The sequence below is a fragment of the Bidens hawaiensis genome, unplaced genomic scaffold (genome assembly GCF_021521415.1).
Source record: "Bidens hawaiensis isolate Kalapana, Puna unplaced genomic scaffold, B.hawaiensis_p1.1 tig00001511_1, whole genome shotgun sequence".
NCBI lineage: Eukaryota > Viridiplantae > Streptophyta > Magnoliopsida > Asterales > Asteraceae > Bidens > Bidens hawaiensis.
In genome coordinates this window covers 2,643,619-2,787,797 of record NW_027491085.1, presented here as the reverse complement: position 1 = coordinate 2,787,797, position 144,179 = coordinate 2,643,619, and the positions used below count along the sequence as shown (strand labels likewise).

The 144,179-nt window shown below is 35.4% G+C and overlaps 9 protein-coding genes, 1 long non-coding RNA gene, 5 other non-coding genes and 4 pseudogenes across 22 annotated transcripts; 10 read left to right on the top strand and 9 right to left on the bottom strand.

The window, feature by feature from the left end:
• Window positions 1-19,194: 19,194 nt before the first annotated feature.
• Window positions 19,195-19,527, top strand: LOC143581833 (cysteine proteinase inhibitor 5-like). The gene has a single exon (XM_077064520.1). The coding sequence runs from the start codon at window positions 19,195-19,197 to the stop codon at window positions 19,525-19,527; it is 333 nt and encodes a 110-aa protein (XP_076920635.1).
• A 4,160-nt stretch (window positions 19,528-23,687) lies between these two features.
• LOC143581826 (cysteine proteinase inhibitor 5 pseudogene) lies at window positions 23,688-24,026 on the top strand (annotated as a pseudogene).
• Window positions 24,027-35,810: 11,784 nt separating this feature from the next.
• LOC143581059 (nuclear pore complex protein NUP50B-like) lies at window positions 35,811-37,382 on the bottom strand. 2 transcript variants are annotated; one of them, XM_077063939.1, is made up of 2 exons: window positions 37,068-37,382; window positions 35,811-37,037 (listed from the first exon to the last, which is right to left on the bottom strand). In XM_077063939.1, exons 1-2 carry the CDS (start codon window positions 37,305-37,307, stop codon window positions 36,054-36,056), a joined length of 1,224 nt encoding a protein of 407 aa, XP_076920054.1. In that variant the 5' UTR covers window positions 37,308-37,382; the 3' UTR covers window positions 35,811-36,053. The 2 variants fall into 2 exon arrangements, with proteins under 2 accessions (XP_076920054.1, XP_076920050.1); XM_077063935.1 differs by having other exon boundaries at window positions 35,811-37,382.
• Window positions 37,383-43,029: 5,647 nt separating this feature from the next.
• Window positions 43,030-58,774, bottom strand: LOC143583095 (coatomer subunit beta'-1-like). 2 transcript variants are annotated; one of them, XM_077065501.1, is made up of 26 exons: window positions 58,640-58,774; window positions 58,424-58,444; window positions 58,265-58,326; window positions 58,114-58,168; window positions 56,561-56,597; window positions 55,632-55,957; window positions 54,912-55,043; window positions 54,247-54,395; window positions 54,024-54,092; window positions 52,879-53,029; window positions 52,078-52,143; window positions 51,486-51,674; window positions 48,483-48,623; window positions 48,327-48,401; window positions 48,058-48,234; window positions 47,622-47,713; window positions 47,322-47,438; window positions 46,775-46,889; window positions 46,537-46,608; window positions 45,391-45,587; window positions 44,742-44,835; window positions 44,552-44,658; window positions 44,192-44,321; window positions 43,997-44,120; window positions 43,526-43,573; window positions 43,030-43,321 (listed from the first exon to the last, which is right to left on the bottom strand). In XM_077065501.1, exons 1-25 carry the CDS (start codon window positions 58,640-58,642, stop codon window positions 43,554-43,556), a joined length of 2,721 nt encoding a protein of 906 aa, XP_076921616.1. In that variant the 5' UTR covers window positions 58,643-58,774; the 3' UTR covers window positions 43,030-43,321; window positions 43,526-43,553. The 2 variants fall into 2 exon arrangements, 1 of the variants encoding a protein (XP_076921616.1); XR_013144097.1 differs by having other exon boundaries at window positions 43,031-43,321; window positions 43,920-44,120; window positions 58,640-58,773.
• A 1,823-nt stretch (window positions 58,775-60,597) lies between these two features.
• LOC143583072 (coatomer subunit beta'-1-like) lies at window positions 60,598-63,067 on the bottom strand. The gene is made up of 9 exons (XM_077065491.1): window positions 62,767-63,067; window positions 62,418-62,438; window positions 62,251-62,312; window positions 62,093-62,147; window positions 61,875-61,911; window positions 61,465-61,790; window positions 61,238-61,369; window positions 60,900-61,120; window positions 60,598-60,825 (listed from the first exon to the last, which is right to left on the bottom strand). The coding sequence occupies exons 1-9, from the start codon at window positions 62,767-62,769 to the stop codon at window positions 60,765-60,767; spliced, it is 918 nt and encodes a 305-aa protein (XP_076921606.1). The 5' UTR covers window positions 62,770-63,067; the 3' UTR covers window positions 60,598-60,764.
• Window positions 63,068-65,488: 2,421 nt separating this feature from the next.
• LOC143583085 (coatomer subunit beta'-2-like) lies at window positions 65,489-68,042 on the bottom strand. The gene is made up of 9 exons (XM_077065494.1): window positions 67,568-68,042; window positions 67,216-67,236; window positions 67,057-67,118; window positions 66,924-66,978; window positions 66,688-66,724; window positions 66,275-66,600; window positions 66,047-66,178; window positions 65,723-65,943; window positions 65,489-65,643 (listed from the first exon to the last, which is right to left on the bottom strand). The coding sequence occupies exons 1-9, from the start codon at window positions 67,568-67,570 to the stop codon at window positions 65,583-65,585; spliced, it is 918 nt and encodes a 305-aa protein (XP_076921609.1). The 5' UTR covers window positions 67,571-68,042; the 3' UTR covers window positions 65,489-65,582.
• Window positions 68,043-68,798: 756 nt separating this feature from the next.
• Window positions 68,799-68,872, top strand: TRNAR-UCG (transfer RNA arginine (anticodon UCG)). The gene has a single exon. It is a non-coding gene; the product is annotated as a tRNA-Arg (tRNA).
• Window positions 68,873-72,974: 4,102 nt separating this feature from the next.
• Window positions 72,975-73,048, top strand: TRNAR-UCG (transfer RNA arginine (anticodon UCG)). Its single transcript has one exon. It is a non-coding gene; the product is annotated as a tRNA-Arg (tRNA).
• Window positions 73,049-74,663: 1,615 nt separating this feature from the next.
• Window positions 74,664-74,747, top strand: TRNAL-CAA (transfer RNA leucine (anticodon CAA)). Its single transcript has one exon. It is a non-coding gene; the product is annotated as a tRNA-Leu (tRNA).
• Window positions 74,748-90,657: 15,910 nt separating this feature from the next.
• On the top strand, window positions 90,658-91,900 carry LOC143581048 (mitochondrial arginine transporter BAC2-like). Its single transcript, XM_077063925.1, has 2 exons — window positions 90,658-90,891; window positions 91,035-91,900. Exons 1-2 carry the CDS (start codon window positions 90,658-90,660, stop codon window positions 91,686-91,688), a joined length of 888 nt encoding a protein of 295 aa, XP_076920040.1. The 3' UTR covers window positions 91,689-91,900.
• Window positions 91,901-95,065: 3,165 nt separating this feature from the next.
• Window positions 95,066-98,664, top strand: LOC143581037 (rop guanine nucleotide exchange factor 12-like). The gene is made up of 7 exons (XM_077063917.1): window positions 95,066-95,394; window positions 95,478-95,594; window positions 95,868-96,019; window positions 96,084-96,158; window positions 96,632-96,901; window positions 97,420-97,740; window positions 98,097-98,664. Exons 1-7 carry the CDS (start codon window positions 95,331-95,333, stop codon window positions 98,508-98,510), a joined length of 1,413 nt encoding a protein of 470 aa, XP_076920032.1. The 5' UTR covers window positions 95,066-95,330; the 3' UTR covers window positions 98,511-98,664.
• Window positions 98,665-98,853: 189 nt separating this feature from the next.
• Window positions 98,854-98,926, bottom strand: TRNAA-UGC (transfer RNA alanine (anticodon UGC)). The gene has a single exon. It is a non-coding gene; the product is annotated as a tRNA-Ala (tRNA).
• Window positions 98,927-101,377: 2,451 nt separating this feature from the next.
• TRNAA-UGC (transfer RNA alanine (anticodon UGC)) lies at window positions 101,378-101,450 on the bottom strand. Its single transcript has one exon. It is a non-coding gene; the product is annotated as a tRNA-Ala (tRNA).
• A 98-nt stretch (window positions 101,451-101,548) lies between these two features.
• LOC143581020 (protein CURVATURE THYLAKOID 1C, chloroplastic-like) lies at window positions 101,549-104,369 on the top strand. Of its 2 annotated transcripts, none has more exons than XM_077063903.1 (7): window positions 101,549-101,602; window positions 101,680-101,801; window positions 102,504-102,598; window positions 102,773-102,859; window positions 103,681-103,743; window positions 103,852-103,889; window positions 104,171-104,369. In XM_077063903.1, the coding sequence occupies exons 2-7, from the start codon at window positions 101,696-101,698 to the stop codon at window positions 104,223-104,225; spliced, it is 444 nt and encodes a 147-aa protein (XP_076920018.1). In that variant the 5' UTR covers window positions 101,549-101,602; window positions 101,680-101,695; the 3' UTR covers window positions 104,226-104,369. The 2 variants fall into 2 exon arrangements, with proteins under 2 accessions (XP_076920018.1, XP_076920024.1); XM_077063909.1 differs by having other exon boundaries at window positions 101,555-101,583.
• A 1,542-nt stretch (window positions 104,370-105,911) lies between these two features.
• LOC143583025 (golgin candidate 5-like) lies at window positions 105,912-122,023 on the top strand. 2 transcript variants are annotated; one of them, XM_077065463.1, is made up of 20 exons: window positions 105,912-106,019; window positions 106,538-106,757; window positions 107,506-108,380; window positions 108,478-108,549; window positions 109,163-109,237; window positions 109,985-110,099; window positions 110,194-110,255; window positions 110,369-110,416; window positions 111,065-111,349; window positions 112,143-112,202; window positions 112,726-112,809; window positions 112,887-112,952; window positions 113,352-113,450; window positions 114,268-114,486; window positions 115,385-115,499; window positions 116,151-116,368; window positions 117,147-117,206; window positions 121,329-121,442; window positions 121,619-121,693; window positions 121,783-122,023. In XM_077065463.1, exons 2-20 carry the CDS (start codon window positions 106,601-106,603, stop codon window positions 121,816-121,818), a joined length of 2,835 nt encoding a protein of 944 aa, XP_076921578.1. In that variant the 5' UTR covers window positions 105,912-106,019; window positions 106,538-106,600; the 3' UTR covers window positions 121,819-122,023. The 2 variants fall into 2 exon arrangements, with proteins under 2 accessions (XP_076921578.1, XP_076921572.1); XM_077065457.1 differs by lacking the exon at window positions 105,912-106,019 and having other exon boundaries at window positions 106,163-106,757.
• A 213-nt stretch (window positions 122,024-122,236) lies between these two features.
• Window positions 122,237-125,449, bottom strand: LOC143583040 (protein NRT1/ PTR FAMILY 1.2-like; annotated as a pseudogene). Its single transcript, XR_013144083.1, has 4 exons — window positions 125,306-125,449; window positions 124,515-124,732; window positions 123,468-123,981; window positions 122,237-123,116 (listed from the first exon to the last, which is right to left on the bottom strand). The product of XR_013144083.1 is annotated as a protein NRT1/ PTR FAMILY 1.2-like (transcript).
• Window positions 125,450-132,495: 7,046 nt separating this feature from the next.
• On the top strand, window positions 132,496-133,236 carry LOC143583066 (uncharacterized). Its single transcript, XR_013144091.1, has 3 exons — window positions 132,496-132,542; window positions 132,696-132,770; window positions 132,858-133,236. It is a non-coding gene; the product is annotated as an uncharacterized LOC143583066 (long non-coding RNA).
• Window positions 133,237-133,773: 537 nt separating this feature from the next.
• LOC143583055 (protein NRT1/ PTR FAMILY 1.2-like) lies at window positions 133,774-136,995 on the bottom strand (annotated as a pseudogene). Its single transcript, XR_013144090.1, has 4 exons — window positions 136,771-136,995; window positions 136,051-136,268; window positions 135,011-135,562; window positions 133,774-134,658 (listed from the first exon to the last, which is right to left on the bottom strand). The product of XR_013144090.1 is annotated as a protein NRT1/ PTR FAMILY 1.2-like (transcript).
• Window positions 136,996-139,134: 2,139 nt separating this feature from the next.
• On the bottom strand, window positions 139,135-143,089 carry LOC143583047 (protein NRT1/ PTR FAMILY 1.2-like; annotated as a pseudogene). Its single transcript, XR_013144085.1, has 4 exons — window positions 142,385-143,089; window positions 141,438-141,655; window positions 140,495-141,046; window positions 139,135-140,138 (listed from the first exon to the last, which is right to left on the bottom strand). The product of XR_013144085.1 is annotated as a protein NRT1/ PTR FAMILY 1.2-like (transcript).
• Between the last annotated feature and the right edge of the window lie 1,090 nt (window positions 143,090-144,179).

The window sequence follows — 144,179 nt, the reverse complement described above, 5'->3', positions numbered from 1 at the left end:
TCCGGACTTACTTAGCTTTAGTACAATTGACCGTTCACTTGCCGGTGTTTTGTGTAGAGTCTTAAGTCTAGTTTTTATTACTTGTTAATTTAGTTAATATTTAATTGACTGTTTTAAGCACATCAAGTTTTTGGCGACGTTGCCGGGGAATCTTGGCGATTGCGTTAATAGCTTTACTTGGACTTACTTGCTATATTAGTGCCATTTGTTTTATTTTCGTTTGATTCGTAGGAGTCTAATTTAAGTTTTAAGTTTATTTTAGTTTATTTTTAAGTATTCGAGTCTACTCACTTGGTCTTTTGCGTTTTTCAGGTCTATGCCACATCTTCGTTCGCAAGGACCACTGTTGGATAATCTAAATTTGTCCCCGTTGAAGACCGACGCTAGTTCGTCACAAAAATCGTCACCACCAAGTTCACCACCAGAAAGCCCGAGAAGTCAGCCAGACGTTCAAATGGCCGACGACAGAACAATTGCTGTTCAAGCCTTCTATGGCTTAACCAGAAACCAGTCATGCATAGTTGTCCCCGCCATCGACAACCCCAACTCGTGGCAGATTCCGTCATACGTCATGAACAACATCGTTCAAACTAATCAGTTTCATGGGAACGATGAAGAGGATGCACCGGCTCATATTACCCGACTTTACCGCGTTCTTAAAACTTTCAATTTGCAAGGTGCTACTGAAGATGCCATTTTCTTACATCTTTCCCCTTTTTCACTTACAGGTAAAGCAGCTACTTGGCTTGACACGCAGCCACCTGGCACGTTCACCACTTGGGAAGCACTACGTTCCGCATTTATCAAGAGGTACTTCCTACCGGCGAAAGCGGCTGTTCTTCGCGATCTGATTCACTCGTTTCACATGGAGCCGGATGAGAAATATTTTCATGCTTGGGAGCGCTTTCAGATCTTGTTGTCTCGATGCTCACAGAATGGTCTCACACCATGGGCTCTCGTGGAGAAATTCTACAATGGGTTGAATTACGAAACCCAAGTTCGGTTCGACACGGCCGCGGGAGGAAGTCTACTGGCTAGGAAGAATGTTGCCGAAGTAACGAGATGTTTGAGAGCTTCGCTCAATCGGACCTCGCCAAAGGGCCACAACGCGGTAATTCCACTCCCGTTAGCAGTACATCCTCATCCGCTCGAGGTGTACACCAGGTTAATCTGGATACTAGTGTGGCTGCTGCTTTGGAATCACTAACCCGAGAGGTTAAGGAGCTGAAGGCCAAGGTGGACAGGTGTGAGTTGTGTAGAGGTGGACATGGTACGTTGGAGTGCCCGGTGATGAATCAGTAGGTCGAATTTGTTGCTGGTCAGAATAGGTTTCCCAACAATTACAACAACAACAACAGTCATAATTGGAACACTTACAAGAACCCGAATCAGAACAATTCCAACTGGCGTCCGTCGGGTGCACCACCCGGATTTCAAAACTCTTATAATCAAGGACAAGGTCAGTATTTCAATAATAATAACACCGATGGTACTAATGTTCAAAATAATGTGCAGGATTCGAACAGTGGACTTGGGCGTTTGGAAGAGATGATGAAGCTAATCTTGGATAGAGATCAAGTTACACAGAAAAAGTTAACCGAACACGATTTGCTCATCAAGAATCAACAATATTCCATTCTCGATATTCAAAGGACTGTTGGTGATATTGCTCGTCGTTTAGAAGAAAGGCCCCCGGTAAGTTTTTGGGTATCCCTCAAACTAATCCGGCTGCTCAATTGAATGCCATCTCCACTCGTAGTGGTAGGGTTTTTGGTCCGAAGGTAGTTAGTAGAGAAATTAGGGAAGATAGGGACGATGAGTTGATAGATGAGGAGATAGAGGTAGAGGCTCCAGGTAAGTCACAAAATAGTACAACACCAATCATAGAGCCACAAGTTAAGAAAAACACCGATAAGAAGCCGGTTGGAGCCTGGCCACCACCACACACCATTGACCTAGCATATGTCCCATATCCCGCTCGTCTAAAGAATCAACAATATACGAAAGATTACGGGAATTTTCTTAATATATTAGCCAATTGAATGTCAACCTCCCGTTCATCGAAGTCCTCCAGCAATGCCTAAGTACGCCAAATTTTTGAAAGATCTTCTCAAAAGAAAGGATAAGTTGGAGGAGTTGTCGACTGTACCGCTTAATGGAGAGTGTTTAGCGGTGGTTGTTAATAAAGTACCAGAGAAATTACCCGACCCCGGTGTTTTTACCATTCCATGTCTTTTCGGAAGTGATACGACATGTCAAGCATTGGCCGATCTCGGAGCTAGCATAAACCTCATTCCATATTCTTTGTATGAAAAGCTAGACCTAGGAGAGCTCACCCCTACTCGTATGACGTTGTCTTTAGCCGATCGTTCCGTTAAGTATCCGAGGGGTGTCATGGAGAATTTTCTCGTTAAGGTAGATAATTTGGTTTTTCCCGTAGATTTTGTTGTTTTAGATATGGAGGCCGATGAGAGAGTTCCTATTATTTTGGGTCGTCCATTCTTACGTACCGTAGGGCGGTCATCGATGTGTTTGAAGGCAAGATCACTCTTAGAGCCGGTGATGATAGTGCCACTTATTTGGCGAAGTCCATGAGACATCCGAGTGGTCAAGACGGTCTCATTGATCCATGTCACCCAGTTTACTCGATAGAATCATTTATCTCGGTCATGGATCCTAGTCTTGATTGTTCTGGTTCTGTAAGTTTAAGTGTGGGGAAGAAGCAAGCGGTTTCTAGCTCTCGGGAAATTTTGAAGCATGTTGGAGAAAAAGGTGGTGGTATGCGAAAGATTGAGAAGGTTCGTGGAGTTAGAAAGAAGAAGATCAAGGTTGATGAATGGTCGGATCGTGATTCGATATCTTTGAGGGCATTGGAGTTTTACCGAGGTGGAGGAAGCTCCACTCGGTCCGCCACGTGATTCGCATAGCATGATTTCTTGAGTGAAAACTCAAGTGTAGAGTTTGTAGAGTTTTCCTTTACTTTAATTTCTATTTTTCTTTGTTTCGTTGCGTCGTCGGGTCGTTCCAAGGAATCATTACCATCATGGAGGGAGGAATTTACGAGAATTCAGGAGGTGCCAATTCGACTTTGTTTTGTGGTTTTGAGTTTTGCTAATGTGAAGATTTTTTGAGCTAGAGAGATGATCCCCAAGAAAGAATTTAATGAAAAAGACAAGTGTGGGGATGAAGCAGCCGAGCCATATACTTTTTATTTATTTGCTGCTAATTATTCATGTTTTATTTGTTGGGTTGGTAAAATACTTTGAATGCTTAATATCTATCATTATGATAAGATATATTTTTAGATATGTTTGTTTGTTGAATTTTTGCCGCTTACGTTCGTGAAAAAAAGGAGTTACCATTTGCTGAGCATGTTCGTAGTTGGAGGGCATTCATGGAAGAAGACTTTGGCATCATGTTTCATTCGCATATTACCAGCTAAGTCTTTTCCATTATCTAGCTTATTAACTTTTTATATTATTTTTGTTTTTATTTTTAGGTTTTTAATGTTTTGTAGTCCGACTTTATTTTTATTTATTTTATGTCGTCCTTATCCTTACATTGAGGACAATGCAAAATTTAAGTGTGGGGATATGATATTTGAGTCGTAGTTTAAATCGAGTTTATGTACAAATTTAAAAAAAATGAAAAAAAAATTAAAAAATGTTTTAAAATGTCCATTGAATATAGTTTTTGGCGTTAAAGTGGAAAATGATGATATTTATCGAGAAATTAGTTTTTCAAACTACTAATAATATGAGATAAATAAAAGAAAGCGCACTTAACTCGGGATGTGTCGGTTGGCTCAGCCTTGAAAATGAAAGGGCAATTTGATAAAATGGTTAAAACGGAAATCTTTTGTGTGTAAAGCGTTTTGTCCGTGGAAAATAAGTAATGAAAGGTCGGGCCATACTCAAGCCTCAAATTTTGGTATGAAAAAGTGGAAATATTATGAGTTTTAAAATCTGAATACGTTATCATATGATGCTTGGGTAGGTTTAATGTTAGAGTATGCCATGTAGCCTGTGATATAAACTTAAAACTGCTAGTTTAGTGTTTTACACCTCATTGGCGTATGGTTTTATAACCTTAAATCCTGTATTGATGGGATGCTTCGGGTCCGGAGACCATGGGTCTGTATGCCGACTATTCATCTGGGTATTCACAATTCCAAATGGGGTTGTGAATATTTAAAATTAAGCCAAAAAGAGCAAACCCTTATAAGTCTATAAACATGATCACAAGAGTACAAAAGTATAAAATTCACTACAGACTTGATCATCCACGCTGTTAGCCATGTGGGGTCCCCTTGCTCGCGTCTCATTACCATTAAGAAACTAACCACAAGGGACACGCTACATGTAAGCCCTACAGATGAAATTTTGCATACTCACCTATGGTGATGGATTTGGGGTGTTGCTTGATAACGGGGTATGTCATGTTGTGGGGAACACTAGCTTTGAATTAATTGAACCTTAATCGTATCTAATGGCTGCTTGGTAGACTTTGATGCTTAAGCTTAGGTGGATAAACAATACCCTTGATCGTCTTAACTATTCATGAAAAAAATAGAGCAACAAAAGTTTTAATTCTGCTAATTTTGAGGTTTAAGTCAAGTTGGGGTGGTCTGGTCCGGTAAAAGCTGAAAATAAGCGGGTCATAATTGTGTAAACCACTAAGTAAAAAATTGTCGGATCAATTGTCCCGGTAAAGATTAAGGCATGGGTTTAAGTGGACAACAATATCGGTGATCGCGGTTTTTGCGTTTTTCTGAGCTTTAAAAATTTAACCTATATGTTTGTTAGACTATATTTTCCGATTCTGATCCAACTGCATTATACTTTTTCAGGGACGAAAAAGAGTAAGTGTGGGGATATTTGATATACGTCTATTAATACATCTTGAATCCTGTGTAAAGTTTTTTTTATTTAATGTTTTGAGTTCATTTTAGTTCGAGTTTCGTTTATCTTTTATTATTTAAGGTTTTGAGTCAAGTTTTATATATTTATCGTGTTTTAACTCTTTTGATGTCTTGCATGTTAAACTTAATTCTTTCTATCATTTCATGCGAAGTTTATGCTCGTTTTACTTGTCAATGACTACATGATTAGTTCACTTAGAGTTTAGATTTGTTTTCATGTAGATGGAGGCTTTGGAGTCAAGGAAAAGAAGTTCTAGAAGTTTCTCATCGTTACTTGGAGTTCAATAAAGGGGCCTAACATGAATAAACAAGAAATAATTGCAAAAAACGAAAATTCACCCCAGGGGGCGCCGCGCCGCGCCTAGGCAAAAGGCAGTTTGCCGTCGCGGGCGCCTAGGCCTTTCTGGTCACTCGTTTTTCAAGTCCAAGCCCATTATGCGTTCTATATATACATCTTTATAACCAATCCGATTCTACAACTTTTGGCAGCCGATTTTGTTGGTGCATTTTGTGACCGTCGCTATGAAATTCTGACCAGCGGAACGCCACAGGCGAAGTTAGCACAACTTCGCCTTAGGCGAAGTTAGAACAACTTCGCCATCGGCGAAGTTAGCACAACTTCTGCCTTAGGCGAAGTTATCACAACTTCGCCTTAGGCGAAGTTAGCACAACTTCGCCTACTGAAGCCCAGGTCCGTGAATGTTTTGTCTATATATAGTTGTGTCTTGTTTAGTTTTAGAGATCTAGTAATTTTAGAGAGTTGTGTGTTGAGAGAGAACAAACCGAGTGAGAGTCGTGTAAGACGACCCGAGGTAGAGCTCACCTCGGGTCAGTCGTGTTTTCTGTTTTTGTTACGGTATGTAACGTGATTATTTTATATATGAATCTGCAGATTTGTTTATCCCGTTCTAGTATTTGTTTGTGTATTTGATCGTGTACGTGTTTGTGTTATTCGTCTTTACACCATTAACGAGTCTAGGAGGATTCCGCACTCCTAGACCTCGTGCGGATCTCGTATCGATCGGCGACGCCCCGGGGGGACTAACAAGTGGTATCAGAGCCTTAGGCTCTTATGCTATGGTTCGAGATCTGCGTTTTGGTGTTTCTGGCACGTTTCTGTGCGTTTCTGGCCGAACAGTTCTTCAGGCGAAGTTATTGTTCATCAGGCGAAGTTGCCGTCACTGTTCGTAGGGTTTCAGCAAAGATATAAGGTCCGGCGAAGTTATGAACATGCGAAGTTGACTTTAGGCGAAGTTGACTTCTCGGCGAAGTTATAGCCCGGCGAAGTTATAGCCAGGCGATGTTAACTTTCGGCGAAGTTAACGAGATTAAAAAAAAAAAAAAAAAAAAAAAAGGAGTATTTTGGAATTTTCCGTCTGTATGGCCAGGTGTACACGATTATTGTGAGACCGAAGATGTTGTTCCGTCAACGAGTGATCTTGTTATCTTTTGGTTTTACGTGTGAATAAATACGTGTCAACTCTGATTTGGAGTTGAGGTTGTGAATGGGTTATTGTTTGTAACTGGATATTGACACATATTCGGGTGTTTGTGGGCAATGAAATTGTTTTTGTTCGTGGTGACCAACCGAAGAAAGTCAAATTGAACTGAAGGTTTTTCGTCATTACTGGATTGCGGTCAGAGCATATTATTTATGTTATCTTCAAGGCGTTCGAGAATTGGATCCTGAAATGTGATGCTTATTTATTAGAGTGAAGATTCTGGAACAAGTTGGATTTAACCGGGAATTAAAGTGTTTATGTTCCTGATCGTTATCCCTGGTGATTGAAGATGCTTCGGATTAATTAATGGTCATGTGTTAGATTCTGTCAAGGTGGTTTTGTGATGAAATTGATCACTTGATGTTGAGTAGTTGAAGATTAAACCTTATCGTATGCCGACGAGTTGGTGAAGTTGTGGAGGAAGCCCAACTTCACGTGTTGGTGAAGTCAGATGGACTCACGTGATTGGTTGAGATGATCTATTGGCACGGGGATGCATGCATTACAAAGACCTCAATCGTTATAGTCGGAGAAGCTTACACTGAAGGGGAGATCGGATATGGAAGACGCTGGGTGACTGGTAGATTTGTGAAGCTATAGGACAGTTTCAGACACGGCTGGTTGATGAGCAAACAGAAGATCATCAGTTAAGAGGGAGTCTGTTGGTGCATGTTTTGTAACAGATGATCTTTCGTGTTTGTTAGAATTGAGAGCAATGGTCAAAGGGGAGACTGTTGGTGCATTTTGTGACCGTCGCTATGCAATTCTGACCAGCGGAACGCCACAGGCGAAGTTAGCACAACTTCGCCTTAGGCGAAGTTAGAACAACTTCGCCATCGGCGAAGTTGTAACAACTTCTGCCTTAGGCGAAGTTATCACAACTTCGCCTTAGGCGAAGTTAGCACAACTTCGCCTACTGAAGCCCAGGCCCGTGAATGTTTTGTCTATATATAGTTGTGTCTTGTTTAGTTTTAGAGATCTAGTAATTTTAGAGAGTTGTGTGTTGAGAGAGAACAAACCGAGTGAGAGTCGTGTAAGACGACCCGAGGTAGAGCTCACCTCGGGTCAGTCGTGTTTTCTGTTTTTGTTACGGTATGTAACGTGATTATTTTATATATGAATCTGCAGATTTGTTTATCCCGTTCTAGTATTTGTTTGTGTATTTGATCGTGTACGTGTTTGTGTTATTCGTCTTTACACCATTAACGAGTCTAGGAGGATTCCGCACTCCTAGACCTCGTGCGGATCTCGTATCGATCGGCGACGCCCCGGGGGGACTAACAGATTTTGAGTCAAAAACCAAGGGTTTGAAGGTGATTTGAAGCTAGGAACCAAGGAGGATTGAGAGAGCTTTCATCCGGGTGTTAGAGGATCAATCGCAAAGGGTTTTATCGCTCTAACTTTCATTCCTTGTTCATTATTCTTGATGTTTTTCCTCTTTGTTTTTAAGACTTGTTTAAGATTGTTTTTAATAATGATTCTAGGCTAGACTTCATGTCTACCTAGGTTTGATGAACATGTTTGAGACTTGATTCTTGCTTTGGACTATTGTTTGATTATGGATTTCGTTATTTAATAGTAAAGACTTGATTTTGTTTTCATGTTGCGTATAAGTATTTGTTATCTTGATTGATTGTTAACTATTGCTTCACATGGATCTTTTATCTATTGATTGTGTTCTTAGATTCAGGGTTCTAGTTTAATCTTTACTTGGTGTTTTGATTATTATGGTTGAATAGGCCTATTAGATCATAGAAGCCTGTTGATAGTTGGTTAGGGTTTTAAATGTTTTGCTAAATTCCAATAGCTGTAAGGTGAGGAGTTGTTCGTGTGTCTTGGTCAATTGCATGCTAGGATAGATTGTGACAATATTATTGCTTATTGTGTTGATCCATGTTCATGATGTCATGTTAGTTTATCAAGTTATCTAAGGTTTAGTATTTCGTAAGATTGCTTGCTATGGATACTATTAATTAACCCTAATTGATGACTTTGAAGAAATCAATAATATTGATTGCTTAATAATCTAATAATTGTTCTTTGGGATTTCATTTGATTTAGTCAAAGGTCCTTAGGGTTTTTTTAGATGAATATGTTTATAAATCAGTTTCCATAATCATGTTATTTGTCCATTGCTTGATGATTGTTGATACATGGGATTCTTACCTAGGTAGATTCCTTCTCTGTTTGGTTTCGATCTTGTGTTTAATTGCTTGTCTCTCGTTTGCTTGTTTATTTACTTTCTTAGTTTAATCTTAGTTTAATATTAGTTTAAAAATCCCCCTTAAAACATTAATAATAAATAGTCGTGTCATAAGTCGAGTCTAATTAGTTAATTAACGTAATTTATAGAGTCATTTGGGTTCGATATTCCGGACTTACTTAGCTTTAGTACAATTGACCGGTTCACTTGCCGATGTTTTGGGTAGTTGAGTCTTATGTCTAGTTTTTATTACTTGTTAATTTAGTTAATATTTAATTGATTGTTTTAAGCACATCATCCATCATTGATATATTACTGTTTGATAAATTCCGAGTGGAACTAAACGGGTTAGATAGGGTCCAGATTAAGGAGAAACCTCCTGATTAAGTTCAAGTGTGGGGAGGTTTCGCGGAGTTTGTATATTTAATCGAGTCACTAACGTAGTTTTTGTAGTTCTTTTTTGTTTTTTGTATTTTTGAGTTTTGCTAGGTAAAAGAAAGATTGTTTGAGCTAGAGATGATCCCCATGGAAGAGTATATTGAAAAAGACAAGTGTGGGGATGGAGCAGCCAAGCCGTATACTTTTTATTTATTTATTTGCTGCTAATTATTCATGATTTATTTATTGATGAAATACTTTAATTTCTCAATATCTATCGTTATGATAAGATACATTTTTAGATATGTTTGTTTTGTTTTGCCGCTTACGTTCGTGAGAGAAGGGGTTACCATTTGCTGAGCACGTTCGTAGTTAGAGGGCATTCATGGAAGAAGATCTTAGCATCATGTTTCATGCGCATATTACCAGCTAAGTCTTTTCCATTTATCTAGCTTATTAATTTTTCTTTTTATTTTGTTTTTTATAATTTTTAGAGTTTTAGTTTTTGTAGTCCGATTTTAATTTTATTTTTGTTTTTAAGTCGTCCTTATCCTTGCATTGAGGACAATGCAAAATTTAAGTGTGGGGATAGGATATTTGAGTCGTAGTTTAAATGGAGTTTAAATTTAAAAAAAAAAGAAAAAAATAAATAAACAAATTCTAAAAAAAAAATTTGAAAAAAATTTGAAAAAATGTTTTAAAAATGTCCCTTGAATTTAAGTTTTTTGCGTTAAAGTGGGAGATGATGATATTTATCGGGAAATCGGTTTTTCAAACTACTAATAATATGAGATAAATAAAAGAAAGCGCACTTAACTTGGGATGTGTCGGTAGGCTCAGCCTTGAAAATGAAAGGGCAAATTTGATAAAATGGTTAAAACGGAAATCTTTTGTGGGTAAAGCGTAATGTCAGTAGATTATAAGTAATGAAAGATCGGGCCATACTCAAGCCTCAAATTTTGGTATGAAAAAGTGAAAATATCATAAATTTTAAAAATCTGAATACGTTATCATATGATGCTTGGGTAGGTTTAACGTTAGAGTATGCCGTGTAGCCTGTGATATAAACTTAAAACTGCTAGTTTAGTGTTTTACACCTCATTGGCGTATGGTTTTATAACCTTAAATCCTGTATTGATGGGATGCTTCGGGTCCGGAGACCATGGGTTTGTATGCCGACTATTCATCTGGGTATTCACAATTCCAAATGGGGTTGTGAATGTTTAAAATTAAGCCAAAAAGAGCAAACCCTTATAAGTCTATAAACATGATCACAAGAGTACAAAAGTACAAAATTCACTACAGACTTGATCATCCATGCTGTTAGCCATGTGGGGTCCCCTTGCTCGCGTCTCATTACCATTAAGAAACGGACCACAAGGGACACGCTACATGTAAGCCCTACAGATGAAATTTTGCATACTCACCTATGGTGAAGGGTTCAGGGTGTTGCTTGATAACGGGGGTATGTCATGTTGTGGGGAACACTAGCTATAAAATAATTGAACCTTAATCGTATCTAATGGCTGTTTGGTAGACTTTGATGCTTAAGCTTAGGTGGATAAACAATACCCTTGATCGTCTTAGTTATTCATGAAAAAAATAGAGCAACAAAAGTTTTAAATCTGCTAATTTTGAGGTTTAAGTCAAGTTGTGGTGGTCTGGTCTGGTAAAAGCTGAAAATAAGCGGGTATTAATTGTGTAAACCACTGAGTAAAAAATTGTCAGATCATATTTGTCCGGGTAAAGATTAAGGCATGGGTTTAAGTGGACAACAATATCGGTGATCGCGGTTTTTGCGTTTTTCTGAGCTTTAAAAATTAACCTATATGTTTGTTAGACTTTAATTTTCTGATTCTGATCCAACTGCATCAAACTTTTTCAGGGACGAAAAAAGAATAAGTGTGGGGATATTTGATATAATGCTAAATATATATGTTTCCCTTGTTTATTTTATTTAATATTTAAATTGTTTGTGTTTGTTTTTAGTCAAGATTTGTATACTACTAACGTTTTTGTGTGTCGTAGGTTCCGGGATTTGATCATGATTAAAAAGGGCGAAAAACGAGCTAAAACGAGCCGAAACGGAGATCCGAAACGCGTCAGGAAAAACCAGAACAGAGAACCGGTCAGACCGGGCCAGTCTGACCGGCCCCCTTGGTGGAGCACGCGGCGCTGCGCAGAGGGGAAAGGCAAAAGGCCCTTAGCGCGGCGTCTAGGCAATGCTGATGGGTTTTTAATTCGTTTTTGGTTATTGTCGGGCCTGGTTTTCGCTATTTAAACACCTTTAACTTAAACCTGACATAACCTGAAAACCCTTGGCCGATTTTGGAGAGTTCTTGGAGCATATTTCGCATTTTTTGGTGATTTTGAAGGCGAGAGAACATCCGGTGAAGAGCTACACGTTCACGTTCGAGTTTACGGGTTTTATCATCTTCGATTCCCCGTTTCTTATACTTTCACCATGTTTTCATTATTATTTGTTTTGTTTGATTTGGATTTTAATATGTTAGGCTAAATTCCATAGACTGCCTAGGTCGTGATGAACCTTAGTTCGGTTTGATTTTATTTGGATTTTCGTTTCGTTATGGATATTATGTTCTAAGTAAACGGTTGAGTTTGATTTAGTTGATGCATATGATTGCTTTGTTTACTTGAATTTATCGTTTCACATTGCCCTTGTTGATTGTTTCATAGGATAGGGTTTTGTTAGGTCATTTACTGTGTGTTCTTGACTAGTTTATGATTGATATCGATTAAGATCATAGAAACAATAAAATCAATTAAACAAATAAAAGTGAGCTGCTAGTCTAAAAAGCTATAAAGTGATAGGCTATTAATAGATCTTTGCTTGTCGGGATTGCTAGATTTAGTTCTTCGTAAGGAGTCCGTCAAGATTTGATTGTCAGCTTAGTCTATTAAATTAATTGGGTTTGCTTTGCTATCTTTTGAATTCCGCGCTGTAAGGTAGGTTTTCGTCATAAAAGATACTTAGACATAAGCAATTAAATAACCGTAAGGAAGTTTAATATAAAACTGGTGAATCTTAAAACTTGTTAGAAATCCATAGGCGTCTTCTTGAAGTTCAAGGGTCCTGTTCGGGTTTTCTGTTAAGATTCTATCTTATGATCCCGGTTCCATAACTTGCGTTTTTTCATTTGAATTAATAACCGTAACTTTGGGGATTCCGGCCTGGGTAGTTATTTTAATCATCTGAATTAATCTAAGTGTTTAATTGTTTATTAGTCTAAAATTGTTTAGGTTTAAGTTTAATTAATTAATTAAGTTTAAGTTAATTATTATGTTTTATTATTATTATATTAATTAGGGTTAGGTTTTAATTAGTTTAATAGTAAAGTAATCATTAGTTATTTATTATTTAGGGTTTTTAATTATTAGTATTAAATTCCTCCTCAAATATATTTAACAAATAGTCGTGTCTTGTAGTTGAGTCTTATTTGCTAGTTTCGTAATTTAAAGAGTCTCGTGGGTTCGATATCCGGACTTACTTAGCTGTACTAGAGTCGACGGGTTCACTTGCCGGTTAGTAGTTTAAGTTAAGTTTAAGAGTCTAGAATTATTACTTAGTGTCTAGATTAGCTTATTTTTAGTTAATAATTATTTGACTACTTCAAGCACATCAATTTGCCTTTTGGCCGAACCTTGGTTATCCTTTGCGGGAGGTTTGCCAGTCCCTCCTCGCATGCCTTTGACCAAATGTTCGAGTTTACCGTTTTTAACAGCTACTTCAATTTCATTTCTGAGAGCCACACACTCATTCGTGCTGTGTCCAACATCATTATGATATGAGCAATGTTTTTTGGTATCAAGGAATGATTTTCGTGGTGAGGCTTCCGGAAAGTCAAATTCTCAGTTGTGAGAATTTTTGAGGGAGTTTTTGATAACTGGGTCCAGTTGTTGGTGGAACGAGCTGAAAAATTACGTTTACCTTTGTTGCCGATCAAGGATCTTGCATCAAAAGGTTTAGAAGCTTCCGCACTTGGTTGGAGTCTTGACCATATTGGTCCATTAGCTTGTTTGTTTGGTCTCGAAGTTTGAAATTCGACCCTTGGGGACTGCTTCTGACTTCCGGAACTTAGAGTTTTTTCAGTTCTTGCAAATAACTTTGATGCCTTCATGATTTCATCCCATGACTCAGGCATTCCGTCCCTTCCTGTTAAGGTACGGATCAAGGCATCGCTGTGGACGTTCTTACAAAATGCTCCGCGCAGCATATCTTCACTTACTCTTCCGATATTAAGTCTTTCGTTAGTAAAACGAGTAATAAAGTCCTCAATAGATTCATTATTTCGCCTTGTAACATCTAATATTTCCGAAGGGTCTCAGGTGTGTTTCTTTTGTTGACTGAAATGCTGAGAGAATTTTGCTACAAAATCTTTCCAGCTTGTAATCTTTCCACATGGCAATTTTTCAAACCATTCCCGCGCCGCCCCGGTGAATGTTAGTGCGAACATGTGACACCAGTATGGAAGAGTCCAACCGCTGACTCCTCCAACTGCTTCGAACCTTAATAGATGATCGCTGGGATCTTTCATTCCGTTATATGTTCCAACGGATGTTGGAATTTTTGCATTAATCCAGAATGGAGCCGTCACGATGCTCGAAATCAATTTTGATTTTTCTGCGAAAGATTCCGGACGATACGGTTTGGAAAAATCATATTCAGTATTGCTATGATACTCCGCATGGCGGACAACTGGGCGCGGATAGTTAGTTCCTCCGTACGAAAGAAGACGGCTATCCCCGCTATAGAAGCTACCATCCGGCCGATAAGATGAGTCATACCCGTCCAGTTCGTCCTCATAAGATAACACCCGCATATCTACTCGGGGACGAGGACGTAACCTTCGGGTTTCGCTCATGTTTCCCTCTGGTGGTAAACTGTACTAGATGTGGCTTCCCCTTATGGGAGGAGAAATAGATCTCCTGGGAGGTTCGTCATACGTCAGGGTCCGGCCATGGAAACGCTCATTCCGGACCCGATGTTCATACTCTGCTTTCAAACTTTCTTGTTGAATACGAAGCCACTCGTCTGGAGATAAGGTTTCTTCAGTCCTGAGGTTATAACGGTGAGCTCTTATTAGGTTAGAGTCACCGGAATCTTCTTCTAAACCTAACTCCGACTGAGTTCGATGAACTTCTCCTGGAACACACTCTAGATTCCTTATATTTGAACCTCCTGGGGCTGTGACGTACCCCAAGTCAGTAGTTGGTGTAACAACGTTTCCGGTGTCCACAGGAGTGATGTCTTCCTGTTGAGCAAACAACCCCCGAGCCATCCAACCACCCAAGGAAAGGATTCCCGGGTTGGCAGTGTCGGTTCTTGCAACAGGAGTCGAAATTCAAGCAAACACAGACGTTGCTCCTTCACGTGTTTCAAGGTTGAGATCACGCAGAGGTTGTGCTTGATTCTCTGTCGGCCCTTTAGGTAACTGACTCATATCGTAAAGAGAACGGAAAATTTTTAGCTGTTCTAACTGTTAGTCCCCCCGGGGCGTCGCCGATCGATACGAGATCCGCACGAGGTCTAGGAGTGCGGAATCCTCCTAGACTCGTTAATGGTGTAAAGACGAATAACACAAACACGTACACGATCAAATACACAAACAAATACTAGAACGGGATAAACAAATCTGCAGATTCTTATATAATAATTAAACACGTTACATACCGTAACATAAACAGAAACACGTCCGACCCGAGGTGAGCTCTACCTCGGGTCGTCCCTCACGACACTTCCTCTCTTTTACTCTCTAGACAAATGAACTATAACACAACTACTCTTATTTTCTAGATACAAAACCTAAACAAGACACACATATATATAGACAAAACATCTTCTCGGGCTTGGGCTTGGGCCAGTAGGCGAAGTTGTTCATAACTTCGCCTATGGCGAAGTTGTGATAACTTCGCCTAAGGCAGAAGTTGTTACAACTTCGCCGTTGGCGAAGTTGTTCTAACTTCGCCTTAGGCGAAGTTGTGCTAACTTCGCCTGTGGCGTTCCGCTGGTCTGAATTGCATAGCGACGGTCACAAAATGCACCAACAGTCTCCCCTTTGACTGTTGCTCTCAATTCTAACAAACACAAAAGATCATCTGTTACAAAACATGCACCAACAGACTCCCTCTTAACTGATGATCTTCTGTTTGCTCATCAACCAGCCGTGTCTGAAACTGTCCTATAGCTTCACAAATCTACCAGTCACCCAGCGTCTTCCATATCCGATCTCCCCTTCAGTGTAAGCTTCTCCGACTATAACGATTGAGGTCTTTGAAATGCATGCATCCTCATGCCAATAGATCATCTCAACCAATCACGTGAGTCCATCTGACTTCACCAACACGTGAAGTTGGGCTTCCTCCACAACTTCACCAACTCGTCGGCATACGATAAGGTTTAATCTTCAACTACTCAACATCAAGTGATCAATTTCATCACAAAACCACCTTGACAGAATCTAACACATGACCATTAATTAATCCGAAGCATCTTCAATCACCAGGGATAACGATCAAGAACATAAACACTTTAGTTCCCGATTAAATCCAACTTGTTCCAGAATTTTCACTATAATAAATAAGCATCACGTTTCCGGATCCAATTCTCGAACGCCTTGAAAATAACATAAATAATATGCTCTGTCCGTAATCCAGTAATGACGAAAGCCTTCAGTTCAATTTGACTTTCTTCAGTTGGTCAACCTCGAACAACAACAATTTCATTGCCCACAACCACCCAAATATGTGTCAATATCCAGTTTCAATCAATATCCCATTCACAACCTCAACTCCAAATCCAGAGTTGACACGTATTTGTTCACACGTAAGACCAAGAGATAACAAGTTTCACTCGTTGACGGAACAACATCTTCGGTCTCACAATAATCGTGTACACCTGGCCATACAGACGAAAACTCCAAACAATTTTTTTTTTTTTTTTTTTTTTTTTTTTAACTTCACCTGGCTGCTAACTGCACCTGGCCATAACTTCACCTGGCTGCTAACTTCACCTGGCTGCTAACTTCACCTGGCCATAACTTCACCTGGCTGCTAACTTCGCCTGGCTGCGAACTTCGCTTGGTCATAACTTCGCCTGGCCATAACTTCGCCGGGCCATAACTTCGCCTGGCTGGTAACTTCGCCTGTTCATAACTTCGCCTGGCTATAACTTCGCCTGTTCATAACTTCGCCGGACCTTATATCTTCGCTGAAACCCTACGAACAGTGACGGCAACTTCGCCTGATGAACAGCAACTTCGCCTGATGAACAATAACTTCGCCTGAAGAACTGTTCGGCCAGAAACGCACAGAAACGTGCCAGAAACACCAAAACGCAGATCTCGAACCATAGCATAAGAGCCTAAGGCTCTGATACCACTTGTTAGTCCCCCCGGGGCGTCGCCGATCGATACGAGATCCGCACGAGGTCTAGGAGTGCGGAATCCTCCTAGACTCGTTAATGGTGTAAAGACGAATAACACAAACACGTACACGATCAAATACACAAACAAATACTAGAACGGGATAAACAAATCTGCAGATTCTTATATAATAATTAAACACGTTACATACCGTAACATAAACAGAAACACGTCCGACCCGAGGTGAGCTCTACCTCGGGTCGTCCCTCACGACACTTCCTCTCTTTTACTCTCTAGACAAATGAACTATAACACAACTACTCTTATTTTCTAGATACAAAACCTAAACAAGACACACATATATATAGACAAAACATCTTCTCGGGCTTGGGCTTGGGCCAGTAGGCGAAGTTGTTCATAACTTCGCCTATGGCGAAGTTGTGATAACTTCGCCTAAGGCAGAAGTTGTTACAACTTCGCCGTTGGCGAAGTTGTTCTAACTTCGCCTTAGGCGAAGTTGTGCTAACTTCGCCTGTGGCGTTCCGCTGGTCTGAATTGCATAGCGACGGTCACAAAATGCACCAACACTAACAAAAGCACGGATGGCGCCAATGAAGAAACACAGATCTACTCCCCACTAATGGGTCTTAGATCCGATGAGTCCACAGGGTAGGATACGGTTAACTGTCAATACGATACGAACACAACTCCCAAAGTCCAATGACGTGAATCCTGCAAAACAGAACACCGTGAGCTCGTTACGGGAAGGATGAGGTGGGGGGGTCTTCCCGTAACCACCCTCCGGCGTGAGAATAAGTACAGTCCTGATGGGAAGATGAAGTACTTAAGTAAATTGAGAGAGTACCGTGATTGTGTATGAATACCTCATGATGATCGAGAGGGTATTTATAGCCGAAGGGTGTGGGAAGGTGATTGGGCCAGCTGTCCCTTAAGAATATGCCTGCATAACCGTCTGGACACGTGTTTCTATGTGATAGGTTCATCCTATACGTTGCATGTGCATGTATAACAACATGGACACGTGTCTCTTTATCTTTGGTTATCGGGGGAATATTGGCCATGTGCACGGTTATAACGACCTTGCCAGGTGTCATTGGCTAATTGGCCAAAAGATCACGTATTACCCAAGAAAGCATCTTGGTAAATCTTCTAGAAGGTGACAGCTGTCCCGGAGCATTACATCGTGGCCATTTACGCGAAAGGTTATTCCTTCTTGCGGATGACTTCTGAGGGTGCTATTACGCTTCCGCATGTGCTATGAGAGTGTTTCTTCCTCAACTGATTATGCGGATAGTTTATATGTCCTGCGGGTGCTTTATGAGGGACTTCTGATTGACCCGCGGGCATTATTTAAGGGTATTTGGTTTTTTTTGGTACCCTACCTCTATAAATTCGATTGGTATGACAAACACAAAGAAAGTTGTTACCGAGGCTATTATTTTTATGATTAATTTGGTGGGTTATTTGAAAGACCAAAAAAACAATATTTTAAGCTAGTGACATGAAAAAACATATTTTTGAGTCTGTTAATTAAAAAAAAAAAATCTTTGGATAGTGAATAACTGAATATAAGAGTAAATGTCATTTGGATCGAGTGGTAAAAAAACCCACTTTTAATCTTGAGTTAAGTTTTGATGTTTAGTTTGGTTTTATTAACTATAATCAGTTTTAATGTATTCATTCGCTGAAAAGAAAATAAAAACAAACAAAAAAGCAATACCTAGATTCCCTGACCCTCCAAAATTTTTTCTTTTCACTTTATACTAAAGAGTAAAGACCATATCCAAATGTACACATTAAAATGACTTATTTAAAAGGCTTTTTAATTTATATTTATTGGTCAATATAATTTTTTGCTTTATTGATTGCCAAACACATGTTGCATATGTTTATCTTAATGTTAACTTTTCGTTTAAAAATATATTTCAAGGGTCAAGTTATTTTATAAAGAGAGATAAAAACAAAAAGAATGAGATGGATTTGTAATCATAAATTAAACCCCTGGAAAAAAAACATAACTCAAAATTTAAAAAGAAAACGAAAAAAGTAAAAATCACATGTATTCACCGTCTTCTTTGTTCTAAAAAAACAGTGTTGAGGAAAAAAGATCACCGTGTCTCTTTATTTATCAGCAGAACCAACACAATTTCGTAAACATATATTAGTAAGCCAATAAAAATAACTTAAAAGGCGAGGTATCAAACTTTGAAACAAGAATATAAAACCGTGCGACAATTGGATAGCTTAAATCGTGAAAAAAGTTTCGGTCATTGTAAAGACGAACTATATAAAATATGAAAGTAAAGTTTAAGAAAATTGTTTAACCGGCTAATAAAACATGTAAAGTCCACACTTGCCCAAATTTTATGTTTAAAAATATAGTTTGTTAAATACTCCGTATTTTAGTTAGTTGAAAAAAATAAATAAAGAAACACAAAACCATTATTTTTATTTATGAAATTATGGTTAATTATTTAGTAGTAATAATAATTAATAAAATATTAAAATGTGATAAAATCCCCTTTTTAATATATATATAATAATAAGCATTTTCCGATCATGTCAACATAGTTGGCCTGAATGGGGTGGTGGGACGCGACGTGTTTGTGCAGTGAGATAACTTAACTGTAAAAGTCACCATTCAAAAAAATAATAATAATAATCATTTAATACTATGATATCTTGGTGTGTAACTATAATAAATATTCAATAAATGTTATATACTCTTATTGTCCTTATATAAACCACCCACTCCTTTTACTCACATGAACCATGAATCATACCAAAATGCCTAACCTCCTCATCACAGTTCTCATAGTCCTCTTCATCTGCAAACCCTTTGTCGCGTTAGGCGGAGGTTGGAAGCCAATTCCCGATGTGACTGACCCTAAGGTGGTTGATATCGGGAAGTTTGCCGTGGATGAACACAACAAGGAAGACAATGCGTCTCTCAAGTTTATTAAAGTGGTTAAAGGAGAGACCCAAGTAGTCGCTGGAATGAATTACAACCTGACCATCATTGCGGCGGATGGAAGCGTCGAGAATAATTATGTAGCACTTGTTTGGGACATACCTTGGGCTAAATTTAGGAAGTTGGTGTCCTTCAAAGGACCCGTTTGATGCAAACGTTTAGGTTCTTTTTATTATGTTTTTGAAACATGTAACGTCCGCAAGTGATTAAATGATGCATGTCCCTTTTCGTTTTGAATTTTCAATTTTCATGGTGTGTTTTAAGTTCAAGATTGTAGGGTGTGTCGTGAGAAAAAGAAAACAAAAAGGCAGTTGATCAAAATTTCATTATTGTTTAGGGAAAAATATTCAAAAGTGAATATAAAATAAATGGTTTAATTAATAATATGGACTTTTGAACTGGTTTTTCAAAGTGTTAAATACAACTTAAAAATCACCACCCATTAATAAAGTACTATATAATAAATTTTATTTTATATTAAAAGTTTTATAATGCATAATATTTATAAATAGTTAATATCTTTAGCTCAACTGGTATGAGAGTGGAAATGAAAATTTATGATGAATGCTACAAGGTCTCAAATTTGAAAATTTACTGCAGTGGGCATTCAGGTGACGGGTTTTCTCTGAAACAGGAGATGGTAGGCTTGAGTCATCCATAAAACGGGTCCTATAGACACCCATCTATTCCTAATTTCCAACGGAAATAAAAAAAATTGATCCATTTATAGTCCTCTACTAGTTGGATTAAAGGATCGTCCAATTGGAAATGATAACAAAATGCATAGGTTGTTAGAAGTTCTAACATGCATATACATATAGTACTATACCACTTAATTACCCTATTTTCTTTATGGGGAGAAAAAAATTAAAGAACCTGCAAATATTGGTAAAACTACAATTATCCAGCGCTGTCTGCGACCGTTAACGTATGAAGTCGCCTTTTTCAATAGGTTTGCCCCGGATAGCTAGACTTTATTCGTCAACCGTTCGATAAAAAGAGAAATAGATGACAAGACAAAACCGAAACAACTAATCCAAACTAATACCTATTATTGACAATGCATTGACAGCCATGTTCCAGAACCGAACCGATGATCCAAACTTATATATAGTATTTGTTATTGGACATGAAAATTTAAAATCATTATTTGGGTTTAAGTTCATTATTTTGAGTCATTTTCTTTTCGGCTCAAACATCTCAAGCGCTAACGCATAACCGTAAATTATACATAAACGGATCGAACCCATGTATAAAAACGAATATAACTTGTTTTCTAACACCGAAAAACTAAACACTGATTAGATTTTCTTATACTATTGGCCATTTGAAAAACTAAATACATAGTCTATATCAATCCATCGAACAAATATATCTTCGCCGGCTGCTACCTACGAGCCCTCCACAAAACGTGTGGCGGGCTCTAATACTAGTTTTAAACAAATTTAAAACATATGGAAAATAGTGTTGTTTTCACATGTTATATATACTTGACCAAAAACTAAACACTGATTAGGTTTTTTTATACTATTAGTCATTTGAAAAACTAAATACATAGTCTATATCAATCCATCGAACAAATATGTCTTTGCCGGCTGCTACCTACGAGCCCGCCACAAAACGCGTGACGGGCTCTAATACTAGTTTAAAACAAATTTAAAACATATGGAAAATAGTGTTGATTTCACATGTTATATATACTTGATGTTATTATATAAACCACAAACTCTCTTCACTCACATGCACCATGCATCCTTCCAAAATGCATAACCTCTTTATAACAATTCTCATAGTCCTCTTCTTTTGCGAATCCCCCTATGCATTGGGTGCCAATGGGATAAAAATCAAATGGATTATAGATGATTTTTAGTGAATTATTTATTGAGTTTTTATATTTAATTAGGAATAAGATTTTATTATTTTTATTAATTTATATGGTTTTCTAGGTTGAGTCTAATTAGAAGACTTGGTGAGCAATTTAAAGTTTGAGTATAAATTGATAGTTAAGAGTATTATAATTTGTGTGCTTTAGTTGATTAATAATAAAAAGAGTTGAACAAGTTGTTCAATCTCGTGTTTGTGTGCTTTAGTTGATTAATAATTATGTGAATATGTTATGTGAATATAGCTATTTAGAAAATTAATTATTTTTATATATTTATAATTAAATAGTATTAATTGCTCTTAGAGCATTCTCGTCCTATTCTCTACCCTAAATTCAAAATCACAATAAACACACTATATTTTCTCTATAATTATTAATTAAATAATACTTTTTTATACCTTTTTCATTACCATTTCACTTTCTTTCACTCACAACCATTTTCAAAATATATTAAAAAAACAGTAGTTTTTCAATGGGATTATTCTACATAATAGTAACCAAGTTTTGAAATTATTTTAATTAGGTCACTCATAAAAAGGTTTGTTCTAATCAGGTCACTAAAATTTATTTTGTGTTCTAATACTAGATATTTTATCTTGATAGCAGGTTATGTAGGTGCTTTTTTTATTTCTAAATAGTTGACATTGAAAAAAAAATTAAAATTTACAAAATTTGAGGAAAAAAATTAATTGCGAAAAATTGCAAAAAAAAAAAACCAACCTGAAATAATGCAAAAATAATATAAAATTCAAAAAAAAATTTGCAACTATTTAGTTTTTTTTTTTTGAATTTCCCATGCAGTTTTTCTCAATTAAAAAATTATTTTTCTCAATTTTTTAAAAACATTTTGCAATGTCAAACTATTTAAAAATAAAAAAACCTACATAACCTGTTATCCATGTAAAATATCTATGATTAGAACAAAAATAAAACTTTAATGACCTGATTGGAATAAAACTTTTTTGAGTGACCTGATTAGAACAATTTTAAAACTTAGTTACTATTCTATTAAGTCATCCTTTTTTCAAATATACAAAAAAATCACTGTTCTAAAATATAAACACTATTTACACACACACCCTAAATCACTTTTTAAATTATAAAAACATTCCTCAAATAAAATAAGGGGTTGGATGAGAATACTATTAATCAATAGAGAGAATAACTATATATAACTAACATCCTGTAAATGTTTTGAAGAAATAAGCAATTAATACTATGATATCTTGGTGTGTAATAACTACTAGACGGGTGCCCGCGCGATGCAGCGGGTGTCTGACCCTATTAATCACGTAACAAATATGAGTGTCTATGGTTCGATTTAAAAACCTTGAAATACTTTAAACCGGTCATTGGTTTGGCTTCTTTTTTTCTTTTACTTTTTTTTTACTTTCGGTTAGTTGGTCGGTTTCAAATATTTCAAAACGTAGTGAACATTGGTTCGCGGTTTATATTGGCAACCGACCATATGACACTAGACCAGGTTGTAAATGTTAAATGCATTAATCTTTTTTATTATTAATTATTAGATATGTTTAGTTATATATATTAGATATAGTTAAAATGTAATTGAACATAAATTTTTTTATTACAAATAACTTGGATATAAAACTTTAAATTAACCTAATTGCAATATAATTCTTTTTGTGATATTTGTTACTATTTCGCGTCCTAGATCTTCCATTAGTACTTACCATTTATGTGGCTAAAATTATCATTCTTTATTTATGATCCTCTCAAGTATATATTATGTTGGTGTTTAGTTATAATTGATGGTACATTTAAATTAATCATTATTTTAAACTAAATTTATTATTAAAGTTTAAACTGTAAAACCAAATTGGAACCAAGCCGTTGGTAATTATTCGGTTTCAACTTTCAATGGTTGAGTTTGGTTTCGGACGACAAAAAATCAATATTAATGTTGGGCTCACAAGTTTAACTTAAAACCATCAAAACAGACACTAAACACCCATATGTAACATATTAATTTATTTAAATTGAAAAAAATTTTAACAACATCATATTCAAATTAAAGAGAATAAAATGCTCGTTTTTATAATGTAATTTTTTATAAAAATATTAACGTATGAAATGGCTATAGTCGTTTAAAAATCATGGGTGGGAAGTTAGTTTAAAGTTTAAATTAAAAATATAATATGGTTAAAGATGATGGACCAAACTTGTAAGTTGAATGAATTGTGTTTAAAAGACAAGTTTACCCTTACTAACACATGTACATTATTCATTAGCAATTGTAAATCCCTTAAAATCAAGTGTCTTAATTTGCTCTTGTTTGGTGCATTATATATAGTATAGATAATTAATACGAATAGTCAACAAATGTCATATACTCCTAAGTCCTAATGCCCTTATATAAACCATCCACTCCTTTTACTTACATGAACCATGAATTATACCAAAATGCCTAACCTTTTCATCCCAATTCTCCTAGTCCTCTTCATCCGCAACCCCTCTGTTGCGTCAGACGTCCTTTGGAAGAGAATTCTTGACGTGACCGACCCCACGGTGGTTGATATTGGGAAGTTTGTCGTGGATGAACACAACAAGAAGAATAGCGCGTCTCTCAAGTTTGGTGAAGTCCTTGTAGGAGAGACCCAAGTAGTGGGGGGTGGAAAGATTTACAGCATGATCATCGTTGCGGTGGATGGAAGTCATGACGTGAATAATTATATGACAGCTGTTTTGGACAAACCTAGGACTAAATTTAGGAAGCTGTTGTCCTTCAAAGGATCCGTTTGATGCAAAGGTTTAGGTTTTTCGATCATGTTTTTGAAATATTTAACGGCCGCGAGTGATTAAATTATACATCCAATTTAAGGTGTTCCGATTGTTGTTTTTCGTTTTGAATTTTCATGGTGTGTTCTAAGTTCATGATTTTAGGGTGTGTCGTAAGAAAAAAAACAAAAAAACAAAACAAAATAGGCAGTTGCTCAAAATTCATGATTGTTTGCGGAAAAGAAAATATTGAAATAATCATTAAAAAAACATCCAAACAATTAATGTGGTGGCAGTTAAACGAGCAACAAGCTGTGTTGCAACTCTCTTTTAGATAGCAAACACAATCCTAATAAAAACAAAATTTTAGTTCTTAGGAGCCGATAAATTACTAGCACAACACGTTGAACCCTATTCAAAATTGGATATGAAATCAATGTTGTAGTTAAGGTATATTGGTTTTTATTAATTACAACGATCGTCTTTTGGTCGATGTTGGTCCCAACTAACGAATTGGCTGCTGACGGTCCCAACTTTTAACGTATTTGTTCCCGACAGTCTGCGACTAACAGAATCCTAACGACGTTAGTTGCAGGTAGCCGGAAAAACGTTTTTGGCCGGAAAACTCACATTTTTTTTCCGGAAAACTCAACATTTTTGTCTCAAATATCTTTACAACTTTGTATCGGACATTTAGGAACCTTATTTCTAGTAAAAGCCTCAATTATTGAGGTCGCCGGAAAGGCGGAAACCAAGAATCATCGTCGAAAACGGTTGGTGGTGCTCAAGTTGTGGTGGTTGGTTGGTGGTGGCAGTGTTCATGTGGTTTTTTATGGAAAAAAATATGACTTTTCCAACAAAAAACGTTTTTCCGGCGACCTGCAACTAACGGTGTTAAGATTCCGTTATTCACGGACTATTGGGAACAAATACATTAAAAGTTGGTAACGTCAACAACCAATTCGTTAGTTTGAACGGTCATCGACCAAAAGAAGACGGTTAAAACTAATAAAAACCAATATATCTAAAGTTAATTATGAAATAAACGTTTGAGTTAATAATGTGGACTTTTGGACTGCTTTCTCAAAGTAAACACAGCTAAAAAATCATTAAAGTACTGTTTAATAAATTTTATTTTATATTAAAAGTTTTATAACGCACAATATGCGTAAAAGTAACTGGCATGAGACCAGTGTTTCCAGACCTGACTCGGATATTGATTCGGACGGCTTAAAGGGTCACAGGTTGGACCGGACATTGACCCGGATGATATCGTAATTTATATTTATGTATATAATAATATTTATATATATATAAATTGCTAACAACTCACTGATATAAGTATTTATATCCTAAACACGAGAAGAGATCTAAGCCACCAACGTTATTAATTTATTATTTTAGTGGTTAAAGTATAAAAAATGGCAAGATTGAAATAAATTGTTATAAATGAGTGAACTACGCGCAAAAAACAAACCAATCTTCGTTTTAACCTTTCCTTTCTTTTAATATAGCAGCATCAATTTTTTAAAACTTCATTAATATTTAAGTACTATATATAATACTAGTTTTTATTCCCCGTATTACGGGGTTACCTTTTAAAATAGTTATATATGTATATATATACAAAAGAATTATAAGACTGTCTGCATCAGTTTGGTGCAATTTTTTACACAAACAGCCTAGCCAGCGTGTCACGTCAGCTTTTCATTTATTCTTTCCACAAACACTATTTACCTACAACACTAACATATTCATTCATTCATTCCACAAACAACCTCATATTTTTCACATCACCAACATTAGGGACTCACAACCACCATTCTTCACCATCCTTGGTGAAGGATGCTCAAGGATGGATGGCCTCCACCTCAACCTTCACAATAGTTGTCTTTTCCATAATTCTCACAAATATCCTTTACATAAGTCATGGATGACCCTGATACGGAAAGTCTAAGAGCCAAGTTATCTATATGGGTCACCATAGTGGTTTATACGCTTCTTTCGAAGTATTTAGTATTTATATTTCATCTCATGAGCATCTTTTTTTCTTATTATTGTCTTATTATGTTTTTCTTGTTTCTTTTTCTCCTTTACTTTTGTTTCCCTTTTTGGTTGTTTTTATATAATAAAGTTTATTAAAAAAGACGTGCTTTTCTTTATTTTTTGATTTATTATTAATAAATAGTTGTAATTAACAATCATCTCGACTTTTAATAGTTCATTCAATAAACATGTATATACAGCAAACCAATAAACACATAGATACACCTAATCAAAACATGTGTATACAAAACAACGAGTTTGTACAAAATAAAACAAAATATACAAATCTATAAAAACAGGGTGTCGTCGATATCGTCGTCTAAGGCGTAAACGTCCATCATGAACATCGACGTTTAATATAATATAATACAATATAACGTAACGTAACGTAACATAATATAACATAACATAATATAATTACTATAATATTATATAGTATTATATTATATTATATTATATTACGTGTGCTACGGACGCGGAGCTAAAAAATGAATAAGAATATATAAAAAATTGAGTTGGACCAATGGCCAATTTGAGGGGGGGGGTCGGTTAGTAAACTTGCGCTTTGGTAAACCCGAGCGTTGTCGGTCACGAAAACTGAGACGGTGAGTCTGTGTGAATTTGGTCGGTTTCCGTGAGGTTTGTTATGCTACCAAAACTAAAAAAAATGTTTAGTTGGTTTCATTTACGTTCGTTATGGTAATCGAAATAAAAACAAAACAAAAACAAAAAAATCACGAACCAATATGATGCCTCTAGGGATGGCAATGAAACCCGAACTCGATGGGAAAACCCGAAACCCGACATAAATGGGACGGGTAATACCCGACCCGTTAGGGTTTGTGATGTGCTTGAAGTAGTCAAATAATTATTAACTAAAAGTAAACTAATCTAGACACTAAGTAATAATTCTAGACTCTTAAACTTAACTTAAACTACTAACCGGAAAGTGAACCGGTCGACTCTAGTACAGTTTAGTAAGTCCGGATATCGAACCCACAGACTCTTTAAATTACATAACTTAACTAATTAGACTCGAATAACTGACACGACTATTTATTTTATATTATTAAAGGGGGTTTTAAAATAATTAAATATTAAACTAATAAATTAACTAATTAAGAAAAGACAATTAATGAAACACAAGAGAATAAAATTTTACTGACTCAGATGATGATGAAAAACCACCTAGGCTAGAATCCCCAAAGTTACGGTTATTAATTAAATGGAAAACTCAAGTCATGGAACTGGGATCATAAAATAGACCCTTGACAAAAAAACCCGAACAGGACCCTTGAACTTCAAGAAGACGCCTATGGATTTCTAACAAGTTTTAAGACTCACCAGTTTTATGAATTAAACTTCCTTACAGTTATTTAATAATTTATGTTCAAGTATCTTTATGACGAAAACCTACCTTACAGCGCGGAATTCAAAGATAGCAAAGCAGAATCAATTAACTTAATAGACTAAGCTGACAATCAAATCTAGACGGACTCCTTACGAAGAACTAAATCTAGCAATCCTGACCAACAAAGATCTATCAATAGCCTATCACCTTACAGCTTTCTAGGCTGGCAGTTCACTTTTATCTATTTAATTAGTTTTATTTTTTCTATGATCTTAATCGATATCAATCATAAACTAGTCAAGAACACACAGTAAATGACCGAACAAAACCCTATCCTATGAAACAATCAACAAGGGTAATGTGAAACAATAAATCTAAATAAATAAAACCAAGTAATCATACGCATCAATCAATTCAAACTTAACAGTTTACTTATAACATAAAACCCATAACGAAAAGAAATCCCAAATAATATCAAACCAAACAAAAGTTCATCACAAGCCTAGGCAGTCTAATAAGTTTAGCCTAGTATATTAAAATCAAAGAAACTAAAATAATTAAGTGCAACAACCAAGCTCATGATTAAAATATTAAATTCAAACCGAATATATTGATGCTTGGTTGAGTAGGTATTAAACCCGAACGATCTCCACTTGAACCAACACGTTTATTCTCTTATTCTTTCTTTTGTTCGATGTCTGCCTCGCTTCAAAGACAAAACAAACAATAATAATAGTGTTGATGTATGTTGAATGCAGTGGCGGACCCAGGATTTTTTGTCGATGGGGTCCCAATTTTTCGGTTTACAAAATTTTTCGGGTCGGTCGTTATTCGGGTCGGGTCGAGGCGAGGAACATAATAAAACACGGAACTATGGTGTCATTGGAAACGAGTAAGTAGAAAGAATCTAAATTAGAAACTAGATGAAACATACACTTTTAATTCATACCCGAAAAACATGAACGTAATCTGATGGAAGGTCTTCCAAATCAATTTTCTTAGATGTATTACTTGAAGAAGACGAGGGCTCAAACTTTCTTTTCAATGATTCTTGCATAATTAACCCTAAAGTTCAAGTTTTTAAGAAAACTAAGTCACAATCTAACAACAATATACAACATACAATAACCAACATGAGTATAAATGTATAATTATATATAAAATCAATCAACTAATTAGCCCTAAAATTACCTTTAGTTTGAGACAAAATCAGAGGAAACAAAGACTTATAAGACCAAAGAGGGGTGAACGGTGGCTGGAGTGAGGCGGAGGCTGGCGGATATGGGCGGATATGGGCGGAGGCTGGCCGGAAAAACTGAGAGAGGCGTGAGTTAGGGATAAGCAGTGGGGTTGAGATGTGTGTGGAGGGTGTTACGTCTGATGAGTTGGGTTGGGATATGTTAAAACCCATGGGCCAAAAGTCAAAACTAAAACTAATATAAAGTGAATTTTTAAAAAACGAAATACATAAAAAAACGGGAAAGAGCAAGGCTCGAACTCGGGTCATTCGTGTGGTATTGGAAGGGGGTTTCCACCAGACTAGAATGGTAATATTGATATGAGGTCCAAGTGTTAATTTATATGGGGTCCTTCAAAAATTTTCTATATCGCTTCTAAATAAATTTTAAAAAACATTGGTGTCCCGGGACCCCGACGGCTACTATGTAGGTCCGCCCCTGGTTGAATGCCGTGTCCTCTCTACTACCAATATCTTTTTTCGGCCCCTTTCTTATATTTTATTATATCTTCTTTTCCAAGACAAACTAACCGACATCCAAACCTTCTAACCCTTGGCCTTTTACAAGCCCAAACATTAATTTCCAGCCCATCAAACCCAATTAGTTTGTTATTTGCTCTTTTAATTCCACGTGATATATATTGACTCCAATAAATGAGTCGAAGAAAGTTCATTCTTGTACTTCTTTCTTTTCCTTGTCAACAACAACAAACAAACATGTGAATTAATTGTTGAGTCTCAATAATGAGTAAAGTGACAAAATAGAAACAAAGAACAATGATGCCAATCTTTACATAATATTTATATGGTGAGCCTTTTTAAGTAAAGAAAAAATGATTTCCAATATAATCTCAGTTCAACGACTCACATGTTGATCTAGTTTGTTAAAAATATTTTGTAATAGCTCGTTTACTCTTGAAATCTTTTAAAATTAATATATGAGTCAACTAAGAATAATATCATTAAAAACCTGGCTCAAACATACTTAAAAGTGTAGGAAATATTTATATAATAATATGTATATTTTATACCACATCAGTTTGGGATTAGTTTAAAAATTTTTCGCGGGTTTGGGACGGGTTTGGGATTTCTAATATACCCGATTACCCGACCCATAAACATAAACCCATTTACCCGATTATATACTCAATGTACGATATAGCTTATTATGTTATATATATACTATATTTCAAATATATAGTAGACATAGCAGACAAGATACCCATTTACCCGATTATATACCCGTTGTGTTTCGCGAGAGATTAGGGGTAACGAACATAGCAGACAAGATAAGAGAGTGGAGATTGAGATGGTTTGGACATGTAAAGAGAAGACAGACGACGAATCCTGTTAGATCCGTAGAAAACATTACTATAGAGGGGAGGAGGGGTAGAGGACGACCGAAATTGACTTGGGATGAGAGGATTAGGCATGATTTGATAGACCTAAACCTCTCCGAGGACATGGTTGAGGATAGGAATTCGTGGAGAAGTAGAATTAAAGTTAAGGATTTTTAGAGATAATTGAATACCTTAGGGCTTAGACTTAACTTATTTAGGCCACATACCATAATGGTATTTCCCTTACATATATTATTATTATTATAATTATTATTAGCTTTTATATAGCTGTTAAACTGTGATCTTATTATTAATATTATTATAATTAGTAGTAGTTTTTATATAACTGTTAAACTTTGATTTCCTTTATTTTGCTTTATTTTCCTTTATTTTGCTTCATACACATGTACTTAGAGCCGAGGGTCTCTCTGGAAGCCACCTCTTTATTCCTTTGGATAGAGGTACGGTGTGCCTACATCCCACCCTCCCCAGACCCTACTTATAGCTTTGCTGTCGGTGGGATTTTACTGGGCATGATTGATTGATTGATTGATTGATTTCAAATATATTATTTGTCGAAACTTATTTATGTTAATTATTTGAGATACTATATCTTTATGGTAATCATCTTTGTTATCGATTAGTTATATTTTGTCAAAACCCGGCGGGTTTTGATCCGGGTATACCCGATGGGTATTTTATCAAAACCCGATAGGAAACCGAAACCCGATGGGAAAACCCGAAACCCGACGAATAATTACCCGATTAAAACCCGACGGGTTTGGGACGGGTTTGGGATGAACTTTAGTAACCGGGTATGGGTTTGGGAATACCTATACCCTACCCAAACCCGACCCATTGTCATCCCTAGATGCCTCCGAGTGGCCCACTAAGACACTTACGGTATCAAAGTTTATAATTATATATAGTAGTAATGTTTGTTATTGGATTTAAAAAATTAAAATCATAATTTGGGGTTAATTTCATTATGTTGCAAATCTTGGCCAAGTGCTTCCTGTGGGCTCCGATACTAGTTTAAAACAAATTTAAAACGTATGGAAAATAGTGTTGATTTAGCATGTTATATACACACCTGATGTCCTTATATAAACCACTAACTCTATTCACTTACATGCACCATACATACATCCTTCCGAAATGCATAACCTCTCTTAGCAATTCTCATAGTCCTCTTGTTTTACAAATCCTCCTCCGCTGCGTTGGGCGATCATGGGATACTTTCGGGCCCTTGGAAGCCAATTCCCGATGTGACTTTACCTGATGTGGTCGACATCGGGGAGTTTGCCGTGGATCGACACAACAAGATAGACCACGCGTCTCTCGAGTATAAGAAAATCGTCAAAGGATATTATCAAGTGGTCGTTGGAACGAATTACAACCTGACCATCACTGCGGCGGATGGAAGCACGGAGGGTAATTATGTGGCTTTTGTTTGGGACGAACCTTGGGATCAACAAAGGAATCTTATGTCCTTCAAAGGACCTGTTTGATGTAAAATTTAAGGTTTTTTTTTTATGATTTTGTGACCGGAATCTTTATAATTAAATGAAAAGTGATCAGATTATTCATCAAGTTTAATGTGTTCAATTGCTGTTTTTTTCATTAAATTTTTATGGTGTGTTTGATTTCATGATTTTAAGGTTTGTTTCAAGGAAGATGTAATAAAGGCAGATTGCCTCAAATTCATGTTTTGATTTTTGATTGTTTGGGAAAAGGAAAAATCAAAGAAATGAAATGAAATAAATTCCAGTACTAAATATAACTAATACTGTGTACGTTGGTTGGTTTCTCCATTCTCTAAGAGGGTGTTTGGAATTGCTTATTTTTATCAGTTTATAACTTATTAACTTCTTTAAAAAATAATAAGGTGTTTGAGATTGTTTATGTTGTAAGAGGAAAAGTTTCATAAGTTATACTTTTGTAACTTATTAACTTAATGAAAAGTTATAAGAAAGTAAAATAAGGAATCCTAAACACCTCCTAAACATTAATTATAAGCAAAAGTCATAACTCATAATTCATGAATGAAATCCTGTTTTAGTAAATTTATTAAATTTTAACTAGGAAAAAAAACATAAACTTTTATTTTTATTTTATTAGTAAATTTTTTTTAACGGTGAATTTCTGTCATTTGTGAGACTTGAAACCAATACCTTCTAACCATTTTATATTTTAAGGACTTTGCTTTTACCAGTGGATCATTAATCCATCAGTAAGCTTAAACTTCTATACCCCAACTTTGATTTGTAGTAATTAAAATTAATAACAAAATCTATTATTATAATAAATAAAAACCTATTTTTGTCGCTTGGCAAGTTCTTGTTCAATTATTAAAACCTTTATTTCATAATTTAAAATAAAAAGATAATTGCAGTTGGTAAAAGATTTAGTAACCTACCCTTTAAATATGTCCATTTTATTATGAATTAGTTATTTAGTAATTAATAATAATAAATGAGAATAATGGTGTATCACTATCGTCGATAATACCCGATGAAATACTCTGCAAAACCTCGTGCGAGGTTGAAAGGCGTGTGGGTCAGCAGGCACCACACATAAAAAGGGTCACGGAGGCTGCAGTGCTCCGCGCCTGACTACAACCCGTGACAGACGTGACAATTAGCCGAATAAGGTACCTATATAGTATAGTATGATATAGTATGGTATGGTATAACATAACATAATATAATATAATATTCATTACGTTATACTATACAGGTACCTTCATCGATGTATTGTTAAGTCTAAATGACGTTCCATTTGAGTGCAATTATAATCGAACATTTCGATCATCTAAGACTTATACAGATGCTTCCACAAGTACTCGAAGTCCCCCCCCCCCCCCCCCCCCCCCCCCGCGGATATTTGTTCTATAAAGACTCTTAAACTTTTTTCTTTATATTCTCGGAGATTTGCCATCTATATAAATTGTTGGTGGCTTTAGGGAAGACAACTTCACACGAATTCATAAGGGCTTGATCCGCATCAGTCAGTATCTTGCGTGGCTCCATACAAATCATCTAGCATTTCTTTAAGTTTCTTGAGGGCCTATGTGAAGTTATTCTCTCGTTACCTAATTAAAAATGTGTGGGCGATACAGAACGACTTTGATGTAGACGTCACACCAACAAATTGAACCAACGGCCAATTGTACATGTTGGTCTTGTTCGTCATGTCAATCAACAACACCTTGGGGAATGAACGCCTCATTTTATGCGACTTATTATGACAGAAGAAAATATCCTCCTGCCTGTCAGTTTCCCGGTTGCCAACCCAAACTCAAGGACATATACAATTACATGAGTAAGCTTAAAGATCAGGAGAGAATTGACAATTCCCCCATGAAGGTAGTTGAAAACTATCTCGGTTTTAATATATAAAACCTTTGTTTATAATATTATTAAAGTTTTATTTAATCCAATCAAGTCGTTTTGATATAACGTCGAAACCATATCAAGTTCATCGCTAGTCCTTTTCCGGAGCTGCGCGTACCCCTCCTCATAAACAACGGGATCGTGGTTGTGTGTCTCATTCACTACTTTAAGCCTCCAACATTTACCTGCCGCGTCGTACCTGCCTAGGAGTTTAAATGAACAACATTTTTTGATACTACCGGTACGCCTGATCTTGGCCTTCAGGCTTCAGTGTCGGTTCCCCTACCCGATTGCATGCAAGGTCCACATCGTTTTTCCTTGTCCATTGGACCACAATAACACACCTATGCTCCCGTCCTCTCTTTTTGGCCCATTCCTCCAACTCATTACGGGACTCAAAAATCTAAAACCAGTTATAAGTACATTTTTAAAACATGTTCAAAAACAATAATAATAACTTAAAACAAAACATATGGTGTCTTACAGTATATGTTTTATACGAAACCGTTGGCTCCCGTATGTAATCATCATCATAATTATCTTCGTCATCAGAGTTTCCCCCAGCATCATAATTTCGTTTACATTCGAGCAAGCAATTTTCGAGAAATTTCCGAGCGAGCGACGAGCGGTTTGGACACGTGAGAGGATGGGGTGTATTTGGGGGAAAAAGGACAAAACAGTCCCTCACATGAAGAGCACGCTGATGGATTAGTAAATTTTGGTAATTGTAAGTGAAATGAAACCACAGTGATGAAATCACAAATTGAAACTAGTGAACTAAAATCACAGGTTTGGACAAAGCATATAAACGTCATGTTCCTTTCCCTCGTAATACAGTGGCACTTCTGCTGGTACGTGGTACGAAGACTGGGTTCCGTAATACGATTCCCCTAATACTAAGAAGAAGAAGAAGAAGAAGAAGAAGAAGAAGACTGGCCTCCATAATCCGACCCGCCAACTGGTAACTGGTACAATGACTAATAGTAACATTGTTCAGGTTCAGGCCCGGCTCCGAGAACGGTTAAAAATTTCTGGGCCGAAGACGAAAATTTTTATGGGCCTTAATAAAAAAGGGGTATCTTGATGGGTTTAGAATTTAATTTTTTTAAAAAGTCTTAATTTTTTGGGCCTTATGACTTGGTTGTGTAAAAAAAAGTTTTATATAAAAATATAGTCAAAATATCTTAAGTGAGGTTGGAACCCACAACCTTTTGGTTGAAAGTCATACCCCTTTGCCACTAAACCAAGCTAGTGGTTGTGATATTAAGTTTAAACATTATATATACATATTGTTTTTCATAAAAATATATATATAATTTTTAAAAAAAAAAAAATCCGGGCCTATCGAGGTGTCGGGCCGGGGTCCGTCGACCACCCGGCCCTCCCTTATAGCCGGGCCTGTTCAGGTTGACTATCGTGAGCGAAATACTCATGACAAACGTAATTGTAACATATATTAGTTTAAAATCAACTAAAGACTTTATATTAAATAAATATATAACGAAAACCTTGTTTAGATTTGGTAACCCTGACGACCTAGGCTGACTTTCAGGCTGAATATTATAGCCGAAATACTCCTGACAAACGTAATGTAATATGTCTCTTAGTTAAAAAACCAACTAACGACTTTATACTAAATAAATATACAACGAAAACCTAGTTCAAATCTGGTAACCCCGTCGTGCCAGGGTGATCGTTATGCGCGTATCCCGGCTCCTCCTTTCGTTAGAGTCTGGAAATAAATGGCTAAACCAATCCATTTGTACTTCTCCTTCTCACTTCTCGGGTGTATTTTGTTAGACATGTGTGTATATAATGTATGTGTATGTTATAATATATAAAGAGAAGGGAGGGAGAGCCGGTGAGCTCAATAAATCAAATTGGACCAATATGTAGCGTATAGCTTCATACGTGAAATATAAGGTACGACTTGGCAACCTAGGAATATCATAATCAGTCCTAGGTTGACTGTACCCTAATACGTCGCGTATAAAGCTATATACGGCGTATAGAAATACAATTTGTCTTATCTGTTTTACTTCTATACGCGGTGTATAGCTAGCTCTATACGCCGCGTATTAGGGGGTGCCTAGGGTGTCCCAGCAGGACCCATTATTTATTGTTTTTATACGAATCATTTCGTTTTTGGACATAATTATGATTTTCTGTTATGATTTGGTATGCTTTAATTTTCTTTTTGGACCCTAAGATGATGAATAGTTTTGATTTGACGTTATGTTATACGTTTTGAGATATCTATATTCTTTCGTCGTTTTTACATGTTTATTGTTTTTCATCAGCGGAGTACTAGTTATGTTTATTGAGGTGTATAGATCGATCATAGGAAATGATACATCATCTCATTCTGTCTGTATGTTGAAGTTCGATCCTAAGGACATGATAATCTTCTCAAAATGATACTAGGTGACACACTATCATTATCATTCCATTATACATGACCTCACATAACCATGTACAAGTCTATACATAACCATTAGATTTCAGCCAAAATCCTACACCATAAAATGTCTCCACAAAATAGTTACAATATAACGGCTAATATATTCAGATACACAATAAACACAAAAACTATACGTGTTTATATGGTTCTCATAGTACTCCGTTTAAAATTTGTTTTATAACGAACAAATCTTCTGTGTGTGTGTGTATAAATACATATGTCTACTGATTAGGAGCTTTTGGATAATTTTTAGGTGTTTTCAACTCTATTGCAGGATCAACATTACCTTTATGTGCCATAACAATCGAACGAAACTCGTCAACTATCGGTGCATCCTTAAACTTCAATGCAAGTGTCGAAAGACCATTTTGCCCTTCACCCGTAGCGTTCAAACACGCAAACGTGATCCCTTTTGTATCCATATTTGTGAGCTTCATATCAGGAAAAATACTGGCATTTAAAATCAATCTGTAATTCCCTTTCGCCCGCATTACAAGTCTAGCCTTTCGGATTCCAGAAGTCAACACGTTGACTTTTAGTTCTCCTTTCCCGCGTTCTTTCCACCCGCCATCAACGTATTCAAAAAGTATAGAATCGGCTGTGAAGATCGTCTTCTCGTTTTCTTCACCGGTTTCCACTTGTACTTTGTGCTTAAAATATGGTACTGTTTTGTTTCCTTCGGTTTTCTTATCCGTGTTGCCAAACACAGACGAGTTCCCGTTGGTACCAAAACTGAAAGATGGGAATGCGGGCCAGTCGGATTTCGAGATCAATCCGGATGAAAAGGACAAACCAGAAAAACCCGTCCCCACAAGTCCAGAGAACGCGTTTTGGCAGCTCGAAAGCTGTTTGAATGAGTTAACGGTCGTAGGGGTATTATTGTCATTTTTCTCTAAGTTTACCCTTTCCCCAACATTCTTTATCTTGGCTCCAGGGGTATTTTCGTCATTTCCCTCTACCTTTTCCTTCTTTTCACTTTTTTCTTTCTCTGTTGTTGTGGTAGTTTCGTCATTTACTGTTACCTTGCCCGTGTTTTCAGCTTCCTTGTTCCCGGATGCAGGGGTATTTTTGTCATTTCCATCTAACTTGTCCTTGTTTTCAAGGTTCTCTTTGGGGGATGCAAGGGTATTTCTGTCATTTTCATCTAACACGCCCTTGTTTTCACCGTTCTTTTTCTCTGATGCAGGGGTATTTCCGTCATTTCCCTCAGCTTCAGGGGTGTTTTCGTCATTTACCAAACGAATTGCTGCAAAAGGGTTATAAGAAGGTGCAGCCGCGGTCCATGATGTTTGACCTCGTTTGACTTTGACTATTCTTCTATTCGCGAGCACTTGATCACTCGCCCTTTTAAACGTCCCCGTTTCTTGACTCGTGAACTCTTCTTCATCATCATCAAGACCCGGGTTTTCCCGGGATAATTCTTTACCAGCAACTCGTTTTTTAGAAGACTGAATCGTGTTCTCTGCATCCGCCATTTCAAAACTATTAAAAAAAAAAGCTGATTCTGCAAGAAATACATAAATGATAAATATAAGTTATTATTTTGTAGAAGCAATGCTATTGGTGAGATTTACTGAGTACGATGATGATGATTTTTAGAAGCAATCTTTTTGTATTACGCTATGAATGTTTTCAACTTAATTTATCGAATATTACAAAATTGTTTAAACTCATCAACGAAAATCTCCTCACAAAAAGCGAAACTTATACGCCGCAAAACACACAAATAATCAATTGCAGAAACTAAACAAACATGAAACACAAGGATTTTACGTAGTTCTGTCTTGGTGACCTACGTCCATGGGCTATAATGCAACCAATAATTTATTATTGCTTTATGTTGTAATCACTTGTGAGTTGTGACGAATGACAAGGATTACAACCGTACAAGATGACATAAGATTAAGGTTTCTAGCTTAAATAGCCAAAGAAAAAAAAACATAGTTAGAGATATAGGGTCAGACCAAAGACGTCCCAATGTCTTTAATCTTATTAAACCCAATAACATCTCTTCAAGTAACCGGGCCCCAAGCCATAGCCCAAACCTCCACAGACCCAACAAACCGTACATATTAGATAAATAATCGACATAATATTCAAAAAACGAGGAACGGACGAAGAACGAAACAATTACAAAACTCGATAGCATCAAATAATGAATCAACGAAGTAAAACAACAAATGAACAAGATTACCAACATTGATGTGATTACCTGAAGGATTGATACCTTGAAGGATTGAGAAGCCGTAAATGGATACTTTTATTGTAACGGTAAAAAGGCCTGTTTTTTAAAATAGGAATATATCAAAAAATAATTAGCTAAAAATAAGGTTTTTCATCCAAAAATCAAGAAGACCCATGTCTTATTTTTAAATACCAAAATATTTGTTACGACCTCTAAAAACAAAAGTAAAAGATTATGATAATTTATCTACTTTTACTCGTGTATCTGTTGATGATTTGCCCTTCATTTCTCTTACACAAAAGCATCAAGTTGGGACGCCTCGAATTGACCTAAGACAACTTCTAAGATTGAGATATATTTTTAGAAAATCTGTGTTATATGATTCAAACCAGGACAACTAACATAATTTGCAACATGAACATAAAGATTCACAACATTAATAGTAACAATATTGTCTAAATGTAACCATAAACAACATTTGACTCCATAATCAAAGCCAACAAGAGACTTTAAAACAAATACTCGAAAATTCAAACAAGAATACAGTGATTGCCTGTTCTAGTTCTCGTTAAAATGAAGCAACTTTGATTTTAGGGGAATCCATCTTTGTAGTTTGCTTTAAAGGGCATAATAATGAATAGATTTCCATGTGGAATTTTTCAAAGCGCAATTGATTGTTAATCTCGACAAGGTAGATTTGGTCGTTGGTACTGGCCTTGAGTTAACAAGTGAAGCAATCACAATTATAATTTGATATTATCAGTTATGACTAAGGATTCTTCACATCCGTAGAGGGTGATCACGCATCTGTTTGATAATGATGATTGAAATCTAGTTATTTCACTTACAGTCCAGGCTTTAGGAGTTAGGACCAACCCTTCACCCACACATACTAAAGTGTTTTTATCAGAAAACCAACAACATCCACCTCGCATCTATTCGACTAACCACGTATCTCATGTCTACATACACGAAATTGCTATGACTTATGACAATGTCATACTAAGTATAAGAAACTAGACGTGCACAAAAAAACCGGTTCCGGAACCTAACTGGTGGAACCGAACCGGAACCTGTTCCAGTTCCAACCCGGTTGGTACAATACCCGGTTTGGGTATTTTTGTACCCGAAAATCGTACCTGGTTCTCATATTTGTATGTTAGTATCAGTTCCAACCCGGTTCCTACCCGGTTCTTAATTGTAACCGGTTCGGTTCGTACCCGGAAAAACCGGTTCCGGCTGGTTTTTTTTGAAGAGTCAAACAAAAGTCAAAGTAGCCGTTGGAACCGGTTCCAACAGTAATATAGCCGTTGGAACCGGTTTTTTAGCCACCAATTAGCCGTTGGAACCGGTTCCAACGGTAATATAGCCATTGGAACCGGTTTTCGAGAGACAATAGATCCGTTGGAACCGGTTCCAACGGTAATATAGCCGTTGGAACCGGTTTTTGATGCCCAAACCTATATATAACTTGTTTTCCACCACTAATTTCACCACCAAACTCAAAAACAAACTAAAATACTACTCCTTTAGCAAACCCGTTCCGTTACCCGACCATCCAACTAAATATTATTATGGCACCCATCAAAAAAACTAACAAGAAGGCTAAGAAGAGTGTTTTTGTTGCCCCCGTTCCTGTTACGGAGGACCCAAGGGTTGTTACGGTAGTCAACCATAACCGCAACCAAGACATATGGAAGAATTGTGATTTGATTGTGGATGACGAAGGTTATCAAAAGGCTCGTTGCAAACTATGTGGTTCAATATTAAAGCACGATTCCAACTCTACTTTGAGAAAGCACATCGAGAAGTCATATTGCAAGGCGTTGAAAGGGATTGGCGCGACCGATCAAATTGACTTGGGTAAAGATGGTACACTATTTCGTTACAACACGACTCAAGTTCAAGATAGAATGGCAAAGTTCGTTATTCAACGAGGTTTGCGTTTAACCACTTTGATGACCCGGAGTTGACGTCGTTGATTCGCGAAACTCTACAACCAAGATACACACATGTAAGTCGTACTACCTTAAGACGTCATTGTATCAGGTTGTGGGAGTGTGCTAAAAAAGAGTTAATCGAGTCTTTTCATTCTTTAGAAGCCATGGTTAGTTTAACTACCGATGTTTGGTCGGCACCACACGGGTTGCCCGAATCATACATATGTGTCACCGCTCATTGGGTTGATCCGGTGACATGGCAATTGATGAAACGCACCATCGCTTTTGAAAACTTCCCGTTCCCACATACCGCCGAAAAATTGTTTGAATTACTTGATGAAGTTATAACGACTTACAACTTGAGAAATAAAATATTTTCGATTTCGTTTGACAACGCTTCAAACAATACTAAGGCGGCTGAAAAATTTATCATTAAATATTCACCACCTTGTTTCGGGGATTTTTTTCATGTCCGATGTGTTGCACATATCATCAACTTGGTTGTTCAAATAGGTCTTGACAATGAAAACATTTGTGATGATTTAAAATACTTTAGACTTATGTTACAAGATGTCTTCAAAAGTGGTAAAAGAAGACATCTTGAATATAAGAACTATTGCAAGTCGGTTGAAAGAAAGTATTTGGGGCCGAATTGGGACGTTCCAACCCGTTGGAACTCAACTTGTCATATGTTAAAGTGTGCTTTTGCCCAACGCCAAACTTTACAAGCTTTTCATAACAATCTTGTTGAAGAACGCGAGGCCGATATGTTTCCGGAAAGTGTTTGGGTCCAAGTCGGTTATTTGTTGGAGTATCTTGACATGTTCAAAAAGTCAACAACAAAATTATCGGGAGTCTATTACCCTACTAGTTGTTGGGTTTTGCAAGAATTGTACTATATGTCTTGTGTTTTTAAAAGCTTTGCGGAGAAGAACAAACTCTTCGAAAATATTGTTGCGGTGATGAAAGAAAAGTTCATAAAATATTTTAAAAACATACCGCCGGTCTTTACTTGTGCCGCCGCATTAAACCCCTATTGGAATGTTAATGGGGTTGAAACAACGATTGAGGAAATATTCGACAACTTAGGTATGCACGAGATTGACCCGAAGTTGTCGACGGAAGCGAAGGACAAGTTCAACAAAAACCTTCAAGACCTTTATGACCATTATTTTCAAATGTATGGTCCAAGCACGAGATCGTCTTTTGTGAAAAAAACAACAACTAGTAGGCCGTGCAATGACCCACTTATAAACTTGATGAATGGGATTCGTGAATCGGCATCTAAGAGGCAAAGAGGAAACACACCAAGTAGCGAACTTGGTCGATATAGTGGAGCAAACTATGTTGAGGGCGCAACGGTCGACGAAATTCGCAATATTGATTTGTTGGCTTGGTGGAAAGGTAAACAAAACGAATTTCCCATTCTATCCGCCATGGCTCGTGATTTGCTTGCCGTACAAGCCTCAACGGTTGCTTTCGAATCGGTTTTTTCTCTTAGTGGGAGGGTGTTATCTATGCGAAGAACAAAACTAACTCCCGAGTCTCTAAAGGTTTGCATTTGCCTAAATGACCATTTGGATGCGGTGGATCGTGTACAACACAAGGCGAACTTTGAAGACGAAATACCAATAGAGCGTCATATTCATGATAAGGAGGCGGAGGATGGGGGTTTCTTCCGATAACGAAGACGAGGGTGAAGACGAGAATGAAGACGAAGAAGAGTTGTAATTATTTGTTTTGGTAAAATTATTTGTAACTTGTTCAACTAATATTTAGTTTTGATTTGTTTTATTATAATTACTTTTGTTACTCATGATTAATTTTTGTTACTTTTTTAATAACGACGAACATTTTATTTATTTAAAAAATAACTATTACAAACATTATTAAAACATAAACGATACTAAACATAACAACTAAAACATAAAAAACAAAGTCCGTCGTTTTAATCCGGGAATACTTATTTTTGGGTTGTAAAGCCGGACGACTCTCCCACTTCCGTTTTTTTAGCTTCCAAACTTCTTTTTTCTCGACAATACTTATTCGTATGTTTTCGTAATGTCGAGTTGGACCCTGCTTTAAGAAACTTCGAGCAATATTTGCAACGTGCCAACTCATGTAAGTCGGTCATGAGACACAAATCATAATGAACCCAAACATCGGGGCATCTTGTTTCGATCACCATAACAACGTCATCATTAGTTGCCATTTGTTGTCGGTTTAAGGTTAATTGTGGTTTGGAGTGTGTTTTATAGTTTTGGAAGTGGTTTAACAAGTACACAAACAAACCTTGCTATTTAGAGTAAAAAAATAACCTATTTATAGTTAAAAAACCGGTTCCAACGGTCAAAAACGGCTATATAGCCGTTGGAACCGGTTCCTAACGGCTATGATATTTAAATTTCAAAAAAAACCGGTGGAACCGGTTTTTACGTAAAAACCGGTTCCGGTTCATACCCTACCCGGTTCTTAAAAGTTAGCATATCTGGGCATCAGTTCGGGTCGGGAACCGAACCGGTTCTTGATTGGAACCGGTGCCATTTTACAACCCGGTATGAAAAAACCGGTTTCGAACCGGTTCGGGTTTTCCAGTTGAACCCGATTTGTGCACCTCTATAAGAAACTCATTAAATGATTATTTTTGTCTTTTTTTTAAAACAATAATCTAATTCTTTTACTTCTCATGTTGAGTCACATTAACTTTGGTATAAACATCTGTATCATTAATAAAAAAAATGTTCATTTTCTTAATAATATTATTAAGAAAATGAACATATCTTAATAATGATTATATACATATCTATATGACAATCAAACCAACCCAATCCGGCTCATTTTAACCCATAACCAGCCTTTTATAATACAACTTCTAGCGCCAAGGGCACCCATCAATTAAACTTTCTGGCTGCCTTGCAGTGATGATTTTAGTTAGTGAAATGTCGAATACCAGGTTTGCAAGTAAAATGCAGTGTTTGGATACGTATTAAAGATGGATCTCCAAAATCCAATAATATCTTTAATATTTGCCAATATTAATTAATTTTTTAATCGCCAAATGATTAAATTGCATAAAATCAACAATTACACACCAGAATAATATGCAAATAAAGATTTACAATTAGACGAAAATATCTATATAATCATCGTCTCCTCACACCCACTATAGCTTCTTAGTTCTTACATTCACAGTAACACGTAAAATTATTTGAAAGATGGAAAATTATCACCTAAATAATCGATAAGAGTGCCTAGAGAGTATCTAAACTCAAATACTAACCCGTAGATGAAGTATATATATCATATTGTATGTCCCAAGATACAAAAATCGACGCGCTTACAAAATTACACCATGAACAAATACCTGGAAAAGGTTGGTATATTAATTATAACAAAATATATAAATGGAAACAAAAATGATTCAATCAACGAAAGGTTTCAGTAAAGTTTTCTACTAGTTGACAAATTTGGCTCGTTTATTTTAAAACGGGGTTGGGTTACATTTTAATTGACTCTGTATGTATACACGTGTGTGTGTGGAAAGAGAGAGGGGTACATAAATCCTCACCTGAAGAATGTGCAAATCAGGAGTGGACTTACGGACGAGGTGTAAGCACTGCAATCAAAAAACAAGTTTGTGAGAAAGAGATTATATATATAATGTGTGTTTATATTGCACATGTATATACACATTAACACCCACTAACACACGTATACTGTATGTATGCACATCTAGTGCCAACTAAACTCTAGACTTGTATAGTTTTACTCGTATAGAAACCCTAAACATGTCCATAACAGCATATATATGCACATGAAATTATTCAACACAAGAGCAATAGCATATCAACCTACAAATAAATCTAATGCCACGTGGATCATTACTTTAATTACAAGGGACCTAAGTTGGATAACGGGAGTCAAAGATGGCAATTAAGAGAATAATTTAAATCAATAATCACCATAAAATAAGGAAATTTCATACTGCCCCAATCAGCCAATTGCTTTTAGGCTGAAGGATTTCCTGCATTATTCGTACCCCACTCTTCTTCGGTCTCGTCACTGTTAACGAGTACGGGACCGTCTGAAGAATCATTATCCATTGCAACAGCATCTTCTTCACCATCAACAAGTTCCCCTTCGTTTCCGTTTTCTTCTACACCCTACAAAAAGAAAACAATGTTAAAATAAAAGGCTTTGACTGGGTCAAAACAGGTCGGTCAGTCTGACTTACCTCATAATCCAATTCTCCATTTTCATGTGGCTCTTCATCATCCAATTGCATGTGTTTAAAGACTTCCACAAGGTTCACATGTGATCTATCCACATAGTTCACATACTCTGTTGCTGGAGGATAACTACCCCTACATTTATATACAGTTTAAAATACTCGTTAATAACATATCCAGAATTACATTTGTTCTATAACTAAAAGAAAACGAGAAAAGTGCACATCAGGTGCCTCTGGTTTGACCATAGTGCAAGTTTGGTCCCCAGATTTTAATATTGGCGATATGGTCAAACCACATGGGACCGTTGTGCAATTTTCTCTAAGAAAAGAAAAGGGTTGGGAGAGATAGATAGGTAACAGAACCTTGCTTCGGTAGCTCTTGCTTCAACTTCAAGTGCAACTTGCCAGTCTTCAAACATGTTTGGATATTCTTCGGGATCTGCTAACGATTCTGCAGCTTTCTGGTTAACCTGCATTTTGAATCATGTCAACCCCCTTGCATAAATATTAAACTCTGGTAGAATAGAAAAGACTAAATGAATTCAGAATTAACCTTGTTAAGGTCTTTTCTCCAAAGAGCAACTATTTCTGAAACTTTGCTTGGAAGATAAGACCGTGCCATCAAAGCAGCCTCGGGTATCCGGTTGCTGGGAAAAAAAACAAACAGAATAATTTCAAAAAATACACGTGGCAATTTCGACCCATTTACATACAAATGAGCCAATTTGAGTTAACTTATCTTTAATGAGTTAATCAGGAGAAAAAAAAGCAATTAACTAAATAAAAAAACTGGTCGAAAAGTTCTAAGTCAAATAAAGTGTATTTACAAAATCCACTTAAAACAATATATTCAAAAATTATGTTATTATAATGCTATTTACTTTGGAAAAAGATGTTTCAAGCCATTTACTCCAAAAAAAAAGCATATTTGACACGTTTACCACAAACGGATTAATTCAGTTTATTTTATAACACTAAAATGGTTAGCTAAAAAGAAAACAGGTCCAACAGGTCGAAGTAGCCCAAAGTACTCTTTTAATTAACAAAGCCACCAAACCTTTGTTCCTAAAAAGATGTTATTGTTAAATTAATATTTATTAACTATACAATCACAAAGAGGTGTGCATTGGTCAAATGGTCCGTTTGGGGCGGTTTTGGACTCAAATCGAACCAAAAAAGAATAATTTCAAAAAAGCACTAACCTGTCAACCAATAACTGCAGACAATCTTCCAATTTACCGAGCATAAACAAACAAGCAAAAGCAACATTGTTTTTTCCATTCTCTTTAGCAAGATATGCAAGTTTTGATATCTCTTCAGCATCCCCCAAAGAAGAATAGAGCAATAGCAGACCACTCAAATCATTTGCATGCTTCAAACAATCTTCAGCCATTTCCAACTGCAATGTTTAAATATTGTCATTAATGATCAAATAGAAGAGTTATTTATTATCATTTTAAGAAACTCATAAGGGTAGTGAACCAAAAAATATATTTAATCTAAACTAATACGTAAGTCTCTGAAAGTGAAAAATCTAGGCATGTAAATGAACCAAACATTCAGTGAACTGTTGGTGAATCGTTCAATGGGAAGGTGTCTTCAATTAGTTAAAGCATAGTAAACCAAAATAGGCGAGTTCATTTGGTTAAACGAACAAACGTGAACACATTTGTTCGTTCATTTAAGCCCGTGAATGTTTGTTTACGCTCCTTCATTTAAATTGGTTTATATTTGTTCATTTACGTTCATTTATGTCCGTGAACGCTCGTTCATTGAAATTGGTTTATATTCGTTTGTTTACGTTCATTTATATTCGTTAGTTTACGTTTGATTATGTTTGTTCGTTAATGCATTCATTTAAATTTTTTAGACCCATTACAATATAGTCTAGTTATAATAATGTCTTAGGTCCAGCACACTGTTGTTCACATCTACTTTTAATTGGTTTAGCTCAGTTATGTTTGATCGTTTACATTCGTGAACCGTTAGTTTATACTGTTAACAAACGAACACAAACACTCTAAATTTGTTAACGAACAAACATGAGCAAGGAAACCTCGTTCTTTTAAATGTTCGTGTTTGATCGTTTGTTCGGTTAAAGTTAAAAAAAAGTTCTTGTTCATTTACAAGTCTAGAAAATCCAATGTGCATGTCTTTCCGTGATGGGATCACACACAGCAGTTGTCAATTATCATTTTAATCTATAATTCATCAGTGCACTGAACCAAGAAAGATATTTCATTCAAGAAAAATATATATTACCTTAAGTTTATTTTATAAAAGTGAGAAATACAAAGTGTGTTTCTTTCTGTGATGAAGAAAGAATAAACATTAAAATCAAAACATACCAGTCCAGCAGATATAGCTAAATCACCCAACTGCTTCCATTTTGACTCGCTCTGTGCTACTAGGGCAATATCCTATACGCACAAACCAAATGGTATCATGCATATCTCCTGGTAATTAATGATACATAACTAATATGAAAAAAGGTGATTTGTAGACAACATATATCTAATGTATTGTTGTGTACAAATCATGCCCTGGGTTTAAGAAAATGTTTTGCTTGTGCGTGAGTGTAATTACCCTTGCAATCTCTAATTTGCCAAGTTGAATGGCAAGCTCAAATCTATAGTCGGGATCTGTAGCAACTTCCAAAGCTTCCCCAACCATTCCTCGTGATTCCAAAAAATGAGCAACACTAACAAAGTAAATCATATATCAGATTGAGATCCAGTAACTTTTAACACATGATCAATCACATGATAATTTATGTACTAAGCAAAATAAAATGTTTTATTAGTTTCTAGTGAAGCTCAAAGTTTTAGTGGGACTAGAGTCTCCAAAAGCTAAGTTCATGTACATAACAAATGAAAAGGTTTAGTTTTTACCAATAAAACATAGATTGTTGTAAAAAAAAAATTTGGATTCATTGAAAGAGTTTTGAGTCTGTATAACTGAAATCCAGTAATTATTATTATTACTTGATGAATTTAGAAAGGTTATTACCTTAGACCAATTGCCCAAGTTAGGACCGTAAGAAAATTATAATATAATAGAGGTTAAAACTTTATCAGTCATTACTTTGTCAAGGCTTAGATGTAATGTCAACCCTTATATGGGAATTATATACCTGTTATGATGCTCTTTTGGAACTGAAGGAAATACATCATTAGCTCGTTCCAGATCTCCACGCATCACAAGTGTCTTATACTCTATCAATGTTAGCAGCAGCGTGTATCCAACAACACTAAAATATTAAGAACAAAAAAGAATGTTAGCACAACCCAACTAACAAATGAATTGGGTGAGTTGTTTGGTTAACCTCTACTAGGGACCGCAATTCCAGACACAAAACACAACAGAAGCTTATGTAACACAACTTGTAGTATAATGTGCATATCCTAACATATGAACACACAAGACAACTCACTTGAATTCCTTGTCAATGAGATAAACCCTGCTTTGATTAGCTAGATATCCGAGAAGATACATAGGCCGGTCCAAATGAAACATCGTAGTAACCTAAAAATAGATATCAAATTGATTTAAAACATATGATATATTAAACAATGCGCCAATTTCATAAGTGTCAAATTAATAATTAGTTATTTACCCATTTCAAAATTAATAAATGAAGAGAACATTATGCACCGAGATGATTTACAATAACAATGGTGTCTTCTATATGTTTGTTCAAGTTTAACACGCTGATTTAATTTCATGTACTATGGAATGGGTAGATATGATATTTTTAGTGTACCAAAAGGGTAATATTAGGAAATTTAGAAAGTTATATATGAAATTATTTTTTAAACAAAAGCGGAATATTTTAAGATATTATGACAAGTATTAATTAAAGATTTTACCTCACCACCAACACAGTAATTGAGTCGCGATGAGGAATTATTGTAGATAAAACAGTCCCCAACCCACAATCCGGTTCTAACTCTCTCGCTGACTTCAGAGAGAATCTTGAAGGAATCTTCAATACCTTCCTCATCTACAGATCTTCCACTGTCTAGATGTGCTGACACTACATCACGCTGCAACATCACAAATATCACAACACTAATCAAATTTATATATACGCATACATACACACACACTAACAATGATAAGCGTGTAGGGATCTAACATTGTATTGCAGTATATAGAATGATGAATCACTGGCAATTGCCACCATATCACCACTGTCTGCCCAGTAAAGGTTCTGAAAAAAGCAGTTTAGAAAAAATAAGACTCATTAAAATATGCTGAAAACATGAAAAAAGATTAAATATGAAATATTTACCTTAATATTAACATCAATCCGTTGAATCAATCTGCATTCAGCCCAATCATAGAAACATATAAAATCATTTGAACACATTGCCAGCAAAGCTCCTCCATATATGCGTTCACAAGAAAATGTAGGCCGGATGCTCTTCTTTTCCTGACAAAAAGACGTAAAAATAAATAAATAAATAAATCCATAGAAAAAGAAACAAATTTCAGATTTTCCCGTGATTTTAGCAACCAACTTTGCAATTTATTACTAAGTTTAGCAACCAATGTCACTATGAACTGATTTTACATGTAAACTGCTGATATGGCATCATGCCATGTCACTATATGATAGGGTTTGATATATGTGAAGATTGGATAATAGGGATAAGATGGAAGAACGGTTATATTATTGAAAACGTAAATAAAGATTACAATATATTCCCGGGCCTAGCCCTATCTCACTGCATAAGCAGGAGCCATGGCAATGCCATATTCAACATAAACATACTCTCCCCTCTCTATTAGCTATTGATACCTATTTATAGAAATATAATTACACTTAACCCCCTACTAAAATAGACAAATGACATTTAGACTAAAAACTATAACATGATTACTATCATTACTCTCCCCTTCAAATCAGTCTTGTCCTCAAGACTGAGATCGGCTGCGTCGTCTGGTGGCCGACCTTGCCCATGCACCACCCACAGCTGATATGATCCAACAATTAACGCAACAGGATTTGCAGTTTTGTAGCCCCAATGAATACCGAATAGGTTTGTAGGAAAGAAAGTACCAACAAATGTAGCAGCCAACTTCTCAACAATCTGAAATGGACCAAAAATTGTAGCAGCCAACTTTTGATGAATACGACTTGCAACAGAGAGTTGGTGGTGCGGTTTGAGCTTCAAATAAACCCATTTTCCAACTGAAAATTGTGCATCCCCCATCGACTCTACTCGAACTTCTCCATGAGCAACTTGTAAAACAGATAATGAGCGCCTCGTGTAAACATGAAAAGTATTGATTCCAAAAGTGCTACATTGCATTGTCATCCCCTTCAAGTTATGGTTGTGTGTAACACGAAACTGAATCCCCAAAGGTTGGTCAAAATGGTGCCGAATCTGAGTAAAAACAAGTTTATTGCCCCAAACCGAAAGACCAAACTCCAACAAAACCGCAAAAACACGTTGACTGAGGCGAATATTGTGACTAAAATAAAGTGTGATAATAAAATTCGGACCAGGATCAAAACCGAAGATCTGAATCTGAGTTGTGAGTGGATCTTGAATAGGTTCTGTGGAGTTGGTAAAAGAGGCACCCCGCTTGATAGTGGCATGTGTTGAATCGAAATTCGTATGTTTTGATGACAAATGTGTGGGAAGAATAGGGGGTTCCGAAGGAAGTACGAATCTGAGCTTTGGAGTAAAGAGAGTCACCGTTGGAAGGGCAACAATTGAATCCACCTCTGAAACGTCAAGTGAAGTTAACGGAGCATTAGGGTCCAGTGAGGGGCAGGGCTTGATCACATCTGATTGGGGAATATTGATTTGATTTTCAGATTTGGTGACCCCAGAAAACGGAGTAGTAAATGCAAGCCCTAGGTTGGAAATAGCCACCCTCAAATCATCATGTGAAACAGATCCCTCCTCAGTTTCAAACAAATCAGATTTTGAGGAACATGCCAAATTCTCATATGGACCAGATCTGGAAATGCCGGAGAAAACCTCGCCGGAAAACCCCGATCCCGGCGAACCATCAACGTGCTTCATCTCCGGCATGACTCCATTAACTCTATACGACATTAAACAGCCATGGCCAAGTGAGTTTTCATCAGATCTGGAAATTATAGCTTTCAATTTGGCCTGTTCGGTTGTTTTTTTATCAGATCTAGGAAGATTATCACCAGCGCCAACCGAATTCGCTTCAGAACGGGAGATTATTGCCTCCAATTGAGCGATTGGAGATGGAGAATCAAGAAGAGAGCCAGATGAACGATCCACCGCTAGGTTAATTTCCAAATCTGAAGATAGATCTGGAAGAAGTGATGGAGACCTGGCTAAGTCAGATTTGGAACCCGAAACAGAAAAAACGTGACTGGTGAACCCAGATCCTGACGAACCATCATCGGTTTTCTTCTCTTGCGACTTCATCCAAGCCACAACAACCTGACGAAATTCCCGTGACTCCTCCCGATCTGCTATTAACGTGGAGAGAGAATCCTTGATCTCAGTGATATCTGATTGAAGTTGTTGAATCTGCTGATCATGAATATCCAAACGAGCTTGTTGATTCACCATGGTATTGGCAGGTCAAGGCAGGTCGGACCAATGATAGGGTTTGATATATGTGAAGATTGGATAATAGGGATAAGATGGAAGAACGGTTATATTATTGAAAACGTAAATAAAGATTACAATATATTCCCGGGCCTAGCCCTATCTCACTGCATAAGCTGGAGCCATGGCAATGCCATATTCAACATAAACATACTCTCCCCTCTCTATTAGCTATTGATACCTATTTATAGAAATATAATTACACTTAACCCCCTACTAAAATAGACAAATGACATTTAGACTAAAAACTATAACATGATTCCTATCACTATACCAGCAGTCACATATGAAAAAGATGCTTATATGATAATAGAATTAAAAACAAATTTATTTACGAGTTCAAAAGTTTAATACTTTTTGATATTCGAATTTAAAAAAAATTATATTTCACGTGCTATATACATATGTCAGCAATTTTTTATACAAAAAAAAAAGCAAAACAATGACCGTCTAGGGGTAAGGGGTTGAATTGTTCGTTCATTGATACAATCAATATATAACTGCCATGTGTTTGCTAAAACTGATAAAAAAAATGTAAAATGCTTTCTATGTTGTGCCAAAATTTAAGTTGGTTTTCTATTTCATGAAGTTTTCCCTAAGCATTATCTTAAGAGTGTGTATAGAATGAACACAGGTAGCATATACATAGCTTCTTGATCTAACTATGAGGTCAAAGAAAGTCAACAAACCTGAAATGATTTATTGAAAATCTTAATTTTAGTTGTGCTCTCTCTAACAGCATATTCACCATCAGAAGACCAAACAATCTCCAATGCAGAACCAAAGGATCTATTTCTCCATGCCAAAGCTGTATATATGATGTATTCACCATCACCACAAACAACAACAAACCTCCCGTTTGGGTTGTGTTTCAAGCTCTGAAAAATAAGGGCAAGAAGACCAAGAAGATATTAATCAAAAGATTCAGAACCAAAGCAGGGTTCGTTAAGAACAAATTTTTTGTTCATTTAGTTAAAAGAACAAACATGAACACATGCCTTGGACGTTGATTTATGTCCATGAACGTTCATTCATTTACGTTTGTTAATGTATCTATTTAAAAGTTTTTGGCCCATTACAACTTAGTATAGTTTCAATAACTTGCTAGGTCAAAATCATTGTTCTTGCATTACTTTTAACTAGTTTTAGCTCAGCTATGTAACTATGTTAAAACACGTGAACTGTTCATTTACATTCGTGAACTGTTCGTTTATACTGTTGAGGAGCTAAATACGTGTCTCATTTTCAGTTTGTAAGAAGCTAAATGATAAAACAACTCACTTGTGGGTAAAGATCACAGGTTCCCAACTCTTTAACTGCTAACGGCAATCTCTCCCCATCAGAGACCTGAAAAGGAAAACAGAAAACTAGTTGCAGTCAACTTGACAAGAACATATACTTTTAAACTTAACAGGTTAAGACAGGCTGGGTCACGTTGATCAGAAACACTTTCTGACAAAACAATTTACATATTATATTCAATTAGTACGTCAACAAATATTTCAGAAACTCTACTATATGAACAATTTTTTAAGAATTAATTTCATATATGTCCTCACAAACTTGAAAATTCTCATATATACCCAACAAAAAACTAAAAGTATAATATATACTCAGCTTAATTACTTAATGACCATTCTACCCATTTCCATTGTATTTGTTTGAACCCTTTTTTTGGATTTTGATCAACATCAACGTTATGCAAGCAAAACAAATTTAAGCTAAAAATGGGTAAATAAAAAAAATGAAGTTAAAGATACGCACACGTGAAATTTTAAAGTTGTAAAATAGTCATTTAATAGATTGTTTTTAATGAAGTGGGTATATTTGAAATTTTAGCACTTTGTAATGGCATATATGATATTTTTGGTTTTCCATGGGTATATATGATATTTTCCAAGTCCGTAGGGGTATATGAAACTACTTTTTATAATAGAAGTTTTAGGAGGTTCTACGCATTAAAATACAGTTTGGGTGACTTTGAGCCCGTTCGAATTGTTTAACCCGTTAAAGATAAAACATAGCCCAAATCGACCCTTTTAAGTAAATGGGTCATAGCTGCCATATAAGATGGGCCCAAACCTCATAATCAGCTCCCACGCTCCTGATGTTAACAGTTTGAATTTCATTATGTTTAGCCCATATAATTTTTCCACTGTTGTCCATGCTAGCTACAGGCTCTTCTCTACCAACTTTCACCATTATAGTCCCTTCATCATAACCAAAAGCAATTCTGTACAGAAAGAGATGCATTAAAGTGAGACTTTTCTGATTAAGACGTGTCAAGCAGAACCTTGGTAGAGCATAAAGTAGCATCAGAGATGTTGACAAATGCAAACCAACTAAACGTTCAGTGAACAGTTCGGCTGGAAGTTCGTTTACTTGATGAAAGAATGAACATGAACACGTGACTCTTCGTTTACGTTCGTTCATTCATTAAATTCATTCGTTTATGTTCATTTATATTAGATAGTATACGTTTTTTTCAGTTTATTTTCATTTGTTAACATGTAGATTCAAAAGTTTTTAGCCCATCACAACTTAGTATAATTTTAATAACCTTCTAGGCCAATGCATTGTTATTTGCATTACTTTTAACTAGTTTTAACTCAGTTTATGTTCGTGAACCGTTCATTTATACTGTTAGTGAACGAACGTATACGAACATGAACAAGAAAACCTGTTCGTTTAGTTGTCCGTGTTCAATCATTTGCTCAGTTAAAATTAAATTACGGACATGCTCCGTTTTTGTTCATTCAGTTCGTTTACAAGAACATCTTTTTTCCAAAGTATTCCACTACAAAGAACCAATATCTTACTAACTAACCAAAAACTTAATGCCATTAAATGTATAAATACATGTATAACAGATGCACGAGGATTAATTTGGATAAGGGTTGAAGTTTGTAATGTGCTCAGAGCCTCAGAGTTCATATAGAACAACCCAAATACTTAATCGATTCAATAATTAAACCCAACCAGAACAGTAAACCTGATTATCCAAATGAATCAAACGGATTTACAACTTAAATGGGTTGTAAACAGGTTATTCAGGTCAATGCACTGGCGGGTTGAGTTTATATTTCATAATTTTTTAGCCAAACACAACCCGTTTATTAAACTGGTTAGCCGCCTCAACCCATTTAGACTCGAGAATCTAACTGTATTTAACAGCATTCAGGTGCTGACATACGCAAAAAAAATAATAAGTAACAAAACAAACTTACCGGCGTGAACCTTTCATATATCCAATAGCCCAAACCCTTTCAAGTCCATAATTCAAAGTGTTCTCAAGTCTGCAAAAAAATTGGACGCGAAGAGAATGAATAAAAACTTCTTCACAATTAAATTTCTATCTATATAAAATATCTAAACACCATAATACTAATCTCTTAATATTTATCCAACCATTAGTCAAGATATATGCAAAGACCATGAACCGTAACATACCTATAAGTAGTTGAATGCCATATACGTACAGTACCATCCTCAGAGCCTGTAATTATTATAGGCAGCTCTGGGTGAAAGCATACAGCTGAAACATTGTGTGTGTGACCTTCTAAAGTCTGGACACAAGCTTTGGTTTGATAATCCCACACCTGTTTCGTATGGTTTAGAACGTAAGTTCAAAAAACATAAATCTATAAAAATTAAGGATTACGTCTACATCGGCCATCCGAGTAGACGAGAATTCACAAGTTTTACAACCCAAATAATAAAACAACTTTAGATGCCACCAATTATCAATTGGACCCTTGTCTGAAAAATGAAAAATGACAAAAATGTCACTGGATCTGTTAAAATATGTACAGACCTTTCAGGCTTTCACATAAGGCGATTCTTTTGAGTAGGTTCTGGGGCATTATTGTGATTTTACAACTCTTGATGTGACAAAAAGCTTTAAAAGTTAAGAGATTTTTGTCACTTTACGATTTTCAGGCATATATTTTCATGTAACTGACATAAAAGGAACCAAAATGATATTTGGGTGGCCTCTAAAGTTGCGTTATTACTTGAGTGGACATAGTGAAAACTTAGAATATTTGAGTAGCCTATGTATGTATACATTATCCCTAAATATAATGATCAACAAAGGCAGGACATTAGATACATACCTTAGCAGTATGATCATCTGAGCCAGTAATTAAATAAGGTTTATCACCACCTGTGAAGTAATCCACACAATTCACACCTTTGAGATGTGCATCTAGTGTGAAGTTTGGATCAGGTGAACCAAGATTCCAGATCTGACAATTAAAAAACAATGGTTCATGAAAGTTTCTAATAGCATATTAAACATACATGATAATGGAATAGAATCAGCCATTACACTATTCCAGTACTATTTTGTAGGCCTGTAATAGAACCGAAATCTCAATGAACAATTCGTGAACCATTCTGCAGAAAGTTCATTTATTTAATAAACAAACGAACAAGAACGCATGTCTCGTTCATTCAGTTATTATCATAAACGTTCATTAACTTAAATTCATTCATGGTCGTTCGTCTGTGTTCACTTGTGTTCGTTAGATTACGTTTGTTTAAGTTTGTTCGTTGATATATTCATTTAATTTTTTGGCCCAGTACATCTTAGCGTAGCTTTAATAACTTATTAGGCGGTTAGGCCCATCACATTATTATTCACATTACTTGTGACCAGTTTTAACTTATGTTCATTTATGTTCGTGAACCGTTTGATAATCTTGTTATGGAACGAACGCGAACGAAGCATGTTCGTGTTCGATCGTTTGTTTGATTAAAGTTAAACGAACACAATCATGCTCCGTTAGTGTTCTTTCGGTTCTTTCACAAGCCTACTTAAGAATAAAGATTACCTTTATGGTGCGATCAAGTGAAGCACTTGCAAAAGTATTGGTGTCTTTTGGATTAATAGTCACTTGCATGACATAATGTGAATGTCCCTCAAATATTTGAGTACAATACCAACTTTTTCCCCAGTCCCAAAGCTTTATAAGCATGTCATCAGAAGATGATAATATATATGGGAGTGTAGGGTGGACCGCCACACACCGGATATAATCTGTATGGGCCTCAAAAACTTTGACTTTATCCATTGTATTGTAATTGTACACCCGGATAAACATGTCATCTGCACCCGCAACAACCCATTGCTTTCGAGCTACAAACTTTGCTGATCTGACTGCAAATGCAAGATGTAAGCATCAGATAATGTTTTTAACATTGTGGTGGCCGGCGGGTGTAAAATCATGCATTTTCTTTAAATTAATGGAAGTCGAAAATATAGAAGATAATAAAGCATTACAACAAATTAAGAATGGCAATTAACTGGTAATTCCAATAACCTAAATATTACGATACATTAAAATAAATTAATATCATATTTTTCTCTGACATCATAACTTTATACTAGAAACACTTCAATAGAATAGTTAGTAATTAAGAGAATTAAATTATATTAACTAAAATTAACAATATTATGAAATTACAATAAATTAAAACTTAAGTTACATAAATTAGCACGGTAAATTAACGTACATGATTACATCAATTCACATGTACAGGTAATCAAACATTGGATTAAACCAAATACAAAAACATATTGTTAACTAACTAAAACGCGAACAAAAATAAAAACAGCAAAAAGGTGGAAAACTGTGGTTGGATGAGTAACTATTAATTGCATTTTATCAACATTGGTAAATGCTGGCATTCGTGATTTCCAATCTTGCAAAAACAATGTATGAAAATATGTATATGGCAACAGAAATAAATGATCACTTACCTGGTAACTCAGTAACCTCAAATGATTTTGCTATAGCCTGCAATATGCATAAGAAAATAACGGGTAAACAATCTACCAAAAAAAAGATCCTCTAATAAATGGTCTACAAAGTGACATGAACGCATTTAAGTTTGGAAATTAAAAGGTCTTACATTACTTGCATATCAATAACAAAAGTATGCTTATTAAGAATTGCAACTCCAGTCTGTTATATAAAATACAACTGTTCTAATTATTTACTGTGAAATTGAATACAACTAATATCATGATAGGAAAATTATAAAGTTTAGCAACTTAACTGTTGTCTTATGCTTGTTAGAAGCACTAAATTTGAACACCTTAACTCAAATTAATGTTTTTTTTCTGTTCCAGCAACATACCTTTATATAGTTTGTTGTACTTTTTTCACTTCAGACATATAGATCACCTTACACATTACATACCAGATGATGTACTGTAATCAAACTAAGTTGATAAAATTGCTACACCTGCTTTCTTTGACACATTTTACACTGCTTTGAAATAAACTGCTACTCAACATGTGTTCAAATCATGCAGAAATATCTTTTATATCACAAAAGAATTTGGTTGCATTCCCAGAATTCCAGTAAGCATTGTCAACTATGCTTGACCATATATATACATAATGCTACAAATAACTCGATTTATGAAGTGAAAATTTGAACCCTAAACTGTGCGTCATTTGTATTCAACTGTGTTACTACTTTATACCTATGCAGTTAATGCGAAAAAATATCGGATATCGGTCAAGGAGCAATATTTGAGATATCGATAATTTTAATATCATGCAGAATTTAATGTAATCAAACTAAGTTGATAAAATTGCTACACCTGCTTTCTTTGACACATTTTACACTGCTTTGAAATAAACTGCTACTCAACATGTGTTCAAATCATGCAGAAATATCTTTTATATCACAAAAGAATTTGGTTGCATTCCCAGAATTCCAGTAAGCATTGTCAACTATGCTTGACCATATATATACATAATGCTACAAATAACTCGATTTATGAAGTGAAAATTTGAACCCTAAACTGTGCGTCATTTGTATTCAACTGTGTTACTACTTTATACCTATGCAGTTAATGCGAAAAAATATCGGATATCGGTCAAGGAGCAATATTTGAGATATCGATAATTTTAATATCATGCAGAATTTATATATATAGCAATTTAACACTAACAATTCAGTATACTCTCCTACCATTAACAAATTAACCTTTTGAAACTTACAGAACACTAACAATTGTAGCAAATAGGAACTGATTGAGACTTAAAATACTAACATTAAACACTAAAAATTGACAATTAAAAATTAAAAAACTGATATCAGGAAAATCGATGATATATTGGTCAGTATCGCCGAAAATGTTGGGACCGATATTTTACCAAGGGACCAATAACCGAGATATATCGACTGTATAGCTTTATACAAGAGAAAACACGTCTTAATAATCAATGTATATTTGATTTAACGGTCAACTGAATTCAATGCACTACAATTGCTAAAATAGTTTCATACTAGTCATACCTGAGCTTGGTAATCCCAGATGCAGACCGTTCCTGAGTACAAACTTGTAAGGATCCTGTAGTAAAAACAGGAGTACCAATAAATAATTCAAAAACCACTATTATCGAGATTTACTCAAAGTCACAAGTAAGAAGAATGTGTAATTATGTACCATGGCTCTGTAGGATGCAGATCCACAGACTTGACTCTCTCTGATCTCTGTGCATGTTTCCTCTGCACATAGTAACCACCACTTCTCATAAACATAACTATTATTATTATTATCAGCTAACTAAATCTCTAAAACCTAATTGTAATAAAGCTAGAGTACCTTGATCTCGAGTCTGAGAGGCTGTGACCAACGGCAACACACATAAATCAGATGAAAACTTGGATTAGTAAACCAGATCCACACAGTTAATCAAATGCCGTAAGTAGATCATAAATTCAACAACAGCAATGCGATTAAATCAACAATTAGTAATGGATCTGAACCGTAATTAGGTTAAAAGCGATAAATCGAGCAATTGGAGTATAAGTTGTTTACCATTTTTGGAGTGAAATCGGTGAGTGAATGCTGAAGACTGGAGACGAAGGAAGATCCGAGTTGAACAGAGAGGAAGTGCAGTACTGAATCTCCGTCCGAATTCAGCGATTTGATTTTGATTTTATAAGGTGGGTTCGAGTGTCAATTGAGGTTAAGATCAGTATTAATATGTTATTGTGAATTTGTGATTAGATCATTAGAAAATTGTTAAATTCAACAACTGATGCTTCCGTTTTACGGAATATTTTTAATGCATTTTTAAGGGAGGGATAAAGATATTTAGTTATTTACACCTGCAAATGTACTTTGATAAGATAGGTGTAAGAAAACAAAAAAAAAATAATTTAAGGCTATAGGGGCGACAAGAGGCGCGAACATCGTCCCCGGGGCGACAAAAGGGGGTGGGCGACTAGTTTTTGTTGCCTGCCATGTTTGTTTTTTTATTATTATTATAGTAGTTTGTGTGTGTGTGATATATATACATATATATATGGGGTACAACATCATTACACCCCTAAAGCAAAAACTCATCACTTGCTGACTAAACGTCACATGACACAGGTCACCCCATTTTGTAGCCCCTTCGCTACACAAGTTTGGTGATGTAGGTAGCCAGGTATTATAAACAAATGTGTGCACTGTGAAGTGTGAGGAAATGAGGAATCAAAATGACTTCGGTTTTGGTGTTCTTTTTAAGAGAAAACAATAGATGAGGCACCTCACATGTAGACATTGTGTTGAATATGTTAAAGGTTGCGACATTGTTGGATGGAAATAGTTTTCATTCTTTTAAAATACAAGGCGTTAACACGTCTTATTGATATATAGGCCATGTTTGGGATTCCTTATTTACACTTCCATTTGACTTATTTAAGAAGTTCTTGATAAGTTACAATATCCTAACTTATCAAAACTCCTTTTTCATTCTTTAAAATTTTATAAAAGTCACATTATCCAATCACTCTTTTAACTTACAAAAGTCAATAAGTTATAATGAGACAAAAATAAGGAATCCCAAACACCCCTATATTATTACATATGACACTCATAGATAAAAAGATCGTAAATGAATAATACTACAATGAAATTACATATCACAAAACACATTTTGTTGATACATATAATTACTTATCACACTCATACACTCATACACAAAAAGGCTCAAGAACTTGCTCAATTTTGAAGAGGTGGCACGGCCAACAAGCATCCCTTCGTCACAACTCACAACCAAGTGATTCGGAATGAGTGTGGTAATGCGAGCAATTTAAATAGATGTGTGAATTGTGAAGAGCGGGGAAATGAGGGATCAAAATTACATCACTTTTGGTGTTCTTTTTTAGAGAAAACAATGGATGAGGTGCCCCACATGTAGACATTATATTGAACTTGTTAAAGGTTGCGATATTTTCTTTCAAATGGAGTGATTTTTGTTCTTTTAGATTACAAGAAGTTAACACATTCTTTTAACATATATTATGACTCTTGAACATAAAAGGATCAAAAACAAATAATATGCAACTATATTGCAGTAAAAAACACATTTTAATGATATATAGTATTACACATCTTACTCATATATAAAAGGATCGAATAATGGTAGAATGATATTATAGTAAATAAAACACATTTTATTGATATGTATTATTAATATAGGGTTTTCAAACTATGGTTGAAAACCCTAACTCGCCAACTTCCTCCCTGTTTTCCAAACCAGGGTTGAACATCATGTAAGGACTGCCGATCATTATCTAAGTTATTAACAAGTATAGTGGTGCGGGTAATTTAAATAGATGTGTAAAATGTGAAGAGTGGGTAAATGAAGAATCAAAACAAGATTGCATTCGGTGTTCTTTCGGGGAGGAAACGATGGATGAGTGGGCGCCCCACATGTATACAATGTGTTGAACTTGTTAAAGTTACGACATTGTTAGATATAGGTAATTTACATTCTTTCAGGCTATGAGAAGTTAACACATTTTATTGATATATATTATTACACATGACACTCGTACATAAAAAGGATCGAAAACAAATAATACCATAATGCTATTACAACAAACAAACACACATTTTATTGATATATTATTACACATGACACTCATACATAAAATGATCGAAATCTTGCTCAATTGCTAGAGGAGGTAACATGTCCAACAAGTATCCCTTCGTCACAACCAAGAATAACCCTACACGCATAAATTAACCATGAGATATTTAATAAAATAAATCATATGTCCAATATTATATCCAAAGGACTTACTTGGACAAGTCTTTTATAAATCCGATGGTCCAAACTCTGCCAAGTTCGGAGGTGAAGACATGGTCCAAGTTGTAAGTTTTGGTGTTCCAGACACGTGCAGTTTGATCTTCAGATCCGGTAATGATAAAACTAGCTTCGTGTTTAACATACTGAAATGAAGTAACATTATTTGTATGGCCTTCAAGAGTCTGGACACAAGTCATAGATTCGTAGTCCCAAACCTAATTTGTGTTCATATCATGAATTACATAAATGATTAGTTTATTTTTGAACTAGAAAAATAAACGTGAATGTAAATTCCATTTAAAAGTAAAATCATGATATTCAGTCACATATACCTTAGTCGTATGATCGTCAGATCCGGTGAGAATATAGAGTTTTCCCTCAGTCTCAAAAAATTCCACAGAATTCACTCCTTCTGTATGAGCATTGATTGACGAACATGGAACCAAAGATCCAAGATCCCAAAACTTTGAAGACAAACATAACGATTTAGAATCATGTATTGTTAACAGTATAATTTACACAAGTACATGCAATGTTAGAAGCTAATAAGTAATAATACCTTTATAGTATGATCAAGTGATACACTTGCAAACAAGTTGGTGTCTGTAGGGTTTAGTGCCAGTTGCATGACATAATGTTCATGTCCCTCAAATGTTTTAGTACATTCCCAACCATTCTCCCAATCCCATAGTTTAATAAGTTTGTCATCAGATGCAGAAAGTAAGTACGATTGAGATGGGTGTACAATCAAGGACCTAATGAAGTCTGAATGTCCCTTGAATTCAATAATTTTTTCATTCGTGTTATAGTTGTACACACGAATAAAACCATCATCGGCTCCAATGACAATCCATTCTTTGCGAACAATAAATTTTGCGCTTCGTACTACAAACACACGTATAATACAAAGTCAACAAAATATAATTTACGATCTACCATGTTTATGTGAAAACAAAAATTATAAAATACCACGTGAATTGGCGATTTCAAACGTCTTCTCTGTCACCTGCATAGCAAACGTTACACATAAGTATATATGTATATTTATGGTTATTTAACAAAAACGAAAATAATTTAGTCAAAATGTTAAACAAAGATATACGTTGGTTGTTTTCTTTTTTTTTTTTTGTGATTAATCAAAAATTCTATGAATGAAAGAAAGCACTACATAAAAATGTTTAACTTACTTGAGACTGATAGTTCCAGATACTAACATTACCCGAATGCATACCTAATAAAACCCTATATAGAGAAAGAAAATAGTCATATAACAATATAACATGCATAATTTATTTTAATTTATATATTATAGATTAGAGCTAGTTAAAAAAGTGAAATCAATTACCATGGCTCGGTTGGATGCAAGTCGATTGATTTCACTCTTTCGGATCTTAGCTCAAACGTTTTCTGAAACCAAAACCAAAACCAAAACCAAAACAAGAGGTTACTAAACATGACTTACTGGTTACAAGTTCCGTTAACAAAAACATTAGAAAGAAGGTTATAGTTTACCTTGATCTCAACAGTAAAAGCCTATTAATGTGCATGTCATATTTGCATCCCGGGAAAAAAAAGCCACAAGAAGAAAACAAATACATAATAATTAGTGACAATTTAAATAATTAGTAAGAACTACTAGAAAAATACTACACCAACAAAAATTCATCGACAAATTAATCAATCAAATAAAAACTCTAGCTACAAAGAAAAACTATTTATTTTAAATCATCCATGATCGATCGATAAAAGACCAAGAACCAGACCTTGTATGATCCGGTTTTGGTTCGGGAACGTTTAAACTGAGTTTAGTTAACATACCCTTAACATTAATAAAAGTTAAAAAGTTAAGAATTAAGCTAACCATTATTTTGTTGAAAGCTAGCTAGCCGGATGAAGTTGTAGGAGGAAGATGAGGAATGAACGTTGGAGCTAGGTTTGTGGGTGTGGGATGAGGCGGGAACATGTTATATATATATAGTGTGTGTGGAACCTAACCTTAATTAGCACGGAAGATATGGGATCGAGGTGCTGTCAAGTTTGACTCATGTAACCCATAATGTTGTTGTCACTCGATGCTTTTGCAACCATTGATCACAGATATTAATAATTTCAACGGCGGAGGATGAGTTATTTTAAGAGGCGAAATGCCAAATAACAACTGCATGGGGGAGAAGAAGCTAAAGTATGTAGGACGATTTTTCCACTGCGTGTTTTCTTTAATAATAAATCATTGCTAAATAAAAGAGATGTATTTTATAATAATAATAATAATAATAATAATAAGGTGGGGAAAATGGTGAGAATAAGTGTGCATGGTTTGGTTTGGGAAGAGAAGACCACATGTCCACATGTGACTTGAATGATCCTTTATTTATTATATAAAAGAGATGGTAAGATGGTGAAAAGGGGTGTGCACGGTTTTGTTTGGAAATAAAATAGGCCACAAATGACATGAATGATCCTTTATCATTATAGAGTATAATATAATACAGATATAAATAGGGGTGTGTGCGATTCGGTTTTATTTAGGTTTTTGGCTTGGGTTTGGTTCAGTCTGGGGTCTCGTTGAAAGCAGTCTCTCTATCTCTAAGGGTAGAGAAAAGGTTTGCCTACATTTCACCCTCTCCAGACCCTACTGGTAGCTTGACTGTTTGTGATTTACTGGGCATGATTGTTGTTGTTGCTTGGGTTTGGTTCAGTTAGGATTTTTTCGATTTTGCTATTTGAGCTCGAAAATTCTAGGTCTAAAAACTAAATGATTTACATAATTTTGTCAACTAATATTAATCGATTATTGTATATTTAGACTAAAATATTCGAACAATATACTTATTAAATTCTTATAACTACTTAAAATAAAAAAATAAAAATTTATAAGTTCGGTTCAGCTTTTTGATTTTATTACATGTAAAACCACAACGAACTTTAAATTCGGGTTTTAAATAAACATAAATATTTTGCAGTAGGTGCTTATACCTTCTATTTGTATGATATGGACAAGCGGACAACTATTCTATTCAATGGAATGATTGGATATAATGAAAAGTTACTTTTTGGTTAGAGCAACAAAAAACAGTTACCATTTTGTTGATCGACTACACCCACACGAAAATAGTTTTGGAACAAAAAGGTGTTAATGCTTTCTTCTTCAGTGATCGGAAGTCGGAACAAAGTTTTTTTCAAGAAATTGATTAAGACCATAATATTGACAACTTTGTGGGTTTTATAGAAGTCTCGGAAGAAGATAAACATTCAATTTGTTTGGAAAATTGGTGGTGTTCATACAGATAAAGAGTTAAAAACATGATGCAATTATATCTTTATCTTTAGCTCTAATATTTTGGTAGTTTTCCTTATTAAACAATACCCCCCCACCACACCACACACACACACCGCGGGAAAAGAAAAAACTTATAATTTCAACATATGAAACTTCACACTATAATGTTGAACTAGTATTTTTACAGGCATTTTGAGCAGGGACATGTCGGTAAAATCCAGGGTTGGTAAAACTCAAGCGTTCTCGGTCCTAAGCGATGATATGGTAAGTCGACGTAAAGTAAGTCGGTTTCAGTTACATGCGTTACTATACCGGAAATAAAACAAATAATAAAACAAAAAAAAAACTATAAAAATTGAGTTGGAGCAATGGGGTGGTGTCAGCCAGTATAACTCGAGTGTTGGTAAAACCCCATCGTTGTCAATCCAGTGAGTTGAGGCGGTGAGTCTACGCAAGTTCGGTTGGTTTCTGACACGGTCATTACGGTACCAGAATTAAAACATAAAAAATCAAAATCGACATTTGGTTGGTTTCCGTTATGTTCGTTACGACGGCGGAGGATCAGTGAAACCCAGGCGCTGTAAAATAGGAGCTTTGTCGGTCCTGGTCGTGCATGGTGTGTCATCGTGAATTTGGTCATTTTTGGTTACATTCGTTACGGTAAAGAAACTAAAACCCAAGTGTTGGAAAAACCCAAGTGTTGTAGGTACCAGGTTTCGCGGCGGTGAGTCGGCAAAACGATAACATTTTCCGTCTTGGGCGTTGCGACGGCGAGTCGATGCAAATTCGGTTAATTTCGTTTACAAACCCAACCCTCCTTCCCTACGACTACCCACCCATCAAACTCTTCCTTCGGGTGTTCCAGCAACTCCTTCGACGATTTTCAGACTGGCCAATCACGCACTACACACATGTCACTGGAGATTTAAAACAGTGTCAGACTAGGGTTGAAAACCCTCCCACCCGAGCCCTCTCCCTATTTGTCGAACCATGGTTGAACACTGAGTAAGGATTGCCGATCATTATAAACTTTGGGTATCAACTAGTGTGGTGGTGTGGGTAATTTAAATAGATGTGTGAAATGTGAAAAAAAGGGTGAATGAGGGATCGAAACGACATTGCATATGGAAGAAGCGATGGATAAGTATGTGCCCCGCATGTAGACGTGTTGAACTTGTTAAACTTGCGACATTGTTAGTTATATGTAATTTACATTCTTTTAGAATTATAAGAAGTTAACACATTTTATTGATATATATTATTACACATGACACCCGTACATAAAAGGATCAAAAACAAATAATACTAGAATGATATTACAGCAAACAAAACACATTTTATTATATGATATATATTATTACACATGACACTCGTACATAAAAGGAACGAAATCTTGCTCAATTGCTAGTGGATGTAACAAGGCCAACAAGTATCCCTTCATCACAACCAAGAATAATCCTGTACATATAAAATAACAATTAGTTTTTTTAGTAAAATAAATCACATGTATGATGTAAAATCAAAATTAAAGACTTACTCGGACGTGTCTTTTATGAATCCGATGGTCCAAACTCTGCCAAGTTCGGAGGTGAAGACATGGTCCAAGTTGTAAGTTTTGGTGTTCCAGACACGTGCAGTTTGATCTTCAGATCCGGTAATGATAAAACTAGCTTCGTGTTTAACATATTGAAATGAAGTAACATTATTTGTATGGCCTTCAAGAGTTTGGACACAAGTCATAGATTCGTAGTCCCAAACCTAATTTTTGTTCACCATAAATGATTAGTTTACTTTTGAACTAGACAAATAAAAATACTAATTCCATTGAAAAGGTAAAATCATGATATTTAGTCACATATACCTTAGCAGTATTATCATCAGATCCTGTGAGAATATAGAGTTTCCCGTCATTCTCAAAATATTCCACGGAATTCACACCTTCTGTATGACCATCGATCGACGAACGTGGAACCAAAGATCCAAGATCCCAAAACTATTAAGACAAACATAATGATTTAGAATCATATATTGTTAATCAGTATAACTTGCACAACAAGTGCATGCATGTAATGTTGGAAGCTAATAATACCTTTATTGAATGATCAAGTGATGCACTTGCAAATATGTTGGTGTCCCTAGGGTTAAGTGCCAGTTGCATGACATAGTGTTCATGTCCCTCAAACGTTTTAGTGCATTCCCAACCGTTCTCCCAATCCCATAGCTTAATAAGTTTGTCATCGGATGCAGAAAGTAAGTACGATTGAGATGGGTGTACAATCAAGGACCTGATGAAGTCCGAATGTCCCTTGAATTCAATAATCTTTTCATTCGTGTTATAGTTGTACACACGAATAAAACCATCATCGGCTCCAATGACAATCCATTCTTTGCGAACAATAAATTTTGCACTTCGTACTACAAACACACGTATAATATATAGAGTCAACATGTATATAATTTACGATCTACCATGTTTATGTGAAAACAAAAATTATTAAATACCACGTGAATTGGGGATTTCAAACGTCTTTTCAGTCACCTGCATAGCAGCAGACGTTACACATAAGTATATATGTAGATTTATGGTTATTTAATAAAAACAAAAATAATTTAGTCAAAATGTTAAACAAAGATATACGTTGGTCTTTTTTTTTTTTTTGTTTTTTTTTTGTTTTGTTTTGTGATTAATCAAAAATTCTATGAATGAAAGAAAGCACTGCATAAAAATGTTAACTTACTTGAGACTGATGGTTCCAGATACAAACATTACCCGAATGCATACCTAGTAAAACCCTATATAAAGAAAGAAAAAGAGTCATATAACATGCGTTATAGATAGGAACTAGGTAAAAAGCGTAGTTGATTAATTACCATGGCTCGGTTGGATGTAAGTCGATTGATTTTACTCTCTCGGATCTTTGGTCGTATGTTTTCTAAAACCAAAACGAAAAGAAAATGTTATTAAAACAAGACTTACTATAATTCCCATTCACAATATATACATATATATGTGATGATTATATAGATTACCTTGATCTCAACAGTAAAACCCTATTGATGTATGCAGCACCCAGAAAAGAACACAAGTGAAAAGCAAACAATTAGTGACAAATCAAATAAATTTTCACTGACCAATATTATATTAACATATTAAAAAATACCGACTAAAAAAAGAAAAGCTATCATTTTTTTAGTAAACGACATTGTTTTATTTTACTAAAATGAAAAACAAATGAATAAATAATCTAGTTTTGGACCAAGAACCGGATCGTATTGCTAGTGTACGATCCTGTTTAGTACGGTACGCAACTTTTTAAACCGAATTTATTACCACACCTTAAACGTACAATTATGAATTATATAAATTTTCAGAAAAGCTAACCATTTTTGGTGATGAACTTGTAAGAGGAGGAAGATAATGATTAATGAATGTGAGTTGGATGGTTTAAGTTGTTTAGGGAACATGTTATATTTATAGTGTGTGGAACCTTAATTTGCACGGAAAAGTTGGAAGCTGCTGTCAAATTTGACTCATGTAACTATGTTGTCACTCGATGTTTTCCTACCGTTGATCGCAAATATCAATAATTTGAATGGTGGGGATGTGTTATTTTTAGAAGCAAATAACAACTTGGGGGGTTCGGGGAAGCTAATGTGGGATGAAATTTTCAAACATCAAAATAGATATGACATCTAGAGTATCGTATCATTACGAGTATGTGCTAATATGACATTTTTTTTGTTTTATTATAATAGCAAATTGAAGAAGTTTGATTGAGATTTGATTAAACTAAACCTAGACTTTATTGATTGAGACAAATTTATTATGTACTGATAAAAGATGTGCAATAAGGATATGAATATTGTTAATCGGTGATTGTCTTCTCTTCCCAAGTCCCGACTCAACTTGTAATCAGATTCCCGTCTTGTTCTATCTCTTATCTGTATTTCCATTTCAATTACGGTTTGTTACATTTTGTGTAATTGATCCATTGAGTCAATGGATCACCATTTGGTTACCTTAATTCAAGTAGCGTAATGTCACTTCTGTTTATCAATTTGAGTTCACTTCACTATTATAATAGAGTATGTCATGTCACACTAGCTTTTAAAAATGCAATTAAATTCCTACCGTCTTTGTCTTTATAATTATTCATGTATTTTATCCAATGTTATATTAAATAGAACTAACTGTGAGTATCATATTCATCCTTGAAAAGTAGATGATTTTTTTCTAAAATCATCCAAATTTACTTAAGCTCATAATTGAGGTTAACTAAGTACCAAGAATACAGCAAAACATAATAGCCAGTTGGCAAACACAATTAATATAAATCTAATATGAAATCTAATACTACATTTATGCTTGAACGAAAGTACAAAATAAATTGTATCACGCTATTAAAATACTTGAAACATCTTTAATACAGGAGGACAATGACTCACCTCTTCACGCTACACGTGTACAACATGCGTTCCCCTAAAAGTCTCATTTCTCTCCAAAAGTCATAAAACATCTCCAAATTATTTTGACAAAAAAAACGTTACACTAGCTTAAAATCCCATTTAGTAAAGGTCTAACCTCTTATGACTACAGTTTGTAGCGTCAACTTGACCGCATAGCGCAGTGGATTAGCGCGTTTGACTTCGGATCAAAAGGTCGTGGGTTCGACTCCTACTGTGGTCGATGAATTTTTTCATTTATCTCTTTTTATTTGGAATAATTTATATTACAAGTAAAAAATTAGATAACTTGGTATATGCATTTCTGGAACCCTTGAACTTATTTATTGTTGCATTAAAACTATTTATTTCAATTCGATCATATTTGTTTATTGTTATTCGTAACAAGAACAAAATCAATTTTAAAGTATTTTTGAGATGATTCATGAATTATGTTGCTTTGAATGAATTATATAGTATTTTATTGTATGGACATACATCTTTGTTGAACGAGTTTTCATTTTCTTTGTTCATATTGGAGTTGATTTACATTGATTATCATCGTCAAATCTTTTCGCTTGCTTCATCGTTGTCTCGCTTGATTTACAACTTTATTGTTTCATCATTTTACTTGAAACATTTTCTTGATTTTCAATGGTCATCTTAGTTATAAACTAAGTCTTGTATTAGTTCATGTTGTTCTTGCTTAGATTGTTCGAATTGGTTCTATTTGAATGGTTTTGTGTTATTTGTATGTTTTTTTTGGTAATAAATGTTTTGATATGGAATAAATGCACAAACTCTCTATTCGTGACAAAACCGCACCGATGTCTCGTGGCTAGCTCTACATGGGATTTTCATGGCGTGAAAGGATGCAAGGCCTAGAGTATGTGTTATTGGAGTAAGTTTTGGCCTTTTGGGCATGAAATAAACTTATGTGGACAAGGTAGGCGTCAAATACCATAACATACCAAAGGTGAAAGGATTTTGCTGATTTCATTGGCACAAGAGTCCCAAAGTTGACTTTTAATACTAGACAATTATTAAATCAATAACACATCATAACGCATTTCACAATTCACCCATCATAATGCGTCAAACTTAGTGTGAAATGTGAAGCTCCTTTAGCCAATTCTGTCAGTTGAAACTTGAAACGTCTAAGAAGTTATAGTAACGAGGGAATTACCGTATGATATCATTCTCACGACGCCCGAGCCTAAGTTGCTTTATATCATTCTCACATCTCACTTTCTATTTGAGTGAAAGTGAAGCCAACAAATTCACACTCACATTCACCGTTCACGACTTCACGTACTCCCCACGTGACGTCATATGGGCAGGACCCGTGAATACTGCACTCATCTTTATTCACGTTGAAATTATGGTTCCATCATCGTAATTACGATTCTGATCTACATTCTCTCCATCAAAATTCATATGCTGATGGTAAAAAAACATTTCGTTTTCTTTCGTTTCAAGTAACTCAAAATTATTATTATTATTATTATTATTATTATTATTATTATTATTATTATTATTATTATTATTATTATTATTATTATTATTATTATTATTATTATTGTGTATGCTTAATCAGTTAATTGCCATACTTGTTTGAAGCTGTGGATGAATTTTAGTGCAGAGTGTAATTCGTTGCTTTTAATTTTAAAATTAGGGCTTGAATTTGAATGTTTTTAAAATCTGACTGTGCATTTGTCGATCAATTGCGCATTTGTCGTCAAGACACTAAAAAAGTTACTCAGCGGAGACACCGTTAAAATTCTACCGGAAATGGGTGTTGATAACCAGCTCCCAGTCTACTGGGCTGTGAGTATTAGAGTGATAGATGGACGAACAATCAAGGTAGTAGCTAATTGCAGTCTTTGATTTGTTTTAGATTTTGTGTTTTTTGTTTAGAGTGTTTTGAGTTTCATCATTTAGCCAAACGAGTAAATGCATGTAATGATGTGGTTCGCATCACATATATGCATGTACTCCCTGGCTAAATGATAAATACTCGAGACACTCTAAATAAGAAACACACAGTCTAAAACAAGTCTTAAGTCTGCATATAGCAGCTACTTGATTGTTCGCCAATCGATCTTTCTAATATTCATAGTTCGGTTGACAGGGAGATAGACATCGACACCCATTTCCGCTGGAATTTGACGGTAACCCCAATGAGTAACGTTTTCAGTGTCGTACTAATATTCATAGTACCAGCAACGAAATCTTGTTCACGCTTTTATTCACTCCTATGATGAATCTAATCACGAAATAAAGACTATATGCACACAGGTTGTTCATAGTAATATTGCTACTTCCTTTCTATTGAACAATCATAACACCGATCAAGAAAAGGTTCCAAAGAAGAAACATAAACAAAGGTTGCAAAAGACGCAACATTTTGTATGATCACATTCGTATGTTCGTTTAATTTAAAATGGGGTTTTACAAGGGTGTCAGTTTCAGCCTATTTACTTATAAATGGTTTTCTTCATATATATCTATGGATTTAAACAGGGAAAACCAGTAATTTGCTTAAAAGGGACGGGTAAACGGGTTGAATATGTTGAACGGGTCAAAAGTTGACCAAAGCTTGTGATTTTTTTTTCTTCCCAAAACAAGTTTTATAATATTAACTTAACAAGACATTATATCTAGAATCAACCCATTTGTTCGGGTAGTGTTTTATTTCTAGCAATAATTACTTAACACGATTGGGTTATCTTGGACTCATTGAAACTCAAACCTATACATATTGGATTATCTTGGGTCTATAACTTTGTTTTGTTTATTGCTATCATAGTTATTGTCGATCTTTGGGGGGGAAATATATGTATAAAGGCTCATTTTTTAGTACCTATTAGAGGCACCCGAAATCTCGAAGACGGACCTTGGTGAATGGGTTGAATATGTTGAACTTGATTGAATGCAACTTTTGCAATTCTCTCTTTAAAATTGTTTATTAATTGAACTCCTTCGTCTTTTTTTTTTTTATCTCATATTTGTTCCACTGTTATAGTACAAAAAGTAGAGTTAACTAAAGCTGCATCCGCAATACACCACCAGTTTGATGTCAAATATGTGTTCCACTTGTTTTGGTGTCACAAAAATTGATGTTGGCAGAATGGCAGATCCCACAGGAAGTGTGAAGAAAAAGTTGCATCAGTCAAATAATAGTTTGGAGTCGCTCGAGCCAAAAGGTTTGTAGCTCATTGTCGGTGAAGCCGTGCCTGACATCAAGTTAACATGGAGGGCTAAACCGTGAACTGCAAGGGGTTAAAATAGTTTTGTTAGCCTTGACATGTAGTGTTAACAAATAAATTGTTGTGAAAAGAACATTATATATACTAACAAAAAAATAAGAAATTATTAGCAAGTAATGTACTAACATTATATGACTTTTAAACGAGCAGTCAATAAACAATGAATGTTTTTGGTTGTTTAAACTGGTTAAATTTGTAGCAAATTGCAAGAAAATGTATTCAGATTTTAGTAAGTGTGAACCGTTCATGTGTCCTCGAGGCTGGTGGAGGTTATACTTATCAACCACTAAGTTGGTGTTTGTAACACTTTAAGCAAATCACATACGAGCTTTGGGCATTGGGCACGGGTGACGCTGGATTTTACCAAACGCTCTCTGCAAACCGGTAAACAAATGAGTTTTGAGCACTTGGCTGTATGCCTATATGTAAGAGTAAATATTCACATTTAAGTGTTTAGCTGTGAGTAGCACACTAGCTCTTCATAGGATATATAAGTAATCATTTTTCACAATCAAATTATAGGTTTTAGAATCCAAGACACTGATAATAAAACCATAAAAATCAGTTAACATAATTAATATAACTAAGCATCTAATCCAATTTTACAATTCTTAGCATAAAATTAGAAAATGAATAGTATATGATGCTTTGATATCCAGTTATTGAAATACCAAGAGCATCTGCAATGGAGAAGGTCAACAACCCCTCACCTTGGGGGAACATTTATTGTTGCCTTGCCCCTCACATCACCCTCGCCCAATATGCTTTCACTCGAGAGCCTCCTTTTCTCTCCAACGTTATGTCATTGGTCAAGGAATTTGAGAACCCCTGCGAAGCCCAAGTCCTTTACGGTCTAATCTTAGTGTTCTTGGATTGATTTTTGGAGAGATGTTTTGAATTCGAATAGACATACTTTTTATTTATTACACGATAACGTTAAAATCGAAATAATATCGTCTTATGCATAAGTCATTGATTTCATTTACATATATTTGTTCCTAATAGACTATATATTTGTTTAACATCCCATTTAGTAAACGTATAATAGCTTATGACTACAGTTCATAGCATCAACAAGACCGCATAGCGCAGTGGATTAGCGCGTTTGACTTCGGATCAAAAGGTCGTGGGTTCGACTCCCACTGTGGTCGACTTAAATTTTTTGTTTTGCTCCAAACAAAAACAATTCACATAGACAAGTCTTTAGGTGCTGTTTGTTTTTGCAGACATAAACTGTCTGTAAGCTGATTTCATCTGTTTTTATGTCTGCAACTGAAGATGTGGTCTGAAGATCTGTAAGCTGAAATTTTAAGACCGTTTGTTTTTATAAGTTTACATGTTAAACTAAAAAGTGTAGTTTGAGGTTTTTTTTTTCTTGTTACTTTAAAATTCAATATGTACGTTGGTCAACAACTGGTTCCTGTCACATCGAAAAGCCGAGGAGGATTAGGCGGTGGAGGTAACAGATGGTCGGTTGTGAGATGGTGGATTAGGCGGTGGAGGTAACAGATGGCCGAGGAGGAATAGGCGGTGGGGAATCGGAAGTTTCCGACGGTTTCGGTGGTCGTGATGGGGCAAAAGAGTGTACCGGAGGCGGCAGTTTCGGTGGTCGTGATGGTCCATGGAGGCGGCGGTTTCGATGGTCCATGGAGGCGGCGGTTTTCATGGAGGCACCTAACAGATATATATATGGAGGCGGCGGTTTCGATGGCCAACCGGAACCAAGGGAGAGGAGGAAGAGAAGGAGTGTGTCTGGAGGAGCAGAGGTGGTGGCGATGGCCGACCGGCGAGTGGAGGAGCGACGGAGAGGTGCACAGGGGATGGATGAGAAATGTGAAGAAGTTTGAAGCTAACCCTAGGAGCTTTTTTTTTAAGATGTATTAAGATGTTTGCAGATCTTATATTTTTAGAAAACCAAACTGTCTTCACAACTGATGTCTGCCCTCCTGCAGACATCAGCCATCTTGAAGATGTTTGAAGCAAAAACAAACAGCACCTAAAATTATAGCCATTAAGAGCATGTTTAGGATTTCTTCTTAAAAGTGCTTATGGCTTTTTAGAGAGGCAAAATATCCAAAATGCTCCTCAGACTTGTAAATTAAGATATTTAACAAACCAACCTCGTAACTTTTTTCGTCAGAACTTGGTTAAACTACTTTTTTAAGTCTTTCATTAAAAGACTATAAAGAAGTTGCATAAAAAGTTTCAAAAGTATAAAAACAGCAGAAACAAGCAACGTAGAAACCGTTTGGACACATCGAAAAAAGTGTATAAAAAGGAGAAAACTTTGTTAGATTATAACAAAAGTGCGCAGAGAAAACGAGGATTGATTTTTTGTAAAGGTTTGGACTTTGGAATCATATAAAAAACAGATTCTTGATTATGTTTTAACTTGGTTTTTAAAACATAAATTGTAGTTTGATGTAAGGCATCCTTTGTATATCTATCTAATGTATGACCTGTTCACTGATCCATGATAGTGGAAACATGTAAATCTAACTAGTATCTTATAATTTTCTTGTGATTCTATGAAATCATCCAAATCTAAAGGAAAACCGAGTAGATGAAGAAAGATAAGTCTATTAAATTTAAACTGTTTGAATTTGAAGGAAACGATTAATATGAAAAGAGACTTATCCCCTTGTTACTTGTCAGTATCTATGAAAGATTAATGAAGATTGTAGAAATAAAACGACACATAAGAGATTCAAACTCTCTTTACTAGATTCATTCAAATAACATCTACACGCTCAAAATGTCACTAACGTCAGGATGGCCGAGTGGTCTAAGGCGCCAGACTCAAGTTCTAGTCTTCGGAAGAGGGCGTGGGTTCAAATCCCACTTCTGACAAATGTTTTTTGCTTCTTGTTTAATGGGTTAATTACTTAAATACATTACATTGTTTGATTTTTAATGCTCAATAATAAATATTGTGAAAAATTCAAAGATCTCAATGTTAAGTGTTAAGCATACCCAAATTATCCGTACAAAGATAACTCGATGGATAAAAACATTGTTCACCAGTATACTACCTCGAACCTAGGGAGAAGAGTAAATAGGTTTTGACCCTCAACTAAGACGGCGACTTAAGATACTAGACTTGTATGATAGTTACATACAAGTAACGCATATTGTATACATCATGATTCTAAGAAGAATGTATGCATTCAATAGTCCAACTACTCTTTCTATAAAATTAATAACTTGGTGTCATTCTCTATAGCAACTACTTATTTTCAAACTGTAGTGTGGTGATAGAGGCCTAGTCTCGCTGTGACGAAGCTAATAGTTACTACTTACTACTTGTGCATGTCTAGACGCTTGCAACGCCTAGAATCATCCATGTACTCATATGCAATACTATTGTCGAACCTAGGGATGTCCATAAAGCTCAAGGCTTAAAAGATGCTTGAAAAAAAACTTGCTCGATTTAGCTCGGTTTGAAACTGAGCTGGCTAGGATTGTAAACGAGTCGAGTTCAAGCCTAGGGTGGCTCACTTATTAGCTCGGCTGGGTTTGTCTCGATTAATTTTCTTTTGACATAATACACACATATGTGTTTTTACTTTATTCTAATCCTAATTACTAATCTACTAATTATCATCGCGGCTCCTAAAACTTTTTTGAACTTTAAATGAATGAGCGGTAACTTGAAATGTAATCAATAAATTTTATTTTTTTTAAATCGAGCCAAACTGAGTCAACCTGAGGTTGATATCAAATTTTCAACTCACTTTCAAATCCAAGTTGAGCCCTGGCTTGACTCGGCTCGGCTCGTGAACAATCCTAGTCGAAGTTACTGCCACAAGGAATTTGGTAACAACAACATGCAACCTAAAAACATGTTTATTTTTGTCAGTCCATGAAATTTCAATATTTAAGTGTAGATATGGTTGTTGTTTGCATATGGTGACATAGATGATTCATTAATGTAGTTGGGGACATGGTCTTCATAAGACCATTGATCCTGATTCTTGAAAGTTGAAACTGTCTCCTTGCATCAACCACTTGTACAATTCATAACTTAACCTTATTCCATGCATTAATCACTTGTATTATTAAATTTGCAAGATTTGTCAGTGGATATGAATTTAATGAGAGGGGACCAATCTCAGAGACCATTCCGTAGACACTACACACAAGGTTTACGACCAGTATGTAGATATCTTTCACGAATTACATTATTTGCTGGCGAAGCTTGGACGAAAAGAGAGGGGGGGGGGGGGCACGACTCAATACGTATAAGAATTTTCATACTAAAACACGTAAATTTGCACCACTGACAACAAAAAAATGGAGGGGCCGGGATGTTTATATTGGTTAGTTACAAACGATATCCCTAAAGTAGCAATTACTTTGCTTCCTTCGAGGCACATAACTTTGCACTATTTCTTGGACTGTCCTTGTGTTTGCAAGGTGAGTGGTGGATCCCATTTTAACTAGTCTTCATTCATTCATAGCATTCACCTTTTGACATTTTCTACCTTTCCATGTGCAAACGAAAATATGTATATATATATATATATATTAAGAGACATGCACTGAATATGATCATCACTACATTGCAATATGCCAAAAAGTACAAATAACAGTAAAACTGTAAAAGAGGTGTGTGGATTGACAGTAAAGATATTAATATAATATATCAAAAAATTTTGTAAATAGTTGATAGAATTTTGTTTTGGTTGACTAATTTACTAAATGAATACATATGAACAAATTTACGTATTTAATATTATCGGTTTCTTAGCTATTGAGGTTATAGGGCTAGATAGTCGTGTTTTTAAAGGACTTAGTTTTGCTATTTAAAAAGAGCTAGCGACACGACTTATTACGCATTTACCTTCTATATCAATGTAAACACTACTTTATATTGAAATATATGAGCATGACTCGTTTATTTTATGGAATTTTATTTTCAGTAATAACATTTTTGCACAAGATCACCTTTGTTTAAGTATTCGTGTTCGTTTAGTAGTTTGACTAAACTTAAAACGAATGAAAACAATCGGTTCGCTATCTTCAATGCATCTGCAATCCTAACTTTACATTTGTAAATGAACTAAAGAGAAACATTCATAGACATAGCACATCCAAAATGTGCAAACAAAATGTCTCATAAGAGTTCAAACAAATTATGACAAACTAAAAGATTTGACTGCCCATGATCTATCATGATTTTGTCTAGAATGATATTGACCACCTTTATTAAAGTCATTTGTTTTGCTGTCTTTGAAGAAAGTCATAGTACTCTTTGCAACTAAATAATTTTAAGATGATTCTTCTTCTCCAGATTTTCCTATAATTGTCACCTTTTCGTCAGGTTGTGTCAATTCAAAGGTACCTTTTTTTCCCTGCCACAACATTATAATTTCTTTTGGTAACATTAATATATATAGTTACGAAGCTATGGCTAAGTCACAGTGACAATCGAAGTCAGACGGAGTTCAATACCTATAAAAATTTACAGACGAAATCGCGAATAGGTTTACACGTGTTAAACATGTCCGACATGACACGCCACGATTAACAAGGGTGCAAAATAAGAACACGACATGATGTATTAACCATGTCATTTTCTTCAGACACGAGCATGAACTTGTTTATAAACATGTTACACGGCACAACTTGTTTAACAAGTTTAATATTACATATTTACTGACACAACACAACCCGAGCTGAACCGACATGACTCGGATCATTTAATACATAACAAATAACAAGATGAAATAAATATCACAAAGGTTATGATACATATAATAATACCCTTCAAGAACAACCCTTGAACAATTTTGTTAACAAAAGTCCATAAAAGTCTTAACTGGTTGACTAAACCGGACCACTGAATGACTGGTTGTGGTAGAACCTTGGAGGCGTAAAGGAAGGAGGCAGTAAGAATATAGGACTAGTTAACTAATATAAGCCGCTAGGGTTTTAGTAACATAAATATGCATATTTAAAAAAAAATATCTTATTATAAATGGGTAAGACTGGGTGTAAACAGGTTAAGACTTGTTTAGATACTATATATTTTAAGTTTTTAACTATGTCTTAACGTCCCGACCTTTTTTATGATACAAAACATGTTAAGCTTAAACCCGAAATTGTTTAACTCTGTGTGGTGTCGTTTTAACAAACTTGTGTCAGAAATTGTCAACCCTAACTTTTATCTTCGCATGTTGGCATAACGTTACTTAAAACTGACATAAAGTCATGAAATACTCGAAACTAACATAAATAAATATATGTAGTTATAGTTTTAAAAATATTAAAAGACATTAATTACATTAAAAATATAAAATAAAATCCACGCTACTACTCCATATCAACGTAAAAAAAAAAACGGATAAAAAGTCACTCATTGAAACAAAAAAGAAGCTAAAAAATATGTTAAAACCTATACAGTTTATATAAAATATGAAAGTTTAGTGGTTTAATTGAAACACTTTTTAAACTTGTGTGACTTGATTAGAACATTTTTAAAATTTGGTTATTATTCAACAAAACATACATTTGGATTGTTACATGCATGACTCGTTTATTTTGCCACCTCTACAGTCTACACTTATGTAACATGATACATTTTTGAAGAGGGAGTAAACTTATTTTGCCATTTTTCAAATAAAGACCATCAAGTAATTATTAAAGCCATCTCCATTTTGTTAATCCATCTAGTTTATGTGAAAGACATGATCTACAATGAAGTGAGATTAGGAAAACTAAATGAACCGGTCTACTAGATAATAGAAAACAATGACACTGAATCCAAGTACTACATGCATGTTTCAATCAAACACTTAACCCCTTGCGAAAAAAGGAAGTGGGAACTGCAAAGCGAGCTGAAAACGATCTCGAACAATCATCGTAATCGTTCAACATTAATCCGTCATCAAAGTTTTGTGCATACTCACATGGGTCATAACTAAATTGTCTTGAATTGAAGCACCCTTCACTTTCTTGATCTTTCTCCATAGCATTCTCCAAATGGATGCTTTCAGACCCATACTTATACTCACGGTGATCATCGTGTGGTTGTCGATCTTGAATCGTTGCCGGATCCAGCAGCAGGAGTTGCTGCAAAGGTTGACTTCCATGATTAAGAAAGTGAAATGTAAATGGGAATGTGAATGACAATGGCTTGGGGGTGGTAGAATGAGTGGAATAGGTGTACATGGCTATTTATACAAGTAAAAAAGCAGGCATGTACATGTTGGATAAATTAGGAATTATTGGTAATAAATTGAAAATATGAGATATCTAAGTTAAGACATAAATAAAGGCATAAGATTTAAAACTTTAAAATCTTCTAATATTATTAAAATGCTATAACTAGCTTTTAAATATAAAAAATAATTATAAGTAGACTAAGAAAAACGCAAAAAATACACGTACTTTTGTTTTAACCGTGACACATTATATATTATAATCACCTTTCCAACTTTATTTTAAAACTATTATTATATATCAACCAAACACCGTGCATATAAGCTTTTTACAGTTTGTATGGTTTTTTACTTAAACCAACTCAATTTTTTACACAAGCCGAGTTTTTCGTTAGAAGCGGTAGAATACGAGTTTAGTCGTTTAAAGTTCAAACGTTACAGTCTTTTAATAATTAAATTAGTGTATAAGAGAAATAAGATTATTATTTCTATAATATATGTTTTTCTAGAATCGGTTTTTAACAAATATTATTTTTTAAAAGTTTAACAAACACTGACAAATGGTGTTGCTCAGCCTTTATGCAAGTCGCTGAAAAGCCTAAAGTTAAAAAGATGAAAAGGGATACCTTTTTACCGCATCAATATCCCTACATCAATTGATTACTCAATTACATTCAATTATTTCTACTCCTTTCATTTTAAAATGATATAAAGCTTTGAAATATTTCGGTTGCATAACGAATATATCAATTTTCAGAGTGAAAATATTTACAGTTTTATTAACATTGTAATAAAATAGAAGCTATAAACATAACAATTCGTTTTTTTTTAAGTTTTAGCCAAATGTTACTTCAACGCTATATCTTATAAAGATATCCGGTTTGGCATATATGCATTCAAAGATTCATTTCCACAAAAATAGCGCGGATTCAGGAATTTTTTCCGGTAGGCTCACAGTTCGGTTTGGGTCGTTTCGACGGTTCGGGTCGTTTCGGTAAGGTTTATCACATAATAAAAATATGATACGGTTACAATAAACAAACATCACAGTTAAAAATTAAAAAATACATAATAAAATACGATGGTTTTTTCAATATAAACAATACTAACTGTCTAATTCAATTAACTAATTTCAACATAATCATTCGTTCATTCTAATTCTAATTTCAACAATCTAGCAAAATTAACCTATGCGTTGCAGCAGAAGTTAAGTCTTCATCTCTTACGATATCATTACGGTGTTGTTACTTGATATAGCAACTTATAAAGAGAAAAAAAAATACAGTAACTTAATATGGCAACTTATATCGTTTAACAAACAATTAAGTCCAATTCAATAAATGATGGTATAACGTTGTTTTTATCTTTTCTAATATCATCCACAAAATTATAGAGGAGGAACTATATGGATACATTATCTAACTTGAAAGACACACAGGAGGGTAATAAAAGAAAATGATAAATAAAAACCTCAAAAGTTTGCTAATTATAGAGGTAGGGTACCAAACACCCTCACTCCCGGTACGACCATTTACTTATTACATTTATAATTATTATATTATTATTTGGTTACTAACTAAGGCCCAATGGGCCGGGGGGTTGTAGAGGTAGCCCCTAACCGGGCTTGGCCCAATAAGGTTAGGGTTCATGATGGTTGCCATGAGTCTTCTAAACAAAGGACCTTCATATCTCACTTGAAGGGATCATTTCTTGGGCTCTCATGGCCACCACCAATATTTTTGTGTTTGTAAAAAAAAGTTTACTCTTAGCAGTCACCTCCACTCTCCCCGGTCTTTCCATGGCAGGTCTCAAGCAACCGGAGAAGAAGATCGAGATGAGGCTTCGTTAGTTCCAAAACCGAAGAGCAACATCCATCTTACCCAGGAGGGGTGAGATCTCATGTTTCTTCAATAACCCATATTGGGAAATACTTAACCATAACCCTCGGACTAACAGTTCCTACTCGGTCCGCCGCGAGCAAACGTGTTCCAGAGCCATCGGCATCGCACCATATGCCAACGCATAAATCAACCGCGGGTAAATGGCACCGACTTTAGTCACCACGGAGTCGTGCGGTTCAAATCCGGTCACCGCGGATAACATACCCTCATCGTCGATTCAAACTCCATCACAGCGGGCCACGTGCATATGACTGCGGATCAACACCGGTTACAGAATCACGACATCTCCGATGACATGGCGAAAGTATAACAGAGTCGAGGAGCAAATGGCAAGTGAAGGTGGTAGTGTTAACCGTTAAGAAAGTGAAAGGAAATTAATTTCCAAATTTCCATAACAGTCCCTCAAGTATGACATGATATTTGTTATGGTCTACAAATAACTCAAAACATGAGTTTTGCATGTACAAGAAAAAGCCGCAGACTGTGAATGACGGATGCGGAACGTGTGGTACAAACAAAGCACGGATGGCTACATATCATTCATTCATGTAAGTGAATTATTTTTCACAAAAACCTAACTTTTTGGTTATATTGATTTTGTATATATAATAAACAAAATAAAAAGTTTAACGCATATTAATGCAAAAACATGCGGCTACACGCCAAATATAAGGACGGGCAAGATCCGCCAAAAACGGACACGCTCCGCCTAAAACGCCAAAGTTAAGATTGACAAGGAGATTACGACATTCGCAACAACGAGACGTACAACATGTATGCGTTAAACAAACTCGATGGCATGCCCGTTTATAACACGGCGTAGCTGCGAAGTGTTATGCGTAAATCGATTTCATAATATATAAAAGAAGGCAAAGAGCCGCAAAATTAATAAAAACGATACTCCATTGTTGGCAATCTAAATTGGCGTTTATTAAATGATACTTATTTTAACGCGCGCCGGAAATACTTCGGTTCCTCCGCGTTGGACACGCTCCGGTCCACCGCGTCGGGCACGTTCCGATCTAAACGGACATGCTCCGGCCCACCGCGTCGAACACGTTCCGATCAAACGGCCAAGCGCCAAACACAAAGGTCAGGAACCAAATAATATCCCAAACGGCCACGCGCCAAACACAAAGGTCGGGAACCAAATAATATCCCAAACGGCCACGCGCCAAACATAAAGGTTGGGGAACCTGATAATAACCCAAGACGGACATGATACGTTCCACGCGCCCCGGACATGTCATGTTCAAGACGGACACGATTCATCCCACGCGCCCCGGACATGCTCCACCAAAATTCACCATAATGATTTTAAAACCTCTTAAAACCCATTATTTTTAACCCTCAAGCACTCCAAATAAGTCCATAGCTCCCCTTTCTTTAAAATGGCAACTACGGACTTGGGGAACTTGTAGAGGTAGGGTACCAAACCCCCGGTACGACCATTTACTTATTACATTTATAATTGTTATGTTATTATTTGGTTACTAACTAAGGCCCAATGGGCCGGGGGGTTGTGGAGATAACCCCTAACCGAGCTTGGCCCAATAAGGTTAGGGTTCATGATGGTTGCCATGAGTCTTCTATATAAAGGACCTTCATATCTCACTTGAAGGGATCCTTTCTTGGACTCTTATGACCACCATCAATATTTTTGTGTCTGTAAAAATAAGTTTACTCTTAGCAGTCACCTCCACTCCCCCCCGGTCTTTCCATGGCAGGTCTCAAGCAACCGGAGAAGAAGATCGAGATGAGGCTTCGTTAGTTCCAAAACCGAAGAGCAACATCCATCTTACCCAGGAGGGGTGAGATCTCATGTTCCTTCAATAACCCATCGTGGGAAATACTTAACCATAACCCTCGGACTAACGTGTTAGACCTTGAGGGGTGGTTCCGTGTTTCTTCACTAATAGTGGGAATTGATCCCAGATTTTCACATCAGCAAGGCAAGGTGTTTGTCACAAGGCTAAGATTCCACTTTGGTTATGGGTTCTATCATCATTTAAATGTGGGTCTGATAGAAACCAGAAATCTAAATTACTGGAACTAAGATAACTAGCCACATTCGAGATAGGCTTGATCTCCGATTAGCCAATTCGAGACGGCAAATCTCCAAATACAAGGTTGATAAACCCTGATTTTAATTGACAATAAACATAGATATCCCTAACCTTAATCTCTACACTATTATAACAAGAAGAAAGCTAAAAACCGTCCCATGGTTTGCTCCTCTATTTTTGGTAACTGAATAATTGAGTTGACCCATTTTTTGGTAACTGTTTAATTGTGTTGACTGCAATTTGTGGGTACGTATCAATACTACCTGCCTGGAGAAACGACTTGTCCTCAAGTCGAAAAGAAGGAATTTGGCATGCCAAGCAATAAGCCATTCAATGGTAGTCGCACTCGCTTCATAGAGTGTGGCATATCATTGTAACTCCAGCTTGAATTTGGTAGCCAAGCGATAAGCCATTCAATTGTATTTTTACGAACTTCATAGACCCATGGATGAGCTGAAACGAGATGTTGTTGAAGGTAGATTTTCCAAATTATATCCTGAAGAACCGTAAGTGTGGTGGGTATCTTCGATGAGGGCCTTGTAATAGGTCCATTAGACCTACCACAAGGAAATGATAAATTGTTTGCAATGGTGTGTAGGCTGATTTCAACCAAATTGTCATTGTGATTCTCTTCCTCTTCCTCTGCTGGACAAGTCTTCACTTCTTCATCTGCAGCCTCTAGCATTCTAAATATTTTCGTTTTACATCGGTGACCCGTAGTTGAAGGTGCAAAAGAATCAGGTAACAGCCTCGAGTGGTTCTGTCCTAACTTGGATTCATATTCTTTAGCAAGTCTCATAGCACTGTAAACCGTTTGAGGTTTATGAATTCGAACCTCAACTTTCAGCTCCTCTTTAAGCCCATTTAAGAATACCCCAAGTAGGCAATTATCGGGCCAATTAGATACCCTGGTAGCTCGTCTGGTGAATTCCAACCTATACTCGTGAACGGTGCCAGTTTGTTTAATGCTACAAAGATGCTCATCAGGGTTCTAGAATTCAACGGAACCGAATTGTTTTTGCAGAACATGAACCAAATCACTCCAAAAAATAATTGCTCGTTCGGGAGACAACCACGAGTACAAATCCAAATCTTCCCCCCTCGAGATTCCCGAGAGCGATATCAACCCGTTCATCACTAGGAATTTGGTAATAACGAAAATACCTTTTAGCCTTCAAAATCCAATCACTTGGATCGCCAGAGGAGAAGGTTGGAAAGTCAATTTTGTTGTATGAATGATGGTTTCGGTTGTGGTTCCAGGAGTTATCGCCGACTATTCCATAACCACCGCCGGATTTGTCCTTAGACGTGCCCTGTGATTTGAGTGCTGCAATATCGTCCTTTAGGGCTTCCATGGACTCAAGTCGAGTTGCTATAACTGCCAACTGAGCAGCGATGGTATCATGGTGAACATCACTGCCTTCCTTCTGGTTATTCCAGGTATGCACTATCGTGTTTCCCGGCAATGGAACCATTGATAGAAACCAGAAATCTAAATTACTGGAACTAAGATAACTAGCCACATTCGAGATAGGCTTGATCTCCGATTAGCCAATTCGAGACGGCAAATCTCCAAATACAAGGTTGATAAACCCTGATTTTAATTGACAATAAACATAGATATCCCCTAACCTTAATCTCTACACTATTATAACAAGAAGAAAGCTAAAAACCGTCCCATGATTTGCTCCTCTATTTTTGGTAACTGAATAATTGAGTTGACCATTTTTTTGGTAACTATTTAATTGTGTTGACTGCAATTTGTGGGTACGTATCAGGGTCACTATTATATTTTATATTTGTGTTCTATATAAAACCTAAAACTCAGTGGGTTTCCGTGAACCCGTAGTTATACACGTTGATCCGCCCCTGCACAACAATGAGATTGGTGGTCTATTGAGAAATCCAAAACCTTTAAACACCTTTGGATTGGGAATGTTTGGAAGATCCTGGGTTCAAGTATCATATACGACAGGAATTGGAAGAAAATTGTCAAAACAAGATTCCTTTTCCCTCGAATCTTGTTCTACGGTGAATTTCCATGTTGTCAACTTACGGCTTTATTGCTTTATGGAAGCTGAATATGAGAAGCGTCTTCTTCTTTAATGCTCGGTTGTGACTTGTAAGAGATATTTGGACCTTTGCAGGATCATGGGCAGGTCATAACTTTTCTCAAGCTGCGAATATTCAACTTACGGCTATTTGTTGATTTGTTTGGAGAACTCGCGACTCGATAGTTTCAATAGAGTTCGTGGCTCCCACATTATCTATACTATATATAAAGCATGAGTTATGGACCTCTTAAATTTTAAGAGGTACCAAACTCATTGTTTTAGTTATTAGGGGCAATTAAGTCTTTACTCACAACCATTTCACAAGTATTACGTAAAGTCGTCTTTCCAAATACACTTATAACTTTGGTCCCTCAACTTAACTTCTTTTTTGTTAATTTAAAAAATAGTTACACGAATACCCCCTAATTCATAACCAACTATCTCACGACTTTTTAACGACCATAGCCTTTTCGCACGTTATTATTTTTTCAAAAAAATTACACTATAAAAACGGACATTTTATTCTCTTTAATTTGAGTATAATATTGCTATAGGTTTTTAGTTTTAAAAAATTAACATGTTACGTGATTAACATTTAGGACTGACAACAGGTCGAGTCAGCGAGCCCGAGTTATTTATAAAACTAGATCTGGTTCGGAATGAGTCGATACAAAAAAAAGGTGAATAAGGTTCGGGACGGTACAAGTTCGAGTAAAATGGGGCCAGGTCAAAATGTTGTCGGGTCAGAATGGTTTTGAGGCCAAAACAAGTTGGTATAAAAAATGATTTATTTGAAATTATTGTATAATTCAGATTTGCTAATTATTGAAATTATTTGAAAAAATGATTTGTTAATTTTAAAAAATAGTTACACACATACCCCTAATTCATAACCAACTACCTCACGACTTTTTAACGACCATAGCCTTTTCACACGTTATTATTTTTTCAAAAAAAATTACATCATAAAAACGGACATTTTATTCTTTTTAATTTGAGTATGATAGTGCTATAGTTTTTTAGTTTTAAAAAATTAACATGTTACGTGATTAACATTTAGTACTGACAACATGTCGAGTCGGCGAGCCCGAGTTATTTATAAAACTAGATCTGGTTCGGAATGAGTCAATACAAAAAAAAAAGGTGAATAAGGTTCGGGACGGTACAAGTTCAAGTAAAATGGGGCCAGGTCAGAATGTTGTCGGGTCGGAATGGTTTTGAGGCCAAAACAAGTTGGTATAAAAAATGATTTATTTGAAATTATTGTATAATTCAGATTTGCTAATTATTGAAATTATTTGAAAAAATGATTTGTTAATTTTAAAAAATAGTTACACATATACCCCCTAATTCATAACCAACTATCTCACGACTTTTTAACGATCATAGCCTTTTCACACGTTATTATTTTTTCAAAAAAAATTACACTATAAAAACGGACATTTTATTCTTTTTAATTTGAGTATGATATTTCTATAGTTTTTTAGTTTTAAAAAATTAACATGTTACGTGATTAACATTTAGGACTGACAACATGTCGAGTCGGCGAGCCCGAGTTATTTATAAAACTAGATCTGGTTCGGAATGAGTCAATACAAAAAAAAAGGTGAATAAGGTTCGGACGGTACAAGTTCGAGTAAAATGGGGCCAGGTCAGAATGTTGTCGGGTCGGAATGGTTTTGAGGCCAAAACAAGTTGGTATAAAAAATGATTTATTTGAAATTATTGTATAATTCAGATTTACTTCTTGATTTTCGTCATTCATTACGCATATGTTGTTGTTTGCATGTACCGGGGCCGATAAACGTGTGTCCGGCACCATGTAACCCACATAGTTCAATCTTGGTAAGCGTCGGTAATCTGAATGAATTACACACCTGGTGTTGGTTAAGCATGTTTTAATTTCGGTAACGTGCTTTCGGGTCCGGTTACGCGTGTTCAATCTTCGGTTACATGTAACCGGCTTTGCACGAGCTACGCGTCAAATTTCAGTCTACGCGCGCACTATCATCAGGTGACTTGTGTACTGACAATGACTTGCATTCAATGTCGAGTTGAGCGTGCACCCCGCCGCATTGCGCGGGCATTTAGCTAGTATATATGAATATGTCCGAGCTCAATTGTTTTCTTGCATTGTCCTTAAATCAAAAGAGGACATTGACTGCCAATTGGTGTCGTTCCCTTTGTTCTTGTTTTTGGTAGTTTTCACCTTAGGCCTTAGCAAGTGGCTCGATGTCCACAAAAGGAACACGAATGTGAGTTTTCCGATCAAGAACTTTATTCCGCCGATCTACAATTAACCAAGTTAAGATTCTGTTAGTCTCGAACATTGGAAACAACATTGTCACTAAATGAGTCTGTTAAATAACAAATAGTTAGGAATTGTGAACCAATTTTCCTTATATTTTCAATCTTTTAAGTAGAAAAGCCCACATATGATATTCGTAACGCACTCAATTATTCGAAACCCGCATATAAATACGGGTCTAGTGGTATCCGAATTCCGCGTTAAAATTAGGTTATCATCTCATCTCATCTCATCTCATCTCATCCCCAAATTATTATTATTATTATTATTATTATTTGCCTACACCAACCTCCAAACCCTAGATTTCAATCATGTCTTCCAAGCAAGGTACTACTCACTCGTTCATCTTCTTCATAATAAGATTCAATCAATCAATCCATTAGTTTATTGATTTGGTATAAACCTTGTGTGATTTGTGCAGGTGGAAAAGCTAAGCCATTGAAGCAACCCAAGGCCGAAAAGAAAGAGTACGACGAGGTATTTGTTCGATCTGTTTTTACTTTTGTTTTAATATTTATGTTTTTCCGATCTTAGATTATTCATATCATAGCTATTAATTTGTTTTTTATTCAGATCGTCGTATAGTTTAGTTTATGTTGTTACTGCTTGATTTTTTCCCCATATGTATGTCATTAATTTATGATTATTATTATGTAGATTTCTTGAAGGACCTTTTATTATTTTGTTACTTGCTCATGTTTTTTTAAGCTAGATGTTAAGTTTTAATATGATATTGGTGTTCAGCTGATTTGATTGCTATTTTGGTAGTTTAGTGATAGTGTAATATTATGTTAAACAAGTGTGTAGATAATATTGAAGACACAAGATATTAACAAAAAATCAGATATATAGCCGGATACTAAATGATACTGAAATCACAGTGGAATTGGCATAAGAACAGTCTGCGGTTTTAGATTTTGCTTTTTGTAATCGATAGGGGCATGGTTAGTTTAGGAATCTAGCATATGTAGTATATGGGATTGTATTGTAATTAGCAGCTTAACATGCATCTGTGATTTGTATAATAAGACAAATAAACTGCATAAGAATTGTAACATTATAACAAAATTTTCTAGCTTTTGTTATGATTTGTCAAATACATTTTTTGTCCTTGCAGATTGATAAGGCTAATATTCAAAAGAAGAAGGATGAGGAGAAGGTAAGACTTTGTTTTTTTAGTTAGTTATACGGGTTATATATAGTGGGTGTTTAGGGTTTTTTAAAATAAGTAGATCAACGGTTTAAGTACAATCATAAATCCGTCGTGTTTGCAGGCTTTGAAGGAACTTAGAGCAAAGGCACAAAAGGGTGCACTTGGAGGTACCGGTCTGAAGAAAAGTGGAAAGAAATGAGGCTGATGACTGAAGCTGCTTGCTTATATGTTGTGATTTGTGAAATGTTGCTTTCAATATGTTTGGTTATTAAACTGAATAGATGATCTATGTTGAATCTTTGGTAATAATCTTGCTGATATTTTGTCTTGATGTTGATTGCTTTATTTGAACTGTTATGCCTTCCACTGATTCCCTGATGTTAGCCATAAATACATACATGTTTGTAGGTTAAATTGCAATTTTGGTTACTGCCTCAAATTTGATTAAGATTTATATATATAGGTTCGAGTTCCCGGGGGCGCTGAAGGTTTAATTGTGTAATTTAATTAAAAAGCGCATTTGTGTATATTCTTCGGTGTTGCTACCAAAAACTACGAATCTGGTTACGATCTTGAAACCCTGTAGACCTCCAATGTTCAATTAAGGCTTTAATTCTTACGGGCTAGTCGTAAGTAAGGTTTACTAGAACTCGGCTTACAAAGGTTGGACCTCTCTAGTTTAGGCGGGTTTAAGTATGAGGATACCTAATCTACCGAGGACAGCCTTTTTGATGGAATAGAGAGGCAAAAGAATCACCACTTTACGATCCACAAACTGCTAAACCACATAGAACTTCATGAACTCATAGCAAAGCTTTACATATAAAAACATAACTCGTAAATGGTATTAACAATATAATAATAATAATAATAATAATAATATGTAATTTGAAATAGAGTATGACTATGGGGGTGAGATACTTCAGTTGTGGGGTTGGAATCGTCGTCTGCAGTAGCCGAAATTGAAGAATTAAGAAGGCTTCTCCAATCTTGCCAACAGATTAACTTGGAAGCGGATGAGGACATATGGTATTGTTTCTTTTGTCACAATAATACTCGGTAGAAGTATGAAATAATGCTTGTCGGATGAAGAAAGGTATGGTAATTATTACTTGTTTAATTGGAATAACTGGATCCCGAAAAACGTTGGAATTTTAGTATGGAGGGCAGAAATTGAGAAAATTTCATCGTTCGTGTCATTAGCTAGAGGGAACGTGAATGTCCCATCGATCTTATATCCGATTTGTGGTGAGATGGAAGAGTCGGCGGGGTACAATTTTGTATCTTATACCCTTCGCCCAAGCAACTTGGCAGGTGATATCACAGTGTTGCAAGTCCCGGACCTTGTATGAGTGTAAGGTTCGTGATACACTGATACTAATCATAATACATTCTAGTTATTTACATCAGTACATGTTTAGAGGCGTGTAATGCTCTGGTGTAAGAGGCGTTATTCTCTTTGGTGATTTACATTAGTACATAATTAGAATGTCCTATGTTCCGGATGTAAATAAATAAACAATTGGATTAATAAATTTCAATAAAAGACTCAAAACATCATCCTATCGGCCCACGTATAAGTTATAACACATCATCTTGACCCAATTCTATTTCCTTTTTTGACTTAACTTTTGTTACAAACTTACAAACCACTTCCTAGTGCATGGGCAACCTATTGTTTCGCACCCCCACCCCGTTTTATTAGGCTCCCAATACATTAACCAAACAAATATTCCTATACAAATTTCAATGAAGTCCCTTTCAATCAACCCACATACATGAAAAATAAAATAAAATTTTGAAAGGGAAAGAACGGTCGGTGGCGAAACGGTTCATTATAGAACCGTTTTTATATCAGTTGCAGTTACAAATTTTAAAAAGAATAACAACTTTTAGACAGGCTTGACTGCAAGGGCATGATGTCACCGGATACCAAATTTTGCCCGTCCAGAGGGTCAAGGGACCATGGGACCCTCTAGTTCCGCTTATATATGGTCAAGGGTCAAGACAAACCGCACAAATATAAGTTTCTAGATTATATTGTTGTTTATTTTCCATTTAGGTTTGAGTTTGATCTTTTTATTATTTATCTGGTATATAAAGAGAATTAACAAGATGGATTGCTGGCGAGAGTTTCTTGCAAACGGTTGGGGCAAAGAATTTGTAGCGGGGGGATTCGGTGGAGTTGCTGGTGTTGTGGCAGGGCACCCCCTTGACACCGTTAGAATTATACAACAAAGTCGTGAAAACAAATCCACATTCGGTATCCTTAAGAATTTTGCAGCTAAAGAAGGACTATTTGCCCTTTATAAAGGCATGGGCGCTCCTCCTGCCTCCGTTACCTTCCGGGTAACATTGGCAATAAAAGGTGTTTGAGATTATTTAAATTACTATAAATAGAATTTTTTATTAAAATCTCAAACACTCAATTCTGAATGATTTAAAAGTTAAAGTGTCATATTTTGCTTAGCTAATGCGATCTTTCAATGCAGAACGCACTGGTTTTTCAATCTAACGCCACATTATCAAGATTTTTCGACCGGCACCGTCCCGCCACCGACCCACCCTCATACGCAAGCGTATTATTAGGCGGGACAGGAGCTGGCGCGATACAAAGCCTCGTGATCACACCAATCGAACTCATCAAAATCCGGTTACAACTCGAAAACCAAACCAACCCCAAAAGCGGGCCATCACGTCTAGTCAAACACATCATACAGACCGAAGGATGGAAAGGCGTGTTCCGAGGGCTAACCGTGACCACCATACGCGACGCACCCTCATACGGCGTCTATTTCTGGACATATGAATATGTTAGAGAGATACTTCATCCGGGTTGCCGGAGAAACAGCCAAGAGAGTTGTATGACAATGGTGGAGGCCGGAGGACTCGCCGGGTTTAATAGTTGGGTGTGTTGTTATCCGGTGGATGTGGTTAAGACAAGGCTTCAAGCTCAGACGGCTGATTCTCCGGTGAAGTATGCCGGAATAGTGGATTGTTTCCGGCAGAGCATTAGAATGGACGGTGCCGGAGTGTTGTTCCGAGGACTTGGGAGTACGGTGTTTAGAGCGTTTATTGTGAATGGGGCGGTGTTCACGGCATATGAAACGACCTTGCGGTGTATGTTTGATAATAATTATAACTGACTTAGTTACTATTCTGTGACATTTTTCCTAATAGCCATATATTTATTTGACCAGAAAACATAATAGAAAGATTGACAATTTTGTTGTATAATATATGTGTTGCATATAGATAACAACATTAGAAGCAATGTAAATTAATTTCATGTAATTGTTTTCACTAAAGTTATATTCCATTTAACGACTTTGGTCAAATTAACAATGAGGTTTAAGTATGTTTTCGTTTAGTTGTTTGCTATCATCCATGGATGAAATATGACAAACAACACACTTGGGATGAGTATTTTCATTTTGAGTATGATTATGTGATATTTTGCTGGATTACCCAAATCATACTTTGTAAACATTTTTTCTTTATTTTTGGGTTTACTAATACATTCCAATTTTTTATTTTTATTTAATTTTATTTTAGAATGAATATATGGATATAAAGATAAATACTTTGAAGTTGTTTAACACTTAAAGTTGTGAAGTCAAACTCTTTTTTTTTTCATTTCAAGTCACTCAGCTTTCGGTTAGCATTAGGTGTTCTAGTAATGTAACTTTTTTTTTTTATTAAAATGAAGTGACAAATTAAACATCTATGAATTCTACTTAATACTTAATAGTTAGTGATAAGTTTTTTTAAGTTTCATTTAAACTAAACAATTATGAAACTTGGTTATGTGTAGTGAATTTCTAATCTTTAATATTATTTACAATTTCAAGGTAGATTAAAAAAAATAATCACTAAATAGTAATTCATATATGCTCCATTTAGATCACTTAATTTAAAAATAATCACAATTGAAAGTTGAATGACTCTAAAATCACTTGATAAACTTGATTACTATAATTTTTCTCTGTTAAAGTTAGGCATTATGCATCTTTTGCATCATGTTCTTCCCGTCAATTTCGCTAGCTAACAAAGGTTCTCATTGCTTCATTCATGTGTTCCAACCCACTTGCTCATATTCTTCTTTGACGTATGGGGTGGCCACCCCGTTTCTATTTTGATGATGTTGTTTAGGGTTCTCGTGTGGCATTGTCTTCCCACTTTAGCCCAAACACTCTCGCCCTACTTGGTCTTCTTCCATCCCATCCAGCCCGACAAACATATTTAAGAGGGTATACTATGTGACGAATAATGAGTAATCTAGTGCCCTACATATATGAAACTGAGTATGTGTATGCTTTTACAATCATACATGAGACTCTGATCATCATTACTTATCTTATCCTCATCATCCGTTAATATCGAAAACTTAGAAGCATTGGATTCCAATTCGTTGAACCCGAATTCAATTTAATTATGCTGAGAAGCTATATGGTCCAGATTTGGGATTTCAATTTGGACTTGGAACGAATTACAATTTTGATGGCGATGGTCATCTCATTTATTATTAAAGGGGACCAAATCTATTTATTTCAAAATTTAAGGGGCTAGATGTGACTTGTGAGTGTAACGTAACAATATGTAAATTGGGCCCGTTGGTAGCCATTAAGTCCAAAACCAATAATTGGATTATGTTGAGTCTCTCTTTCAATACATATTTTATTTTTATTTTAGGTTTTATGTGTTGGTTATGATTTATGAAGGGTGAACTATTAGTAGTACTAATTTAGTCAGTGGCAGATTCAGAAAATTTAGTCAGTGGGTGTAAAAAAAGTTCAAACTAGAACTCGTCAATTCAAACTAAAACAAGTCAACCAAAATAGATTGGGTCAAACCGAAACGGGTTGAGTCAAAAATTTACATTAAACAAATTACGTATAGAAATTTAAACAATAAATTTCATTAATGATAAATACAATTCATATTACAATTGACCTCTACGTGATTTCATCTTTTAAAAACGGCTAATTAAAGCTTCATTCGTAACACTTAAAAGTGCTTCTTTTTCAACACTTCAAATTACACAAACATTCAAAAAATCTTCACCAATTTGATTACGTAAATTTGTCTTCATGATCTTCATGATCTTCATTGCCGAAAAACACCTCTCAATCGTTACATTTGCAATAGGCAAAACTAATGTTAGCTTTAATAATCGATAAATCAAATGAAAAGAGATATGTTTCCTTGTTTCCACCGTAACTCTAGCAATACCTTTCAGATTAGCAAATCTTTCATCTTTTCGCACACTATCAATGTACAAACCAAGTTGAGATGCAAGAACAATTTTGTCCGAATTATCAAAATCATATGGATACAACTCACACAATCTCATTAACTTTGATGCATCAAACTTGGAAAATGAATCATACATATTGAAAGCCAACATGTTTTGAAGTAAATTTGTGTTAATCTCATTAAGGCGATCACCAAATTCTTGATTTTCATATCGAGAACACTGTTGAAACAATCAGAATTATAATAATGTTGATTGGTGATTGTGTACCTTTGTCTTTTAGGTCTATAACCAGTGTCATCGACAACATGTGAAGCCGCCATCACCCTTATCTGTTCACCTCCCACTAATTCCAAATTTTCAGTTAAAGTGGTTGAACAATTAACTAATATGAGCTTAATTGTTATTGTTCATAACAAAATTAAATTTGGGCTTAAAATTTTGGCTTAAAATATTAAAAGTTAAGTTTGGGGCACTAAAAAAATCATGGATGGGTCACTAATTTTTTTTTGAATGGGTCACTTGGGTCTTTAGACCTAATATATTACAAATTTATAAAGGAAACAATGGATTTGAGTGGATGCAAACGCTCCCCCTGGCTAAACATTGGATCTGCCCTTGAATTAGTACCATATGACAATAACATTTTTATTAATAAATCGATACAATATTTTGTAAAACATCGTAACTTATATTCTGCTCGACTTTCAGGTCCTTTAATTCTTTACGTATAGACTATTTTAAATACATAAAGAAGAGAATTAGAGCTACGAATTAAAAGAGGTGTAAATATATATTATACTTCGAACGTTAGTTTTTTTTTATTAATTGATAATCTATACTACTCTTAAATTACGATATTTTTTTCTAAATCAAGTCATGCCTAAGAAGGCTAAGAATAATGGAAAGGGATAAGGATCATTATGGTAAGGGGTGATGCAAAAGGTAATAGTACTTATCTTTAATCATTATATCCAAATTTAGTATTTTTTTTAAAAAACGTATTGCATAAAATTGAGCATATATTTTTTTAACTTAAGTTATAGCATTTTGAATTAGACGAATACACGACAATGCGCGATGAATTGTTTATCAATGTGTTTTAATTTCATTGTCCATGATTTGTTTATCAATGTGTGTTAACTTGATTCCGAACTTATACTTAACTAGGTCTATATCTAATTACTATTAAATAAAATAAAATAATATAATATAATATAAAAACCTAAATTATTTAATTTTTAATCTATTAAACTATCATTACACTTTATTATTATTTGAAATAATATTCTTTTTTTTAAGAATCCAGTTCCCATTCAAAAGTACTTTTCTCTGTCATGTTTTAAATTCTGTTTGTAACATGCACCCCACGTTCCCTCATCCTTGTCCTAACAACCATTTTATATTTTTCATCTTTCCAAAAACACATTCTCTTTTACTCTCTCCATTGTAAACAACACCATCATCAAATCACCTTTCTGATTCGCCATTGTTGCTCAATTTATTTAAATTCTGCTGGAATTCGTCAATCGAAATGGCGGAAGATAAATCAGACACGAATTTGGAATTAGATCCTGAACTAGAGACAATATATGCAGGTGAATTACATATTTACAATTTTTGTTTGAATTCGGTTATGCATTTTTTTTTATGAATTTGATTCGGATATGAAAATTAACAGATATGGAAACAATGAAGGAGAGATTCGCAAAATTGTTGTTGGGTGAAGATATGTCAGGTGGAGGAAAAGGCGTTTCTTCTGCTTTGGCATTGTCGAATGCCATCACGAATCTCGCAGGTACCACGTTAATTTTTTGATTTTCTTTTTGGTTATGTGATTAGTTTTCATATAGAAAATATGATGATTTCGGGATGTCATATTGTAACGTGTGTTAGTTTGTAACGGTTTTGTACTTTTGTTTAAACTACAACCCAAACTGAACATATGTTTGGTTTCTTGGGAAACTGAAATAGTTTAAAAGAAAATGTGATTTGTTTAGATAAAAAACATGAACTATGACATTACTAGTAACATAAACACAGACACAGTTTCATAATTTTTGTTTTACAGCTTCTGCATTTGGAGAAATATCGCAATTGGAACCAATGTCACCCGATAGTAGAGCAAGGTGGCGTAAAGAAATCGACTGGTTGTTATCAGTCTCGGACCACATTGTTGAATTTGTGCCTTCAAAGCAAAATACTAATGGCATAGTAATGGAGGTATACCACATTCTTTTTATGTTTTTTTGAAAATTTAAGCTACTAAATCTTATAAGTTTCATAGATTATGATTACAAGGCAACGAAGCGATGTACGTGGGAATATTCCTGCCCTAAAGAAGCTCGATGGAATGCTCATGGTAAGAAAAAAAAGGTCGTATTAAGTTTCATATTTCTTTTTTTATAAATAAAGTTTGAAATGTTGAATACAGTCTTCTAAATAACATATTATCATATCCGTCTTATAGAACACAATAGCAGACTAGCAGAGCAAAGAATCTACAATAATATTATTATTGTGGTTGTTGTAAATGCTCACGTGTCGCTCGTGTATTGAACTTCTTACATTTAATTGTGTTAAACACTTAAACGTATTGTGACATGTAACTCACCTATTAAACAAGTTCATGTTAGTGTTTAACTGTTTAAGTAATGGCACCTTAGTTGTCATGTACGTGCCCCGTCGAACATGATCCCATTAACACAATATGACATGAACGATCCGAAACCTAAATAAGTATATGTTATTTTGTGACTTGTTTGACATACAATTCACAACTATTGCTTGCCTTAAGAAAAACTAACCAATATATGTTTCTTTGTGTGACTACAGGAATGCTTAGATAATTTTAAGGATCAAAATGAATTTAGCTATGTATCTAAAGACGACGTCGGATCAAAATCAAATAAGAAAAGGGAAGGAGATAAATGGTGGTTACCGACTCCAAAGGTTCCTCCAAACGGTTTATCTGAGCTTACACGAAAATGGTTGCATTTTCAAAAAGGCTCGGCGAACCAAGTACTCAAAGCAGCCATGGCTATGAACGCTCATATTCTTACAGAGATGGAAATCCCAGAAAGTTATATTGATGCCCTACCAAAGGTAAGTGTGTCTAATAAAAATACATGAAAGAGTATCATGTTAATCTCGAAACTTATTTGGGGAAAGCAAGTATGTATGAAAGGGTAATTTTGACATAGTAACCATTTTGTATGGTCAAATATAATAATATATACTTCGGTTTGATTTTTATTCAGAGTATTGTAATTCGTTATCCTCCTTTTCCTGCTAGGATTGGTAACATAACGGAGGTAAAACGACGTATATTAAACTTTGTTTTTTTTAAATGTTCACACGTATAATGTGTGTTTGATACATATATAACCAATTTAAACCACGCAAGCCATGTGTATACAGTTACATAACTGTCTTATGTATCATATACAAGTATTTGCTTGGTTTTCACACATGTTAACTTAAATTGATTTTATCATCTATACTCTTCACTCTCATTTCTTGTAATTTCCCCTCAAAATTACTCTTTTTGCAAATTTTTATACAACAAAAACGATAGAAAGATCATTACCTTGAGTTGATAAAAAATGATGCATTTGTGACAGAATGGACGGGCAAGTTTGGGAGACACGATCTACAAAAATATTACAGTTGATCACTTTGATCCGGATAATTTCCTTGCTGCTATGGACTTGTCTTCAGAGCATAAAATTCTTGATCTAAAGAACCGAATTGAAGCATCTGTTGTGATCTGGAGAAGAAAAATGACAAATAAAGATGGAAAATCGGGATGGGGTTCAGGTGTGAGCATAGAGAAAAGAGAACAATTTGAAGATAGAGCAGAAACGATATTACTTATATTAAAACACCGGTATCCTGGTATTTCTCAATCCGCGTTAGATGTCAGCAAAATCGAAAACAACCGGGTAAGAAACTTTCACACACGTATGTATATACATAAATTCTTCAAGCATTATCAAATGCACCAAAGTGTATTCTAACAGTTACTACTAACTTTGTGGTTATCATTAGAAAACTAGACACCTTCACCAAAAAAAAAATACCATTAACTTCCTTGACATTTTTTGTACTTTTTTTAATTGTTTTTTTTAAATGTTTTGAGGGATTTTAAATAAATTTGTTAACTATTATTTTAAATTTTTATGACAACAAAGTACTAGGATGCGTTTGACCCAACTCGTTTTGACATGTATTAGATTTATGTGTGTTAACATGTTACTTGATCTATTTCACATACCATTGTGTGTTGCTATATTGACAGGATGTAGGACACGCAGTCCTCGAGAGTTATTCAAGAGTATTAGAAAGCTTAGCACACAAGGTAATGTCACGAATCGAAGACGTAATGCATGCCGACAATCTTGCACGAAATCCATCGGGAGATCTAAAAAGAAACTCTCTTAAAGATTCAGCATCAAGAGCATCCGGAAAATTCCCTAGTGCAAAAGAAGATTTAGAAAAACTTAACTACGCAAACGCCCCTCCTACCTCAATGACATTATCCGATTTCATAGGTTGGAGTTTAGAACAAGAAAAGGATTCCAAAGGAGAGCTATCAAATGGGAATGAAACCGCAAAATTAGCAAAGCAATCATCCGCTGCAAATAGCAAAAAGCTGTCATATATAGAAAGGCTCGAGACATTAGGAGGAAGAAGTCCATCGACTAGACAGTAAACATGATGGTTAATGTTAGAAAAAAGAGTAATTGAAGTTATAGAAAGAAGTTTAATGTGTAAATATTCAGACTTAATTACATAGAGTCTGCAATTTTGTCATGTGTATATATCGAAGATGCAAAAGCACTTCAGAAAAGTGCTAATCGTTAATCTTGTACAACATTATATTTTAACTTTCACCATCGTAACAGATATATATTAATATGTAGAATTTGCGATAGCCGACTCTCGCCTAAAACATTTGACCTTCGACCAAACAAAAGAACCAAGATTGAATAAAACCTTAAAACCTCTGATGCTTAAATAAATAAAAAAAAACATTTTGCAAAAATCATTTAAAATGGAGATGCGGGGGATCGAACCCCGTGCCTCTCGCATGCAAAGCGAGCGCTCTACCATTTGAGCTACATCCCCATTTTGTTTACTTTTGTTTAAAACATATATAATCCGTTTCTCTATTTTTCATCCTAAATTGTAGACCATCAACAAATGGCAAACCTTATTAGTTATTAATTTATAATCTTGTACCTTTGAATCATATAATACTTTTTTTTATTCTAGTATATACATATATGGTTTATTTGATCATTGATCTCCATGGCATCAATGCTTTTAAAATGGGACGGGACTAGATGGGCTGACGGAAACCTTGTCGCTGGTTCGGTTATCAATTAACGTACAATAGTGTAATGAATGAACTATTATTGAGTGAACAAGGAAAATCGAATATAATGGTGAAAGAGCTAAATCAATATATCTTGTACCATTTGTTAATAGATCATGTGGAGTTAGATGCATTATATGAAATGATCAAGAATTTGTATGGCTGGCTTTTGGAACTTTTACCTTATGGATATGACAGTATGTCACAACATTAAACTTAACTCCACATGATCTAAAATCAAACTGAATCATATAATTGATTTTTGTTAGATCTAAGGTCATGGGATATACTCTAACCCATTTAAACTCCACATAAGCACAACATCACTTATTTTTCTCTATTTCACTCCATCTTACCCAAAGGAAATGGTTTAATCCTTTTAACTTCATTTCACTCATATTAATTGTTAATTTAAGATATTGTTCTTTACCTTTTAACCCGTTAAAAGCATACTCCAAGGCCAATTTTTAACCAAATTTAATACAAGTGAGGAGCGGTTTAATTCATCTTAAAAGTGTCATGTCATTTTAATCTATGTTGGTGTTAGAGTATACATCATGACCTAAAATGACACTTTATATCATGAAGTGTGTTGGTTAGAAGCATAGACACAAATGGAGCATGTCGGGCTGTTGACTTGTTTATCACACCTGATGATTTTTTTTACCACTTACATATGATTAGCATTAGTGTTCATCTCAATCAACATGGAAATATAACCTTTTATAGGGTCTAAACAAAGGAACAAAGAAATATTGTGAAGTCAAACTAACCAGTAACCATACATGTTTAGACACGTAAAAATAATGTGTAAAAGTTCAATTCATCTTGAGAGGTAAAACTTTGTTTTAGTTGTTCTTTATATCTCTAGTAAACTTTTACTAACATAAATTTTTGTTTAATGTTTGAGCATATTTTGGATAAAACTGAAAGTTTGAGGGCTTAAATGGTACTAAAGAGTTGTACAAAGGCTAGCATGTAGATTCTTCACCACTAGGTAAGGAGATTACATCATTGTTGCTAAACTGTGCCAACTTGTGAGTCTCGTATTTGTACATATTTGAAGTTCTTGGTATAGATTAATAGTGTCATCATAAACATATTTGTAATCGTTGGTTTTGATTAAATAATTTGCTTAGATCGTCATGTTTAAACAAGGAAGCCCCGGTGAACTTCTTGACCTACCCTTTAGATGGGAGATCAACCCTACGACCCGCTGACATTCTTGTTTTTGGATGGGAAGGAGATAAGCACGCGTGCGTTGATTTGACAGGTGTGTCCCCCCTCGTTGGGCTACGGGACCACGAGTTTGTGGCTGGTCATGCGATAAACAAGGCTGAGGCGGGTAAAGTAGCTAAGCATGAGAAAGCTTGCCTTGAGAATCAGCACGGGTAAAGTACCCATTTGCTTTTGACACTTTTGGCGCTCTCGGCCCTGACGCGGTTCAGTTCCTTAAGTGGGTTCAGCAGGTGGTCAGCAGTAACTCCCGCTCATGCTAAGGGGAACGTTGTGTTTAGTAGGGTAGGGTTTGCTATTCAGAAGGAGGTAGCGGCGCAGCTTATTGCCCGTCTATCTGCCGTTAGTCTGTAATTGTCTCACTTATTTATGAAATTAAAACAAGTATTTATTTGAACATATAATTTCACATGTAGTAAAAAAGTTACTCGTTATAACAAGTTAATATTGATGTACAATTGAAATTGGGTTAGGATAAATCTTGATTGTTCTTTACTGTTTTAGACCTAGAGCCTGTATTATTGAACCACAACTAAGTTGACTGCATGAGAGGTTTGGTTGTGATCAACCCTTGACATGAGAATAAAGATGTGCTTTATAAGCGTGTAAATGTAACGAAACGAAATCCTGGGTATTATTGCATTAATGTGTCTGCTTATATTACCTTCATCTTTTCTTTAGCATCAGGCTTTCGAATTATTGAGGATCTCTCAATGCTATTTGGGGTGTTTGCGTATTCGTATTTTGTCTTCTGGGTTACCTTCGGTCGGAGAGGGAGAGGTATGTTATATAGTTGTCACCTACGGTATTGGAGCTTCACATAATTTCATCCTAATGGTGAGAAACTTCCTGACCATCCCTAGATTATCAAATAAGATAAAAGTCACTTTTAAGGGTTTAAAAGTATATGTTACAAGATAATGAACATGTGTGTAATTTTAAACTTTACAAAAAATCATTTAAACTGGAGATGCGGGGGATCGAACCCCGTGCCTCTCGCATGCAAAGCGAGCGCTCTACCATTTGAGCTACATCCCCAATTTGACCATCCATTATAACACTAAATATTTCCAAACGTGACGTCATCGCGCCAGATGATAATTTGTGGTTTTGGATAAACCTCTCGAATTTTTGATTGCCTGCTGCCATTGATTCCAATCAACTTCAACTTGTACTCCCACTCCCAATTCGTACTTCTCGTACTTCCTTCCAGTCTCAATTTTCTCATCAAAATTGCTAAATTTGCTTTTCAATATCAATTCCATAGTTTCAGATATCCATCCATGGCTCATATACTAATCTCCAATCTCCCATTTTCTCCTCTCTTCGCCTGTCAAGACAGTCCCTTTTGTACACCGGTTCACAAACACACTTTTCCCGCCTTTGGAGGTACATTGTATCTCTATTCTATATAATATTATGTTTACTCTTGTTTTAACATGTTAATTATGATGTTGTAGTTCGATTACCGATCTGGGTCGGTTAAAATTTGGGATTTTTCACTCGCTTTTAGTTGAATTCTTAATATTAGTTGATTACATGCTAATGGGTTTTGATTGTTGTTATAATCTTTTTTGTGTATTAGGGATTTAAGTTTAGTTTTCGATGAAGTTAGCTTCAAATTATTGATGGTATTATTCGGGTATGGCATTAGTTTTAGAAATTTTACGGGTGGGATGGCCGGATGGGTATGGTATATTGACGTTACCGTTATGATTACTCGAAACATGCATACTCGTTTAGCTGAACCATACCCGCAAACATTTCTTTTTTTATTTTCATTTTCCTTATAGAATAATTTACTAACTATAACTAATTTTTGGCTTTTATATTTTTAATTGCATTGGGTAATTGGGTAATAGAGTTGTATAAAAATTAAATTGAAATAATAATAAATGTTAACAAACGAACAGGTATACCCGAGAGCCTCATTGACCATACAGTTACGTGTTACATTTTATATAAGAGTTAACACGGGCCATCGCTAAACTTATGCTTTATTGAATTGTATGATGACATAATTGTAACTTTTTTGATGATTTCATGCTTTTAAATGTTTAGTTATTTTCGTATAACATCATCCGAGTGCAGGAAAACAAGGTCGTGTTGGTTTTATTGCAAAGGCTAGAAGTGGGAGCTCTGAGTCTTCTACTTCTTTAAACACTGTTTCATCTGACCAAAGTATTGTAAGTCCTAAATGAGAATGTTAGATGTGTATTGCATTAATAGAACGAGGAACATAACCAATCGCTCTTTTTTTTTTTTGAAAAAATTAAGTTTATATTTATAAATGAGATCATGAATATTTATCTCTCTTTATTTTATTCTTAAATTCTTGTGTATATGTTTTGTTTGAATAGTGGGATAAACCTGAAGATCTGGTTGCTCTTTTGGGAGTTGGATTTGCAGGGGTCGTTGCCTTTTGGGCCTCAATTAGTGTGACCAATGTAAACGCTTACTCATCTAATCTTGTTTAGATCTTAATGTAGTGTTGAGATTCAAATCAACAATCTCTCACTTATGTGTGAGGCGCCTTCACTTACAAAGTTATATACTATGCTACTAATAATAATAACACATTACTACTACTACTACTAATACTACTAATAATAATGGGAAATTAATACTAATAATATTAGTAACATTATTATCAATTTAATAGTAATAGTAGTAAATAGGATAAATATCCAATCATTATCTCTTAGGGGTGTGCATAGGTCGGTTTTGGGCTCATATTGAACCAAAAACCGAATATCCCATTTTTGGGTTTTTGAAAAGCGTTCGTTTTTTTTTTTGGTTTTGTCATTTGGGTTTGAACTTTTAGGGCCTAAAAAAATATTCAAAAAAATTTGGGCATAAAACTTTGGGCCTAATTTATGAACAATTGATTATTACACATTTAGGCCTAAATTTTTTTGGGCTACATCATTTATTTAATTTTTTTACATTACTTAGAATTAAAAAAGTAAAAATTATAATCCATAAGTTCCATAAAAAAAATATTGTTTTTCCGGTTTTTACGGGTTCGGTTACTCCGTTAGGTTATAAAAGTCGGTTGGGTTTGTTTTCTCGGTTTTCAGTACATGCAAAACTGAAACCAAATCCAAACGGAAGTTCAAGTTTTGAATAAAACACAAACCATAGGTTGAGGGTTGGGTTTGGTTATTTCAGTTTCATAAAAACAACAAACTGTCGGTTTTTCAACCCGTCGTACACTCATATCAACTAATGTTGATGAATATTCTAACTCTATTTCTCATGCAAGTAGGCTATCGACAAGCTTCCTGTTCTCCCAGGCGTACTTGAGCTCATTGGCATTTTGTTCTCAACAGTAAGTAATGCTATTTTGCATGGTCATATCATATGCAGCAATCAGCATTGACACTTTATTAATTTGTGTCATTTTAAAAATACTAAAAACTTATTTTTTGAATTCCAGTGGTTCGTATATCGCTACCTCTTATTCAAGCCCGACAGGTAAACCGTTCTACCTTCAGTTAGAATACTAAATAGTTTATGTCAATTCCACCTAGTGTCAGATATATTGTTTTTCATTTTAGTTAATATTTTGAGACCAGCTCTTTCACATATAATGTAATATATTTTTTATGTTTTATAAATATTAATATTAATTTAATGCATCTTTAAAGTATTTTTGTTCTTCATAGATTAACTTTTATTTTGAAATTTGTGATATCTTGTTTTAACTTGTAACATCTTTTAGTTATAGTTTAAAGATACCTGTTATTGCTTTACAGGAAAGAGTTGGCTGAAATAATCAAGAAATCGTTAGCTGATATTATCAGCCAATGAGAAAGAGTTGATATGTAAATTTTTGGTTGTGTTGTGGCGATCGACCTTAAATACGAGAAACTTGTATATGTAACAAGTTTAACTCTAGGTCATGATCTGTTGTTTTTGTGATGAAAATAAATGATTTGTGTTTATTGTGAATAAGTTTGAAGCTCTTGTGTCTTTTTCTTTTGGTTATTTAATTTTATCCGATCGACCTCCATCGTTGACTCTGATTCTTCATCGAAATCTCTTTTTGTTACGGGAAGAACAATAGAATATGCACTGTGTTAATCTAAATGGAATATGCACTGTGTTAATCTAAATAGTAGAAGGTTGAGGTTCTTATAGTTTCAGTTGTATTAATGTACTTAGAGAGAGGAACCGATAAGTAAAAATTGGCTTGTTTGCTCACTTCTTTTAACCAGAACAATGATATTAGACTAGGAGTGTTAGTCATGTTGCTTGATAGGTTTGCTGCGTTAAACTACAACAGAGACATGAATCATGTGTTTTATTTGTGTAAAAGACATCGATCCTAATCCGCACACTAAATATTGTGTAACAGGATTACAACCCATTTAGTACATCTATCTAAACCTGTCAAACAAGTTAATCGGTTGACGTTTTATTATCAAGTTGTAAACATGTTAATCAGGTTGACGGGTTCCAAAGATAGGTTAAATGGGTTAATTAGTTGACTTGTTTGATTAAACGTGTCAAACTCATCAACCCAAACATCGCCCGTGTATTTTATGCATGTTAGATATGACAACCCAAAATCTAACTATTACGTGCTATACAGAATTTTACACCATGGTGGTCTTCTGTTTTCCATAAGAGCATTCACATTGTAATCCTCATTCTCACCTATAAACCACACACGTAAGCTTGGTCATATCATATATGTTTCTATTTAATTAGATAACATTTCGTTATTTTTTTTCAAACTTTCAATGAAGTAGAATATAGATATACATAGAATCACTATTCACACCCTCTACTATAACAAATAAAAGTCAATGAAACGTAATACCCCCCCCCCCCCCCCCAAGACACTAGTCTGTCAAGACATATACGAGTCGTGTGTGCTATATGATTCCCGTGTGGGTTTTCCATACACGACAATGATGTCTAGGTGCCAAAGCTTCTTTACGAGCATTATAGAACCAATAGTATACGTCTATACACATAGACTAGTACGGTAGTAGTATAAGTCTATACGACTTGTATTTTATTTAATTCTCAAATATAATACTTTTTGTACCAAAACTAAACAACCGAACAAACACGAGTCGTAAATAATAAAACTCTTATATTTCACCAGCATCCAAACAGGTTAAAAACAAAAAAATATCATATTAATAACAACAAAGAGAAAAACATAATGACACACCACCAAAAGATTTTCAACTCTTTTTCATGATTTGGTTGCCAAAGCAAGTTAAAAGCTTATTCACTTACAAGTTTATAGAAAAAGTAATTATAAAAAGCTAAAAGAAAATTGCTCGTTAGTGAAACCCGAAGTAACTATTTTGTTTGGATTGGATCTGGTACTGCCCGATTTCGTATTTCGGGTTATTGACCCAAACCCGTTTATCTGTAACCGTGTTTATGTTATGATTGCAACGAGTTGTACTCAATCACCGGCGCAACTGAATCGGAGCCTCAACCCACCCTTGGCGCCATCTGCCTTTGCAATTATTTCTACACCAATCCGAGTTTCGACCTATCAATTGCTGTATCAGTTTTCTTCACACCGATCGATCAATTGCAGTTAAAAACAACCTAGCAACACTAAAGGAAGGAAGGTATGTATTCATACTCACACTTCACAGTTATTGAATCCACCAAATTGTAGATACATCTATTATTAGTGACTTAAATCCTGATGTCTGAAGTTGAGTTTAGTTGTGCAATTTGATGCTGCTCATTATTGATCAATCCTGAACTTGAGTTTCAGTGTGTAAGTTGCCTTATGAAATTGTAGATCTATCATTATTGACTTTAATCATAATATGCCTAAAATTGAGTTTAATTGTGCATTTTGATGCTATTGATTACTGAACAATTTGATTTGTGCTTCAGTGTGTAAGTTTCATTATGAAATTGTAGATGTATAAGTGACCTAACTCCTTATGCTTAATATTGAGTTTAATTGTGCAATTTTAAAATGCTGATTATTGATTAATCTGAACTTGCATTTCAGTGTCTAAGTTTTCTTGTGAAGTTGTAGATCTATGATCTATTAGTGACCTTAATCTTAATGCTTAAAATTGAGTTGATTAAAACGCTGATTATTGATCAATTTGATTTGCGTTGCAGAGTGTAAGTTTTGTTATGAAGTTGATCCGTGTAGACTGAGGGATTTGGGCGATTTAGGTATAGATTAGGAGATGGCCTGGTTTAGTGGGAAGGTTTCGTTAGGGAACTTTGCGGATATAGCTGGAGCAGTTAATAAGCTGAGTGAGAGCGTGAAGAACATTGAGAAGAATTTTGACAGTGCTCTTGGATTGGAAGACAAAGCTGCTGGTACTACTTCCACTAATGAAGGTACTCATCTTTGCTTGATATGTGTTTCTATGGTAATTGAATCTATTGTTCATGCTCATTGCAATTTTCTGCTACACAGTGGAATATGGAATGTTATACAGTAATGTAAATGGAATATAAACATTAGAGCCATTTGTTAATGAGATTTTGATAGGATTGGATTGCCTATTTTAATGTCAAATGAAATCATCATATTATATCTAGAGCACTTAAAACTAAAACAAAAGGTTGAATCTAAATGTTACCAATTAAGACCAGATTAGGAAGCGTTTAGAATAAGTTTTCCCTTGTTTTACAAATTTAATGATGAAAAGGAGAATGTTTGATTATTAGTCAAATTTCTTAATAAACTTTAATAGTGGCAACATAAGTGAAGTTTGTGGACTCAAATCAATCACTATTTCTAGTGGCGGGTGACTATGGGCGGATGTCGGGTTTTATTTTTAAAAGTATTCAAGCTAGAAACTTTGCAATATTTATGGGAAATCTTATAAAAAAAGTAACTGCATGCTCATGGGGCGGAGGGAGTATAAAACATTAACATATTAAATCGAAATAAGAAGCAACAAATGATATGTGTAGAATACCAACATCTATTTTCATATGTGTAGAATACCAACATCTATTTTCATGCAAATTTAATTGATTGAGCTGTTAAACTTTTGATAAACCAATCATGTCATGAGAGGTGATGGCCATGTTCCCTCCTACTTATACGTTACTAAGTTTATTTGTTAATTGCTACTAGCTTCAGGATCATGGCCCACTGACATAATGGCTTTTATGGGACAAAAAAGTGAGGATGACACTGCTGAATCCATCGAAAAAGTTGAATCTTCAGGACCTCAATCTTCATCTTCTGCTAAAGAAAAAGAAGTGCCTGAAGCCGATAATTCACCTGATTTTGTGAGAGAAGAAAGTTCACAAACTCTAGAGCATGAAGAACATGAAAATCACCCTTCAGAAACAGATTTATCTGAAAAACCTCAAGAAGTAAATATTATTAAAAGTGAGGATTCAGATGTTGCTGACAAACCATTGGAAACAGATGTTGCATCTACCGATAATGCAGAACATATTGCTGCAAAATCAGATATTGTTATATCTGAAGAGACTACCGTCGCTGCTGCTGAAGTTGATTTACAAGCAGAATTAAGTGTGGATCGTGCTGAGGTGTCAGGGTTTGTGGACAATGTTGTAAGCAGGGATGACTCTGAAGTTGCCTCTTTACAAAAGTCTGAATCAGTACAAGACGAGTCTACCGTTGACCAAGTTGTGGGTATCTCTGAGCTAAATGAGGTGCACCCTGCTCCTGAGGTGAAGTCAGAAGAGGGTTCACATGAAGAGTCGGTTTCTGCAGTTGAAGCAGTGGGACCCTCGGTTGATGGTCAAACTGGAAGTTTGACTGAGCTTAATGAAGGTCAATCTATCAAAGTTGAGGAAATTAAAGTTTCTGAAGAAGGCCAACTGCATTTATTACAAAATTCAGATGATGTCTCTGTGATTACCTCAGAAGTAATTTCAAAAAAAGATGATTCAAATTCTATTGCTGAACTGGAGAAGGTGACCCGGGAGATGAAAATGATGGAGACTGCACTTTTAGGGGCTGCTCGACAGGCTCAGGTATTGGAATTTTGAATATTTGGTTTATGAAAATCGGTATTTTGGATTCGCTCTTTACTAGATCAGCCATGAAATTGCAAACATCATCTGTTAACAGGCAAAAGCTGATGAAATTGCAAAGCTGATGCTTGAGAATGAGCAACTGAAGTCTATAGTTGAGGAACAGAGGGTAAGTAAGTCATTTATTGCCAAAAATGTATAAATACCATACTACCATATATAAATCTACATACTCACATACAGCTGTGCATGTGATTGGATACTTTTAAAGCTAATGGAGTTAAATGTTACTATTTTCAGATTGTTTCTTCCGGTCTGTTGTAAAATTTTACCTATTTTATGGGTTAAGTAAATAACACGTATTCATCTAGCGATATGCTGCCAGAAATAAGATGTTTTTGCTACATACTTTAAAGTGTGTGGGCCAAACACTCAAACGACTCAAAAGTGATAATTAGGATTTTGCATTCGGTATGTGTGGTCAAAATAGGTAACTTTTGGTATGGGTCAAAATGGGCCTCATCGGGCCGAGCAGCACACACTTTTTGGTCTTTTGAATTTTGACCCATTTGACTTGTTTCCATTTTAGCTAAATTCTTATAATTCAGCCTCTTTTGGCCTGTTAAGAGACGAAGTATAATTGAGTCAGTCTGTTTACCATAAACGGGTCAAAACCCACCTTTAACTTTGCTGCTGCAGCTGACTGAACCTAAACAAATCAAGCTTCTCTTTTATGTAATACGTCTTTCCCTTCTGATCTCTTTTTTCACATTACTAAACAGAGAAAATCAACTGAAGCAGATATTGAGTCTCTACGAGAAGAGTATCATCAAAGGGTATCAACTCTTGAAAGAAAGGTAAACCGTAAATTTTGTTTAGTATCCTGGATTTTCGTTTATAGGATCACAATAAGAATGATTTTGAGAGCATGTCAAAAAGTTTTGTGGCATCTTGCTAGATTATTCTTATTCTTTACATGTTGTTTAGCTAAGGTTTTTTTTATAGAGGTGGCAAAATGGTCAGGTCACGCGTGTTGGGTGATGTTGAAAATTGGCAATGTGTTGGTACATGCTGGGTAGGGTTGACCTGTAACACTTTTGTCAAGATTTTTATCGTTTCTAAATAATTAGCTTCTCAAATATAATCACAAAATTAAGTCATAACCTATTCTTTTGAATACAATGTTCTAGGGGTTGTTTGGGATTGCTTATTCAAACTTTGAATACCTTATGCCTATGTTTTATAAGCATGATCAGCTGATTGAAAACAGTTTATTTCATAAACTTGTAATTTTTGAATACACCAAGAATATTCACTTTAACATAAGCAATCTCAATCTGTTTATTGTGACAACTTACTTCATCCCAAAGTAAGCAGATAAGCATAAGCACGTTTCTTTATCCAATCACTGGAGTGCTTACATGCTTTAAGAAAAACACAATAAGTAGATAAACAGTCACTTAGTAAGTTTCAAACACCATCACCAGGTTTATGCAATCATGGAGTGCATGTAACTTCAGTTATTGGAAACATAATATTAATGCTGGAATATACTTATTTTATTTAGTGTCTAGTAACTATTATAAATCTTAATTTCGCTACAGGTTTATGCTCTCACAAAGGAAAGGGATACCCTACGTCGAGAGCAAAACAAAAAAAGTGATGCTGCTGCTCTTCTGAAAGAAAAAGATGAAATAATCACTCAAATTATGGTAGAAGGTAATAAATTAATTTAAACTTGTAACAGAGTATCTCCCTTTGATTCTATGATCAAACTGATGGTGATAATTCTTTTATTTTTTTTCAAATTCAGGTGAAGCGCTTTCAAAGAAACAAGCTGCTCAAGAGTCTCAGATTAGGAAATTGAGGGCACAGGTATGCAATACAGATACTACTGTTTTCTTAGAAATAAAATATGAAAATAATATATTTTATAGTTGAAACTGTTCCTCTACATATCATAAAGAATTTGTTTGTGTGAAAGCTAGATCAGAGAGCTTGAAGAAGAGAAGAAAGGATTGATGGCTAAACTACAGGTAATTTACTCCTCCAACTTAATGGTTAATTTACAAATTATATGTGGCAAACTGGGTGGGTTGAGTAAGGAGTCAAGACGTGTAATTTTTGGTATGGTATGAAATAGGCTGACTCACAATTATTTTGTCCCAAAGAACTTTTTATAAACAATTAGGGTGTCAAATATTAATACATAAATTATATATATTTAATAATATTAAATTTTTTTGAGTTAAATGGTTTAGGAGGTTTATGCATTAAAAATACACTTTGATCACTTTCTACCTGTCTGTGTGACTTGATAAGAATAACCTGAATTGACCAATCAATAAGTAAATGATTCAATATTCCAATTGTATATATGCATGTTGGATTAGTTTTTGTGTGTGTTGGTTGTTTGTATAAAGGAGCAAGAACATAATTATAGTCTACATGTCTGAATGGTTTTAGGCACTCACCTTTCCTCTAACTCACATAGCTTTTTTATTTTATGTTTAAAACTTGTTATCTGATAAAAGATGGTACGAAATAATTTATATTTACAAAAGCCTTTCAATATCGAAAGCATTTTACTGTTTTAGTATGTGGGTGAAAAATGGTATGGAATAATTTATATCTGCAAAAGTCGGACTGTTGAAATGTTGCTTACCTTTTTAACGACTTTCCAGGCTGAAGAGAGTAAAGTAGAGAGTATAAAGAGGGATAAAGCAGCTACAGAAAAGCTGCTGCAAGTAACAATTGAGAAAAATCAGGCTGAACTTGCAACACAAAAAGAATATTATACAAACGCACTGAATGCAGCTAAGGAAGCTGAAGCATTAGCCGAAGCCCGAGCAAACAGTGAAGCCAAAACTGAAGTTGAAAGCCGCCTTAAAGAGGCTGAGGAACGTGAAGTTATGCTAGTTCAAACCCTAGAAGAGTTGAGACAAACCCTAAGCAGAACCGAGCAGCAGGTTTCAGTTTTAAACAACTTTTCTTGATAGATGGTTAGATGTGGTGAAATGGATGGGTCAGGCAACGGGTCAAAATATGATTTCAACAGCTATATTATTTAAATAACAGTCTTATTATATGGAAAGTGTAAATTCTATGCATTGCATGGTAGAATTGAAGGTTGCGAAATGGGTGGATCGGGTAATGGGTTCGGGTTAAAGGAGTTTCTTTTTGGTATGGGTCTAAATGGGTCAGAAGTTTTGTCCCACTTCTTTTTTAAAATTTAGCTAGTTAAATATGACACAACGACTATATTATTCAGTTACAATCTATTTTTTTAATAACCTGGTTTATGAGGTTTGACGCAAACTGTTAGCAGAGTTTTAAATTGTTTGTATTTGTAGAACATTGAGGTTAAAATGGGTTATTTTCTTATACAGGGTCAAAATTGGTCTCGTGAACAATTCTTGTCCAAGTTTCTTGAAATTTAGCATGACAAATATGAATGCATCAACTAATTGTTCTAATACTAATCTGTTTTTTTTCCAATAAAATGATTTACAAAAACAGCTAATTTTTGCTACAGATCGGGTTAAACACCTTTTGTTTTCACAGTTTATAATGCTTTTATAGATAATTAGCATGTCGATATGGTTACAAAGGCTAACTTATCTGAGCAACAATCTAATTGTTTGAACAAAATGATTTAGGAAGTTTTATCATTTATGCATTGAAAATACACTTTGGTCGACCTTTCGAAAATTGTTTCCTTTTAAGATACTTTTTTTGAATCAATTCATTCTATTTCTGCAGGCAGTATTTAGAGAAGATATGCTTAGGAGAGACATTGAAGACCTTCAAAAACGATACCAAGTACAGTTGAATTCCTAAAATTTTGTTATCAAGTGAATCTAGTATTTTTATGTTGAACATTCACTGGTCATCCATCATTCATTACCCCTTGGCTTCCTAAACATAAGGGGTGTTTGGAGTTTGGACTGGCATCTTAGAACTAATTATCTGATTATTGCAGCCAACAGTTCTTAATGTTTGAACAAACAAGTTATGTTTTTCTAACAAGCATCTTAAAGAAGTTATTTTGTTTCTTAATTATCTTATACTTTTTATATCGAATCATTTGAGTCTCATTTCACAAAACGTCTCATCCTTTCACTAAGATGTTGCTTTCGTTCAATTTATGTATTAGTTTCACAAAAAAACCTGAATCTAATCAAACACTCAAAATATCATATTATCTGATTATTACAATTAACAATTTCAAATAGTAGAAGCACATGCAAAAACTATCTTCTGCAACTCGTTTTATTACAGTGGATCTTATTCTGATTATTCTGTATCACATAATCACTTTCAAAATTTACATCACCGTCACCAGGAAAGTGAGCGTAGATGTGAAGCGCTGGTCATGCAAGTTCCTGATTCTACTAGACCTCTTTTGAGACAGATTGAAGCTATGCAGGTTTGCTTTTCTCCTACACTTTGTTTCTGATTTCCCATACTCTTTTTTTTTGTTGCTAAAGCCTTATTATGTGATAGGAAACAAATGCTAGAAGAGCAGAAGCTTGGAATGCTGTCGAGAGATCGCTAAACTCACGGCTTCAGGTATTTGACAAAAGCATGCTTACATACTTGATAAATTATTGCTCTCTATTGAAGTCGCCAAAAAAAAACTACGGATTTTATTCTGAATCCGCACTTAGGTCCCTGGACTTAGGCCTGTAAACGAACCGAACGGACACTAATGGAGCATGTTCGTGTTCATTCGTTTAACTTTGATGGAACAAACGAAACGATTGAGCATAAATGTCTTTCACTTTTGTATTATAAGGTCTAAAACTATTCTAAAAGGACTTCTTCATTAAGTTTAAAATTCTAGGGATTTAGTCGAGTAAAAATAAAGTTGAGGGACTTATGTGAGAGTTTAAAGAAAGTTTCTGGGGTCATTCCTTATACAGTTTCTCTTCTTTATATTACATGGTTTCTTAATACTTTTATTTGAAGGAAGCGGAGGCCAAAGCTGCAGCTGCAGAGGAAAGAGAGCGATCTGTAAATGAACGTCTATCCCAAACACTGTCTCGAATAAATGTTCTTGAAGCTCAGGTGTGTCTACTTATTAATTGGCTGCTTTGTTTCAACTGTGTATCGATTCACGGGTCATATAGTTGGCTTTGTTGATGGTTCAGTTTGATCCGAAACTCTTTTTGTCCAAAAGAATTTTACCTTTTGTGATTATAAGAATTACATTATTTCAGTAATAGTTTAATTCTTGAATGAAAATATTTAGAGGGTATTATGAATTAGAAATAGACTTTGTGCCACCTTCGTCTTGTTCAACCTGTGTTCATTTAAGCTATTTTGTTATTTTTTCCAGTTTCTGTTTGTTGCATTAATAATGATTACAAAAGCAGCCATATCACAATAACAATTCAAATATTTGAATAAAGAATTTAGGAGGCAGTGTATGCATTTAAAATACACTAACTTTCAACTCATAATACTCCTTCCGTTTGAAGATTCTCTTTTCCTTTTTTTCTTTCTTTTTTCTTTTTTATTTTCACTCAGTTCGCCTAATGGAAATTAAAGAAAAAAAAACACCTTTCTTGGTCATTTTAAAAAAAAATGGAATTATATGATTCTAAATTTATAATAATGCATTTAAATATAAACAATATTACTACAATAATAATCTAAGTATTTGAATAAAGCGATATTTGAGGATGTACATACCTACATTTGGAGGACTTTCAACTTTTTTGACACGTTCCCTTTTTAGCTATATTGCTGTTTGACTCAATTGGCTCGTTTGACATAAAAATCCCAAGTCAGCACATTTAAAATAAACACATCTGAGATTGTTGGCTTGTCGCTTTTTCAAACCATATAGCAATCATCGTTATACCTTTATAATGTGTTGCAGATATCAATTTTAAGAGCTGAGCAAACACAACTCACTAAGTCCCTTGAAAAAGAAAGACAAAAGGCAGCCGAAAACCGACAGGAATATTTAGCTCTAAAAGAAGAAGCAGACACGCATAAAGATCGTGTGAATCAACTTGAAGAAGAAATAAGGGAACTTAAGAGAAAGCACAAACAAGATTTGCAAGAAGCATTGACCCATAGAGAACTCCTCCAGCAGGTATCAGCACAGTTATTTATTCAATTATAATTATACTTCAGCAGGTAGCTTTGTAGCATCTTTGAGAAAATTCATTTGAGAACCACAAATAAATTCGTGGATCAAAAAGGGAAAGTTTTTCTGTACATGTGACATGTGTGAAGACATAATCCGTTGTCCAAAAGTGTTCTTTTGTCATCATCATCATCATCATCATCATCATCATCATCATCATCATCGTACTCAGTAAATCCCACCAATAGCAAAGCTATGGTAGGGTCTGAGGAGGGTAAGATGTAGACAGCCTTACCTCTACCCCATAGGAATAGAGAGGCTGCTTTCAGTGAAACCCCCGGCTCGATAGTAGTTTTGTATCAAGCCTTGAACATAAGGAACATAACACTCAACCATTGGGACACCCGCTGGTTGGTGCATGTACCTTTGTCTTTCGGCCATCAACGCCACCACATGATGCTTGATTAACCTTCCGCCACTTTTAACGTTATTATCACGAAATTAGTAAAATAACGTCAAAAGTGTTCTTTTGTGCTCAAGTTTTTTTAAGGGGAAATGTCATAAAGTAGCAATATGCTTTTGGTGATGATCCTTTTTCGTTATTTACAAGTTTTTTGAAGGCTCACTATGGCAATTTTAGGGTAACAGTAAAAAATAATCAGATAGGCTTTAAAACTTATTTAATTACCAGATGAAGACAATAAAAAACTTTATTTACCCACTTTTGAATTAAACCCACGAATTCCTATGACACATTTTATGATTATTTAAATCTTTCTACTATAGCTTAATGTCCGTGACATTAAGTGTCTCTCGCTATTTCAATTTCCAAAGTATTTAAACTTGTCATTATTTCAAAAGTATATTAAACATTACGTTTCTCTGTTTATGAAAATGATTACAGGATATAGAACGTGAGAAAGCTGCTCATTTGGAACTAGAAACAGCAGCTCGCCTTCAGACTTCCGTTGCTCCTGATCAAAATCCCCTAGCAAGAACCAAGTCTGCCTTTGAAAATGGTAAACAATATAGTTCATCCAGATTGAGTTTCTCTCTCAAGGGTCAAATTAAAATATTAGCTGAAAGGGACACGGGCCAAAACTCACCAGAAGCGTATGTATAATATGTAAAAGAACCCTAAACCATTTTAGTCGAAAGTCTGGTATTACTGAAATGTGAAAGCAGTATAATATTGTTATCATATTTTTGGTCAAACCAACATAAAAACGTTTTATAAGCAATGTATAATAATAAGTGTTTGGTCAACCCAAAATTACCTGTGTGACCACTATTCAGCCCGCCAGTTTTTGCCACTTTTAATAAAAAAAGTAAAATGTCAAAGGAGACGTGTGAATGTATGCTGGTTATTATGTGCAAAAATCGTAGAATCTTTCAAGTTATTTTTATTCATGAAGTTAGATTGTTATTGAAATGTTATAATATTTATAATCATATTTGGCACATTATTATGTATAAAAAAGTAAAACTTTTGGGCAAAATGTGGTTTGGGTCGCTACAACCCGGTGTACACTAAATTTACATGTTTTGGCCAGTTGTTCAACCCACCCATTTTGCCACATCTAGTAAAGAGAATCTGTTAATGGTTCTCTATTTATGACCCGTTTTTCTCTTAATTTTAACTTTTTTGATATGTGGAATTCAATTTGCAGGCTTGACTCGCAGACTTTCAAATGCTAGCAGTTTAGGTAGCATGGAGGAAAGTTTTTATCTGCAGGCATCTTTAGACTCATCTGATACTTTATCTGAAAGGAGAAATCATGGAGAGCCTTTCATGAACTCATATTATTTAAAGAGTATGACCCCAAATGCTTTTGAAGCTGCCTTGCGACAAAAGGAGGGTGAACTTGCATCATATATGTCCAGACTGGTATGAACACATTATTATATGCTAAATTATTGATAAAGTTGATAATGTATAGTAATGAGATCATGAAAATTAGAAGTCAGGGTTCGTGCTAAACGGGATTGGGTCGTAAAGGAGTTGACATAACTAGGCTGTCTAGTGTTTGTAAGTTGCAACAAAAAATTGAAATACCAGAAGTTATACCTCTAGAACCACCTGTTTTAATCTTATATTATTTTTGTGTGTTTCTATTAGTTTCCTTATGTCCTTTTTATATCATAGTAGTTTCCTCTGTTTTTTCCGATCTTATATTAGTTTCTGTGTCTTTTTGTAGTTGATTATGATCTTATGTTAGTTTCCTTTGTCCTTTGTAGTTGGGTTATGGATATCAATGACACTATTCATGCAAACGGGTCATAAATTAAACGTGTTTGGGTTAGGGGGTTGACTTTCTGGCACGATTAACTAGGTTCAGGTGCAAGTTGGGTGGGGTTTACGAACCCGTCCCCCTTGCTGTAAACTAAAGTTTTTTCAGTAATATTCTTGAATGTGATTCTTGTTAAAGTGGGCAAGACGGGCTGGTTGGGTAACGGGTTTGGATCAAAACTCCACCCATTTGGCCCGTTCCTCTTTTAACTCAGTTTTACTTAGTTTGACTCGTTTGATATAAGTCACAATCAAAATTGATCCTTTCTTAAGTAAATGGGTCAAAATGGCCACCGCAAAGTTACATTTTTATTGCTCATCATTGTCTAGTTGTGTGATTTCATCTTTTTTATTTATGGTTAAATGTGAATTTTAGGCATCCATGGAAGCTATTCGTGACTCTCTAGCTGAGGAGTTGGTTAAGATGACTGAGGAGGTACACTTGCTTTTTTTTCCCTATTCTTATCATCTTATCTCTTTGATAATATTTTGTTGAATTCAGTAGATTCTTTATATTTAAAACTGTTGCTTTTTATAGAAAACTTTAGTAACTCTAGAAAAGCGGTAAGAACCCATTGAAGTTAGGGAACATTAACTAGAAAAATAATCTCATCTTCACTATAAGATAATGCAAATGGCTATTGTTACAAAATTATAAATATTAAACATTAGGATTTATTCACCTATTTACTGATTATAGTAACATGCTATGAAAAATGTAACAATACTTCATACATGGCAAAATTGCTGTTTTACAAACAGAAAAACACAATTATGCATATATTAGTTAGCAAAATGTCAATTTTACTCTTGATGCATTTAAGATACCAGTTGACTTGAAAAGGTGATAGAAACTAGGGTTTATACTCAAACAAAAGGTACGATTACTGAATTAAAAGCCCCAATTCGAGAAGGGAAGGTCTCCAATTACAAAACAGAAACTGAGATAACAAAAACATAAAAACTACCCACGTATTTCTTATAAAGGATTTAGGTGGGACCCAAATATAACTTGAATCTGCTCCATAATTGCTTCTGGGTTGACCCGTTTTCCTCTGCGGGTATAAACCTTAACCGGGTTTGTATCACTACTACCCTCCTGGAAAGACGACTTGGCCTCAAGTCGAAACGAAGGGAACTGCTCGGCAAGTAAATCATAATTTTCCCAGGTAGCCTCTTCAGCGGGTCGGTGACACCACGAAACCAATACCTCCAGTACTAACTGTCCAGCTTCCTTAATCCATCGATGACTGAGCACAGAACTGGGTTGTAAGTCAATCTCCCAGTCATTGGTGATTGGTAGAGGGGCAATTGTGTCACTAGTGAATTGACCATGTGCAGGTTTGAGCATGGAAACGTGAAAAATCGGATGGATACGAGCATCGGGTGGTAACTCCAGCTCATATGCAACTGGACCCACCTTCCGTTTGATGCGATAAGGACCAAAAAAACGAGGAGGAAGCTTCTCAAAACGTCGTTTTGCCAAAGACTTCTGGCGGTATGGCTGGATTTTAAGAAAGACTAGATCGTCTTCCTGAAACGACAAGTCACGTCGCTTAGTATTCGCATAGGCCTGCATGCGATCTTGGGCTTTTTGCAAGTTACCACAGAGCACTTTTAAAATATCATCTCTGTCAATTAACTGTTGTTCTAAATCAACATTCATGGTCTCTCCGACTGCATAAGGAAAAAGGGGAGGAGGATCACGCCCATAAACGGCCCGAAACGGAGTAGTACCCGTCAATGTGTGATAACCGGTGTTATACGAATATTTAGCCCAAGGAAGGAACGAACTCCACTTACTAGGTTGCTCATGAGCGAAGCAACGAAGGTATGCTTCTAAACAGCGATTCAGCACTTCCGTTTGACCATACGTCTGTGGATGGTAGCTGGTACTCATTTTTAGTTTAGTCTGGCTCAATCGAAACAACTCTTGCCAGAAGTTTCTAAGAAAAATTACGTCCCGGTCTGACACAATTGAGCGTGGAAAGCCGTGTAAACGAACAATGTCTTTACAAAACATGGCGGCTACCCCCTTAGCTGTGAACGGGTGAACGAGGGGAATAAAATGGGCATATTTGCTCAAACGATCCACTACCACCAGAATGGTGTCCACTCGATTTGATTTTGGCAGCCCCACAATAAAATCCAAAGATATGTCTTCCCAAATCTGTTGAGGGATTGGAAGCGGCTGGAGTAACCCAGCAGACAGCAGGTGACAATGTTTCATACTTTTGTTGCCAACATGTCAAGCACTGTTGGACGAACATACGGACATCGTGTTTCATCTTAGACCAAAAGTATTGGGACTGAATACGTTTCATTGTTTTTAAAAATCCCCCGTGGCCTGCAGCAGGAGTGAAATGGGCTTCATGAAGAATGATGTTTTTTAACTTCGGGATATCAGGGATAACCAGGCGCCCTTTGTAAAATAAAGAACCACTCACGATTGAAAACCCTGGGTGTTTTGTTGGATCAGAGCTGAGTTCACTCATGAGTTTGTTGGTGTATGAGTCCGATTGTAACCCGGCCTGAGTAGCAATATCCAAGCAGTGGGGAACGACTAAAGTGAGTAAGTCTGCTGATTTGGCATCTGATTGAGGACGTCGAGATAAGGCATCAGCTCCTTTATTTTCCTTCCCTGATCTGTAAATAATAGAAAAATTATAGGGCATTAGTTTTAAAAGAAGGCGTTGCTGCTCGGGTGTGGTAATACGTTGTTCCAACAAGAACTTTAGGGTGTAGTGATCTGTTTTGATGAAGAAATGGCGCCCCAATAAGTAATGACTCCACTTTTGAACTGCTAAAACAAGAGCTAGTAATTCCCGATCATAAGCTAATTTGAGCCTATTAGAAGGTGAGAATCCTTTGCTGAAATAGGCTATCGGGTGGTCATCTTGAATGAGAATAGCCCCTATCCCCTCAGATGAAGCATCACATTCAACCGTGAATGCCTTGGAGAAATCTGGTAGTTTAAGTACAGGTGTTAACATTAAAGCTTCTTTCAGTTTGTTGAACGCTAAGGTAGCCTCTTTAGACCATTGGAAACCACCCTTTTTGGTGAGGACCGTCAGTGGTCTAGCCAACAACTCGTAATGGCGTACAAACCGACGGTAATAACCGGTAAGTCCCAAAAACCCTCGAACTTCATGGACCGTCTTCGGCATTGGCCACGACTGCACAGCTAATATTTTCTCTTGATCAACTTGAACCCCGTCCGATGTAATAATATGGCCCAAAAATAATACCTGGTCTTGACCAAAACAACACTTAGAAATTTTGGCAAAGAACTGATGTTGTTTAAGGAGTGTTAGAGCCTGTTCAAGATGACCAATATGTTGTTCCATATTGGGGCTGTAAATCAAAATGTCACCGAAGAATACCAGTATGAATCGACGGAGATACGGGCGAAAAAGATCGTTCATAACCGCCTGAAAAGTAGAAGGGGCGTTTGTCAGCCCAAAGGGCATGACATTAAACTCGTAATGCCCAGAATGCGTTCGAAAAGCCGTCTTTTCAACATCCATAGGATTAACTCGAATCTGATAGTACTTGGATCGTAGATCGAGTTTAGAAAAGACCGCAGCCCCATATAGTTCGTCCAATAGCTCATCAATGTTTGGAATAGGATATTTGTCAGCCACCGTAACCTTGTTTAAGGCACGGTAATCGACACACATCCTCCACTTGTTGTCTTTCTTCTTCACCAATAGGACCGGGCTTGAGAATGGGCTGGTACTCGGCCGTATAAACTCAGTTGATAGAAGTTGCTCAACTTGTTGTTCGATCTCGGATTTTTGGGAGTGTGGGTATCGGTAAGGACGAATATTGGGTGGTGGTGTATTAGGTAGTAGGGTGATTGAGTGAGAAGTGGAACGAAAGGGTGGGAGTGATGTGGGCTCATCAAACACTTCATGATAACTATCAACTAAGGGCTGTAAAGGAGCTGGGATTACAGGGGCTGTTGTGAGGTCAATGGTAAGGTGTTGGAAAGCGGCTGACTTTTGGGGGCCTGAAACCACTCCTTGCAGTTTATATTTCTGCCCATTCAAAGAAAAAATCAAAAACATTTCACTCCAGTTCGCTTTTACCGTGTTAAGAGAGGCTAACCAGTGAATTCCCAATACCAAATCCGCTCCACCAATCGAAAATGGGTAAAAATCTTGAGTAATTTTTAGATCAGCAACTTGGACAGTAGTATCCCGACATACTTGATTGCAACTAATAATGTCCCCATTCCTATTTGTACACCGAATGGTGGTACAAATTGGGTGGGTAAGTGCATCTCACGCACAAGAGTATCTGATATAAAATTATGAGTGGACCCACTATCCACTATAATGAGAACTTCAGTATTACCCAGGGTACCATGTAACTTCATAGTAGTGTTATGAGGCTTACCCAAAAGAATGAATTTAGTTACTATTTTGACATTTTCAAAGTTAGTCCCCTTAATCAATCTAAGGATAATCATGATATTTTATGCAAATAACCCTAAAGGTTAACTCAATAATACCAACATTTTCTCAATTAACTTTGATTTATATTTTGAATGTAGTGTGAAAAGTTGCGTTCTGAAGTGTCTCAACTGCCCGGCTTGAAAGCAGACATAGAAGCACTAAGACGCAGGCACTCTGCAGCACTTGAGTTAATGGGTGAACGAGATGAAGAGGTACGTATGGTCCTTGCGGGTCAGCCCCCTTGGCCTGTTTTGACCTAAACCCGTTTTGACTTGTTAATTTACTCACTCACTTTTTTCACCTGTAATAGTGTTATCCTATCATAAAATATGAAGACAGTTTCTAGCAACAAACCTTATGCATATCGTGTAATTCTGCTTTCTTGTAGCTTGAAGAGCTTCGTGCTGATATTGTGGACTTGAAGGAGATGTACCGAGAACAAGTAAACATGCTTGTAAATAAGGTAATTAGTTCTAAAAATATTACAAATGTTAAAATAAGTCTGCAAAACAAAACATTTTTTTACTCATGTTCCTAAATGTTTGTATGCAGATCCAGGTGTTAAGTTCATCGATTGCTGCTGCGTAGGTTCCAGCTAAAGTTGCTGGTGATGGTACATGATGTAATATATTACGGTATACGTTGTAACATTAAGTTTATTTATGCTTTCTTTTTGTTGGTTTTGCTTTCCACATATCATTGTTTTTCCTGAATTATTTTGTCTACCGTGTATGTGTTTGTATGACGATGTGTATTATTGTCTTTTGATGCGGATTAGAGCTAGACTTCATTTGCCGAGTTTGATTCCATAGCCTGATAGCCAATCATTTGTAAGATTCAGTTACGTGATTTCTTAAAACACCTCATCATTTGTTATTTTGTAAGCTCGGTTTATTATTATATGTTTTGTTTTATATATGATACCGTAAGTGATTTGCGTACAAGTATGCGTTGAAATGAGTCTGTCCAAAGAATCAAAACAGAAAAATTATTCAATCTTATGATCCTAGCTTTTCGACTCGTGGTCGTCGCCCGAATCACTAGGTTTATCGCTCTCTACAACCGTTCTAGCTATGCATGGGCCGTAAGCCCAACTACAGACAACAAAATACAAAAAGTTACTCATAATACCAAGGAGCCAATAGTACTTGTCATAATGACCCTTGTTAATATTAGTAGAAACCCAACTCTCTTTGCCATCCCTTTTTGTTAAGTTATCCGCAGTGCTCAACAAAAGACTAGCCAATAAGTTTGCAAAGGCCGACCCGAGCATACAAAGGGCCATGGCGATACTTGACATACTCTTCGGGAGTTCAGAATAATAAAACTCGTTTTGACCAATTATGCTCAAAGCATCCGCTAGCCCGTTAAAGACATGTTGTGGAACAAGCCATATTGCCGACATTTTTATAACCGCTTGAGGATTATTCAAAAACCCGTCTTCTATCGCTTTATTTTTCCTTACGTGTTCTACAATTGCCGAAACCACCATCCCGATTATTGAGAACACTAGACCTGCCCCCATTCTTAACTTTACACTTATATGAACGGGGTTCCCTTTAAATTTTGATAATAAAGGGAGGATAACCCAGTCATATAGTACAACCCAAACCATTATTGTTATGATTGTGAAGAAGCCGAATGAGGCTGCGGGGATTTGTATAGTTGACGTGACGTGTCGATCCATGGACCGAGCTTGGAGGACAGGAAACGTGGTTTGGCTCATGGCGACCGATAACATTATGAAAGAAGACCATAATGGGCTCACTCTAATAAGTGCCTTTAGCTCTTCGACTTGATCTACCGTGCACACGCTCCATGGATCTTTAGCAGTTGGTTTGGTACTATCTTCGGGTTTGCGAAGAATGCAAGCTTTATTTAAGAACCTAAAGGCAAAACAAGTTGTAAAAATCATGAGTTAACTCAGGCTATCTTTTATCTCTAACGGATCATACTCTACCAGTAACTCTGTAACGTGGATTAAATGTGTAAACCCTCCCAAATCATTTTACTAAAAAAATTTAGGTTATTATTGAAATAACTATAATTATCGTAACCATATTTGATACTTTAACTATTTATAAAACGGAAGATAAAACTACGTTGGATGGACCACCCACTCGGGCCTAAAGAAAAAACAAATATATAGACATTTTTATGCATTACCTAACCCGCTAGACCCAGCCACCACTCGGGCCACATGTGCTAGAAAACAATGAGATGCACCGTCAAAGTACCTTAACTTATCGGTCGGCTTAGTGACGCTTGCATCATTTTTGTTATACCATGAGCCATCAACCGAGTCTGGCAACTTAGGCTTTCGATTTTTCCAAGTCACCCATATCACTTGACAAAAGCTAGTAAACACGCTTTTTTTGACTTTCATCTTGTAGTAAAGAGGATACGCAACAACAAAAAAGGTAGATAAAAACATGAGAATAACGGGGATTCCAAACCCGACTCTCCATCCATGACGATCTTGGATATAAACAATAGCCGTAAATGCAATCATGACCGCCATAATACCACCCTTTGTCGCTTTAGATTATCTTTGGAGTCGATCTGGTCAGCCCCAAATGCCAGAGAACATGGGCGGACCCCACCAGCTCCAATAGACATAATGGCTAAAGACGAAAAAAGGAGAGTAATTTGAATTGGTGTTGGTGAACTACATGACTGAGGCAACCGAATATCACAAGGGGGCGGTTTTACATCCTGGATCACTGTTGTTAACCATAGTAGAGTCATGCCCTACAAAAACATCATAGTTGTAAAATAAATATATAAACTTTTTTTCTATAAAATAACCAAAATAATTATACTAACTTTTTATATATAGTTATTTTATATATTTATAAATATATATATGTATATATAAATCCATAACAACATAACTATATATAGAAAAGGTTATGAATATCTAATACTCGGTAAATAATAAGCAAGCTAAGCTCAAATCAACTAGAGTTTGAAAAAAAATTATCGAGCCAAGTTCTAGTTTTAAAAATAGTTACCAAGTTGAGCTTAATATTTAAGCATCAAGTTCGAGATGAGTCAAGCTCAAGCTCAGCTCGCTCAGAAGTTGGTCCCTAGACCAAGATGCCCCACCGGAAATCATTCAAATTGGATAAGTATATATATATATATATATATATATATATATATATAGAATTGGATATGAAAAGTGACAAATATTTAACTTCATTTTACTTATTATCCAAATATTAAAAGACATGAGATAAAAAAATGTTCAAATGTATATAAAGAGAATGGCATGCTCATACCATGAGACTACATATCGAACCAAGAAAAATGGTGAGGAATCGGCCTAGATATGAATCGGAGAGAAAAGCTCCGACGATCGGAAGGAAGTTGGAGGCAGCCGACCAGTTTAAAATGACGTTTGTGCCCTTCGCGAAACCCATATGGTAATCAAACATGAGGTATTGAATCATGTTTGGACTTAGTCCAGTACTTGCCACCTTTTCAAATGTTTCATTTGCTGCACATTAATTCATATAAATTTAAAAAGCTAAAACCATCAATATGCATGTCATCGTATGCATGCTATGCTAGGATGCAAAAACCAACCAAAATGTTTACACCGAAGCAAGTTGGTCGGTTTGAGATCCAACAGTTTGGTTTTCATGGTTTGACAGTTTAATGTTTCGATCTAGTTTGAAACTTGGAATCAGGCGTTTAACCTTTATTATTCATATTCATATAATTATTTTTGGGATATGCAGTTATGTATATGTATTCCTAATCGAAATTACCATTGTTATCGTTTAAAAGATATTAAAACAAACTAATAATTTTGAAAAAAAAATTGGTTGAAACTTAAAACTGTCAAATCCGAACTGTTAAACCAACTTAGATTGGTATAACCAACAGGCCGGTATGACCAATCAACTCAACCTCGTAGGTTTGAGTTTTCGTTTACCAAAACATGGTTAGTGGTTTGATCAAAAAAATTTCGTAAAATCTAGTTGAAGTGGACGGTGAACACCCATCCGTTACTAATTTAAGTTGGAAAAAAAGTGAATAAAGAAATGATGAATCCATGGATACCTACCTAAGATGAATGGCATGGTTCTTAGACCACCCTTACGAATTCCTGATGAGTTGGCTTGATTGATCACTTCATTTTCTTCATGAACCTCCATCACTCTTTCTCTCTTTCTTTTATAAGTTTAATATCAACAAGAAAACACACATATAAATACTTAAGAATGAGTGTGTGTGACCGTTATACTTATTAGCTAAAAAAAGTAGGAACAGATGAGAAATCGACACGTGCTAAGAGGAGAATGGTGCAGTTTTTCAAGAGATATAGCATCTTTCTACCCGGGGGGGTCCAAATCCATCACATGTGGTGAAATTTACTAGAAGTGGTGGTGTGGTCAGTGGTGTGATGGATTTTTTTTTTTGCAACTTAAAAAATAAAAACAATATTTTACTAGAACATAAAACAAGATTAAATGTTACAAAGATAAATAAGTTAAAAAAACCCGACAAAAAAATGGTTGATATAGGAATCGTCACATTTCCGCCAACTTAGCCGACTTTTATATCATTTTTATAGCATTCAAAAGTTCAAGGTTTAATTCATAAATATATTCTGAATTCTATTTAAAAATGTAATGTGAAAGTTAAGGGGTTAATTGTGTAAATTGTATTTAAAATATAATAAATAATAAGAAAACGCATCTGGTCTCCTTCTTCTCACATTATCTCCAGTGACCCATCAATTCCGGCGACGGCGGCGACCTCCGACAGCCCATAACGGTCAACCCTCCCCCCCCAACAGTCATAACCCCCCACCCCAACAGTAACATGTCTCGAACTCCACCGCGTGTAACATCCTACTTTCAGTTATTATAATAAAAATAAAGTTCGTTTATTTTATAGCGGGTCGTTATCGGTTTAGTTGAATAGAATACGAGATGGACTTGTGTTGGGTAAATGGATATGGTTATGGACTTGGGTTATGGAGGAATGAAGAAAGACCATGGGCTTAAGCCCATGATCAAAAAAATATATATACCCTTAATCCTCCATTTAATTCATTTACACATATCTCTTACACCTCTCAAACACACACACTTAAGCTCTCTCTCTCTAGCCTCTCTAGCCGAAATATAGAAGAAGAATCGGATCCCGACCCAAGGTATGATAGTATTTTGTTGTATGAGCTTAAATCCGTTAGTTATGGTCACTAAACGACGAGCCGACACCGTTAAACCGTTTAAGTCACGAGATCCGTGTGGAATCGGGTATAAACCGAACCTATGATGAGCTTAGGGGTCACCCTAGCTCAGATCTGGATCCAACGGGACGAAAAACGGTGAAAAACGAGTTAAAACTCGTTTTTCCACGTGTTCGCGGTTTTCCGGCGGCTTTCCGGCAAAGGCGGCGCCGGAATAGTGGTACGAGGATAAGGAATGTCAGGGAATGTTCTGACATTCCCTGACCTAACCCTAGTTCGCTAACGGGAATTTAGCTAATTAAGGGTGATTCGTTAAGTAGATTTGCTGAGGAAAGATAACGAACTAGCCTTAGTTCGTGTCCTGATTCGTTAAGTAGATTCGCTGAGGAAAGATAACGAACTAGCCTTAGTTCGTGTCCTGATTCGTTAAGGAAAAGATAACTAATTAACCCCCCCCCCCCATTTCGTTATAGCCATTCGTTAAAGGAGATAACGAATTAGAAGGTCCAATTCGTTACTTGAACTGATTCGCTATGTGGACTGGTTCGTACAAGGAAGGATTCGTCAGAGGTCCAGTTTGTTAGAGGGTTCAGTTCGTTACAAATGACCAGCTCGCTAAGATAAGTCAATTCGTTAAAGACTGAATAACGAACTAAAAAGTTTAATAAAATGACAGAACAGTCCCTAGACTTAGAAAAAGAATGAATTAATTACAATTCATCCCTTGAACTTTTAAGTAACATATTATTCAATGATTCAAAATGCTAATGGAAAATGTGTTAAGACAGTTAATGTAAATAAAATTTTTCCAAGCTGACTTGGCAGCTCGACCCCAGCCAGGGGCTCTGCCCCTTGGACCCTGCTAGGGGCTGCCGCCCCTAGACCCCGCTGCCAGGGGCGCTGCCCCCGGACCCCCGTTCGTTGTGGGTTATATAAAGATAGATATACAACATTAGTAGTAGTAGTTAATTGATACATGTAAATATTATACAGTTAGCCGTGCACAGCTCAAGAAGGGAATAACGATTAACGGAGAGCGTAACAGGATTCAGGTGAGTTTCTAGCCCCATTTTTGTGTTATGTTTTCGGGGCTGTGTGCATACTCAATATGTTTGTTAATACGCTTATCCTAAGAGATAAGTGTATGTCTTATGTGAATAATGTGAAATGTATGAATGATTGCTTAATGGTACGTGAACGATCTTCGGATATTGCACGTACTGTCGGGTTGTAACGCTATTTATGAGGTAAGTATGATATGTATGCTTATATGTATGAACGTGATAAAGTTAATAAAAGAAGGAAATGATAGCTGTATGGTTGTATGGTTACGAAAAGGGTACCGAGCCCTAATAATGCTCGAGGTATGATGTATGGTAACGAAGAGGGAATCGAACCCTACTAATATTCGAGAACTAGGGAACCGAACCCTACTAATATTCGAGGAAAGAGGGTACCGAGCCCTAATACTCGAGGAAAGAGGGTACCGAGCCCTAATAATACTCGAGGAAGGAGGGTACCGAGCCCTAATAATACTCGAGGAATGTAGGGCGTAATGCTCTTTATAACGTAAGATATGAAAGTAAGTTAATACAAAAGAAGGTATGAAAGTATGAAAGTATGAATGAAAGAATATAAGTTTATGTGTATTGTATAATGTATGATTAACTAGAACTCACTCAGCGTAGCTGACTTTTAGTATGCACGTAGGTGAGTAGGATGAGGCAGCTCGCTTGAGGAGACACGTGGCATTGAATAAGAGGCTGGCATCGGAAGACTCAAGACGTTTAAGTTTAATGTTTTGTTTATTTTGAAAGACAAGATGACGTTTTAAGACAAGATGTGTTTTGTTATGAAATGTTTTATGAAAGCCTTTATATTCCGCGAATGTTTTAATTAACTATGATATTTGAACTGCGTTTATGAGTAAATCCAACAGGAAAGTAGGGCTACCGGTAACGGGGCCTTACACCGCGTGATGGCCATGGATCCCCCATCACGCGTGATGGCCAGCCACCACGCCCCACCTCGTCCCCCCTTAGCCTGAAAAGTTATTTTTAATACCGTAACAACTTTCAATGAGATCTATAAAAAAAATATCAAGTACGTCGATCGAAAGATATTAGGGGGTGTAATCGGTGTTTTCTCTTTTTGAATATTGAGGGCTTAAACCTCACAGTTAGCACTTAGATTAATTTAAAGTAGGATATTATGTTATGACAAGTTTATTAAACAATCATAGAATATATAAAACGCTACGTCTTTTATAATGAAATTGATAAGAAGAAGAGTATGGTGTGATTTATAAAGTGGAAAATAAATAACTATCCAACCAATAAATAGGTCCTTTGATTACTAATTATTTAACATGTCCGATTGTAACCTATGTGTTTAATAATCGATTTTTGTTTGAAAAGTAATCACTTTTCACACTCTGTAATATATAAGATGGTTATTTAATCACTTTTCACACTCTGTTTATGACTCTAACTCCGATTACATTTGCCTCATGAATCATAATTAAGGACTGCGCCATCAATAAATGACCGTTTCAAATTGAAACCTTGGCGATTATTGAAATGGGCGGCAAAAAGAACAAAGCATTAGTGGGTGTTTGGGTTTGCTTATCTTTTTTTGCTTTTTGCTTTTTGAAGAGGCAAAATGTCCAAAATGCTCCTCCAAAAGCACCTAAAAGCACCAATTTGGTGCTTTTGAAGGGGTATTTTAGACATTTTGCCTCTCTAAAAAGCAAAAAAAAAAGAACGCTCACCCAAACACCTAGAATTTGGGTATGTGACAAAAGAGAAACCTTGTAATAATCGTTTTTGTTTAATTATAGCTATTGTTTGTATTTACATAAATGGTTAACTTTAAAGGTTTATATTTATTTTGTCAATTACAAGAATTATACAAACTATATAAATATACTATAAGACCTTAAAATCCAAACATATGTTAGCGTGTCCTAGCTAGGCAATGACAAATATAACTAAACAAAGTTATGTTACTAATTGAGGAAAAGCATCCACATTGTCACAAAGATTATTCAAAATTATTATAATATTTTAGATCAAATACAAATAAAATTAACATGCTAAATGTGAGATCCAAGTAGAGTAATTATATAATTACTATATGATGTAATTACATAATTACTCTACTTGTATATATAGTTACTCTACTTGATTCTCATGTTTAGCACGTCAATTTCATTTGTACGTTAACCTTCCCCTTTATACATATATGGTCTTTCGTGTTGCATTTTGAAAGTGATTATATTACATCTATAATATATATAAACGAAACCTTTAAATGCTTTCTGGTTGATTCCTACATTCTCTCAAGCCATCAGAGTGCATTATTTGTAAATGGATGCTTCTCATGCATTTGACCCGAATTCACGAGTATGGGTCTCACCAAATCCAGATATTCCAAAAACGGGTTATAACATCTCATTAAATAAAAAACTAACCTCACCAAGTATTTGATATGAAAATCCTATAAAATAGGGATATACTAAAAATTAATATATGATTTCTTTAAAAAAAAGATATATATTATTTATAAATTAAAAAACAGTTTTATAGTAAAAAAATAAGCGAGTCATGGATTTCACCAAACCCAAATAATTTTTAAATCGGGTTATAACGTCTCATTTATTTACGAAAATCTTTCGTCATCAAATACTAACTTTTGTACAATAAATAAAAGAAAGATTGGATTTAAATAATCTCACCTTTAATGTATTGGCCAATAATAATCCCACCTCCGGTATTTCCCGCTGGCAGTCCCACCTTTTCAAGGTTTTTTTATGATCCCCCGTTAAAAGTAATTAACGGGGTTAAGTTTTAGCTGATGTGATTGGTGACTTGGCATTTTTATTTTCCTACATAGCTTTTACCTATATTTTTATTTTCCTACATGGCTTTTCTTTCATCATTATCTCAATAATAATAATATCTTCATCTCTGTAAATTCACCATGTCCAAATCTATCATCATCTTCTTCACCTTCATCACCTTCATCATCTCTGTATTATCCTAAAACCCTAACCCTAACTCACTCCCCATGGCTCTCTCTGTCCTGACCTACCATGACTTCATCCTCAAACCCTAACCCTAACTCACTCCCCACGGCTCACTCCATCCTGACCTACCACGGCTTCCCAATCGGACTCCTCCCAACGGACGTCCACTCCTACGACCTCAACACCACTTCCGGCGACTTCGTCGTCCCCTCGGTCGCCCATGCCGCCTCATCCTCCCGCCGGACAACTACCTCGCCACCTACTCGAAGAAGGTTACCGGTAAGATCGTGGAGAATCGGATCGCTGAGTTGAATGGAATTAGGGTTAGGGCTTTCTTCCAGTAGTGGGGGGTCATTGGGATTAAGATCAGTGGTGAGGATTTGGTGTTTGAAGTTGGATGGGTTGCATCTGGAGGTGGGGGTCGGGTCCGATGGTCAGCAGGTCATTCATGGTGGCTTTCTTGAATCTGGGTTTGATTGATGAAGGAGAAAGAAAGATTGAAATTGAAAAGTGGGTAAAAGCCATGTAGGAAAATAAAAATATAGGTAAAAGTCATGTATGAAAATAAAAATGCCTAGTCACCAGTCACATAAGCTAAAACTTAACCCGTTAATTATTTTTAACGGGGTTCATAAAACTAAAAACCTTGAAAATGTGGGACTGCAGCGGGAAATACCGGAGGTGAGATTATTATTGGTCAATCCATTAAAGGTAGGATTATTTAAATCCAATTTTCCTAAATAAAATGAAAATCCAAAAATATATAAAGCTTTGTGGTATTCGATTGAACGATGGATTCGATTGGATTTGAAGGTGGGTTCGACTTGGTGGATTCGATTGGAATGGAAGGTGAGTTTAATTCGATTGGAATGAAAGTGAGTTTGATTCGATTGAAAAGTGTATAGATTCGATTCCGTTGAAGTTGTGAGTGGGCTTGCAGATGCGGTTTGAAGTTAACTGATTTCAATTCGCAAGTGGAGCTGGTATCCGATTCCAACATCCATAAAGATCTTGATATTTTCAAGCAGATCTAATTATTTATAAAGATAGAAAGAAAAACTAATTAAGTTGTATAGACAAAGTACCTTAAGTTAGTTATCGGTCGGCTTAGTATAGACAATATACCACGAGCCATCAACTGAGTCGGGCAAGTTAAGCTTTCGGTTTTTCCAAGCCACCCATATCACTTGACAAAGGCTAGTAAACACGCTTTTTTCGACTTTCATCTTATAGTAAAGAGGATAAGCAACAACAAACAAGATAATAGATATGAACATGAGAATAACTGGGATTGACTCTCCATCCATGATGATCTTGAATATAAACAATAGCCGTAAATGCAATCAAGACCGACATAATAGCAAAGGAATAATACCACGCACCCAAAGAAGCTCTCCAATACCCTCTCCCGCTTTGGAGTCGATTTGGTCCGCCCCAAATGCCAACGAACAGGGGCGGACCCCAATGGACATAATAGCTAAAGCTGAATAAAGGAGAGTATATTGACCAGGTGTTGGTAAACTACAAGATTGAGGCACCCGAACATCACAAGGGGGCGGTTTTGCATCTCGGATAGGAGTATCATGCCCTACAAATACATTCAAGAACGAATGTAACAGTACTTCGTACATGGCAAATTAAATTGCTGTTTTACAAACAGAAAAACACATTAATATATCTTGATTTCTTTTATCATGCAACATATAAATTATATATGCATACTATATATTTATCCAATAACTGCAATATAATATGCCTTATGGTTGCTCTGATTTGCTATGCTTGGTAAAAATAATGCAGTTATTTACTATTTTGGCATTTTCAAAGTTAGTCCCCTTGATCAATCTAAAGGATAATCATGATATTTTATGCAAATAACCCTAAAGGTTAAACTCAATAATACCAACATTTTCTCAATTAACTTTGATATATTTTTTTTTTTTTGTGAATGAATTAAGTGTGAAAAGTTGCGTTCTGAAGTGTCTCAACTGCCCGGTTTGAAAGCAGGCATAGAAGCACTAAGACGCATGCAGGCACTCTGCAGCACTTGAGTTAATGGGTGAACGAGATGAAGAGGTACGTATGGTCTTTGCCGACCTAAACCCATTTTGACTTGCTACTCTACTCACTCATTTTTTTCACCTGTAATAGTGTTAGCCTATCATAAAATAAGTAGACAGTTTCTAGCAACAAAACTTATGCATATCGTGTAATTCTGCTTTCTTGTAGCTTGAAGAGCTTCGTGCTGATATTGTGGACTTGAAGGAGATGTACCAAGCACAAGTAAACATGCTTGTAAATAAGGTAATTACTTCTAAAAACATTACAAGTCTTAAAATAAGTCTGCAAAACAAAACATTTTTTACTCATGTTTTAAATGCTTGTATGCAGATCCAGGTGTTAAGTTCATCTACTGCTGCTGCCTAGGTTCCAGCTAAAGTTGGTGATGATGGTACATGATGTGATATATTATTGTAACATTAAGTTTATTTATGCTGTTTTTCTGTTGGTTTTGTTTTCCTCATATTATTGTTTTTCCTGAATTATTTTGTCTACCGTGTATGTGTTTGCTGCATAACATTGTGTATTATTGTCTTTTGATGCGGATTAGAGCTAGACTTCATTTACCGATTTTGCTTCCATAGCCTGATAGCCAATCATTTGTAAGCTTCAGATACATCATTTGTTATTTTGTAATTTCAGTTTATTATTATATATTTTGTTTGATATATCATATATGATACCGTAAGTGATTTACGTACAATTTTGTGGGTTGAAACGAGTCTTTGTCCAGAACTGGACAGGTCTAAGCAAATTGAGTCCGAGTTGAAACGGGCAGTTTTAAGAGAGTATCGGTTTTGTTTGGTTCCAAGTGTGTTCTACCAAATGGACTCGTGTTAAAATGAATTATTTTAGAAAAAGAAAAATTATAAAATAAGTCCACTTTTTTCTATGCGACTAGTGGTCACAAGTTTACGCGATTGTGGATCGATGTAACCCCAACTGCATACTTTGAATCACAAACAATGCATCTGAAATGACAAATATGATGTAAACTACGAATGCATCTATTGACGTAGATCTTGAAAAGGATAAGAATAAACTAACAAACGTACACAGTAAAATCTTAATTAGAGAGACTTGGTAGGATGGGCGTAAAGATTTCTTCAGTCCTAGAAGATAGAGAGATTGTCTCTCAATTCAAAAAAACCTTATATTTACATGTAAAGTATAATATCAAGCTAACATACATTATTACATTATGGCACAAAGAATCAAAACAGATAAATTATTCAATCTTATGATCCTAGCTTTTCGACTCGTTTTCGTCACCCGAATCACTAGTTTATCGTTCTCTACAACCGTTCTAGCTACACACGGACCGTAAGCCCGACTACAGACAACAAAATACAAAAAGTTTATGCAACTCATAATACCAAGGAGCCAATAGTACTTATCATAATGGCCCTTGTTGATATTAGTAGAAACCCAACTCTCTTTACCATGCCCTTTTGTTAAGTTGTCCACAGTGCTCAACAAAAGACTAGCCAACAAGTTTGCAAAGGCTGACCCGAGCATATAAAGGACCATGGCGATACTCGACATACTATTCGGGAATTCAGAATAATAAAACTCGTTTTGACCAATTATGTTCAAAGCATCCGCTAGCCCATTGAAAACATGTTGTGGAACAAGCCACATTGCCGACATTTTTATAACCGCTTGAGGATTATTCAAAAACCCGTCTTCAATCGCTTTATTTTTCCTTACGTGTTCTACAATCGCCGAAACCACCATACCGATTATTGAGAACACTAGGCCTGCCCCCATTCTTAACTTTACACTTATATGAACGGGTTTCCCTTTAAATTTTGATAATAAAGGGAGGATAACCCGGTCATATAGTATAACCCAAACCATTATTGTTATGATTGTGAAGAAGCCGAATGAGGCTGCGGGGATTTGTATACTTGACGTGATGTGTCGATCCATGGACCGAGCTTGGAGAACAGGAAACGTGGTTTGGCTCATGGTGACCGATAACATTATACAAGAAGACCATAATGGGCTCACTCTAATAAGTGCCTTTAGCTCTTCGACTTGATCTACCGTGCACACGCTCCATGGATCCTTAGCAACTGGTTCAGTACTATCTTCGGGTTTGCGAAGAATGCAAGCTTTATTTAAGAACCTAAAGGCAAAACAACAAATTGTAAAATTCATGAGTTGATTTGGGCTATCTTTTATCTCTAACATATCATACTCTACCAGTAACTCTTTAACGTGGATTAAATGTGCAAACCCTCCCAAATCATTTTACCAAAAAAATTTAGGTTATTATTGAAATAACTGTAATTATCGTAACCATATTTGATACTTTAATTATTTATAAAACGAAAGATTAAACTACGTTGGATGGACCACCCACTCGGGCCTAAAGGCAAAACAAAAATAGACATTTTTACGCATTACCTAACCCGCTAGATCCAGCCACCACTCGGGCCACATGTGCTAGAAAATAATGAGATGCACTGTCAAAGTACCTTAACTTATCGGTCGGCTTAGTGACGCTTGCATCATTTTTGTCATACGACGAGCCATTAACCGAGTCGGGCAACTTAAGCTTTCGATTTTTCCAATTCACCCATATCACTTGGCAAAAGCTAGTAAACACACTTTTTTTTTACTTTCATCTTGTAGTAAAGAGTATATGCAACAACAAAAAAGAAGGTAGATAAAAACATGAGAATAACGGGGATTCCAAACCCGACTCTCCATCCATGACGATCTTGGATATAAACAATAGCCGTAAATGCAATCATGACCGCCATAATGGCTGTGGAATAATACCACCCAGAAAAGCTCTCCAACACCCTCTGTCGCTTTATATTATTTTTGGAGTCGATCTGGTCCGCCCCAAATGCCAGAGAACATGGGCGGACCCCACCAGCTCCAATAGACATAATGGCTAAAGCCGAAAAAAGGAGAGTATATTGAATTGGTGTTGGTGAACTACATGACTGAGGCACCCGAATATCACAAGGGGACGGTTTTGCATCCCGGATCACTGTTGTTAACCATAGAAGAATCATGCCCTACAAAAACATCATAGTTGTGAAATAAATATATAATTTTTTTTTTATAAAATAACATTAAACTTTTTATATATAGTTATTTTATATATTCATAAATATATATGTATATAAGTCCATAACAGCATAACTATCTAATATTTAATGCTCAGTAAATAATAAACAAGCTAAGCTCGAATTAACTAGAGTTTGAAAAAAAATTTATCGAGCCAAGTTCTAGTTTTAAAAATAGTTACCAAGTCGAGCTTAATATTTAAGCATCGAGTTCGAGATGAGTCAGGCTCAAGCTCTCTAAATTTTAATGAGCTTAGCTCAAGCTCAGCTCGCTCAGAAGACGTTGGTCCCTAGACCAAGATGTCCCACCGGAAATCATTCAGACTGGATTAAGAAAAGTGACAAATATTTAACTTCATTTTACTTATTATCCAAATATTAAAAGATATAAGATAAAAAAAGTGCAAATGTATATAAAGAGAATGGCATGCTCATACCATGAGACTACATATCGAACCACGAAAAATGGTGAGGAATCGGCCGAGATATGAATCGGAGAGAAAAGCTCCAACGATCGGAAGGAAGTTGGAGGCAGCCGACCAGTTTAAAATGACGTTTGTGCCCTTAGCGAAACCCATATGGTAATCAAACATGAGGTATTGAATCATGTTTGGACTTAGTCCATAACTTGCCACCTTTTCAAATGATTCATTTGCTGTACATTTTCATATAAATTTAAAAAAGCTAAAACCATCAATATGTGATCATATGCATGCTATGCTAGGATGCAAAAACCAACCAAAATGTTTAAACTGAAGCAAGTTGGTCGGTTTGAGATCCAACGGTTTGGTTTTCATGGTTTGACAGTTTAATGTTTTGATCTGGTTTGAAACTTGGAATCAGGCGTTTAACCTTTATTGTGTCATATTCATATAATTATTTTTTGAATATGCGTTATCGTTTAAAAGATATTAAAACAAACTAATAAATTAAAAAAAATGGTTGAAACTTAAAACTGTCAAAACCGAACTATTAAACCAACCTAGAATGGAAAACCAGCTTGTCCGGCCAACCAGCTCTTTGATTTTTCGTTTACCAAATTATTGGTTTGATCAAAAAATCTCGTCAAATCTAGTTGAACTAGACGGTGAACACCCATCCGTTACTAAAATAAGTTGGAAAAAAAGTGAATATACAAATGATGAATCCATAAATACCTAAGATGAATGGCATGGTTCTTAGACCACCCTTTCGAATTCCTGATGAGTGGGCTTGATTCACTTCATTTTCTTCATGAACCTCCATCACTCTTTCTCTCTTTCTTTTATAAGTTTAATATCAACAAGAAAACAAACACACATATAAATACTTAGAATGAATGTGTGTGACGTTATACTAAATAGTTTATTTGCTAAAAAGAGTAGGAACAAATGAGAAATCGACACGTGTCTAGCTAGGAGAATGGTGCAGTTTTTGAATAAATATATAGCATCTTTCCTACCCTTCTTAGCCTGAAAAGTTATTTTTTTTATATCGTAATAACTTCCGATGAGAGCATTCTCAACCCGTTCCCTATAATTATGTGAGGAAAATTTGTAAATTATAAGGTGAAGTTGTGAGTGTGAATTATAGGGTGGAGAGAGAAATGTATTGTTTTATTGTAAATTTGGGGAAACTTTGTTTCCACATATTTATTTTTTAATATTTGTTGAGTTGGTTGAGAGTAGATGAGAGAGAAAACTGTAATGATAAATGTATAAAAAATATTATTTAATTAAACAAAAGAGAGAAATGTTTTAGTGTAATTATAGAGATAGAGATAAAAGACGGACTGGGAATGCTCTGAGATCTATTAAATAAATATCAAAGTACGTTGAGCTAATGATATTGGGGGTGCAATCGGTGTTTTCTCTTTTTTGAAGATTGAAGGTTTAAACCCTGCAGTAAGCACTTAGATGGATTTTAAAGTAGAATATTATGTTACGAATTACAACAAATTTATTAAACAATTATAGAAATATATGAAACGCTATGCCTTTTATAATGAAATAGATGAGAAGAAGAAGAGTACGGTGTGATTTATAAAGTGGCAAATAAATAACTATCCGACCAATAAATAGGTCCTTTGATTACTAATTATTTAACATGTCCGATTGTAACCTATGTGTTGAATAATCGATTTTTGTTTGATACATGATCACTTTTCACGCTCTGTAATATATAATATGGTTATTTAATCACTTTTCGCACTCTGTTTCTGACTGTGACTCCGATTATATTTACATCACGAATCATATGGAAAATTGTGCTATGAATAAACGACTGATTCAAATTGGAAACTTGGCTATGATTGAAATGGGCGGCAAGAAGAACAAAGCATTAGCATTGGAATTTGGGTATGTGACAAAAGATAAACCTTGTAATAATCGTTTTTTGTTTGATTATAGCTATTGTTTGTATTACATAAACGGTTAACTTTGAAGGTTTATATATTTATTGTGTCAATTACAATAATTATACAAACAATATAAATAGACTACAAGACCTTAAAAGCCAAACATATGTTAGATTGTTAGCGTGTCTAGCTAGACAATGACAAGTTGGGTTGAAATAAGTAGTAATTTCCTACATACAAGATGTCCCTTTCTTTTTTATATAACTAACAAAAACAAGTTAAATATAACTAAACAAAGTTATGTTACTAATTGAGAAAATGCATCCACATTGTCATAAAGATTATTCAAAAGTATTATAATATTTACATATATGGTCTTTCGTGTTTGCATTTTGAAAGTGATTATATTACATGATATAACCAACATTTTATTTAGAGGTGGTTATGCTATTTAAAAGTAAATTACAGTTTTCATCATTTCAATAGGTAACAAATTTTATTTTATTTGTTCTTAAACTATAAAAGTAACATATAACTTTTAACAGTTTTCTTGATTTCTTCTAACAGTCGTTAACTTTGGGCATATTTGTCCCATGTATTTAATTAAAAAACTAAAAAATAAATTAAATATTTATAAAAGCTCCCCTCTTTTTATTTGTTCTCTCACCCTCCATAGTCTTTGTAATGTTCGTACAAAAGAACTAATCAGCCTCGATTCTTGAATCGTGATTCTGAATGGTGTCGGCTGAAATGAGGTTTCTGATCAATATACATGCGTGACCTAGATGAACCACGATTATCGGAGAAATTAATCGTCAACACAAGAAACAAAAGAACACCGTTAGTTCACTGGACAACCAATTAAGTGATTAAACGCCTAGCTACCGTGACCTAAAAGGACTTCATTTTATTAAATGAAAGAAAACATTTATGATAATTTGAGCCATACCAAGAACATATTATTATTATTATTATTATTATTATGGACCACAAGAATGCAAACAGCAAGTCACGCAAAATGGGTAGGTCAGCGTCAGACGACGGGCCAAAACAAGCTCCAAGCAATTAGCAAAATGACTAAATGAGTTCGGGTTTTAGTTCAGTTTGAACACAAAGCCAACCTGTAACCCAAGCAACCCATGCGCACCCAAACAGTGCATTTAAAATGACTGATATTGTATAGATATAAACTTTTATTAAGTCAAATTCATATATTATAAAGCTAGAAATAGATAGATTATTCATACTTTATGATCCTAGCTTTTCAGCCAGATATAGATAAACTGATCAAACTTTTGATCCTAGCTTTTCAAGCCGTGGTCATCAGTACCCGAATCACTAGTTTTATTGCTGTCGACTACCATTTTATCTGCACACGGGCCGTAAGCCCAACTACATAACACAAAATAGAAAACATTTATGCAACTCATAATACTAAGGATCCAATAATACTTATCATAGTGACCCTTGTTAATGTTAGTAGAAACCCAACTCTCTTTACCATCCCTTTTTGTTAAATCATCCACAGTGCTTAGGAAAAGACTAGCCAATAAGTTTGCAAAGCCCGCCCCGAGCATATAAAGCGACATGGCAACACTCGACATACTCTTGGGTAATTCAGAATAATAAAACTCGTTTTGACCAATTATGTTCAAAGCATCTGCCAACCCGTTTAGGACATATTGTGGGACGAGCCACATTGCCGACATTTTTATAACCGCTTGAGGATTATTCAAGAACCCTTCTTCAATCGCTTTATTTTTCCTTACGTGTTCTGCAATCCCTGAAATCACCATCGCGATTGTTGAGAATGCGAGGCCCACCCCCATTCGTAACTTCACATTTATATGAACGGGTTTTCCTTTTATTTTTGATAATAGAGGGAGGATAACCCGGTCATATAACATGACCCAAATCATTATTGTTATGATTGTGAGGAAACCGAATGAGGCTGCGGGGATTTGTATACTTGATGTGATGTGATGATCCATTGATCGAGCTTGGAGTACTGGAAATGTGGTTTGGCTCATGCCCACCGATAACATTATACAAGAAGACCATAACGGGCTTACTTTAATGAGCGCCTTTAGCTCTTCGACTTGATCTACCGTGCACAAGGTCCATGGATCTTTGGCAATTGGGTTGGTCGTATCTTCGGGTTTGCCAAGAATGTAAGCTTTATTTAAGAAACTAAAGGCAAAACAACAAATCATAAAAAAGGATGAGTTCACCGGTGGCGAAGCTTGAACTGAGGCACCGGGTGGGCCGAGCTCAAAATGTATACAAAATTTCACAAACGAGGGGGGACCGGGCTCAAATTTTCAGCCAAAAAAGGCTAAACTTACACTACGTATAAAAATTATCGGCCGAAAACGGGTAAATTTACACTACTGCGCAAAAAAACAGGGGAGGCCGGGGCCACCCCGGGCCTCAATGAAGCTTCACCCTTGGAGTTCACTAGGGTTATATTTAATCTCTAGTTGATACTTGATAGTCTAATTATTTATAAAAATAGAAAGAAAAACTAAGTTGTATAGACAAAGTACCTTAAGTTATCGGTCGGCTTAGTATAGTTTGCGTCTTCTTTGTTATACCACGAGCCATCAACTGAGTCGGGCAAGTTAAGCTTTCGGTTTTTCCAAGCCACCCATATCACTTGACAAAGGCTAGTAAACACGCTCTTTTCGACTTTCATCTTATAGTAAAGAGGATAAGCAACAACAAACAAGATTATAGATATACACATGAGAATAACTGGGATCCCAAACCCGACTCTCCATCCATGATGATCTTGAATATAAACAATAGCCGTATATGCAATCAAGACCGACATAATAGAAAAGGAATAATACCAACCAAAGAAGCTCTCCAATACCCTCTCCCGCTTTAGATTATCTTTGGAGTCGATTTGGTCCGCCCCAAATGCCAAAGAACAGGGGCGGACCCCACCGGCCCCAATGGACATAATAGCTAAAGCTGAAAAAAGGAGAGCATATTGACCAGGTGTTGGTAAACTACAAGATTGAGGCACCCGAACATCACAAAGGGGGCGGTTTTGCATCTTGGATCAGTGTTGTTAACCATAGGAGGATCATGCCCTACAAATACATTCAAGAACGGAATAATATATCTCACCAAATGAAATGCGCACACGATGAATTTGGATTGAATAACTGTCAATCTTATAACCAGAAAAATATAACTCTAAAACCAATTACAAACTCATAACCATAATCACAACTTGATTTGATTATATAGACCATATATGACTCGAATTTTAATAATTATATGTATACATATAGATTATTTGTTATTTTAGTTTATTTTGTCTTATAACTCAGGTTATTTGAATCAACCAGAATTCGACCAAATTCAAATTCGAGTTTTATTTCAAATTAGAATAGCATGATTCAAATAACCTGAATTCTAAAAAATATGAGATAAATATAAATACAAAAGTATAAAAAGAGAATATAACAAGATACGTACCATGAGACTAATGATAGAACCGAGAAAAATGGTGAGGAATCGGCCGAGAAGTGAATCGGCAAGAAAAGCTCCGACGATAGGTAGGAAATGGGTGGCAGCCGACCAGTTTAAAATGACGTTTGTGGCCTTAACAAAACTCATATGGTAGTCGAACATGAAGTATAGAATCATGTTTGGACCTAGTCCATAACTTGCCAACTTTTCAAATGATTCATTTGCTGTACATGTCCATATAAATCTTAATAAAAACTTATGAAACTAAAACCGTCAATATACGCTATGCTAAGGTACTTAAAACTAACCAAACTGTCTAAACAGAAGGAAGTCGGTCGGTTTTAGATACAACAAGTTCAGATGTCACAGTTTGATGGTTTAACGGTTTGTTTTGTTTTGAAATTGGAACCCGGCTTTCGACGTTTATTATTTGTATATTTCTTTTATTTATGAAACATGTAGTCATGTTACTCATGTCAGTATATGTATTATAATCAGTAACTTTTTTTATTATTTGAAAGAAAAAAGGAATATTGTTGAGCCGAAGTGTAACTGAGAAACTTCTCTATCTCCTGGGATGGGATAGAGAAACGTTTGCACAAATCTAAAACTCCCCTGACCCTACTTAATGAGTAAGATAATACTGGACACGTTTGTTTGTTTGTTTGTTTTTTTGCTTGTTTGTTATCATTCAAATTATATTAATTCAAACTAATGATTTTGAAAAGATAAAGTTGTTGAAATCGTCACAACCGAATCGTGAAACCACCAAACTGGGAAAACCGGCCAGTCTGAGCGACCAACTCAGCCAGGTCACTTTGGTTTGTTGCCAAAAACTATAGTTAGCGGTTTGGCCAAGAAGTTTTGTCAAAACCGGCTGAACTGAACGGTAAACACCAATCCGTTACTAAAAAATATGAAAAATAATAAACAAATGATCCATCCATGAATACCTAAGATAAATGGCATGGTTCTTAGACCACCCTTTCGAATTCCTGATGATTTTGTTAGTTTCATTTCACTTTCTTGTGTAGAAGGAGCCTCCATCTCACTCTCTCTTTTACTTTTCTTTGTTATATTTGTATAATATGAACAAGAAAACAAACATACATATAACACTCAGAGTGAGCGTGTGACTTTATACTAAAAGGTTATTAGGCAAACGAGTAAGAACAAATGAGAAATCGACAGGTGCTAAGAGGAATTTTGTGAAAACGCATAATATTTTTCGCAAACAAAAGACTGCAAGAATCACTTAGCACTCTCTATTTTTGACTCCATTATGTTTGCCTCGTGAATTATTCGGAAAACCGCTCCATCAATAAACAAGTGCTTCAAATTCAAAACTTCGTCGATGATTATAATGGTCGGAAGAAGAATAAAATGTTAGTGATTGGAATTTGGGTATGTGACAAAAGAAAAACTGAAAAATAATCCATTTATGTTTGAGGTTTGCTCTTGTTTTTATTACAATAAACGGCTACTTTTAAAAGTTTATGTGCCAATTAAAATAATATACAAGCAATATAGATAGACTATAAAACGTTAAAATCCTAAATTCCATTAGTGTGTCTAGCTAGACTGTGACAAGTTTAGGTTGAATTGAATAGTATTTTGGTATGAGTCAAAAACAGGTAAGGTTGATCCTACACAGAAGTTGTTAACTATATTTACTAGATTTTCCTTGTTATGGAAAGTGGTTATATTACATGGCATTGTTAGGTCATAATTCCCTCTCGAACACAAGACGGTGTCAAGTTGGGTCGAGTGGGTCAATTTTGAGTTATTGAAATGGTGAGTTAGGTTTAAATAAGAAGTTTGATTTTACTAGAAAGGTTAAGAAGAGAATATTTTAGTCTACTACTATAATATTGAAAATCACTTCCTTTAATTTCAAAAACCCACTTACATTAATTTCGAAAACCCATTTACATATTCACTCATCTCCTATAACCACCAACACTCCATCGCCCACCGTCACCCACCACACCACCTTGCCGGAAAAGTCTCCGGAAATTTTGCCCGAAAAGTTCACCGAAAAAGTCATCGGAAATTCACCGTTAAACAATCCCCGAGAAATTTTGCCAGAAAAATCGCCGAAAAAATAATCGAAAAGTCACCGAAAAACAATCACCGGAAAAAGTCGTCGTAAAACGGCCACCGGAAAAAACACAACAGAAAGCACTATGAAAAAAAACACCATTTAAAAGCCACAATGAAAAACACAATTATATAACACAATATAAAAAACACAATGGAAAAAACACTATGCTAAAACATAATTAGATAAAAGACAATGAAGAAAAAACACAATGTATAACTTATTACGCAATGTATAAAAAAACACACTAATTTTTTTTATAACAATATGGTACTCATTTTAAAAATAACAAAACTTTCATTATTAAGGTGATTTTTTTAATAAAAGATGTCGTTTAATAAAGTTATGAACGTTTTAAAACGATTGGAGGAGTTGACATGCGCCTTACATGTTGAGAGAGAATATCAACAATTATGTGTTATTCCTTTTTTATCCCTTTCCTTATTTTATACGTAATTTTTCTTTAAATCAATCTTAATCATTCAAATTCAAAATTAATGGTTTAGATTACTTGTTATCCTTTTTACAAAGATCGCACTTCTTATTATAACTTGACCCTAGGATCAATTAATTAAATCAACTATGGATAGATTAAATTGGTTATATCTAATTTATGATAGCTAATTAGATTAGTAGATAGACATGTT

Excerpts from the sequence above, each read along its gene's own strand:
- LOC143581833 (XM_077064520.1), top strand. The coding sequence starts at position 19,195 with ATGCCTAACCTCCTCATCACAGTTCTCATAGTCCTCTTCATCTGCAAA.
- LOC143581059 (XM_077063935.1), bottom strand. The coding sequence starts at position 37,307 with ATGGCGGATGCAGAGAACACGATTCAGTCTTCTAAAAAACGAGTTGCT.
- LOC143583085 (XM_077065494.1), bottom strand. Across the intron at positions 67,119-67,215 it reads GTTTTACTGTTGAGATCAAG|AAAACATACGACCAAAGATC; the intron begins GTAATCTATATA and ends TTTTGGTTTTAG. Across the intron at positions 66,601-66,687 it reads TGAAATCCCCAATTCACGTG|TACGAAGTGCAAAATTTATT; the intron begins GTATTTAATAAT and ends GTGTGTTTGTAG.
- LOC143583025 (XM_077065463.1), top strand. The coding sequence starts at position 106,601 with ATGGCCTGGTTTAGTGGGAAGGTTTCGTTAGGGAACTTTGCGGATATA. Across the intron at positions 110,417-111,064 it reads GATTGATGGCTAAACTACAG|GCTGAAGAGAGTAAAGTAGA; the intron begins GTAATTTACTCC and ends ACGACTTTCCAG. Across the intron at positions 115,500-116,150 it reads CAAGTCTGCCTTTGAAAATG|GCTTGACTCGCAGACTTTCA; the intron begins GTAAACAATATA and ends TTCAATTTGCAG.
- LOC143581048 (XM_077063925.1), top strand. The coding sequence starts at position 90,658 with ATGGATTGCTGGCGAGAGTTTCTTGCAAACGGTTGGGGCAAAGAATTT. Across the intron at positions 90,892-91,034 it reads CTGCCTCCGTTACCTTCCGG|AACGCACTGGTTTTTCAATC; the intron begins GTAACATTGGCA and ends CTTTCAATGCAG.
- LOC143583072 (XM_077065491.1), bottom strand. Across the intron at positions 62,148-62,250 it reads TTGCATCCAACCGAGCCATG|GGTTTTATTAGGTATGCATT; the intron begins GTAATTGATTTC and ends TTCTCTATATAG. Across the intron at positions 60,826-60,899 it reads TTTATAAAAGACTTGTCCAA|GGTTATTCTTGGTTGTGACG; the intron begins GTAAGTCCTTTG and ends TTATGCGTGTAG.
- LOC143581037 (XM_077063917.1), top strand. The coding sequence starts at position 95,331 with ATGGCGGAAGATAAATCAGACACGAATTTGGAATTAGATCCTGAACTA. Across the intron at positions 95,395-95,477 it reads ACTAGAGACAATATATGCAG|ATATGGAAACAATGAAGGAG; the intron begins GTGAATTACATA and ends GAAAATTAACAG. Across the intron at positions 95,595-95,867 it reads TGCCATCACGAATCTCGCAG|CTTCTGCATTTGGAGAAATA; the intron begins GTACCACGTTAA and ends TTTGTTTTACAG.
- LOC143583095 (XM_077065501.1), bottom strand. Across the intron at positions 47,439-47,621 it reads CTCATTGACAAGGAATTCAA|TGTTGTTGGATACACGCTGC; the intron begins GTGAGTTGTCTT and ends TTAATATTTTAG. Across the intron at positions 44,836-45,390 it reads CTGCAGTTATTGGTTGACAG|CAACCGGATACCCGAGGCTG; the intron begins GTTAGTGCTTTT and ends TTTTTTTCCCAG.
- LOC143581020 (XM_077063903.1), top strand. The coding sequence starts at position 101,696 with ATGGCTCATATACTAATCTCCAATCTCCCATTTTCTCCTCTCTTCGCC. Across the intron at positions 101,802-102,503 it reads CACTTTTCCCGCCTTTGGAG|GAAAACAAGGTCGTGTTGGT; the intron begins GTACATTGTATC and ends ATCCGAGTGCAG. Across the intron at positions 103,890-104,170 it reads CTCTTATTCAAGCCCGACAG|GAAAGAGTTGGCTGAAATAA; the intron begins GTAAACCGTTCT and ends ATTGCTTTACAG.